The following is a 139,025-nucleotide window of genomic DNA, read 5'->3' as shown; positions in this document are numbered from 1 at the left end:
ACAGTGGAAAGAGGAACAAAAACTTTTACTCAAGTTAGAGCACTTTTACTTCAAACAAAAATGACTCAAGTAGGAGTAAATGTAATTACCGAACCACCAACCTCTGTTAACTGCAACACAAATGACTGTTATTCGAGCTTCATAGAATACAGACTTTTGTCTGTGTTGCACTTCACAAAGGTTTTTCAAACACAATCACAGTAGTATGAATGGTGTAACAGATGTTTGTGCAATTGGATGTCATGGACAAAACTGGCATTTGAAATAAATAAAAACATATTTTCAAATGACCATATCAAAACAACATAGCAATGACAATAAAATGAGCCCACAACCCCAACATACAACTCACTGTACACAGAAGGCAAAATGTGCCATATATTCACTTGTTTTGAGGTTTGTTTTTGTTTCATTTTTTCCTAAATGTACAGCTTGTTATATTTTAGGGAGGAAAACTTTGAGAGGCTCATTTTCATGCACTTTGTCGAGAAAGCCTAAATTAAAGTAAGGATAGAGGGTTTCAGTGAATGTCTCTCTGAAGGTGTACAGGTGTGTCATGCTCTCTGCGTTATAGAACGACACCAGGCCTCTCTTATAGTCCAGGTACACGCCAATGCGGGCCAGAGGCTCCTCCAGCGACAGGACTGTTGGAGGTGAAGTCCCGGCCATGTACTGGACTCCATAGGACAGAGACAGGGTCCAGAAACCATTGGCTGGCAGGGCTTTGATCACTCCTTTCCTTGGCACAGACTCCCGGGCCACGCCCACGGTCCAAACTGTGCTGCTGTACACCTCAATCTCCCAGTAGTGGCGCCCATGGGTGAAGCCCTGGCTGCCCAGCAGAGACAGAGCAGCGTTGAACCGGTCTGGATTGTCTTCCACGGTGTGGTTGAAGGTTTGATAACGAACGCATGTGAGGGACGAGGTCAGACTGAGCCATGGGTTGGCCGTGCTTGAGTTAAATGTGATGGCTGCAGGAACTGCGGACAAAGTATTTCAGATGAATCTAAGCACAATCACAGCAAGAGTGAGCTGATGTAAGTCAGCTGTACCTGGGTAAAGGCTTCCTTTCATGGACTTCCACACTCGGTACTGAAGAGGCCCCGCAAAGCGCCCTTCACACAGACTGGGGGGCGTAAAGCTAGGTTTGTCAAACTTCAGCAGCGGCCTGCCAAGAAAAGCATAGTCCAACAGTGAGAAGGGCAACCACAACAGTCACAATGAAATATGGCCCATGCTCACCTCTGTAGCAGTGCTTTGATGCCCTGGAAAAGCACAGAAAAATGAGAAGGATGATTAGTTTGGTTGATTCTGAAAGTAAAGGCAGCTTTTCCACATTACATCAATGTCTGAGCTCACAGTATCCACCCTGTGAGAGCTCCCTGTGGCCGGGGAAAGTCCCACTGCTTTGGCCAAAGCCTCAAGCCCTTATCCTCTCTGATCAGTGAGTGAGATCACAGCTCTGCTTCCTGCTGGTCTCCAGTCTGAGCCAAGCGCTCTGTTATTATCAAGTCATTTCAAAGGTTGCACAGTGTCAGCACTATTTTACATTTAATATTTGACTGGTCATCATAATATGCAACCTGATATTATAATAACATTTCTGTCTGAAGAATGCGAACAGGAAACTCAAGTCTCACACCCTGCTCTAAAAATGTGTTTATAGATTGTTTTAACGGTGGTTTTTTTATGGGACAAAACCCTTATGGGAACAAATGAGTTTTGAATGGAATACTCGGTGTTTATTCGGCTGATGGATGAGTCATGACTTTTCTTAGCACTTCCAGATGGAGTCTGTGTGACTGACCCGGAGCAGAGTGAAGGGGTCCTGCTCGTTCAGCTTGTCCTCTGTCTCTTGCACAGCCCTCTGCAGACGGGAGATCTCCACACACAACAGGGCTTTGTGTTCGTCCAGTCGGATCAGCTCCCTGCGCTCCTCCGTCTTCAGCTTAACCTGCAGCAGCTTCTCCTCTTGGTACAGGAACTGGTGCAAGTCGCTGAACTGGGCCTCGATGCGCTGCTTTAGGTCGGCTGTGTGCTCCTGATGGTCACATGAGAAATGTATCTACGCTCTACACAGACGGGCCAGGGTTTATCAGTGAAGAAGGTGGAACATTAACCTGCAGCTCACCAGAAATTTCCCCATTGAGGGACAAATACAGGTTATCTTATCTTATGCTTTCAATGAATAAAAACTGGATTTTTAAAAGTACTGAACTTGTTGAACCTGACTTACAATCTAAATGTACTAGAGTAATAGTATATACATTTACACATCCTTTTGCAGTATATACGGTAGCGTTCGTATCCTACATGCTAAGCCTAAAATCAAACATAATTTTATTTCAAAAGTGTCATGAAATGTAAAAATGTTCTCACTTTGAGCTTTCTGACCTCCTCCTCTGCGTCGCGGTCACAATGCAGTGCAATGTTCAGTTCAGCTTTCAGAGAATCCACAGAGCTGTTCAAAGAAGCCTGACAAAAGGACAAAGTGTCATGTTTGAGTTGTCTAGAGTGCTACAGATGTGGTGCTGCACAACAAAGTTAAACAGTGTCTCACCCTGTACTTGAGCTGAGCCTCCTGCACACACACCATTGTGTGAGAGCGGTGGTCCTGGGACAGCCCACACACTAAGCACACCAGCTCCTGGTCCTCCTCACAGTAGAGCTTCAGCTCCTCTCTGTGTCGGCTGCAGCGAGGCACTGGGAGCTGCTCTGGGGCCTTCACCTCTGGAAGCAGGGGTTTGCCGTCCCCCTCCTCCAGCCCATGACAGTAGCTCTCCACAATGTTGGCCACAATGCGGTTGGGTCGGTAGCTTTGCCCAGGGTAGACTTTTCTGCACTGTGGACAAGAGCCAGTACCCCCCTGCCCAGACCCTCGGGGGCCCGTCCAGTAGCCCTCGATGCAGCCCTGGCAGAAGGTGTGGTCACAGGGCAGAGACACAGGCTGTTTGAACAGGTCGAGGCAGATGGAGCAGGTGAGGTCTCTGCTGATCCTGTGAGCAGAGCTCTTGTGACCAGCGAGCGGCGCCTGCCTCAGCTTCTCCATTGCTGTTTGCACCACAAACTCACCCTCTTTGGGCTTCCACAGCTTTTTCTCACTTTTTTTCCCCTGGCTGAGCCTCTCCAGGTTTTGTAGATAAACAGTTTGAATTTTCTTCACGTCTTTCTGATTCTTGCTCATTCCTTCGCTGTAGTTGTCAGCCTGTGTCTAGAATCCAGTGGACGTCTGTGTGCTCTGGGGCAGAGTGAGGCTGTGGCCCCTGGTCTTTTCCTGTTGACTGTGAGCCTGTGGAAGGGGGTGGATCCTCAGATCCTCTCCAGATACCCTTTTCCTCCTCTCTGAAACTTAAAGAAAACGAGGCGGGCCGAGGACTACTATCCTGGGCATGTTTGTTTGGTGAAGTCTGGGCTATAGCTCTCGTGAGATCTGTCCTCTAAACTTTTAATCTGCAGTGGAGTAACCACAGAAAAATGTAAATCCTGCAAATGTGACTTTAAGTGAGTGTTTGTGTGTGTCCCAGACAAAAAGAGCTTAGGGAGGTTTTCCTCTTCCCTTTTCCTTCTATTTAAGGCTACTTCTAAGTGATCATTGTTAATAGAAAGTAAACAACTTAAGAAAACCCTTAGCCAGAGATTGAGTCTGTCCAGGGAAACAGCACACATCCTGTCACTTCCTCTCCACACTGGTCATTATAACAAATATTTCTCTTTTGTCCCTCAGGCAGCTGCTCCCGTTTCACATGAAAGGAATCTCTACTGGAAAATGAGTGACCATAGACATATTTTGCTCAGAGAATGACATCTAAATATCAAATACAGTCATCAGGACCAAATACCATCATGTTGAATCTGAATGTAAACAGTTTTATTCTTGAACTGTCAGCAGCAGAGCAGATAATGAGATGCAGTGGATTGCTTAACTCCTGTGTTAGTGTTTTTCCCATAGACTGTATGGTTGTTCCTGAAAACTCTGCTCTCTGGTGTCTGAATGGAGACTGTGCAGCACTCACATTGTTCTTTAGTAGTTCCAGTAGAATACAGTTCTACTAACAGACAATGTTCACTTTAGTACCAAAAAAAACTTCAAACTTCCGGTGATTCCGTTTTTCTGCTCGGCCTCATTAGCCTTTTTTTCATACGCTCAATCATTCAGTGATGATTTGCAAAATGAATGACGTATGAATGGAGAGGGACAGGGCTGTGTATTAGCTGGAGCTCAGACCTTCATGAGTTCATTGTCACTGACAAAATGCTTCTGAACTCATAGCATAAGATACATATTTATACTGGGAGTCATTTTTGACCACAGCCTCTGATCAAAGAGCAGCTTTTAATAATGCAAACCAGTGGCATTAAATGATAATAAAGTCTCCTGAGCTTTCAAGTAATATTTTTAGTCTTAGCATGTATCATTTAACATTAGAAATAAAGAAATACATTTTCTTCTTTTGGAAAGGTTTTAAGCAGCAGCCAATGTAATTAACCTGTAATCTTCTGATGTATGATAAACTCTGCAGCAGCTTCACAGTGTTCTGGCTCCAATTAACTCATGAGAGATTAGGAGTTAATTAAAATGTTACAGCTCTGGGATCCAGGACACTGTGGAAAACATTTGAGCAAGGGCCACCGAAGAGAGACTAAGCCCAGTTTTAAGTCGACTCTGAGTCACCTTACAGTGGCTTGCAATAGTGTTCTTACCCCTGGAACTTTTCCACATTTTGCTCCGTCACAACCACAAATTAAATAAATTGCATTGGCATTTTTGTTGAGCCAGCAAGAGCCACAAAAAGGGGCACACTAATGTGAAGTGAAAGGAAGGAGGTACATGATTTGCAGATTTATGAAAAGCTGCAAAGTATTCGGACCCCCAAGTCAATACTTGGAATACTTGTGGAACTCTTTCTTTTGGTGTTTGTCTCCACCAGCTTTGTTCACCTACAGTCTGACCTACACTGCAAAGCAGTGGTCCATGAGATGTTCAAAGCTTAGGAAATATTTGTATATCCAGACCCTTCTTTAAACATCTCCAGAACTTTATTCGTGACCTGTCTGGTGTGTTCCTTGGACTTCATGAAGCTGTTTGTGTTCTCTTAACAAACTCCTTCACCGAACAGCTGCGTTTATAGAGATTAGATTACACACTATTGACTCAATAGGTCAACATTCTATCTTTCAGCAATCATCAGGCAACTTCTGACAGCAAATGGATGCACTTAGAGAAAAGGGGCTGAATACTTTTGCACGCTGCACTTTTCAGGTTTTTTTAATTCATTTTTATTATTATCTGTAAATATTGTACAGTTTTTGTTTCACTTCACAACTGTGACCCACTTTGTGTTGCTCTTTCATTAAAAAAATGCCAATACACTTTATTCTAGTTTGTTGTGTGGAAATGTGGCAAAGTCCAAGGGGAACGAATACTTTGAAGATATAAGACAATATAGTGGCAATAGATAATAATACATCACATAACACATAACTATATGACGATGGATGAGTCAGTGCGTCACTGAGAGAGCAGCCATGCGTGTGAGTGTTAGAGGCAAACACAAAAAGATGCAACATTTATGAGAAAAGGGAGCAAATGTCTCACATGCGCAGTCTGATAAAACATCCTCAGTGTTTTTGGCCAGAGCGTGAACAGAGAAACTGGATTCTCGCTGCAAACTGCCAGAATAAAAATAACCTTTTTGTGCAAACGTGAGACCAACGGGACATGAGCCACAAGGACACAAACTGAACAGATTGGATTTCGTCAAAGTCGATGATGCTAAAATGCCTACAAAACAATCAAAGGGAACAAAAGGGTTTGGGAAATTGAAATTGCGAGAGGCAAAGTTTCTCCCCCAAATTGTCTCCATGGCGATGTTATTACTTTGCTTGGAATGTGTCACACTATGGTATCAAAGTTACCTTCACCAGCCGTCACCAGCCAAGTTACAGGTCAGATTTGTGAAAAGGTCACAGTAAGAATGCATGTTTTTCACTGTATTTTTCGCACTAAAACCAGGACCAAATCGGAACAAAATCTGGTCTAAAGCCGGATCAAACAAGGACTCAACATCTGGACTAAACAAGAATTAAACCGGCTCGAAACCAGGACTAAAAAAAGAGAAAATGTATGCTTTCTTAAGTTCAATACGCCATAAACCTCATGAACTACCCATGAAAACAAGCAGGCGACATACTATACCCTCACCAGAAAAGTTACACACTGCACCTTTAAGCCGTCAATGCAAGGCCCTTTAAACGACTCACAAATCCATGGCAGCACAAGCCGTTCCAGCAACAATGTCACAATGTTGAGGCAAAACAGCAATGAGGACATAATGACAGAGAATGAGAAGTGCAATTTGATGTCACAAATTCCCCCCAACACTCACCATGCAGACATAGGCTTCAGAAAGAGGAACAAATAAGAACAATATAAAGTAAATATGAGTTGTAAATGGGGAAAAAAACATCAAAGTGTTGCATATAACAGGAAGTAAAGTAAAGTAAAGTAAGTAAAAGATAAGATCTCTGGGCTGTATTTGTCTTCTGGTTCACTGGGATGCAGGTGAGTAAAACACGAAATCCAAAGTGATAGATGCTACGCTAAACAACTTCTATTGAGGATATACATCATAAAGTTTAAATTGGAGTGGACAATATGCTACAAAAAATAAAATTACAATTTTACTTGGACCCGGATCATTTTGATTTGACCACGACTCACATAAACTCTGACTGGTTAACGTGTCACTCACTTAGAAGAGGTTGACCAATAGGAAGAGTGGGAGGGGAAAAGTGTCGGAGTTCGATGGTGCATTAAACAGAGAAGCACTGAATCACGACAGGACAATATCACCAAAATAGCAGCTGGTCACAGGATCGCCATTTGTTCACTATAAAACCCGGTAAACGACCAAGTGAACGTTCAAAAATCAGCCGAGAGCTTGTGAATAGGAGCCAAAGCGACACGGGCCCTTTAAACCGTTCAGAGTACATCATCATCATCATCATCATCATCATCATCATCATCTTGCTCCGTCTCTCTCTCTCTCTCTCTCTGACTTTACAGCACTTCAGTGGAGTCTGTTTAATTCAGAAGCAAAGTCAGGACATATTTTGAGGGTTATAGGTTCAGGTCTCTACAGCAACAGTGAAGCCGTTTCAGATCAATATTGTGGTTTACATTGAACAAAATGTAAAATCATGATCTACCAAAGGAATAGTTTAATCTTGAATATCCAAAAAAACATAGCCTATGTCTCCTTGAAATAGCCTATTACTGCACCTGTTTGAATGTCTGTAATACATTGTTATTTTAGGCTATTTGAGAATGTAATTGTCTTTCATCGTTTCATTTGTGTGTGTTTTATGTGCTCACCTTTCTATTGATGAATTGTTGGTTCCTTTATGCACTTGCCTGTTGTCATAAGAAATATTTTTTGGACTGAAATGGCAAAATGAATCAAAGAGGTGAGAAGCCAATAGAATACTGTATCTCAGTATCTCTCTCTTTCTCTCTCTCTCTCTCTCCCACGTAAATTTGTGACTTGTTGAAGAGCAGCGGCTTCAGAGCAGCTCCTTCACTTCTGCTGCTGGACGCTCAGGTTTGTCTCTGAGGTTTGTCTCTGTGGTTTGTCTCTGTGGTTTGTCTCTGTGGTTTGTCTCTGTGGTTTGTCTCTGTGGTTTGTCTCTGTGGTTTGTCTCTGTGGTTTGTCTCTGTGGTTTGTATCTGTGGTTTGTCTCTGTGGTTTGTCTCTGTGGTTTGTCTCTGTGGTTTATCTCTGTGGTTTGTCTCTGTGGTTTGTCTCTGTGGTTTGTATCTGTGGTTTGTCTCTGTGGTTTGTCTCTGTGGTTTGTCTCTGTGGTTTATCTCTGTGGTTTGTCTCTGTGGTTTGTCTCTGTGATCACAGTCTCTTCTATGGCTCAGACTCAAAACGCGGGACGAGGAGGAAACGCGCCCACTCAAACAATCGAAATGCAGGTAAGAAATAAAACACTTTATACAAAACATATGCTTTTTTATTATTATTTCTATTTCATTGCCATGACTGGTGCATTTACCAATGGCACGGCGTTTGAGCATTTGCACTGCAGCTGCGATGAAGAGCACATTGTGTGTGAAATAGTATTTATTTTCTGCTCTCTCACTGATGACTTGGCTTGTTATTTATTTTTTTAGTTTTTCTGTATCAAATGTACAACTTCAAGTTGGGGTAATTCATAATATTATATAGTATTATTATTATTATTATTACTATATTATGTCATTTTTAACATAAATTGTTGTCATTCAATCAGGTTTAATTAAAGGCAATGCAGGACTACAAGCAATAGCCAAGTGCAAGAATGTGTAATATAGCGATTATACCACAAGGTCCTCACTAAATTGGATCATTTTTGAACCCATAATAGGCAGCTATAGCCTCTGGTGCAGCATAATGGTGAGGACTGGATGGTTGTGGTTAGAGTCAGAGGATGTTCACGTGAGCTGCAGGAGTCGACCTGCAGTGAACAGACTCTCACAGTTGATCACACACGACTCCACGTGGCTCTTCTCTTTTAATAATGTAAGAGTTCTGATGTGGGACCCCAAGTCACCTTCTGCTTGTGTCTGAGAGACCACCGAGTGCATGATCAAAGACACATTCAACATTATTAAAGTATCCACTCTTACATGGAGCCTTCTGACATCATACTAATTACATGTGTAATTAAGCTTCACACAGGCCATATACTTATACTGTATATTCACTCTCAGCAGACTGATCTTTTATTGATACAAAGTCTTAAAGCGAGTGAATTATTGAGAGATCCTCCTGGCACTGTGAGTTTCATATTCAAACAGGCGACTTAAGGGACAGGAGCACTTCGGCAGAAAAACCATCACATCAAAGAATAAAGGTCAATGTATTTATAAAACAGAACACGCAACAAGGATGAGGTGACATGGCATGACGTTTTGAGAATAAACTGATCAATAAAGAAAATATATTTTCCCAAAGAAAAGGGTTTTTCAAAGTGCATCTAGAGAAATTAAAGTGCTGTATGTAATTTCACAGGCACTAGGCCTATATAAAGCGTAACTCTATATCTGAATATCCATATGAATATTGAAGGGGAAACTGTGCATGTGTGAGATTCATAACGTGAGGCCAAATTTAACTTCAGACAATAGATCCATATCAGTTTCCTGCGGGAGCTCATCATAGTCTTATTTTCATTTCATCCTGGAAACTGAGCTTAGATTTCTTACTGTATAATATGACTTTATGGCTTACACATGGTATTGCCTTTAACTGCACAGATCAATAGCTTATTGTAAAAGTATATGTGTTAGTTGCGTTCAGAAATATTAAATACATTTCACGACACTTTTAGTAAAGGTGATCCACAGTAAATATTTTTTCTGCAGTCAAACATTTTAAAACCTTCTACAAACTGCAGGTTAAAAGCAGGTTAAAATCTGTCTTTATAGTGAATGAGGCTAGAATTATAATGTGCAGCACAGTCACAACATCATCATTTATGCTGTCTTAATCTAAAATGATTAAATAATGATTGAGTCAAATCAAACTACTTAAAAGTCAGAGCTACCAATGTAAGAACCGTGATTAATAACCAAAGTTTTCGTCATTAGTAAAGATGACCTATTATTGTTCTGATATTTATCCTGATCCTAATGTGAAAAGTACTGTGTTTTATTCCATTCACACAATGGCTCAAACAACAAATCTTCAAAAAATACACACGTCTCCAACAGGCTCTGCATAGAATTCTGTAATCTGCATAGTTTTCTGTAAATTTGATGTTGTTTTGTGTGGTAGGCTAACGAGAAGGTGGTGGATGGTCTTATGCCTGATGCCAATGGCAAAGACCTGAGTCCAGCTGCACAGACAGAAGGCTCCAAGTGGCAGAAACCTCGCATCACTCGCAAGTCTCTGATGAAATGTTGTCTCGTGAAGTGGATTATCGACAGCACCACTCAGCAGGGGCCAGGTACTCCCAGTTTCAAAGTATTTGTACAGAACGGTGTGTATATGAGTGGAGCAAATTGTTAGTGACAGAGTGTGCAGCTGGAGCCGGAGCAGAGTGTCAGAGGGAGACAGTTCAGGCTGCTGGAATCCAGAATACATGAATTTTACATCATCTGCTCTGCCCCACCTTCTGTATGGGTCGACATTTAAAATTCAGTGTTCACTCACTTCTTTTGCTTCAGCCATTTACAGAGCGGACGTTTTCTTCATCGAATGTCTGTTCATTTCAGCAAAAACTGTTTCATCATTTGCTTTGTAAACAGTTATGTTCCATCACTTTGACGTTCTCATTAGAAACATGTTAACTGTGCATTTTCTATGGAACTGTACATTCTATGTTCTGTGCTGTATGTTGTACACACCATGTGCCCCACATGGCCCTTTTCTCTAAATGATTGACTGTGTCTTCAATGCAGTGACTGTCACACACTGCAGACTCTCTTTGCACCTCTGAAAATCTCTATTATCAAAACAATATTTTACTTTAAAACATGCGGATACACAGAGTGACACAACTCAAAAACTCTGAAAGTGTGGCCCAATTTCTGAGGAAAGGGTGTATTCAGGGGAGATCTGCCATGCACAAGTCAAAATTATGTTTTTGTGTTGTACTGTGTCTCCCTCTAGTGGTTATAGTCGTTATAGCAGTTTTCTCGTGTTACTCAGATGTCACAGGTTCAGACCGCGCACTCAACAAAACTTCAGTAACATCTGTCCAACCTGGGCTTGATTTGGTCATTGAGTTTATTTTGAAATAATAATAATACATTATTTGTACCAAAAGTGTAGTGCGCATGTGCATATTTTTAAAAGCCCTGGTATATTTAACAGAGGAACACGGATAGAGCATCACTTAGGGTGCACTAAACACTATAACACTATGACTGATGCATTACTTTTTATGACTGTCAGTTGCCTCACTAGCTCATGCATCTTACATGTTCCTGTAATGGTTGAGTGTGTTTCTGTCAGCTATGAAAGAGCCACATAACACTATTTAGAAAGCCATTTAAATGCAAATGACTAGGCAGTGTCCATTAAACTTGAAACCAGAAATATTCACACAATATCTTATCTTAGTATTTAAATGATAAAAAACATCACGATTTAACGATTATTCACAATCATCTCTGAGACTGTGTGAAATCCTGTCTCACATTTCTATTTCTTGTTTGTGACCAGCTATATGAAATCTGATTGACAAAATTAAATAATTGTGACAAAAAAGCCAGAGAAGGATGTTTTTTAACTATAAATTGAACTAAAGCCACTTAATTTTGCTTCTAAAATAGTCACAATTATATTTTTTTAGTTCTTACAATTATATTGTGACCTAAAAATCCCTAGTAAAGACATATGTGCTTTTTCCAATCACAGAAAATGTGCAAAATTATGTTTTTGGTGGAAAAAAAAAAGATATATATATAGGAATTAATTAATGTTATTCCTCTCCTAAGTAAAGTAAGTAAAGTAATTTAAGTGAAGTAAATTCATGTTTCATTATTTGGTGAGTAGTTAAACAAACTAATAGATGAAAATATGGTTTGATTGAATAGATAAAAGGAGATTTACAGTTTGGCTGTGCTTTCTGCCTGTGGACTTTAAAACTGAATCATATGATATCAGCAAGAGCTCTTCTGTCCAACTGCCCTTCACAATGGGAAGTTTACCATTTCCAGTAATTAAATACATTCAAAAAGAAATACATCTACCATTATTTATTGGAGGATCAAGTTAGAAAACGTGACAAAACCTAAACATTTGCTGTTGTTTTGGAATGATCTTTACGCTGACGTTTGACTAAAGAAAAGACAGATCAATTACCTGTGTCTGCGATCACCCAAATGCAGTTTTGTGGTGTGTTGTTTGTACTGACATTTTACTTCCCCTGCGATTGATCTGCCCTGCACTCTCAAATCTTCTGCTCTGTCCATTATGTTGTGCTGCCTCATCAGTTGTGGAAGTCGTCGTGCACACACTCAAACACAAAGACACATGACCCAGATACACCAGCCGCTCCGACGGGCCGAAGCAGAACACATGCCCAGTTTAAATGCTCTGTCATCAGCAGAAATCAGCCTGAATGGAGTCAAAATGAAGTGTAATGTTCAAACTTTTCAGTGTTTGAGTGACCACAGATGGAAACGCTAATGGGTTTAAGACTTTCTAACAAAACAATTACATATAAGTTTGAATTTCCAGGATAAACAGGTCAGTTACAGTTTGCTTTTCCATCACAAAAGATGGAAAATTGTGAGAACAAAAGGTATAATTGTGGTAAAGTATGTAGTGTATTTGTAAGTCAAATTGTGGGGGCAACATTTATGTGGGTATTTGTTCAATAAGAACCAGGTCCAGGATTTTGCCCATTGTATATCAAAATCTCCTATTAAACAAATAATGCAGTGCAATCTAACATTAAATGTGTTAAACTCGCATGTGTCTGAGCGCTTTTCATTGGCCAAAACCACCATGATTTTTCCTCCATTCAGGAATTTAGAATATTTTTATTGGCAAACGTTTTTAGTTTTTTTTTTAAACCTGGTCATTCCCTGACATGGGTAATTAAAGTTTGATTCCCCAAGATCTTTTGTGGGATAAGAAAACCTTTAATGTCCCAAATTAATTCTAGTATATAGAATCAAACCAGCATGAGACTGAAAAAGAATGTTGTTTTTATTGCCACGAATAAACAACTTTATGTTCAAAGTGCACACAACAGTTTTTAGATGAAGAGTACAGGAGTGAAGACACTGCAGGTGAACAGGAAAACCTCTTCATATTTATCCATTTCCTGTAGTTTACTCACTTAAATGTCAGAAAAAGGCATTACTATTCATATAATGCTCACATATAGAAATAAGGGATTTTACGTGTACAAATTGCCAAAATTACACATATTTGAGACATTCAAATCTGAAAAATTGACTAAGGCAGGTTCAAATTAAATATTGTTGACATATTAGTTACAAAAACATTTGGGGACATTGTGGGTATTTCAGATTTCGTACATAGTTTTTGTATAAAGTAGGTCGGTTGACTGAATGAAAATTGGCCAAACAATTCTTATTTTGCCTAATTTTTACTTAAAATGTAAACAAATCAGGCTTTGAATTGAATATCAGCAAATCCTTTGGTAGGTTATGTTTAAATCATGTTAAGTCCAAGATTGTAAAGTTTGTTGTCTGTAGGTGCAACTTTAACTGGTGATCTTTATGAATCTATGGGAGAAAAAAAATACATTTTAAGAGAACGGCCTTTGAAGATACAATGTCCCATGTAAATCTGTGGATGCAAGTGGATTCAATTAAATAATAATACATCTCTAGGAGCTTATCGGACACTTTTGTTGTTTCGACATGAAAGCCTATATGCTGATGGAGCAAACTGACTAAAACATTGGGGAAAAAAAAGTGTCTCACCGTAAATATAATCATCGCTATGTTTTAGTGAAATGTGTCATCTGCACTTTAGACAAGCTTCTCTGACTTGTAAGACAGAACTGTGCCATTGAACCTGTTCTAAAGAGCAAAGCCATCTGACTTGTGTCCAGGAGACGGGGGCAGCGCCGCTCAGGGCAGGGCCAGCTCCTTCACCCTAAGTGCTGCTCACATCCCCACCATCCGCTTATGTGGATCAATGCTTGGTTTTACAGCTTTGCATCCTTGAAACGACTGAGGGAATAAAGACAAGCACAGACTGTTAGTAAAGAAATGCCTTCAGTAACGCGCTCTCGTCCCACTAACCTCAGACACACACACACATCCCAACACGGGACACGGTGGACAGTCTGAGCTGTGGGAGGAGCGCTCGGCTCTGTTGTTGTGGGAGAGAGATCCAAAATTGAACAGGTTATGTCTTTTGCAGAAGAAGTGGATACAACACACATTTTTGGCTCATTTTTGAACGGATAGTAAGACACTTGGTCTCCCACCTGCCTTAAAGCGGATGCACTGCGGCCGTCCTCTTTTAGCAGAACCCTGATTGAAGTCGGTGGTTTTCATCTAAGTGATACGAAGTGCTGATGCCTGCGTGTACAACAAGCGCTTGAAAAGGAGACGTCAATAGCCCAGAGATGACTGGCCACAGCTGACATTAGTTGACAAGAGTTGGCTTCTCTGATAAAGCACTTAAGTTTTGTTATTGTGGCGATTCGGGACGAGACGTTGTATATAAATGAAAGGCAAAAATGGATGGCATGGAAGTGATAGCCATCGCTGTCGTGATCGGACTATTTATTGTCGTGCTGAAACAGTTTGGGATATGGGAGCCTTTGTCGTTAGAAGGTAAGACACAGACCGTGTGCGTGATCGATACTTGTGTGTCAGCTGCATGTCATATCCTTTATTTAACCGTTGCTCTTGTTGCCTTTTATCCACGTAACCCTCCTGACCTTTCTGATGTTGAGAAGATGGTGAGCACCTTTTGTATTTCTGAAGGTCCTTTTTTGTCCCTGTAGATTCTGCTGTCATTCGTTTACCAATGACAGAAACAGAGAGCGGCACCGGGTCTACAAACAAATCACACTCAGCAAAGACACACAAACATTGCTGACACATGTCAATCACAGCTGCCACAGTCATCGCTTTACCAATGTGTCTCTGTATTAAGGTTATTATTTGTTTTTCTCATTACTGTGTGACAACAAATACATTTGTAAAGCATACGCTGTTCAACGCTCTGGTGAAAAACGCAGCTAAAGCAAACACTCGAGACTTATTTGACTCCGTACATAAACTAGAGCTGGGCGATATGAACAAAAAAATATTTCATTGATTGATCACGTTTTTTAAATTTAAAATGGCTTTCAACATTACTTCTCTAAACATAAACAAGACAGACTTTTAATTATTTCCATTGAACACCAAAAGAATGTCCAAAGTAGGGACTCTTTTACTTCTTTTTAAAATTCTTTTTCGATTAATTAATTGCACAGCCCTAACGTGAACTTTCCTTGTTTCTCCGCCCAACTTCTCACGTCTCCTCTCTGCACACCTTTCTCCTCTTATTATTTTCTCCTTTAGATGGTGAGCATTTTCAGTTGATGATGCTCAGATTTTCCTCCCACACCATGTTCTGTTTTTGGTTCCGCTCTTATTGCTTCCTATCCTCTCCCGTTCCTCCTCTTCCCCTGCTCGTTCCTTCTGTTTGTTTGTTTGTTTGTTTGACAGACAGCAGCGACTGTGACCTGGAGCTGTCCATGGTGCGTCACCAGCCCGAGGGCCTGGACCAGCTCCAGGCTCAGACACAGTTCACCAGGAAAGAGCTGCAGTCGCTCTACAGAGGATTCAAGAACGTGAGTGTGGCACCTCAGGCTTATTTTAGTTTACAGGCTCTAAAATTAGTCCAATACCAAATCATTCATTATTTATTTTTCTTAGAGACATTAAGATTTTATTGTGAATGTTAAACTTTGAATATCAAGTATTGTAAAGTATTATTATAGTAAAAAATTCAACGAAAGGTGACGTTGTAAACATTTTAACAAGAATATATGGTGATATTTCTGCTCTTTTGTGATTTGACAGACATTTCACTTTTGTTTGATAATTTAATTATAAGATAAATAATATTTAAAAATAATTTAAATAATTAAATATTTTTTTTACTAATTTGTTTAAAAACTATGTTTCAACACATTTCTGATTATATTACGTGACTATCGTTATTGGGATACACCAAAATAACTTTACTTTTGTCAGGATTGCCCACCTCTAGGACATGTTATATAACAAGGACAATAAAACTAGTGTGGCTCATATTTTGCATATAGTTGATGCTTTGATTATGCACAAGACCAGAGATCAAGGACTGGTCCAAACAACTAAATTGTGCTCAAGTTTTTGCATTTTGCATTATTTTGATTATGTGATATTAGATATTTGACAACATGCTTATTTTGTTTGGTTTTCTCTGACTGACGGCAGCGTGGGGATGATGTGTTCTAACTTTAGAAGGGTTTAATGCACACTGACATTCAGGGGCTGTAATGTGCCATTAAATGAAGCAGTGGGCCATTAAAGAGCAGAGCAACAGGGCCACAAGTAAACAAAGCATGATTTTACAAGACATGGAAACAACAGCAGGCATTGATATTTGTTTAATGGACTTCAGGGGATGTAAAGGATGTGTGACAAAGTGCTGAAACCACAGAAGCTTCAATATGTTCTACTGGACCTTTTCCCAAAAACAGCTGCATGAGCAGAAGTTACATTGACTGGTTGAGTGAGCGTGTCCAGTCATCTCCTCCTACTTTCTACTGTCTGGAATCCCTTCCTTGTTTACTTTGTATTGTTTTCCACAAATCTAAAAGAGGTTTTTTTTTGTACAGAGCATCATTCAAAGTGTTAATAACTGCACAAAACTAGGGACACTTTCCCTTTTGCTCTTAACGCATCGCCAGAGGCACCAGCCAAGTTTCTATGTGCAGAACAGAACAATATAAACTATTGAGCTCGGGATGAAACGTTACCATGGAAATCCACCAAGTGTATGAAATGTGCAAAACGCCCAGTAAAAAGCATTGTAAAACAAAAAAAAGAGCCGTGGAACAACCGGATAAACTGCTGGATCTCTACTGAGAAATACACTATAATCTGGTTTATTAACATGCATTGTTTCCCCTTATCTTTAAATAAATAAATAATAATAATACATGTTTAGTATTTAGCATATTCAGTGCCTTTTGGCATTTATACCTCCAGTAAAACAAACAGTGTCTTTGTAGGGAGTGAATTCAGACGCAGAGGCCTATTTATAAAAGCCTTGATCTGCAATAGAAATAGCATTGTCTGTTTGCAAAATTATGAAAGTCAAGTGTGTCATTAAGACCACATGAACAATAAGAGAACACACTGTCACTATTATTCAAATAACGTTTATTTTGGAGGGGCTGTACAGAGGTGGGTTACAGGTCAGTCACATTTACTTGAGTAAGGTGCAGTTCCATGACACATCTTTGTCTTTTCAACAGGAGTGCCCCAGTGGCTTAGTAGATGAAGAAACATTCAAGAGTATTTACTCACAGTTCTTCCCTCAGGGAGGTACTGTTGCAATTGTACATTCATTTACTTCCCATAAAATATCTATTCTTACCCCTTTTTCACACCATGTTTGCATTTTTTTCAGATGCCACCACTTATGCTCACTTTTTGTTCAACGCATTCGATATGGACCGCAGTGGCTCCATCCGGTTCGAGGTATGTTGTGTTAATCCTGCTTTTGCTCTGTTTTCTGCCTGGTTTTTAAGTGTAAATAAGAGCGTTTGTGAGCAGGACTTTGTGCTGGGCCTGTCAGTGTTACTCAGAGGTTCTGTGACAGAGAAGCTCCGATGGGCTTTCAACTTGTACGACATCAACAAAGACGGTTGCGTGACTAAAGAGGTTTGAAGAGCAATCTTGTGTGATAATGTGTAGATATAATGTTAAGATCTGTGACTTTTCTCTCAGGAAATGTTGGCAATAATGACCTCCATCTATGACATGATGGGACGGTATACTCTGCCCAGTGTGAGAGACGACTCCCCGTTTGAACATGTGGAGAAGTTCTTCCAGGTGTGTTTGGGCTCAAACACTTTGACTGGAAAGAACTGTGTAAAATCTATGTGACTTTTCAATTCCTCTGTGACTCCTATCGCTGTATTTGACAGAAAATGGATCGTAACAGAGATGGAGTGGTGACAGTTGAAGAGTTTATCGAAACATGTCAGAAGGTAACTGACAGATAACACAACTTTATTTTGAACAATGGCAGTAAAAACTTCTCTCTATTCCAGGATGAGAATATAATGGCTTCCATGCAACTTTTCGAGAATGTTATCTAATCAAACCTCGAATCACTGTTGTGCTTCCAGTCGCTACTTCCTGTGTCAAATGAATGAATGACACCAGGATCTTCCATTTTTTTATACTGATTGCAATAGACCTACATTTTTGTGGAAACAAATGTCAAATTCACTGGATCATATTTGTCTGGAATATAAATGCATGTTTTTTATGTTTATCTGTTGTTTTTCACAAAATATTTATTTTTTTCTTTTGTATCTGTATCTGTGGCATGGATTCATATTTACATTCATCTTTTAGATGGAAAAACCTCTTATTCATACCATATATTTTGTTGGGTCAATTAATTGTTGTCTTTATTTAGTTGGACTAACTGAAATAAACAATCTAATTTAACTTTGAGATCATGTTTTTAAATTATTTATTCATTGAGAATATAAATGTTTACGCTGTTGAAAAGACCTAAACATTCACCTTCAAACATTGTATATTCCCTTGATTATTGGAATAAAGGTTTTTAAATGACTTTTCCCCATGTGCCATGTTTGTTATTATTATTATGCCGAGAACTAGTGTGTGCGACTCTGTGAGTGTACATTATGTGTCAGCACAAATCCCTGCACTGTATTCATGCAGAGGGAGGGGCAGCGGGTTTCCATGGAGATGAGTCCTAAAAGCGACGTGAAGTTTCAGAGCCGACATAAATGCAGCTCTGTCAGACAGAAAGGTAGGATTATCTTTCATTATTACATGTTAACATTTTAGTGGCATTTTATTTTATCGTTATTTTATTTTGCGCTCTTGTGTACAAACAATGTATGTTTGTATCGGCTTTAACCTTCTTTTATACTTTGTTTTGAATGTGCTCTATAACTTGAATTGAATAACATCTTACTCACAATCCCAGTGAGTAATTACAGTACAGTAATAATTATCTGCCATAATCAGAGCGGGAAATTCTTCACTTTGTAATAATAAATAAAAAGTAAATATATTTGTGTTAAGTCAAATTTACTCTGAAGAAGTCTCTGCTCGACTAAATGTCTATTGTGAACAGCAAAATTATCTTGGTTATTACTCAATCAAACGCTATCCATGAGTTTCAGAATGATGAGAAATTGGGACTGATGTCAGAGCAATTAAGAATTTAAAGAGAAAATCTTGTGAATGGAAAAAAGTCCCCAAAATGTAATGCTGAAGCTGTCAAAAGTGCGTCTGAAAACAATCGCCTGTCTTTGGTTAAATGTACGGCTTATTACAGAGATTGTAGCTGTGTTTGTTTTTCGTACAAACGTGTGAGTTTGTATGAAAGGGAGACTCGCCACATTATGTTGAGCTCATCCACTGTGGACCAGGAGACTGTTCCAGAGTTCTGTTGTGCTCTGATCACAGGACAGTGAGTGAGAGACAAACAAACAAACAAACACTCGTCTAAAGCGTCTTCTGTCAGGTACATCGCCCGCAACTGGGACAAGACAGTCACATTTACTCTACTTTTGTCGACAATGCACTTTTCAGGATAGTTTTCTGACACATACTCCTTTCTACTTGGGATTATTTGTTGGGTGTTCGTAGTAGTATAGGAACGTTTGTTTGTGTAATGCACGTGAAACATGTTAAAATGAAAAAGGACGTGAAAATTGCATGCAAATGAAATGGCAATATTTTGTAGTTGGAAATTGGGTAAATTATTAAAGTTGGAGTTAGTGAGTTGTTTTTTTAATGATATTGTATTTATTTGCGCATCAGCTGAGAATGTTAAAGGAAGCGTTGGATTAATACATGTTTAGTTTGAAATGCCATCATACTCAGAGGTTTTGGTTACTCTTCTAACTGTGAGTCGGTTTCTGGTGACAAAAGCTGTGTGGTTGTTGCAGAATCTGTGCATTATTTACATAACGTGTTATTGATTACATTAAATCATAAATCAGATTTTTTATATATATTTATTTATTTTTGTTTGTTTCTGTGTACTCAAGTGGGCCTAGTACTTTCCCCAAATACTTTTGTATTTGGGTAATTATTTGTAGTCATGACTTTGTACTTCTACTGAGTAATGTTACTTGAGTACATACTGTATTTGGCCTGTTCTAATCCCCTCTGATGTGTCCACAGATCTGCAGTGATGAAGGCCCAGCTTTACTCTGTGTGCATGTGCCTCCTGCTCCTCTCAGCTCTGTGCCCCGGGACCCTCTGTAAACGTGGAGGGCTCTTCAAGAGCAAGGGCAAAAGTGATGGCAACAAAGAGTCCCAGTCGCAGAGCAAAGGCCTCACTAAGAAGGGCCTCAAAGTGGTGGGGGCTGCTGCTGCTGCGGGCATCCTCGGAGGGACGGGCACTGGCCTGGGCTTCCTCGGCAAAGGAAAGAACAGATCAGGCCATAAAACGGTCTCATCCCATCAGCACACGTACCACAGAGAGAACCAGAGAGCGGGGAACCGGTTACAGTGGAATGCAGCTGCTCCTGCCATTAACAACTCAGTTTTACTGCTGCTCTTGGTGCCACTCCTCATAATCTGGACCGGGCATCCTTAAAACACAATGTCAAATAAAAAGCTATTGCAAAATGTCTGTACTATTTCTACTAAATGTTCCTTTGCAGAAGTTGTCACTTATGGACTAGTTCCAATGCATATTCCATGAGAATGAGCATTATCAGTAATACAGATACTTTATCTTGGGACTTTTTATCATATTCAACTTGTAGCACATGCTTTAGTTTCAATAAATAAATAAAAAATCATGCAAGCATGAAACTTATTTTATTGGCCAACTCTGAACGTTGACGTATTAGATGCAAGTGTTTACAATAGCAGATTCAAAGGTTTACAGTACACACCAGTCTGTGTACTCTAAATATGATAGAAATTAAGTGCACTTACAGATCATCATCTTTAACACAATAACATTGTCAATTCAAATCAAATCCAATCATCATGAAGGAAATTCTATATAATGTATTAAATAAAATTCATACCAATGTTTAAATTAGTGTTTTTTACAATAAACCAAACAATACAGATATTTAGCGAAAACAATAACATCACTAATATAACAGTAGTTCATAGAAACTAAAATAATAATATAAACATGTAACACGGGAAAGAAAAGTTGTATTATGGATAGAATAATTTATACTTTTCACAATCAATGTACTGTAAGTCACCAAGAGAGAAGGAAGACTGGAAAAAGTGACCAGCTGCACAAAGGAGGGAACGAAGGGGAACAGCAGGGTTTTTGGAAAAAGGGAATATTTCCAGTTCAATGACGTGTTGCAGATTTTATACAGACTAAAACTCAAAATATACATCCAGTTAATAAATTATCTTTCCAGTTTTTGTTTTATTACCTGGTTCTCTTCTATGTTAATACTTAGCAATCATATGAGACAATAAAATAAAATAAAAACAACAAACATTACAAATTGTAGGATTCTCAGTAGTTTTCAACCTCTTTCATCAGAGTATTGAGAAAGACGACCAAGCTGAAGACCAATGGAAGTCAACAAAGACTGACCTGCCACAAGCCTAAACGTCTTCATTCAGCTGCCAACCTATTCTGTTACATAAAAAGACAGCTTTTCTTTGCACATGACCAAAGTGCAAAGGGAAATTGTAATGTGCATACATAATGAAGAAACACAGAAATGTTTACAGGCCTCATCTCTGGATATTATATTGTCTTATCTAACACTACCAATCTCAAAAGAGTCTTTCTCCAGTGGATGCATTAACACCTGACCTCGCTGTGGTAAAACACAAAGTATTTTCTTTAGTATTTAGTATTTTTAATCTGTATTTAACCCAAATGCAATGTGACCATATGTTTCACTGGTAGTTGTCAAAGGGATTCCCTTGGATAAATCAAACAGCCATATTGGATTGAAAGCAGTTAGTAGGTTATATTGTATTATTCATCACATTCAGCTCGTGCAGATAATTCGAACAATATATTGATTATCAAAGGGAAAGGACCCATGTCAAGGTAGAAAATACATATGGGGATGCGAAGTGGTAGAAGTACACTGTACATATTGGCAGGTTAGTCCATTTAGGCAAGGTGAGTAGCTATGCACACACTATGGCTGAAGTGAGAATATGTAGTAAGTAGCAAAAGGACTTATTGAAGCAGAAGCATGCTGGATAGTAAAATTACCACCGATGTGAACAGCTGAGAGAAGCACAGAAGACTACAATTGTTTTGTATCTGTGCTTCTGAACGCTTTTGGAGAAACGACTCAGAGTAGGCCATGTACAATTCAACACAGCGGCGTGCTTTCATCTGCTCAACTAGAGACGGATACCCAATTTCCTGAATGCTGACAGTGTCCTTGTCCTCCTCGTCTACCTCAGACTTCTCCTGGTCTTTGAGAAGGTCTGTTCGGTTCATGCATTTTTCCATGTATTTATCATAAGGCTCAGCTCGCGGTGGTGGCTTGTATTCATAATCGCGGCCATAGTCTTTCTGATCCGTGGACTGGGTTCCGTAGCGACGGTACATGTAGTTGTTGTAGTATTGTTCCTCTTCAGGGTTTCGGAAGCTAAAATGTGGGCGTGGAAATCGCCCTAATCCATAACCAACAGCCATGCCAGCCATAGCACCCACCCCAGCGGCCAACATGGCCTTTTTAGCAAAACCCCTAGACTCTACTTTAGGCATGAAGCCTTGGTTCATGGCTGAACGAGCGAATGGAGACCCACCATTCCCATAACCTCCATAGCTTCCTGTACCGTAGCGAGGACTGAGGATCTTATTGTTGGGATTCCAGTTTGGGTAGCCTCCCATTCCACCACCAGGATAATTGCCAGGATGCGACCCCGGTGCCCCCCAGCCCTGCCCCGTATTACCTCCTCTGACTGGATAGCCTCCTCCTCCCCACCCGGTGTTAGGATAACCCCCAGCAGCGGGATATCCACCTGCAGCCGGATACTGGTTTGGATAACCTCCTCTGCCTGGCTGGTTGGGGTATCCCCCCGCAGCCGGATAGCCCCCAGCAGCGGGGTACCCACCTGCAGGGTTCTGGTTAGGATAATTCCCTCTTCCAGGTTGGTTAGGGTAACCTCCAGCAGCTGGATAGCCCCCAGCAGCGGGGTACCCACCTGCAGGGTTCTGGTTGGGATAATTCCCTCTTCCAGGTTGGTTTGGGTATCCTCCAGCAGGATTCCCACCTGGGTTTTGTCTGGGATATCCTCCAGGATTGGCGTTTCCAGGTTGAGGATAACTCCCACCAGCAGGATATGGATTAGGGTTTCGATTCGGAGTCTGCGGCCGAGGGTTGTTTGCAGGTTGAGAGTTGGAAGGCTTCGAGGATCCCCTGTTTGTTGATGTTTTCTTGCCTCCACCAAATCCACCTCCTTTTTTAGCCAAAGTCACATCAAAGTATAGGAGTCCCATGGTAAGAAGACAGACAAGGACAGCTCCCCTTAGCCTGCCCATCATGGCCCTAAAATAAAAATATCATGTTTAATCAAAAAAGGGCGCAATTGGGGATGAGCAGATTAAATTAGAAACAAACAAATGACAGGAAGCACCTGTTAGTAAGGCCTATCACAGATCTAGTGTTCAGAGATCGCATCAGAGATTAGGTTATAACAACGACACTAACTGTCTGACTTATTCTCGATTATAGTATTTTAAAGAAATACTTATGTGGAAGCCGCTATTTGTTTTATTATAAAGAGCTTAGCGTGACAACAGTGATCTCAGCATGATGCTGTAACGGGCCCGTCGACTGAGGCTGACCCAGCACACAATTACATAAACAATATCCGTCGAAAGTAGCTCAAAAACCTACCGTGGACCGATCTTTGAATGTAGATACGTTAATGTTAATAAGACAGCAGATTTGCAGATGTGTCTTCTTTATCTTTGTTGTGGCTCTCCTTCGTGTTTAGGGTGGTTTCTGGGGTGCGCTCGTTTTGACGCACGTCTCCAACGACGGAAGAAAAGGAGGCGGAGCTTCGAGTGCAGTGTTACGTTTACGCTTTACAATTTCAACACAAAACAATCTACGCATTCTAATGACAATATATACTATATATATGTATATATATACATATATATGTATATATATATATATATATATATATATATATATATATATATATATATATATATATATATATATATATATATATATATATATGTATTTAACACGTGTATATATTTTTATTTAAATAAATTGTGCAACAGTGTAACGTTTTATACTGTTGGGCCACATGATGGCGTCACAAGATTGTCCTCGTAGGTTAAGCCCTTAATTTGACGCTATCAATGTCTGCTGCATGTTCAGTTGCTTAAATAATACGGAAGCCAAATAATACAAAAGACAATATTATTCTTTTGATGGTCAATGTAAAATGAAGTCTCGCCTCGAGCCTCTTTCTTATTGGCTGTGGCTGGTTACGTCAGTTGTAAACTGTGAAGTACCCGTATGTACTCGCAGCTTTCGACGGTGACAACATGTCGAGCAGGAGAGAGCCGAGCGGAGGGACTGCATTTGTCACAGGCTCAGTCGAAACATAAAGCGCTGTTGGTCAAAACGGTGGTGTCATTTTCACGTACTTCGGGAGATAAGTATAGTGTCGGAGTTACAGTTTACCTAGAAGACTCGTGAAGTCTTAATGGGTGGATAAGGAGGCGGCTCGTGACAGAAACAGCCCTGAGAAGCGGAGTGAGGCCAACACAGGTCGGGCTGCTGTTGTTAGGGGATGTTATCCGTACTGTCTTATGGCAGACTTGTTGCGAGGGCTGTCTTTGGAGGACTCTCTCAGACGGACGGTCGGGACTACAAGCTGATCAGCGCCAGCTATGGTTTTGGCAAAGACTTTCGTAAAGGAATCCTGAAAAAGGGCATGTGTTATGGGGACGATGCGTGCTTTGTAGCACGGCACAAGACTGCCGACGTTTTGGGTAAGATGATCAGATTTGTTGTCGTTTTTTAAAATGCATTAGAATTTCAAAATCTCTATATGTGCTTGAGTGACCTTCACATGTGCATCGAGCCCGGATGAAAACACAACACCCACCCTCAGTCTGCACGACCACTGGCATCACACTTTAGATGCTTGTGTGTGAATTTAACTGACATGCCACTAATACGAGGCAGAAGGAAAAAACATGATCACATTCAGTATGATGTTATATCTCAAGTCAATCTTACAGGATCCAGCGAATGACCTTTCACCTAGATGAGCTCCAGACAAGAACTAGTGCCACTGGGCAAGATAATATACCATTTAAATAAGGACTCGTGTCTGGAGTCATTCTAGAAGTGATCTTACTTGAATATAAGGCACTTTATACCCTTAAATTGAACAGGACAATGTCTTACAAAGGTCAGAATGGTTGGCATGGAGGCAGCCATATTGCTAACAGGCTGCTAATACTTTAGCTCTCTGTGCTTTGTCCTCACAGCTGAGAGCATGAGGAGGGGGGGTTCCTCCACGTGCCTTTGTTGGTCGTTTAAACTGTTGAGTTCATAACACTCTGGTCAATCCTGTTGTGCATCCTTATGGTTATTTTTAATGCAAGTATTTCTAGAAAATAAATCCATTACAGATTTGGAATTCTTACTCAAGTTCAGAAACAGTGGAAATAAACCGTAAAAGGGAACAAATATTTCTTCAATTCAAATGCAAAAGTGCTATTTTTGATTCATGTTTATGTTGCAGCACATTAAGTGAAACCTCTGCACGCCCTGACTTTTCTTGTTCTTCTGATGATACTTCAGGAGTAGCCGATGGTGTTGGAGGCTGGCGTGACTATGGTGTTGATCCATCTCAGTTCTCTGCGACCCTCATGAGAACCTGCGAGCGCTTAGTGAAGGAGGGACGCTTCACTCCCAGTAACCCAGTGGGCATTCTGACCTCTGGATACTATGAGCTCTTACAGAACAAAGTGCCCCTGCTTGGTGAGTACAAGGCATTCAAACAACATACGTGTGATGCTATACTGCTCATGTAGCCATAAACCACAGTATTGGCATTATCCCAGCTGTTTGAGTGGCCTTCACTCAGTTTATTGTTTTCATCAATCACAGACGTTGAATAATATAAAGTACAGAATAAAATCAGATGTGCCTTAGAATTAAGATGATGCAATGCTAAAATCCTCACTTGATACAGTGAAGTTGCATTTTCACTGGCATTACATCGTCACTCGTCACTGGCATTACATGGTCACTGGCATTACATGGTCACTGGCATTACATGGTCACTGGCATTACATGGTCACTGGCATTACATGGTCACTGGCATTACATGGTCACTGGCATTACATCGTCACTGGCATTACATCGTCACTGGCATTACATGGTCACTGGTATTTCTTGACATATTGCCAGTGAGATAACTGCCTGAGCTTGAGCAGTGGCTGTTCTCTCAGCTGCAACCTGAAACACTGACCTCGTGAGGCTTTGCATGTTTTCCTTTGCACGTGGGGAACGTTTCAATGTACACTTAAATTACTGAAATCAGGAGCCTCTCTGCAGTTGTTCAAGCTTTTCATGTTGCTTAATTTTTATATGATGTATCATTTCTAGTAAAGTTCACAAACTTTTCACTTTTGTTTAAAAAAATGTATTTAGTATATAAAATTACTGTAAACTTGCAGAAATGATAAAGGGAAAATATTTGTGCCAAATTTTCCTCAAATATGATATACATTTGGCTTCAAAACAGTAGTAACTAGAAAAAAATAAACTAAATAACTAAACTAAACTGGCTTGGCAACATATTGTTTGTTTAGTCGAAGCATTCTGAGAACAAAGGGGTGGCAGCGTGTGTGTTTCATTCTTTTTACAGCTTTGCTCACAATACTTAATAACATAAGAACATGTCGTCTTCTGCAGGAAGCAGTACAGCTTGTATTGTGGTTCTGGATCGGCGAAGTCACCGGTTACATACTTGCAATCTCGGGGACTCAGGCTTCTTGGTGGTACGAGGTGGAGAGGTAGTGCATCGCTCTGACGAGCAGCAGCATTATTTCAACACGCCCTTCCAGCTGTCCATCGCTCCTCCAGGGTCTGAAGGAGTGGTACTGAGTGACAGGTTAGTTTTTACATGATTATTTTACACTATATACATACATCAAAGGTTTCAACTTGCATAACTCTTTTAATGGCTCCAGTGTTGATCTGCTGATACTGATGACTGGAGATGAGGTGAAACCTACCACTCTTTCTCTTGTGACGGATTGTGTTGTCTGTTTAGTCCTGAAGCAGCAGACAGCTCATCCTTCGATGTGCAGCTCGGTGACATAATCCTGACAGCCACAGACGGCCTCTTTGACAACATGCCAGACTACATGATTCTCCAAGAGCTTAAGAAACTAAAGGTAGCAGTTTGTTGTTTTTATTTTTGTACCATTGTTTGGCCAGTTTTTTAATGATGACTTGTGCTTGGGCACTCAATATGGCTGCTGTCAGCTGTTTTACTTTTATTCATATTGTTAAATGTAATACATTTTCATCATCCCAAATACTCACCTGTTTACATTTCTAAAATGCTTCTTATTTGTATTTTAGACAACCAACTATGAAAGTGTCCTGGAGACTGCACAGAGTATTGCCAAGCAAGCTCACAATCTTGCCTATGATCCCAACTACATGTCTCCGTTTGCACAGTTTGCCTGTGACAATGGTCTGAATGTTAGAGGTTTGTTCATTTTTATTTGTTGTTTTCTCTCAAATGTATTTGAAAAGTTAATTCAATAAATTAACCTATAATGTCTTCTCTTTTTGTCCTGTTGTGCAGGTGGAAAACCCGATGACATCACTGTGCTGCTGTCGATTGTGGCTGAATATACCGACTAAATGTTTGTTTGAATGAGCTTTGTCTTTGTTCTCTCGTCTGAGTCTTCCAGTCCTTCCAAAGAGCACTGCATCATGTGGCTGCAAAGTCACTTTCACAACACACTCCTGGCTCTGGAGGCTCAACATCACCTATATTTCTCCTCCTTCATTTCATTTTAAAGTGAATAGTGGCATGGACTTTTGACTAGGGGCTTTTCATGTTGACCATGTTGCAGAAGGTGGTGTGACTAGAATAGATTGTGCTCTTATGAGAACAGTAAGCCAGTTATACGGCTTTGAGAGAGATCGGACCTCAATATGTCAAATTTGTCTGATTTCTTTTTTTTGCACTTGTGATCAGGAATACGTTTATGGAGTAAAACATGGATCATATGAGTGGGTTAAAAAGGGGAAGAGAAGAGGCATGAGTTGGCTCTTTGAGATTTTGGTGGGAATGTGTAGATTGACTTTGTAGGATTTTTGAAAGTTTAATCCTTTTATGTGAAGCTAAACCAGGTTTTGTCATTCGGCTGACGGATATGTCGGTGCACACATCCTGGGAGATTGTAAATATTTTGTTGATTTGCTTATTTAAGCAAGTGTTACTATCTTGAGATGGGTGAACACAAGCTTCATTCATGCATTTTCTGTGTAGTTTAATGAGCGTATTCAATTCCAATCTTTCATTCGTGTGTCTGTGTGTCTGTGTGTCTGTGTGTCTGTGTGTCTGTGTGTCTGTGTGTCTGTGTGTCTGTGTGTCTGTGTGTCTGTGTGTCTGTGTGTCTGTGTGTCTGTGTGTCATATTTAATGTTGATTCTTGCTGAGCTGTGGCTGGCATCTGTGAAAGCTTACAATTGCAATGATAGGTCAGGCATCAATTTTACAGAAAATAAAATTATTTTTTTAAAGAATATTGTTACCTTGGAAAAAGCTTGGTGTGGTAAATCACATTATGGATGATTCCAACTACCAGTATCTTAATAAGTTGTGTTTTGTGAGAGTGCGCCGTTATATATATATTTTTAAGTCCTTCATCCCTTTACATGCTGTTGTGCTTATTTTTGTACTATACTGTATATATCTGTCTAAGAGTTTGTCACAATGATTGTAACGACTGCTTGTAAATGTGGACACTGGAGCCTTTCATCTTCATTAACAATACTGTTCTAAAGCCTACCTGGAAAATCTACACCAAAAACATGGTTTAGCATACATCATAAGTAATGGTTCAAATTGCATTACAGTAATTTTATCCTGTTCTGAATCTTAACTGTGTATATTTAGGAAACAAATATGATCAAAATCAATACTATAACGTTTAAGTTAATGCTACATAGTGTTTTAAACCAAAGAAGGAACGCCATATTCACATTTTTCTATTTGGGGCATTGTTGTGTTTGCTCTGCTGTATAACTAGTGTTGGTCGAGACCATTCTGTCACTGTGTTATTTATTTTATTTATAGAACATTGTTACCTGTTAACAGTTGAATTGCTAAATTAAGTGGTTCTTCTGTGTACAATCATCAGTTTTGTGTTTTGTATTGGCAAACACGACAAGTTTGAAGTTTGCCAACACAACTTCACTTTCAGTGGGTGTTCTCAACAGGTACAGCTCTATTTTTGGCCACTTTGTTTTCATTACAAACTTATTCAGCATGTTGTCCATCTTGTCATTCTTTGTGGCATCGGTTTCCTACAATTATAGTCCGTTATATGGTGGGAATAATAATACAGAAATAAAGAGTCATTGTCTGAACTCAAAGGGGTGGTAGGAGCACAGTTTCAGCCTTAATAGTTAGACCTGTAAAAGGCCTTTCCTGTCATTGCAAGCTTCTGTCTGTTGCTGATGTTGCCCAATGTTAAATGTATTCAAAAAGAAAAAAGCCGGCCACTCTTGGATTAAAAATGGTGCTTCTTTCGTCTGCCTGGTATGATTGTTCACTATAAAAGATACACATGTATAGAGCATAACAAAACAGGTCTAATTTGTGTAAATAGTTTTTTAAAATGTACACTATTTAAATAAAAGAGTCTAGTATTTATAATATTTTGTTTTTGAGTTTTTTGTTGGCCTTCTGTCTGAGTCACTTATATTGGCAAGGGTTTTATTATGTTTATTTTCCTTTTTTAAATAAACAGTTGAGGATAATAAGAATACAAGTTATACATTGGAGCTTGATTTAAAGATGCGGTATGTATGTGATTTGACACGCAATAACATTTAAAGTGCTGCTTTGAGCAGTGGGTGCGGATGTTTTGTTTAGGTTATCTGCCCCTCTTTTGCCCCGCCTTCGGCCCCGCCCAGCAGCAGCTCTATCAGACAGTCAGCTGACAGCTCTGAAGAACTAGCGTGCTAGCATGCTAGCTTCCGAGTTAGCAAGAAGATGGTGTGATATTTTTGAATATAGTTTAAAAAGACGCGTTGTCGCCTCGTAGTCTAAATCGTTGCGGGTTATAAAACCCCCAGGTCGCTCCATCCAGGTCATTTCAAATGCGTTTGTCTGCACAGTTGGATTTTGTATTAACTCTACGGCGACAGATCCTCTTAGCGTGCTAACGCTAACTGTTGAGACAGCAGCTTCCTCAGGAGCAGCTTATAACAGTTATCTTTCACTGGGACAAACTATGTGAGGAGCCATATTAGACTCACGACGTAAATGCTGTTTAAATGGCCAAAACTGAGCCGAGAAATATACTGGCCATGCGGGGAAGTGATGTTAAAGAGCTGAAAGACAATGGTAAATTGGGTAACTATGGATCTGAATCAGAAGTGAATGGCAACGCTGTTTTGGAGGAGAAACTTGTGGACAGATACGGCTTCACTGGCGGCGCACAGCAGTATTCAGCAGAAACGTAAGTGTGCTGACAAAACCAACTTCCTCCTTTTATTATGAGTCAAATTGTGTAACTCACACATAGAACTGACAGGAGTGGTATTTGTTTAGATTATGTACAGAGAAGCCTCGTGGAAACAAAACAAAGACGTTTTCTTTCATTACACATTTTTGCAACTTTCCACCTTGTGTGTTTTTGTATGTTCATGGTAAATCACACATTCATTGTGTTCTTTGCCTTTATTGAATTAAATCTCAGCGAATCAACAGAGTGAAGTATGTTCAGTGTAGCAGGTTTTGAGCTAACGCAACAGAAAATAGAGTAAAGTTCTCCACTTCCTGTTTTCCTTGAGCTTTACTGCTGATGAAGTATTCCACGATTCTCTCAGATGATTGCTTTCCAGGAGAAGGAAATGTCACCTCCCTCAAATAAGGGTGTAAACATTGAGAATACACTGTTTATTTTTAAGTATACAGTACATCATTCAGAATAGAAATGTCCTCTGACTGAAGTGTAGTGACTAAAATAAGTAATTACATTTCTATCTCAATAGTGTTGAAGAAATTCCCATTGAAGTGCTGAGACAGCGAGAGGCAAAATGGCTGGAAATGCTCAACAGCTGGGACAAGTGGATGGCCAAAAAGCACAAGAAGGTAGGTCTTATCGTTGTATATTTTTGATTCTTCTGTTTTATGCCATGTAAATAAAATAATGTTGTATTTAAGATAAAGGAGCGATGTCAGAAGGGAATCCCCCCATCGCTGCGAGGTCGAGCCTGGCTTTACCTCACTGGGGGCAAAGTCAAAAGGGAACAAAACAAAGGCAAATTCCAGGTTTGTTTTTGAATCTGTTGTGTGTTCATGAGGTCCCAGCAATTGGGGACAACCGTATAACACGATGTGATATATCCTCAAAAGTCTCACAATACTATAGTGAGCTGTCACATTATATAGCACAAGCTAATTCGCTTAGAAGTATTGTTTTGTTAGAAGCACACACAAAAACAGAGGGAACTACGTAGACCATGATCCTTTGCTCCATTTCAATGCAGACAGCATGAAGAAATAATAATATAATCTTTATGTGAATGTAATGATTCACACCAAAGCCTTGTCAAGACCATTTAAATGGAACAATAATATTTAATTATACTTCCGTTCTCTAAAATATCGTACCGTGACATTTTGATATTGTTCCCTAAAAACAAAACACACAATCTTTCAGGAACTCGATGAGCAGCCTGGAGATCCTAAATGGGTTGACATCATCGAGAGAGACCTTCATCGACAGTTTCCTTTCCATGAGATGTTTGCAGCTCGAGGTGGTCATGGGTACGAGTGTTGTTCTTATATACTCCCCCGTCTCCTTTTTTACCAGTCTAATTGGTCTTCTGTTTGTAGGCAGCAGGACTTGTTTCGTGTGTTGAAGGCGTACACTCTGCATCGCCCTGAGGAGGGGTACTGTCAGGCTCAGGCCCCTGTTGCCGCTGTTCTTCTGATGCACATGCCAGCAGAGGTCGTTCTATTCTCATTCTCGGCACATTTTATTGTTCTAGTTTTGTCTCATTCCTTTTTTTTTCTTTTCTATTTTAGGATGCATTTTGGGTTCTCGTCCAAATCTGTGAGAAATACCTTCCTGGTTACTATAGCAAAGGCTTGGTACGTTTTCTATTTTAGTCCTGTCATTTTGGCGTACATGCAAGTACATGAGTGTGTGTGTGTGTGTGTGTGTGTGTGTGTGCGCCCGTGTTTCTGTGTGTGTTGGGTGGGATCTGGGCATGTGGGATTGTTTTTAATGCACTGTAAAGCTCTTTGTTTTGCACTTTTTACTTTTATGTTTGTTGTTAAATTAAATATTTTCTGTATTTCTTCACATGCTCCTCTTGGAACAACGTCTTTAATGTATATTTCTGTAAACTATCTTTAAAGACGTGCACGGTGGCAAAGGCGGTTAGCGCTCTTGCCTCCCAAGAAGGAGATCATGGGTTCGATTCCCGGACCAGACCAACATCACATGATCTCTCTGGGTGGAGTCTGCATGTTCTCCCCGTGTTACCGTGGGTTCTCTCCGGGTTCTCCCACCGTCCAAAGACATGCATGTGTTAGGCAAAATTGGTGACTCTAAATTGGCCCTAGTGAATGAATGTGAGAGTGAACTGTCTGTAATGTTTATGTCTCTGTGTTAGCCCTGCGACGAGTTGGCCACTGTCCAGGATGTACCCCGCCTAAGGCTCCAGTCACCCGCGACCCCGAAAGGGAATAAGCGGTAGAAAATGGACTCATTTTAGACTTTCAGAGTTCCACACTGTAGTTATCACATTATATGTATGTGTATTTAAAAACTGATTGATCTACTTTGTGATGCTAGACTCTTGCTCTTGAACGTAGCTGCCTGAACACTCGAGACTGTTAGCAAACAAGTTGATCTAGTCTCAAATCGAATAATCCAAAACATCAAACCTAATGACCGCTGCATTGTTTTAACTTTTCAAGGAAGCGATCCAGCTGGATGGAGAAATCCTCCATGCTCTGTTGAAGAAGGTTTGTCCTGTAGCTTACAGACACCTTGAGAATCAGAAGCTGGGGCCCGTGCTGTACATGACGGAGTGGTTCATGTGTGCCTTCTCCAGGACACTGCCCTGGGCCTCAGTGCTCAGGATCTGGGACATGTTTCTCTGCGAAGGTGAGATTATTTTTGGTTTATTCAAAATGAGCAGAAGTAAAGCTGTTCTCAATGCAGTGACAACTCTAATAGTATTTAAATTCAAACACATCTTTTGTTTTTCAGGAGTGAAGATCTTGTTCCGTGTCGGCTTGGTTCTTTTAAAGTACACTTTGGGATCTCAAGAAAAACTAAAAAACTGTCCAGGTCTCTATGAAACTATAGAGTTACTCAAAGCAATACCACCTCAGTACTTGCAAGAAACTTTCCTCGTGCACGAGGTAATGATTTAACTTTTATTGTTCCCACAAGAGTTAAACACAAACTTGATCCTCTGAACAGTTGTCTGAAACAAAAGCCTTGTGTTTATGGATTCTACTCCTGTGTTGTAGATTATTGAGTTGTCAGTGTCAGAGAGAGACATTGAAAAGGAGCACCGATCTCAGTTGCGTCTGTGGATGGCGTCTCGTGGAGAGCTGAACTGCAAGTCTCCTCCCAGAATGCACGGCGCCAAAGCTGTCATGTCTGCAGAGCCTCCAAGCAGACAGGACCTGAAGGAGAGGCCCACCATCATCGTGGAGTCCCCGCCCTTCACTGTTCCTGATGAGAAGAAACCAGAAAACAGTGCAAAAAGAAGATCCAAAAAGGATAAAGAAAAATTGGAAGAAAAGAGCAGGTCAGAGGTTGAGGATGGTGTAGACTCGCACATCCCTCCCAAACCGCTCTCACCTCTGCTCAGCGCTGTCACAGAGCAGGGCTCCAACGAGAGCCTGAGCAGCGGCGAGCAAGACACCTACCTGTAGCAACAGAGCCATAGTTTATGCAATAAAGGCCACTTCTCAGTAACGTTTATGAGGGCGCTGTTCTGTGAAGTGGGACTACACTAACCATTAACATACAGAAAAATGTCTATGCAGCACTATGGACTGGAATGTTACTTTGTCACTGCTCTATTTTCCATCGCCAACTTTTGATTCATATGCTACATTTCCTTCAGTAGTTAAAAACTATCTAACATATATTTCAGTATAGGATATCTATTAGAATTAAAGATTGACTTGATACTAAATCGGCAAGTATAGGAGCACTTTTAAAAAGATATCTGAAATGTCAGGGAGAAAGGGCTCAAAGGTTTTGTTTCAAACGTGCTTTATTTGGACAGCGCAAAAGCAAAAAGACTTCATTTGAAGTCTTGCTTGATAAGGGAGTTACTTTGTCTTGTCACTGCATTGCCAAGCCTGAGATTCATCCGGTTTCTTGAAGAATATTGTTATTAATACTGTATAGCACAGTATTGAAGGAGAGACTAATCTTTTACAGCATTTGGGCACAAGAGGGCGCCATGGCATTAATGCGCTGCTCTGTTATGCAGTGGATTTCAGAGTTTCTTCTGTCAACAATGTGACGTTCCTCCACTTGTTTGTATTTAGAGATTGTAATGATTTTTATGAAGGACACTAGTTTTTTGAAAGCTACTTGGCTGTCTGATTTTTATATTTATGTGCAATTTGAATTGAAGAAAAAGATTCAGTTGTAGTCATGAGGACACTGTTTTGCTTTTTTATTCTAAAAAGAAAAAAACTTCTAGTCCAGATGACCACAACTGAATCTTTTTCTTCAATGGATCACTCCTGGACGAATGTGGGATGACACCGACTAATTTGAAGTGAAGTTGTACCGTTATTATATTGCCAAAGAATCGACCTGTATTATTGGCAGGATTTAACTATTGTAATCACTCATCCTCCATCAAATACACATGTCGCCTCATTAAAATGCAGGCAGCCATGAATACAGAAAGATTTGAAGTATATATTTTTCTTTAGTGAGTGCTTAAGCAATCAACTTTTCTTGATCTTTCTTCCTTTTTGAAATGAGATGTTTTGAAGCGCTGTGGAGATTTGTACACGTTTATTTTTACGGGTTTATTCTTAATAGGAAGCACTTTCACTTTGATGTACCCTGTGAAGCTTTTCATATTTAAATACTGAATATATATTGTCATACTATTGTCCTTCTTGATGGTGAAGCTCAAAAAATTGCTGAATTTATACATATTTCTATTTTATTAGAAAGACAATCGCCAGCTCTTTTTGTATTAAATTCTGTGAACAATAAATCTGAATCCATTTAATCTTTGACTTGTGTCTTATTTTCTACACGTTTGTGGGGAGAGGCCTCCAACTGAAGGAGCAGCTCTGAATACAGCCTGTGTTATGGCCACTTCCTCTGACACCTGTTTCTCCTGCTCTTTCAGCTCTGGGATGAATTTGCATCTCAAATGGGACACATTCCCACAGCATCATTCAGACAGCCTCGCCTCGTCCTGCCTCTGCTCGCGTTAGGTCGCCTTGTAAGAACGCATTATGTGTTCAATCAGGCTCGCTCAATCAGGGTTCTGTGTTTTAGAACAAAAGTGTGTGCAAAAAAATGATTGCCTTTGATCAAGTTGCGTAGAAGACACATTTAAAGAAGCAAATTCCTTAACTTCCTCCATTCAAACATCCAAAATAACCGCTTCTACATGTTGAATATGAGTCAATGACAGTCTTTTATTTTGATTCATCACTGGCACGTCCTCTCTCTCTAAGTACATATTGTAAGTCCACTGGGAGATGGTTAAAGCTGCTGTTGTCACGGTGTCGTACTGACAATATGAAGCCTCTCCAATAGGAATGTCTCTCATAATTGTGTATCTCTCACATGAAGTATTTGGAGCCTTTCTCTGTGTGAAAACAATGCTGTCTCGCCCACACTGACCGCACCCATCCTCCACACAGCCGCTCTGGACACACACCCACCTGTCTGTCTGGGGCTCCACACAAAGGGGGAAATGGAAGGCTGACTTTAAGGATAATCTGTGGTAGAAGAGGAGTAGATCTGTCCCAGACGTTTCCCCGAACAAACTCCATGATCGGGCTGCAACGACTGATCGACTATTTTGACAATCGTAGCTGTGATCTGGAGAATTCAGGCTCCAAAATATATATATTTTTATCACAAAGGCCCAGTGATAGTGGAAAGTACTTGTATTTATAAAGTAATGAATGAATACCTGAATTCAAATGTTTTCTGTAATGTTTTCTGTTACTTGGTCTAATCAGAGTACTGTTTTCTGAATACTTAGAAACATTTGTTCATAAACCAGAGAAAGAAAGATTGCATATGCATTCCCTAATTTGGAGATGTTTGAAGCCAACATTTCATGATGAAATACCACAATGTATTCCACTGATTTGTGAAAACTAACTATTCTGAATACCACCACATGAAAGAGTAAATGTACGGGATTACAATTACTCTAAATTAGTTTTCTGAATACGCATTTTCGGTACATGGATTCTTCCCAACACCTTGCCATTATTAAATCAAATGATCAAAAAGAATAAGTAAGATTTTCATCAATATTATACTGTATTTGTAAATATTCTGTATCCAGAAGTCTCAATGTGCAGTTATAAACAAAAGAATAATCACTGACTCGTCGACTACTAAATCAATCCTTAGTTGAAATCCTACAAAATGATTAAAGTAATGAGATAATCAATGTGGGCAAGAATAAACGCTCCAATTGTGGGGAATTTTTACGCCCCAAAAATAATGGATGCTTTTGATTAATATAATATAAATCATGTCATGGTTCTTTATTTGGTGCTTTTTTAAAACTGATCTCTGGTGTTAACTGTGTAAATCAGACTATACCTGATAATAAAACACTTGTCCTACTTACAGTGGAATGGACTACGAGGGCGCTTCATTACGTCTATCAGGTTTATTTTTACTCGGATGCCAGCGAGTGCCACCAGTAATGTCAATCATGATGTTCAATTTCTTAATATAGTTTAGCATGACACAGTCTAAAAGCACCCCATCATATTACAGACTCCCATTAACTTTGCCCAGTAGAGGAGGAACTGCCCTGCTTGTAAAAAAGGGTGTGTTAATTGCCCCGCACCTCTTCTTTTATCCCCCTCTTGTGAATGCAAACCAACTCTGTGCAGTCGTGTGGCCGATCCAATGTGGCCCGAGTATCTGTGGCTGAGCTCATTCGACCATATGTGTGAGGAGTCTGGAAGATTAGAGTCTGGCCTGCAAAGCTCCTCTAAAGCTTTTGGGTACAGGATGGTCTGCACCTTTATCCTTTATGACACCCCTGTGCACCCCCAACCCAGTGAATGAGATTACAAAGGTTAAGGGCATTTTAAAGGAGACACATTATGCTTTTTAAAGGTACTTGCTGTTGAACTGTAGCATAAGTAGACCATCTTTTTATATTCTGTTCATTGTAAATTGTGATATTGATCTAAGATGACTTAGTAATAGAAACAGGTCCATTGACTTGTTTCTGACCTGTTTGAAACGGCAGAACTGATAAGCCCCGCCTCTTCAACGTGGCATTATACCGTAACAATGAATTGATGCTCATTTACATTTTTGTAAATGAGCATAAATTTTGAAAAGTGTCTACGTGACATTTTACCGCTCTACATGTGCCAGTCAGAGTCTTCATGTTTCAAATAATCACAGGATAAAGACAGGAGTGTGGGCGGGGATAGGGGGTAGGTGAAAACAGGGATTTTCTGAGCACTCGAGCCTCAGTTGCAGGAGTATTAAAACATGTGAGAATACAACTTTGAGTAAACTAAGCTCCTGAAAGTTGATTTTGCATAACATTTAAGCATAATAAAGCTTGAAAAAGAGACTGGCACCTGTGTGTGTGTGTGCGCCGCGGCTGATTAAGAGCTGCACGTGTGGGACAGGAAGCAGCGCTGGAGTGGACCGTGCAGAGGTCACACAGATGCTGAGTGAGCGGACGGTGGACAGGAAGTGTGCGGCTTTCTTCCCCAGCACAACAGTAGCAGCACGAAGCACCGGTGACCTCAGGCCCATTAGCCGCGGAGACAACGGTTTGTGATTCGTATCGGAAATGATCTGAGACTGCAGTTTGAGTTCACTATGGAAGCCCCCGAACATCCTTTATATCATGACCCACTGATGGCATATTACAGGCCGGTTAATACATTACTTACAGCTGCATCACCCTTCTTTTTCATGTAAATCTGTGTGTTTTTTTCCCCTCAGAAACTATATTGCAAAAGCAGAAGTTCAGACCACAAAATCAGACCACTACAAGCTGTTTTATTCTAATAAGAAAATAGTGTACATATTGCAAACTGGTAAGAAAGAGTGTGTCAACAAAAAACAACACAGAGAGCAAAAATGCAAAAAGGAAAAGAGATATTTCTTCATTTATAAATTCAGTGCAAGATTAATTATGGTATTTCAACCCAGTCGACTCCGTCCCTGTCATCCATCTCTTTGCATTAATGAAGCTAGAAACTGTTTAGAATAGATACATTCTCTAAAATTACGTACAAAAGCTTTGATATATTACTATTTTACCCTTTTTACAGTTAAAAGAACTTTAAATTAAGACAGATTTCACTTCTGCTTGGACAAGTTTGTGTTGGTTTAGTCATTATTGCTCAAAAGATTCAATGAACATTATTGACAGAGACTATTTCCCTCAATCTATGTGTTTCGTAATGATGCAAAAGGAAGATTGTTTCCACAGAAATGAACACTTTTATATATATAGCCTCTTCAGGAAGCTGAATAAATGTACTGATGTGAATTGCTATCGAACTGCCTTTTCTGTCCTCTGTAATATCTATTTCAGATTTTTCTCTTGTTGTTCCCTAAAGTTCAGTCCACACCTTTGCCGTGCAGCTGCTCGGTTCTCTTTATGTTTAATGCTGTTTGAAGTCGAGAGGTATAACTGCTGGTCACACGATATACTGAACCAGATTAGGTTTTAGAGACCTGAGCGCGACCTCTGAACTGTTGAGAAACCTTGTAATTGCCACAGCGGTGACCCCTAAACTTCCTGCTCGACACTGGTTGGGACCATTTTCTATTCTTTTTATTGCTTTAATATGATACAAACAAAAACAAAAATATAAGCAAACAGAACAAGACACAGAGCGAAAGTCACAAAGAAAAAGAGTAGTCCGTAAAAAGTCAATCATATGTCTCCTTTTGTATCGGTTGGAACAATGTATAAGTAATGCTACGTTGTTTTGGTGCTGTATAGATGGTTTTAATATGACAATTAAGTTCTGACAATTTGTAAAAGACTATAGTTTATTAAGATTTGCAAGATTTACAATTCTGTCAACTGGACAAAAGAGTATTGTACAGTAAAATAAGACATCTTATAAGGCAGTGACGAAATGTTTTAAAACGCTTGTCCAGTTTACAGAATTATACTTTCTTTTGCAATGATTTGTGTTTGGCAAGTTCATTTGTAAAGTGAAATGACTTGTAGAGGCTGGTGATATTGACAAAAAGGAATATCTTAACCAATAATGCCATTTAGTCAATATTACATAAATCCAACGGAAATGTGGTAAAAATGTGGTAAAAATGTGGTATTAGTTGAGGTTCAATGATCAGAAAAAATATAAATGACTGTAAAATGAATCACAAAAGTGTAGAAACATGTTATACCCTTTTTTGAAAGTTGACAACACAACTTCTTTTAATTTTTATTTTTAATCAGCGCTTTTCGCAGCATTTTTAACTATAAAATAAAACAATATTATCTGTACCTCAAAATACTGTATTTACCTCCTATGTTTTTTAATGTTTTATTATTTGTCATTTTGGCAGCACACACCAAGTTCCCTGTTTACCTCTTCAAAGGGATGTTTGTTTATTGGGGACTTATCTGTATTGATCTGAAGTCACTTCCTGCCATTGTTGTGTGCCGTTCCTGCTGTCTCCCATCTTCCCGTTCATCCAGGCCACTCTTTGCCCCTCTCCCCCGCCCGCCGAGGAAGCTGTGGCCTCAGAGGATACGCGGGAGCGGCAGACGCGCTGACTCTGGCACAAGGGGAGCGTGCTGGGGTCCTGATAAACCTGCTGGAGGGTCACTGGGGCGACCTGATACTGGCCCTGCACACAGAAGCACGAGCCCAGTGTGATAACAGAAACACAAGCATCAGCTACACAGAGGAACTGCTTTTGACATTATAGTCAGACTCATGTGGCTTACACTGAACTAACTGGATAGAGCGCACAGTCACAGATGCAGTGAAACTTTAGGTTTACCTCCACAGCTGTACTAGTTTATTTGTTTTTACTGATGTTTTTATAATAGTTTGATTATTGGATCCAGGAATGTCAGTTTTAAGTTTTACAATTATTGTGAGTAGAAAGATTTAATGATTATTCACATTGAGAGACCATGAACAAACGACAGAGAACTCTTTATTTTTCTTCAATTCCTGTAGTCTAACACCTTACTATTTCTCCAGTTTGTGACCAACATTATGAAATCAAACTTTCTAATGTTAGTGTAACGCAAACAGCCAGATAAAAAAAGGACTTTACATCTATTTGTATTTCTTTTTACTATTTTGCTTTAAAAATGGTCACGTTATTTTTTTCGTTACGATTATATTGTGACCTGAATTATCACAATTATCAATTGACATAATAATCAATTAGAAAGATAATTTCTAATTGGGTGAACATTAGGCTATCATGATCAAGAAGGTGCTTCAGAAATACATTGGCCACGTTTCCATTGGTTTATTTGGAGCGGGTCGATCTGAAAGTGTCTCCACTGCCATGAGTGAACCGGTCTGTTTAAGAGGTCTGAGGGGCCGTGAGAGGTACTATTGCTGGCTCGATCGCTTTTGGCTTCCGGAACATTTTGGTGCAACATGATTGGACAAGAGAGAACGCAGACTCACGTGAAAATTAAATGGCCAAAAGCAGCTGTAAAGTGACAAATGCTGACCTGATTTTGTGATAAACCACTGTATTCTCAGAGATATTTGTTACTTTATTTGTTGAGTTGATAGACTACAACACGTTAGCATCAGTTGTTTCTTGTTTATCGACACACAGCATTCACGTCAAGACCCAAAATATTATATTTCTAGTGCATTCTGGTTCGATCACTACCCAAACACAACGGATTCCATAAAGAGATGTGAAAACACAGTGCAGAGATGCATCAAAGTTAATTAAATGCAGACAAAGTGAGAAGAGACTGGCTGCAGCCGATGGGCAGTGAAGCTCTACTAACGCCACATACGGCTTTGTTTAGTATCGACCCCTAACCTAAACCTTAACAACTAACCTTACCCAACTTAACCATGTAGCTTTCTTAAATGAATAAACTGTCCCCATTTTCTAAAAATGTATTTCGTTTTTTGCGGGGTGGGGCTCAATTAGCAGGCAAACCTCCTCTTCACTGTTACAGCAGCTGGACTGTCTTGGAGAAAGTTGACAATTAACAGGAAGTCATGTCTTAGCTTTAGCCACAACTCACAGAGCCACAAACTAAATGTCTTTTTGTGAATTGCTGATATCAAACGTATGAAGAAAAAGTATTGTTCACAAATGATTTAAATTTTACTTATTGAGAAAACATTAGTTATATTTGGATTGCAGGGATCAATCCAAACATAACTAATGTTTTCTTAATAGAGCCAAGACCTCTGGAAAGGCAGAGCACAATTAACAGTGAAAGTGAGCCAATCAGGGACAAGGGCCAGTCGAAACATGGCTTTAATTACCATGTAATAGTGAATGCTCTACTTGACATGTTATTGAAACTAATGACTGGAACATATGGCACATGAGGCACAATAGCTTATTGTGCTGGCACCAGTGTAGTCAGGGTTTATTACATATGTGTGAGGAACTTTGAGGTGTGTGTCTGCATATACCCTTCAATACTTGTGTTTCAGAGATTCTGTGAAGTCTTAGAGGCGTGAGAATCTATCAAATACTTGAGTTACATGCAAGAACGAAGGCCATAAATGGTGTTGAATTGCCCCTGTGCAGAGGAACACTGTTTGTCTGCAGTGGCACTGTTTCACGTGACTCTGCTCTGAATGATCTCATTGAGGAGATGAGCCTTGGTTCACTTCAGCAGGAAAAAGGAAACAACCTGGACGTGTCTTTAGTGCAGCTCTGGGCTGTGGGCACAATGGCCCAGGCCCAATCTTTGTTCCACATCAGAAGATCAACAAGACAGAGCTCTATTTAGATTAGCTTAATACAAACACAGAGGCGTTTACAGGCCATTACAAAACAACTTGATTCGTCAAATATATTATGCTCTTTTTAGATGAAACTATAATATAGTTATGCAGATCATTATTTTGTTTAATGTAAACCTTAATGCATAGTGGCATTTCACTGTGGGAAACAACAAATGTTCAATTATAATTTATATTTTTGATCCCAACATATGACCCAGAGTCTGAAGTAAAGAACCGCAGGCGGAGATAGGGGGTACGTGAAAATGGCCAGTTTCAGAGCACCTGAGCTCAGCTCACCTCAGTTGCAGGACGAACATAGTAACATAGTTACATTTTTACATAAAATTACCCTTAATTTAAAATTTTACTGGATTCATTATCATCATAATTGTATTGCCATTTTTTAATTCGATTTTTTAATTGAGTTTACTGAAGTAAAGTGCGGATATTCTCAAATCATGTTGTAACTTGCTAATTGGTACATTAGAGCAGCAAATATCAAAAACTAACATTAGTCAGCCTTTATCCAAACAAACCAAAGATAGACATGGTTTATTTATCTCAAATCTTGGTTGATCTACAGCTACATTTGTTTTTGGCTTCCAGATAATCACTCTTTTCTACTTGTCTTGACCATGATAATGCTCTTATCAGTCTTCACTGATAATTAAGCTATTATATAACATTTAGTTTATAATTGTATTGTTTTCGTTACCTTTACAAACAGAAGCCTGCGTGTGAGTGCTAAATGCAGAGCTCATTATCTGTGCTGCCTGCTGCATGGTCCAGCTATACCTCTATTAGTCCTTATCTAACGGCCAACAAGATGTGACCGGTGACAGCAGCTCCATGTCTGTGCAGCCATTGTTCTGCAGCCTTGACTTATAACAGGATTAGTTGTCTCTCCGCACGCAAATTCATTTTATGCTCTCCTATTTGGAACACGTCAGGGAAGGCAAAGAGGCGTTTTCTCCTCAGCGATGCTTCTTTGTCAACCTTGAGTTTGAGATGTGAGCTATTTTGATCCTTTATGAAAGATGTTTTTCCTCTCGTGTTCCTGCATCGGTGTCTGATAAATATTTTGTTCCCAATGGCCCAGTTCACGGCATGACAAAATAAGCAAACAAGCGACCGGACAGCTGACCTAAAAATACAAAACAAGCTAAATGCAAAATATCTACATCAGAAGACATCTTGGAGCTAAGTGACTGTTGACGGCCGTGATGACGACTCTTCTGCCCAGGAATACCACTTTACCTAAAAATAGAATGAAATATAGCTGCACGTTACAGTTGGCATTAGCGTGTCGCTGTGTGTATGCTGAAATGATTAACAACTGTCTTACAAGGTTAAACCAAATGTAAATCTAAGAAAACATTGTGGCAGTAAATGATCTGTTCAAGGGCTGGGACACTGGTTGTGAATGGGTCAAGGGTTAGGGCTGAATTAGGGCTAAACCAGCTCTTTCACAGGACTGTCTTTCATTTCTAACCAAGAACTTACCCAAACAAGGACAAACATATGGATGAAACAGACTCTAAGGGTGAGCTCCCAGTGGTGCACGTACCACAGTTTGAAAAACGCTGGCAAGTATATTACCTTTTTATTGCAATATTGCAGTTCAGTTCAAGACAGTACAGTGTGGGCTACAGTAAAGACAGAACTGCAAACTGAGCACCATCAAGAGCAGACAACTCTCACTGATCCTGACATGTTTCATATTCACTGCAGCTGCACAGGCTAAAGAGAGTGCTGTTGTTGTCTGGGTGGATGAATAGATTTTGGGCACTACAACGTGTCTTGTAAAATGGTTGTGTATCCTGAACACAGCTAAGAACGTGTCTAAGATCAGACATTAGTTTAGTCAGGAATCACTATAAATATCTTTCTTGATTAGATTTGGTTTGAACATAAACAGACAACCTAGCCTATTTCCTTTTTCTAAGTCAGGCCAAAAACAAGATTACAGCCCAGAGAATGTCAAATACGTTCTTGAAAGAAATAACCAAAAATATGTTGTAAATGTGCAAACCGCCTCTTGTCTCACTGATAAAGTCTTTGTTAAGTTTCAGATTGTATTGTTTACTGTTATTTTACCCAACTGTCCAGCTCAGAGAAATGTAATTGAAACTGTAATGCTGCATTAGCCCAAGGCATGAAAGTGCTCCCATCGATGAGTTTTTGGGTCTCACACCTGAGCGTCCTCTTTGAAGGCGGTAACGACACCCAAATGTCCCGAGCCTTCCTGCAGAGCTGCTGGTGCGAGCCTTGACACTGATGCACAATTATCACAGGCTGTCAGACGTGAAGCGATTCATGAGGAAAGTTAAGTGAAGGGTGATGAGTTTAGTCTTTGCCTTGAGCGGAGTTAGTCACCCTCAAACTGTGGGAGAAGAACACACAAAATGAAGAGTTGACTTAGAAATGTAGATATGTATGTCATATTTTACAATCACATGTTTTATGTTAATTAACGTAAACATTTTAAAGGTGCATTATGGCACTTTTCTGGTGGTTACTTGCTTTTCACTTATTGTTATTGCCGAAAATATATTACACACTATACAACATTAAACTTGTACATCTCCATGAAGACAAGCAAGTGACGCCTCTAGGCCAATTTACAGGTCAGATCTCTGGAGAGGCGAGCCTGCAGATAGAATACACATTTCCCAGTGTATTGTTTAGCAATAGAAAGACCTGTAATTGTCTTTGTACATTGTCCCTTCAAATGAAGAATAAACTAAACTAATACATAAGTAATAAGTAAGGCTGCAGACAAAGCAATGGCAACAAACCAGGCAAAGTAATAGCATCACCATGGAGATAAGCAATGGCAGACCCTCCACCAGAAAACTTATATCGTGCACCTTTAAGTAGATTAACATAGAAATGTACTTCTACAACAGTTAATAAAACATAACCACTTTAAGTTCATAAAATAAAGGCTTTGGCTCATTAAAAAGCAGTAGATATAACTGTTTTTGCGTGTGGAAGCTAAAGTCTGGCTTACATGTCACGTACAAGTGGATCATGGAGGAGGAAGCAGCTGTGCCGACATGGGACTGTCCCATGTATGTGGCTCTTCACACAAGTGGCAGCGGCAGCACATCTCCAGTGGAGAGGCCTCTTCAGGGGCCGCGCTCATAAACAAGTATGAGATCAAAGATGGAGGCAGACTCTCTGTCACTGCAGCGGGACACCTCCGAAACTGCACCACCGTGAAGACCAGGCTCTCACTGTACCATTACCTCAAGTGGAAAAGTACTGCAAATTAAAGAAAGATAGTAAAATCACACTCAACAGGTTTTGAGTGTTTGAAGTATGTGTTGAAATGAAACATTTTGAGAATATGTTTTATCAATATTTGACCAATTATAAGTCACTAACCTACCATTGTTTTGAAAGTAAACATGGTTTTATTAACTGATTGAAAAAATGATTCCCAGAAAATAAAAATGTGCGTAACTAGTTGAATGGATGAGCTTTGACATTTAAGAGAAGAACCTTCAGACAAGTCAGTGCCACAATAGACTTCATACGGTCAGTCACTTTTAGTTTTTACTGATCTATTTGTGTTCGTCTTCAGCTTGTTGCATGTTGTCAGCGACTCTCTCAAGTCTGCTGTGAGACTTGTTGTGTTTCTCAGTGGAGGGTCTCACACTGACTGTGCAGAGGACAAATGTTCCTGGTCCCGAGCGGTTGAATATAGAACATTTTATGGGTGTTTGGACTGTTCCCACAAACCAGGCTAATAATAAGCCACAAACTCACCACATTTTACCAAATACATTGTAGTTGAAATGAGACTAGATGGATGTTACTTCATGAATTGTATTGATTTACTGCCTCATTTCTGTGCTATCATAAATTAAACATTTTGAGATCTACAACACATTTGATTCTGTTTTCACACAGAGGCTGTAGGGTTGTGCTTTTGCAGGCTTGGGCCACCTCCACCTGCTCCTTCTGTTTTCTGTGTGGTATTGGCGCATCACTCACAAAAGACAGCGACAGGTAGTAACGTCTTCCCAAACAGCTCCACAGTGTGTGGTTTACAAGGCCACACAGGCAAGAACAACACACAAGTGGCTCATTTACGGAAAAACAAACTTATGTTGCGAATTCAGGCAACTTGTCAAAACGAGGAGTTAAAGCCGCTGGAAACTGTCACTCACTCTTTGCCTGAAATGTGAACAATTTAGTTGAAACTTGTTGTCATCTTTAAATATACCGTTTTCCATCTTCACTTGAAGAGACTAATGAGGGGTTTTTTGAAAGTGAGTGGGCGGATGTGTCCATTCTTCTGGCCTGATGTTTTATTTAGTGATACATTCATGTCCCTGTCAGCGGACACAGCTAAAAACAGGCCGGAGTGGTGCCAGCGTGCAGATAGGAAGCTCGCACTGATTCACTATATGCTTTTTTCCTGTTTGGCCCATTGTCCTGCTCTGGGGGAACAAGGTGGGTGGCAAAACATCACAGTCAATGGAAAGTCATTTAGCATGTTCAGAAGTTATAACTCCTGTGACAGAGGAGAGGAGAGCAGCCAAACATGGAACAATAATATTACTCAAGTAAAATTAGTGCTCCAAGAAATTACAATGACCCAAGTAAGAGTAAAAAATGGCATGTGGAAACTAATGTTCATGCAAGAGTAACTGTAAGAGTGACTTCTGGATGTAACATCGGATTTATAATTTTATGTTTGTGTAATTTGAAGAACAACGCATTGAATAAAGCAGAAAATCACATATTTTAAAAGGATTGACACAAAATGAGGAAAAACTAAATCATATCTGAAGATGCGAGAAACACAAAGGTTCAAATCACATAAAGCTTTTGTCCCTTGTAAACTTACTCGCAGTGGGAGTAACACAACTACTGTTACTTCAAACGAAATCTGACTCAAGTACTAAAACGAAATATGACTCAAGTACTAAAACGAAATCTGACTCAAGTACTAAAACGAAACAAGGATTAAAAAAACTATGAAAAGTGAAGCGAGATAAATTAACTGAGAAAAACACAATGGTGTCAAAGCAAATTCTATATTTAACAAGTTTTGTACAACACCCACACTTCAACATGTAGCCACTGAATTGTTAGGCCTAAAGCAAAAAACTAAAGCTAATCTCAGGTGCATTATCTTAACTTTAATCATCACGATTAAAGTTTTTGCTGATTTGTGGGTTTATCAAACAGTGTTGCTCTGATTGTTTATCATTTGTCAGTGTAAAACTATAAAATACATTCAGTGCCTTACAACCACCTCTGCTGGATGAAACCACAGGATGTGAACAGACAAATGAAGCCACACACTCAATAATCTGATTGTCACATAACTGTAGATCATATTGAAATACTGTAATTGACAAACGAGCTGCCACTGCTGCTGAGGGTAAATGACATTTGCGGGTGAAGAGGGGACGAAGGGAGTGAATTAGCCTGATAATGAGCGGGGAAGCGGAGATGAGCCGACTCAAACAGAACAGATTGGACAGAAAGATTGTTGAGTAGTTGTGTCTAAAGTCCCGTGTCCGGCGCCACTGCGGAGCTCGACTGACCCTCTGCTTCTGCTTCTGCTGCCCTGGTGAAAGATGGGATTGGCCTGTGGTTGAGCTGTCCCACCTGGGCTGACAGATGCGTCCACACTGCACACATGCTTGAGTTTACAGCTCCGTAAAGACGTGCACATGCTTTCAGTGCAATGCAATGTAATGTGAAACAACAGCTATAAGGGCCTTCCTGTGTATTGTGTTACAAAAAGGAACTGATATGGGGCTTTTTAGAGCATATCTAAAAGAAAAAAATAATTATTATTAATGGTTGTTGATTAATGGTTATTATAATGTGTTTTCAGGTTTTTAGTCTTGAACTATAACATCAGTAGATCATAATTTATATTTTTCTCTCCGTAGACTACAATAATGATCTAAAACGGCTTAGAAATAGAAACAGGTTCATTGACTGCAGCGACATTTCACTGTAACATGCAGCAGATTATCATCCACATGGTTTTATTTTTTAAAAGTGGCTATGTGACATTTTAGAAACCTCATACGTCTAATATAATATCTAATATTTTAAAATAATCTCTATTAAATACAGGGATGTGGGTGAAAACAGGGATTGTCTGAGCACTCAAGCCTCAGTTGCAGGAAAATACAGGATTAAGTCAAACAGAGGAATCAATAAAAATACAACTTTGAGTAAGATAATTATGAGGAAACACTGTTGTAACAAGGTTAAAAGCTCATTTAAGCTCAATTAAATGCTCATAAAAGATAATTGTGTCCTCAAGTCCTCATTTCTCCGTTGAGCATTGGGAGTGACCATTTCATGTTGTTCACTCTTAGTTACAAGTCAGCAGTTTCACTTTATTGTATGTTGTTGACAGATAACACTGTTCATCATCACCGTGTAGTTTTAATTAAATGTCTTTGGCCTGTTCTGTGTTTGTGTAAGCCACATCTCATTAGAGCTGAACACTTCTGATTCTCAGACTGACATGTTTGAACATGTGCAGGTTTGGGAGCAAAAACAGAGAGCGGCTCCATCCACTGTTGAATCACAAGAAACACTGTCAATTGATATTATAATTGACCACTTAGTGAAGTGAATCATCCCCAGGCCTGACTCAGAGCCCACTGTCTAAACATGTCCAAATCTCACATTCCACCTGGGAAAATTATAATTAAAGTGAGTTAGTGTTTTACACTATAAGAGGAAACTTGCATTATAATTCCACTTAATGTCCCAGAGTGTCACTTTTAATATGTACAGATTTTCTCTTCTTAGGAATTATCATTTTATACATATTTTGATTATCTTATTATTGTGAAATATTGTATCTTCTATTTGTTTAATGAAAGATAAAGGTATAATCCCAAGCCTAATTTAATTAATTTGTTGTTATTATTCATCATATTTTTAAAAAAGCCTTTAAAATGTCAAAATTCTGTAATAAAGAAGCAAAATTTAGCTGTTAAAGTGTCTATACTAATCGCTTATTAAATGAAAAATGTATTCTAAAACACATTTGTTTTTTCAAATTAAATTATAATCTGTGGCTAATGTAATTCCTCAATTGAAATAATATAATACCCTCCATTCTTGAATTGAATATGTATTTGTTTACAGACTTTTAAAGGGTCTATCCAATAATAACAGTAGCCTATATTTATCTATTTATTTACTATTTATCTACTACAAATTCTTTCACATAACTGAAGTTTTCCTACTGTCAACAAACATTAATGAAGTTAGATGAATGGAGGATAAGGGGTGTGTTGCAGTATAGGCATGTCCCTGTCTGGGGGCGGCCCCAGAGAGGGGGCCATCAGGGGGGCGTGAGGGTGCAAAGGGGAGGGCACAAGTCATGGGGTATTTAAAGCTTGAGCACATTTCTCATGCAACAACAGTCCTCAGTCATCTCTCATTAACTTTGGATCTATTTGCATCAAACAAGACTTGAAATGGATCTGGGAGCCACTTCCAGCCCTTACGACTACTATGACTATGATGAGGAAGAAAACGCCACCATGTGTGACTACTCCGAATGGACCCCCTCCTACTCGGTCATTCCTGTGCTGTACATGCTCATCTTCATCCTGGGTCTCTCTGGGAATGGAGTAGTCATCTTCACCGTGTGGCGGGCCCAGGGCAAACGCCGCGCCGCTGATGTCTACATTGGGAACCTGGCACTGGCCGACCTCACCTTTGTGGTCACTCTGCCGCTGTGGGCCGTCTACACCGCCATGGGCTACCACTGGCCCTTCGGAGTGGCCTTGTGTAAGATCAGCAGCTATGTGGTGCTCCTGAACATGTACGCCAGCGTGTTCTGCCTCACCTGCATGAGCTTCGACCGCTACCTCGCCATCGTGCACTCGCTGTCCACCACTCAGCTCCATACTCGAGGTCACGTACGCTCTTCTCTAAAAGCTATCTGGCTCTTCTCTGGACTCCTCGCTGCTCCCACCCTGGTGTTCCGCACTACCAAGTTTGACTTCACCAGCAACAGGACGTCCTGTGGCATGGACTTCAGCCTGGTGTCAGCTAAGGAGCAGGAGAACCTGTGGGTGGCTGGACTCAGCATCTCCTCCTCTGCACTGGGCTTTCTGCTGCCGTTCATGGCTATGATGGTCTGCTACTGCTTCATTGGCTGCACTGTCACACGCCACTTCAACACTCTGCGTAAGGAAGATCAGCGGAAACGTCGCCTCCTGAAGATCATCACAACTTTAGTGGTTGTTTTTGCTGCTTGCTGGATGCCCTTCCATGTCTTGAAGAGCGCAGATGCCCTGTCCTATTTGGACTTAGCCCCTGCTACCTGCGCCTTCCTGCGGTTCCTGCTCCTGGCACATCCATATGCCACCTGCTTGGCCTATGTAAACAGCTGCCTCAACCCTTTCCTCTATGCATTTTTCGACCTGCGCTTCAGATCCCAGTGTCTCTGCTTACTCAACCTCAAAAAGTCTTTACATGCTAGTCCGGCCGGTTCTCTGTCCTCTCAGAAGACTGAAGCCCAGTCTCTGGCAACCAAGGTGTGACCAAAACTTAGCAAGAGAGAGTCACTAGAGACACATGCAAAACAATGCAGAACTTGCTCATGAAGTCGTCTGCAGTCAGTTTCAGGGTGACACCTCCTTTTATCTCCCGTCTGACCCTGTAGACTTCTGCGAGCTCCCAGACAGGCTTGTGGTGTTAGAATCCAACCACCAATGTCTCTCTGACATGTAGCAGAGATAGGTTTGGAACCGAAGGGACCGAGCACAAAACAAACTTGAAAAGTGGACTCGTACATTGTGCTTGTAGACTTTTGAAATCAATTTGTGAAAACCAAGCCACTGTGAAGAGAAGTTGTGCTACCATAGGTCTTGTTTTCAATATGCACTTGAGGTGTAAGATCTCCCACCCGCTCTCTGGTTTATGTGTCCATAGCCAGCAGCATTTGACTGTGTTTGCAAGCGTCGTAAGGGTGTACCAGTGGACGTGAGGTGTTGTGGTCTGATAAAAAAGTGTTGTAAGCAAAGACGGGGGTCCCAGGCAGACAGACAGATGGCAGCTGACAAATGGCTACAGGTTGCTGCTGCTCAAGGCTCCAATTAGCAACGTGACTGTTTGTGTGAGTGTGAAGAAATGAATGAGTCAGAGCAAACCATGAATTGTTCTTGAAGTATTTTGTCAATACACGTGACTCTGTTTATGATTTTGTAATAAAAACGTGATATGAAAAAACAAAAATCTCCTTGTCTTTTTTCCTGTGTCTTGATGGAATGTATTTTCTCCTTGCAGTGAATGTACGCTTTCCTGTCCGAGCTTTGCTGAAGGGAGTCCGTCAGCCTCCCATTGTGTTGAGCAGCACTGAAATCAACGCACATGTCTGCAGGAAATGCATGCTGGTCTTCTGTTTCCCTCCGTCAACAGTGTTTGTTTCAGCTTTCACAACTTTTTATTTTTTAAAGCATCCACGTTTGAAATGAGAATAAACTAAAAATGAAATAATCTTGTTACAGGTCCTATATTTGTATCCCTATTTAGAGCAACAAAAACTGCATTTCACTGGCTATATTGTGTATAACTGTCCACATATAAAATCCAATGTGTGTTTTATTGACCACCTAAAACTTTGCCCTAAATTCGTCCCTGTAGGAGTTTTATGTGCAAAACACTTAACTAAGCTTGTAATTAGCGGTTTATTAATTATAATTTCAGTGCAAAAATGGGCCTTGCTACCTTCTGCAGATTGTGTTTTCAAACAATTCCTCCATCTTGAATCATGTGATTAACTAACTGCACTGTAATGAGCTTTTTACAGGCCCTAATCAGCAACAGCAGGAGACAAAGGGATTGGACTAATCCTAGACAATGATTTCTACTTGAAGCTGACTATGAGCCGTTGTGGAGTAAGACCTGTGATGGACGATTAATCTTGATAAGTTACGTTTAACTAACAGCACCGTCAGTGTTATTTGTGGAAACAAGAGATGGGGCTTTTAAAAAAATCTTTCACAAGGGGGGTATTTGGACACTGTAAAAAAAGAAATCCGACAGCTGCAGCGACAGTCACTTGTGCTCCTTCATCGCCGTCTCAGCTCTTTAATCTCTGCTGACAACAGACACACACACAGACATGCACTCAAGCCTTTGTTCAAAACATCTTGGCACTTAGAAAAGGAAGAATATAAATATTCTAAAAGCTTTTTAGATGAGAGGTACTGACTGAAATTTTTTTTCAAAAAGCCAGTTTCTACCCATCTATTGGCTTTAATTGTCAATAAAAGTACACTTTGATAAAGGGAAACATCAATTGTAAGTCTACTTTGCAAATAGGCATATGTTTTTTATTGGACATGCAGCATACAGTACAATTTAAGATTCCCAGAGCTATTTTTTACAAGATGTCACGGTATCCTCCACCTGTCAAGTCACAGTGCAATCTGAAAGTCTATCCGGGCAGATTGCTTTAGTGAGATTTTTATGGTTTATAAAGGCATTTTTATTGATGTTTCACAGTTGTCATGTGTATTCTATAGATCCTCAGGGAAGTGCACTTGTGTAAGATAGTTGCTCAGAAGTTATTCACTAATGTTTTCATTCTACCATAATGACAGAGAGAGGCCGCAGGGAGGCCAGAATGTTGAATGACAAGTGCAAGAGAACATTTACCGGCAAAACAACTTTTTTTTCCAACACCTTTCCACACCTGTGTACAACCTGACACCACTGGGGCTGATGGGATCAAAGCTTTACTGAAAAGAAAACAGACCAAGAAAATAAATAAGGCAAAACATAGAGGATTCTGCGTAGTATCAAAAGCATTTCCCATGGGAGTCAATCTACCTTTTCATATTTCTTTTTTTTCATACATGAACTTTAGATTTGTAATACAATATTTTATTTTATAATTCTTATGCTTTTCAACTTGCTACAGACTTTGAGCCACGCAGGTATGTCCCATCTTGCTGGAGTTTAATGGTTTACTAGTATGCGTGACTGAATCAGCATTAAATAAGGTGATTATGGTATGGTAGTTTTCAGCCATAGTGCCCCTTTTATTTTGCCAAATTTAATACAACCTGGGCCTAGGATAAGAAGAGGAAAATAGATCAGTGGATGGATAAATTATGCTATTGGAAAAGTCAAAATATCCCAAAAAGATATCTTAATGGCAATTTCTGAATTCCGACGGATCAAGACCTACTGGACGGCCGATATTTGCACTTTTTGGGAGTTGAAGTTACAGGCTACATGTGTTTAACCCCAGCTGATCAGTCATCGGCCGTGCTGAATGCTAAAAAAGATTGATACCAACATTGGCCATGAAGAAACCCATATCAGTCAATCTTTAGTCTTGGTTGTTCCATTGTTTAAGTCAAGGCAAACCCCAGCTACTTTTTAGGTCTGCTTATTCAACAGGGGAGATTGGGAGAGAAAGCGGGTTTCAATGAGTCGTTGTCATATCAATGGGTGACTGATGGCCCATCCACTGTTTACAGTCATGTCTAGGCACATAAATCCAATCCTTATAAACCAGGTCAGGGAGAAAATAGACTGAGGAAGTGTGTATGTATTTCTGTTTGGTGTAACAATGGAGACTGAGTTGAAAAGCCTAAAGACCGGACCTGGTCCTGATTTCTCTGTGGCTGGGGTAGGATGAAAGATTAACCTTTACTGTGTCTTGAAGGACCCTCAGCTTCCTGCAGCTCGCGCTCCTTACACAACTACTGCAGAGTCCCGAGAGGACACAGAGCCAGGAAGGACACTGGCCGAGCAAGGTAGTAATTTCTGACTGGATATCCTGTCTTTAAGATGACTTTCTACACTTCAGGTCCTGCCCAAGCGATGTGCTTGAACTGTGTGATATAGTACTCCAATATTCATGTGAAATAGATGATTAGAATTAGGTGTTGTCTGCTTTCCTAGATGGCAGATGTTTCAAAAGCTTTTACTCAAGGCGGCCATCATTAGTGAGGACACGTCGTTTCCGAAAGCCAAAAGAGCGGAAGTGTCCAAGCTTTGGGCTACTCCGGATCTGGACTTGTTCAGGGTGGATCGTCCTTTTAGCACTACACAAAGCGTCTGTTCATTGCCTCCTCTATCAGCTCCATTGTAAGGGCTAAATAGATGCCCTGTCATCTAGAGGGGCCTGGGCCAGTTCAGAGGCTCAGCTGCACTCATTTTAAGCAGCACAGGTAAAGATCACATCCCTTGCATGCAAACACATACAAGAGCTGTCCACAGACAACAAGGGGAAGATAATAATAATAATATAATAACATATAATAATATAATATAATAACACTTTATGCTTTAATTTTGATATTGAATTGCCTTATTCCATTAATTGTTTTGTAAAACACTTTGAATTGCACAAATAAATGTTGATTGATTAATTGAACACAATTAAATTACAGGACTATAGCCAACATTACACTGGGCCTTCAGGTCTACAGCATTGACAATGTTGGCCCATCATTTCTTCTCACTTTTTTTAAAAGCTCCAGAGACAATATATTACTAGACAGTGCTAAAATGTTAAGACCCTTTTTTTTTTTTTAAACAAAAACATATTTTCTTAAATCTATCTCTATTAATCTACTTTTTATGGCATTATTACTATAAATGTTCAACATACAGAACTAGAGCAAATTTAAAGAATCAATATTGTCCTTAGATTTTTAAAACGTAGATACTCTGGCCCACACTCCAGTACAGTAGGTAGCAGAAAATGCACCTAAACGTTGGTTCCCACCCGAAAACCACAAAAAGAAGTCCTTAGATATATATATATATATATATATATATATATATATATATATATATATATATATATATATATATATATATATATATATATATATATATATATATATATATATATTTTAATTGTCAAATTCTTTATAACAAATCACTTATGACAGACAGGAGGGTCATATTACAATTACATCAAAAACATTTAATGACATACAGTTTTCATAAGTAGAAATAGCTTTTTGGTTTAAACTTTTGGAAATGGTGAGCAAATATGATTCAATGTGTTTAATAACGACAGGGGTCCTTAGAATAAAATAGCAAAATGATCAACAGCGACGCTTGGTGACGGAACTAAACATTCTGCCTTGGAACTCTACAGACTGTTTAAGGGGGCGGACCGTGCTAGCTTGAGGCTAACTCGCTAGCACAACAACACTCTGGAATACATCCACGCTCTGGACTTATGTCTTTCTAATAAGGTTATCGGACTTATGGTTTCCCGCAGACAGAAGCGTGTCTGGAGGTACATAGAGGAGGGAAGTCTGCTGAAGCTGAAGTCGTACCTGAAGAAGCACCGGGACGTGGAGCTGAACTTCTCCCAGGGCCGCAGACAGAGGAGCCCGCTGCACCTCGCCTGCTGCCTCGGGGACGACGCGGTTCTGCGGCTGCTTCTCAAACACGGAGCCGACGTTTTACTGAAGGACCGTAAAGGAGACACAGCTTTACACACAGCCGCCAACAGAGCACTGAAGCACGGGAAAACTGGTACAAAAGTCCACTTAACTTAAATGGAGAAGCTGTATATAACGTTGTTTTCACGTTCATTTCTTTGTGTACAGTCTATGACGATCTGGTCGTGCCTCTGAAGAAGAACTGTCCAGAAGCCATGTATGTTCCCAACAGAGCAGGAGTGACTCCAGAGGATCTTCTCAAGTGGATGAAGCACTCAGAGGTACCCGTTTGTGAAGAAAATTAAAGCTTAGACATTAATTATTCATATTGCCATCTGATGCAGATGTACTTGCCAATTGGATTTACTCATGAGCAAAAACAATAATGATAATAATGATTTATATTTATATTTTTAAGCCAAATGCTAGCACCAGCCATCGCTCGGAAAAGGATCCAGAGAAAGAATGGATGGAGAAGATGTTTGATGAATGCGAAGATGAATTCTATGAAACATTCGGCGTCTATGATGGTAAATTACATGTTGTTACTAAACTCATTTCCATCTTGGTGTAATAACCTAATGTTTAATTTTTCAACAGCTGATGACTTTCTTCCTGTTGACGATGACGATGAAGATTTTGGAGATTGGGCAGATCGTCTCAGAAGGGAGTATTTTACCAAAAAGCATGCTGAAGCTCAGAGACTTGCAGCATCGTGGTCGGGATCAAAAAGAAGGAAAACTGATGAGGAGAGACAGCAAGAGGAGAAAAGCCACAAAGAACACCTCCAGAGGCTGCAGAAGGAGCACGAGGAATACTTGTCTCGAGCCGCTCGAAAAGAGGATGAGACGAAACAAGGGAAGAAACGACGCTATGAGGAGCGATGTGCAGCGACTTTTCAGTCTTCCTCCTCCACAGGTGAAACTAAACTGTGCTACAGTGACATCCCCTGGCCAGCTCCACATGGTACTGTCAAAGAGATGGTGGGTGTTATGCTCCATGGTGCCGACAAGAATGACACAGCTGCCTTCCGTAAAGTTCTCAAGAAACAACAGACTCTATGGCATCCAGACAAGTTTGCCCAGAGATGCGCTTCTCGACTGAAGGAGAAAGACAAGCAGCGCATCCTCGACACTGTCACGGCTCTGTCCCAGGAGCTTAACGCGCTGGCACAAAGTCTGAAAACGTAACAAAGGGTTTTCACATGAGAGATCATTTCATACTGGGGACATGAAGTGTGAACTGTAATAGTGACAAAATACACTTTTATGTATCTCTAACCAAATTAAAGCCAGTATATAATAATTTTCTGAGTGTGTTTTGTTGACTGTATGTTTGCATACATTTGCATATTTCGTTGTGATCTTTGGAGTGAATGTATTTGATTATTTGTAAATGTATATGTAATTGTTTGTTAATTAAACTGACTCGGTATTGCCGATTGAATTGTGGTGTATAATTCGGTTGGCAAAAAACATTAGCTGTATATAAAGATTAAGAAATCTGCAGAAAAGTACCCGAATTAACGGGAGACAAAGGGAAGCAGGTGATTGGTCTGTTTTCAGTGATGATACTGAGGATGCGCTGGTTGCCATGTTAGACGTATTCCTCCTTTAAAGAACACATTTTCGTCTTTTTCACCCAACATTTTATGGGTGTTTTTATTTAGAAATTAAGACTTTGCATAAGGGGATATCTTTTAAATGTTGTATTTCATGCTGAATCTTCCTGTAATTTATAATTGAACCTACAAAAACATTATCGACATTGGAAAAGATATCGCTGCTACACATTTCAACACAATAATTTTAGGGTTGGGGTTAGGAATTTTGAAGATTAACAAAACAAAAAAAAACATTTAAAAACAATCAAAAGCAGTTTAAGTTTAAAAAGAAGACACTGTCATATGAAGGATGTTTTGTTGCGATAGATCTTTTCCAACGTTGTGCAACTATGATGTTTTTGTACGTTCAATTATAAATCACAGGAAAATTCAGCATGAAATATAAGATTATAGCTTTAGTCAATATTGCTACATCCATAATTATCCATAGTGTGCGGCCAGATACAAATAAAGAAAAGAGCCCTTTACTTAACAATTTTATTCACAAACTAAGATCAATTAACACATGTAACCCTTGTACCTCTCCTCTGTTAAATATCATCACTTTTCCTTCCCAACACAAGTCACAATACATAACACCAGGTATTTTTGATGATCATATTTCTCTTATGCATGTAAACACACGCCAAAAACCAGGTATATCGATTGGGTTATGTGAATATTCTATAATTATCTGATTTTCTTTCCTGCAAAGCCACTGGGACGCCACGGATCTGGCAACCCGGGAACGCAATCGGCGCTACTTGCCGGTGACGTGAGACGAACACAGGCCGTAGCCTACATCCAACTCTATAATATTTAACGTGGCGTGTGCTGCCTTTAGCGAAGTGTGTTTATACAGCGGGTTGATGATTTATGCCACCAGCTCCACGTTAGTCATCTGCGCGTCTCCGTAGTCCCTCCTCGGCTCGTGTTTGTGTCGAAATCACAGGTGTCCAGCTCCTGCAGGATGACGCCTATCGCCGCTCGCTGCAGACGCTGCAATAAAGAGGTTTGTGCCTTTTGTTTTCATGTGGCTGAGCTGTGAGAAAAGGGGCAGTTTCACAAGGAACAAACCGACGTGGCTCCTGCTGACAGAATGAAGACAGCTCCTCTTCGGGAAAATAATAATCCTCAGGGGGATGTTAATTGTTTTGAGTGAAATAAGTGCTGTGTGTTTTGCTGTAGTGACGGCTGCTGGAGAGGGTGAGGTGTTTGCACAGACAGAGGCAGTGCTCTGCAGATATCATCATGGTGTTTCGGAGCGAGGAGATGTGCCTGGCGCAGTTGTTCCTGCAGTCTGGCTCTGAGTACGACTGCATCAGCGCGCTGGGAGAGCTGGGGCTGGTCGAGTTCAGAGATGTCAGTCACTCCTCATTTATTACACTCTTAATGACGTGGACATGCTGTTTTCAACATCGCTGTGCTTTCCAAATAGACAGCTTACAATGTCTTAAAGTTGTTTTCTTTTATTATTATTTTAAAACATTGTCGCAGCAATTAGTTTACTAAGTGTGTACATGTATACAGTAGTGGAAGGAGCCTACTGAACTCAAGTATGTAGGGCATATGGATCATCATACAGTAATTGCTATCTGACAACGCAGGCTATACAATGTATATTTAAAAAAAAAAACTCTTTATAACAAAGATCATTCAATTATGATCATTAAATCAAGATGTCACAAAAATAATAGAAAAATTCAGATTTTCATTAATAATACATTTTGTATTCGTTCACACAATCGTAAATATTCCTTATCTAGAAGCTATTTATTTGCTTAGATTTACACCATGTCGATGTACAATAGAAAACTACAGTGAGACAGCTGTGCTCTGGGACAAAGACTCTTACAGAACTCAATAATTTGCATGGTTTCAAATGCAACTAATACAATTACTAGAATTATACTTGATTACAAGTTTTATAAAATATTCAGAAAAGCACAATTACTCAAAAAATGACTGAGTATTGGTAATTACTTTCTTTCTCACCCCTGGCTTTAGGCACATGACGTAATAGAGCACCTCATTAGAGTCGCTCACATTGATTTATCTATGATCTTTTTTCTCACCTGCTCGGCTTTCAGCTGAACCCAAGTGTCAGCTCGTTCCAGCGACGCTTTGTCAGCGAAATCAAGAGATGTGAAGAGATGGAGAGGATTCAGGGTAAGATGAATATGACATGACTACAGCAAACCTGTGCATCTGGTATTAAACACTCCTGACTGCTGTGTGCACAAGGGTTTCTTCTGCGGGAGATCCAAATGGCCAAAATAGCTGTGCCACAAGAAGACGAGTGCCCAATAGCTCCACCTCCAAGACAAGTGCTGGAGATAATGGTAAATCATACTCTTGTTTACATTTGAAAAGAAAGTTCAACCAAGTGTCGTGAAGAGCACGAGATCTCATGGTGATTGTGGAAATGAGAGAAAAGAACTGACAAAGTAAGTCTGTGTGAATATAATGTGGTGATGAAAGGTTGAAATATCAATAAACAAAAGCATAAGAAAGACGACATACACATAGCAGCCATCGCTGTGCAAGTGCAACGAGTGATCATCAGTGAAATGAGGACTGTTGACAATGATAATAATAAAATTTATTGTTTTGCGTGTGATGCTTTCAGGAACAGCTCCAGAGGCTGGAGATGGAGCTGAGTGAAGTGGCCAAGAACAAAGAGAAGCTGCAGAGGAACCTGCTGGAGCTCACAGAATACACTCACATGCTGAAGATCACACGCACCTTCATCCACAGCCGCTCCAGAGTAAGTCTAAAACTCTGTCATAGCTGCTCATATTATAAAACACTTTTTGATAAGGTTTGATAAAATAACTCAATAAACAGCCCATTGTGAATCAAATTAGAGAATACAGGATATTGCCTTTCAATGATGAATCTGCCTTTCACACAGTGTTTTCATGTCAGTTTGGGTGCTTCCCTTCCTCTAACATTTAGTTTGCTTCAGTGACTGAGGTGGAGGCAGGGTTTCATTAAGGACAAGGTCCTGATGTTACAAGCTGCTTCTGACTGGGGGCTGGTGATGTGTCGATTTTGCTTAGGCCACGGTTTATATTTATTCATCAAGTGTTAAATCTAGCTTTATATTGAAGAAGCTGGGCTTCTTCTGCCAGTGTGATTAGGTCTCGTGTCCCCATCTCTCACTCACCAATATGAGGAGTGCAATAAAGCTGCATTATATGAAATTGTGCACAGAATCACAATATAACAATCTCATCACAAGGCAGATCGTAATTTGATTTTTTATTGTCATTTCGACGCCATATCAGCAGAAGTGGCCCAATGATTAGAATAGTTTGTTTAGCAGTTTGAACCATTGCACTCTGTTGTTGTGTCTTAGGCAAGACACTTTGCCAGTGAGTGAAGGCAGGGCAAATGGAGGCCTGCAGTGGTTCTTACCACCACGAGAACAAAGTGAATGAATAATGTACAGACTGTAGTGACTTTAAGTGTTGAGAAGAGCATAGAATAAGTCATGCCTCATTATTAATATTATTGCCCTGAGTTAATTATAAATGACCATTTATAAAGACATTTGTGGGATAAAATGTCTACATTTCTTGCAGAGCCTTTTATGGAGCAGTTAAAATAAGCTGTCTTGAATGAAATATATTCCTTTTTATAATTAGCATGAGGCTCTTGGTCCCCAGTATGAAGAGTTCCCCACTCTGGACACAGACTCAGTGACCGGCTGCACCGGCATGCAGAGGCTGGGAGCCAAACTGGGGTGAGCTGCTCCACATTTGATATGGTCTCAAATAAACAAAAACATTAATGGCATATGGTATTTTCTGGTTGTAGATTTGTTTCAGGTCTTATCCAGCGAGTGAAGGTGGAGGCCTTTGAGAGAATGCTCTGGAGAGTCTGCAAGGGTTATACTATCCTGAGCTACGCAGAAGTAGATGAAACTCTAACAGATCTCGACACAGTGAGCTGATGCATACATCTCATGAATATTATACCTAGTCAACTATCTGGTAAATCTCACTTCCTCTGACAGGGTTCTGGTTAGTCAGTGCCTTTAGGGAGGAGCTAACTACAGTTAACAAACCAAAGAAGCTAAATAGATGAGTGGAAAAAAGTCAAACTGGACAACTGAGATCATCTATTAACAATGAAAAACATAATCACTGATATAAGATATGATTTGGAAACCACATCAACTACAACATTCTTACGCTTCCAGCTTTCCTTTAATTGTTTATCTGGATGACAAAATGTCCTGAACCGTGAAAAGATTATTCAGGTATATTTTGTAGTAGTATAACTGGATGACTGGGAGTCAGACAGGAGAATTTGCTTACCTGTTTACATGTTCCAGCTGCCACAAAGAAGATACCACAATGTTTTATACAGTCTGTCTGTAGCTCGACACTCATTATAGTGTAATACATGTACTGTTTATTACAGGGAGAAATAAGTGAAAGTGTTGTGTTCCTAATCTCTTTCTGGGGTGATCAGATTGGACAGAAAGTCCAAAAGATATGTGATTGGTATGTATACACGCTAACATATCATTGTGATTGCACTTTAGGTTTACATAATTAACATACTGTCTTTATCACAGTTACCACTGCCATATTTATCCACACCCGGAGAATGACGAGGAGAGAGCTGATGTGTTGGACAGCCTGAGGATTCGAATCCTAGACCTTAATAATGTGCGTTAAAATGACATTGATTATTGGCCACAGACATAGGATGATTTGTTGACTGCTTTATCACAGGTTTTACACCGCACCGAGGACTACTTGAGGCAGGTTTTGCAGAAAGCCTCAGAGTCAGCCTACTCCTGGGTTGTACAGGTCAAAAAGATGAAGGCAATCTACCACATCCTGAACCTCTGCAGCTTTGACGTCACCAACAAGTGTCTGATCGCTGAGGTTTGGTGTCCTGTCAGTGACCTCAACAACCTCCGGGTGGCGCTAGAGGAAGGCTCAGTGAGTGACGATAAAATGTGAATTCAGCTGTACTTTCATAATAAAGACGTGCTCCAAGGTGTTTCTTCTAAATGCACTTAGAGAAAAGGTGACGCTACCGTTCCATCGTTTGTGAATCGCATTCCAAGCTCAGACACTCCTCCAACGCTTGTAAGAACAAACAAATTCACCTCCGGGTTTCAAAGCATTGTGGAGGCTTATGGGGTCGGAGACTATCGCGAGGTAAGCCCAGGTAAGAAGCTCTGTTTTATCAACTTTATTCATTACTACCGTTTCTTCATTACTGCCTTGTTGATATGAATGTTTTGCTTGCAGCGCCGTATACAATCATCACCTTCCCTTTTCTGTTCGCTGTGATGTTTGGTGACCTTGGGCACGGTGCGGTGATGAGTCTGTTCGCTTTATGGATGGTGCTCACCGAAAAATCTCAAAAGAAAAAGCGCTCCAGTAATGAGGTCGGTTTCTCTTACTGCTGCTCCACAAAGTACAACAGATGTGAATGGTCTTCAGCTGGAGATAATGATTCCTCTGGCCTTTGCAGATATGGATGACATTTTTTAACGGGCGCTACATCATCCTAATGATGGGGCTTTTTTCAATATACACTGGGCTCATCTATAATGACTGCTTCTCTAAGTCTCTCAACATTTTTGGATCCCGTTGGAGTGTCAAGGCTATGTTCACAAATCAGCACTGGACGTGAGCATTTGAAGTGTACATTGGCAGAGATTAGAATAGATTATTATTATACTTTTGTTATTATTTTAGTCACAAATAAACACCCAGATTTCCTAAACATACATGCTGCAACTCTTGATACAGCGTTTTACTATGAGTGACTTTTGAGTTCATATTAATTTACCTTTTCAAGAAATTAAGATGTCTTCTTTCACCTCTGCTACTCTCATATATTTGCATAATTTGTCTCTCACAGGAACAAAACTCTCCAAACAAACGCTGTGCTTATGCTAGATCCAAATGTCAGTGGAGTTTTCAGTGGGCCTTATCCTTTGGGCATTGACCCCGTAAGTATCAAAGTAAAGCCTTGACCGCCGCCGCATCATCCTTTAACTCACACTCTCTGCCTCGTACAACAGATATGGAATTTGGCCGTGAACCGACTGTCCTTCCTAAACTCTTACAAAATGAAGATGTCTGTGATCGTGGGAGTGATACACATGACATTTGGTGTCGTATTAAGCGTTTTCAACCACCTGTGAGTAGAAGAGCCCTCATTTAACACACGTCTCATCCACGCTTTAACGGTGTCACGTGTTTGCTTCTCTCTTCAGGCACTTTCGACAGAAGTTTAGCGTCTATCTACTCTTCCTCCCCGAGCTGCTGTTCCTGCTCTGTCTCTTTGGATACCTGGTCTTCATGATTTTGTACAAATGGATTGCGTTTAGTGCGCGCGATTCCAGTCGGGCCCCGAGCATTCTCATCCACTTCATCAACATGTTTGTCATGCAGGGGAAGGACATCTCGCCGCTGTACCCGGGGCAGGTGTGTGATCGCATCATTCTTACCACCGGACGTTATTGCGTTTGTCTGTCTTACGCGTTGTTCTTTTTATAGACCGGGTTACAAATATTCCTCATAATTGTAGCCATGCTGTCAGTCCCTGTAATGCTGTTGGGAAAACCTGTTTACTTGTACTGGCTGTATCGAGGAGGCAAAGGTCTGCGCCGACGTAGAGTAAGAATATACTTTCACGTGGCACATTTTGTAAGAGATGTTTAACCCACTGTATCGTCTAAAGTGAAATTGTTTTGCTCAAGGGGTATGAAAGGGTAAGGCGTGTGAGTGAGGATGATTCCTCAGCACCGGCATATGATGAAGAGGATGAAGAGGAAGGAGCAGAGGAAATATTCAGCCGAGAACCTCTTCCTAAACAGGTCAGAAATCACACATCGGTTAATGACATTGTCACGACGTCAACGTGATTCCTCAGCATATGGATTTATTGCTGTCAAAATCTGGGCCTAGACATTAATTCTATATTTAGTATGGATTTATTTAGTGTGTTGATAAAAATGTGTACAATATATCTGTGCTGCTGTAAGGATTGGGGATATCAGGTTTACAAAATCAACATAGAAACAACAAAAAATGATGTTATACCTGAGAAAATAAATACGCTACATTACAAATACATTAGTGGGCCTTGATATGGACAACTATTGTTATCAACCACAACAACGTGACACATCTCAGATATTGGGATTGACTTAAAATTGTTGCTTTTTTCACATTGCCCTTATTGAGAAGTGAACGATGAAACGTCTATAAAACACCCTAAAAACATAATGCATCTGAAGAAATGTATTCATAAAGTTAAAGTCTGCGGTCCTCTTCATAATTCAGTGTCTTTTATGTATGTGACGTGTGAATCAGAGAAACAGCACTACAAGTTTCCTCTGGATTAGTAAAGTATCAATCTGTAGTTTATAAGGCTCTCTCCTCTGACGTCCCTATGAACTGGGACCGCATGTTTTTGCACACTCACTTGAATAACTGCATTACTCTCTGCGTTTGCCCAGTTTGACTTGGCCGACAGCCTCCTCCACCAGTCCATTCACACTATCGAATACTGCCTGGGCTGCATCTCCAACACGGCGTCCTATCTGCGACTCTGGGCTCTCAGTTTGGCTCACGCACGTAAGCAGGGAACATCAGGGACCCGGCGGCATTGGCTCCTGTCCTACTTATGCACACGTGTGTTTCAGAGCTGTCCGAGGTGCTCTGGGAGATGGTGATGCGTCTGGGCTTCACCGTCACCACTCGAGCGGGCGTGGCGTTCCTGGTCCCTGTGTTCGGGCTCTTCGCTGTGCTCACCGTCTCCATCCTGCTCGTCATGGAAGGCCTGTCTGCTTTTCTACACGCACTCCGCCTTCACTGGTCAGTCTGCATTATTGTCTGCATTATTACACGTCTCTCTTCCTGCAAAAACAAAAGCTGTTTGCATATTATTCTTACATTCATATATTTAGTGTGATGAAATAGATGTACTCTGATCTTGGCTGTGTATCTTTTATAAATGAAATGTGTGCCTTGATAAAGAGATATCAGTTTTTAATGCAGTATTTACACTTTTTGGTTTATCGGAAACTAGCCTTAAATCTCCAGCACAGGACATTTAGTTTGGGCCGACTAAAGACATAACACTTTATTTTAACACTTCTCTCCACTGCTACACAGCTCCATTATGGGTTAGCAGTAAAACACAGATTCTTATGTATTTATTATATATTTCCTTATTATACTTTCATTCAGAAGAGCAGCAGAGACAGTACCTGAGCTCCACATTCCTTCCCCGCGTTGGTGTTTTGAAATGTGCGACTACTATTGTTTCTCTCTTTCAGGGTGGAGTTCCAAAACAAATTTTATCATGGGGCCGGTGTCAAGTTTGTGCCGTTCGACTTCTCTCTGCTGCCCTCTGTGTTTGAACAGGATGGTTTGCTCTAAAAGCTGCCAATGAGGACAGACGCTGACTTCAATAGCAAAATACTGCAAGATGGATTTATTGACACTGTGATTACACCAACCGTTTAAGACAATGAGTTCAAAACGTCTCTTGTAGCAACATTTTTTCATCTTCCCACCATTATCGGCTGTGCTGACTGCCTTACTGCTCCAGAAAGGTTCTAAATTGGGGATTTTGATGGTCAATCGATGCCCAAAGGCTTAGTACAGTTGAATAATCTTGAAGTATTTAACTTGCATTGTGCTGTGAGAAGATGTTTATTCTCAACATGTACAATTTACAGTACAAGAAACATCAAAACTGCAACAATATTATCACCATATTATTATATAGTGCCATAGAGATTCCTTTGTGGTCATTTTAAGGGGTTGCCTTTGGGTCTCTGCAGTTTTGTATAAAAATCTTCAAAATGACAACATTAAATTATTTATAGATTCATATGGTCACAAAGCACTTTGCAGAAATGATTGTAAATTTTTCACTCAAGTGTGATGACGCCAAATGAAAATGATTTTGAGCTGTTAGCAGTTGGCTTATTTATGGAGTTTATGTAAGCTCTCTTGTAATCTAATGTTAAATTCTTCTGTCAAAACTCAAGAGGCCATTGGTCTTTCTTTGATGACACTGCATCTTGTTATTTAATTATGGTATTTATTTAAATTATCTGTATAAGAATATCATATTTTACCAATTTTGATGTTGAATAAAAGTTTCAGCTGCAATCACATCATGTCTTTACGTGCACAGGACAAATGTTATAGCATAACATGAGTGTCCTCTAGTGTCTTCACTGTGTTCAGTCCACTTCTAATATGTGTATCCTACAGTAACAACTGTGACCACGCAGTTTGATTCAGTGTTGTTAGAATTTTGGAGTTGCATTTAATTAGAAAATGGTTTGTAAATCATATCTTTACATTTTGAAAGCCCAGTTTGTTCATTACAATCCCTCGTGTCCTGCACTGTGGAAAAATAAGCCTAGAACAGCTACTTTTACGTTTTGCAGTTCATGCGGATAAAATGTGCAGACGTGATACAGTCCCGTGGAAAAACGTCATCGTGTTCCCGCTCCTGATCCACGGGCTTCAGAAACACGCAGTGTGGCGTGTGTATTGTGTTACGCTTTAGCGCGTCACATCATGAACTCGTTGCGTTTTCTGGGACCGGGACAGAGCCGCAGCCCGGCACCGGCAGCAGCAGCAGCAGCAGCAGAAGAAGAGGCAGAAGAGGCAGAAGAGGCAGAAGAGGCAGAAGAGGCAGAAGAGGCAGAAGAGGCAGAAGAGGCAGAAGAGGCAGAGGCCGTGCAGTAGCTTTACCGGAGGAAGAGCGCGTTACCGCCACAGACTGTGGTTACATCTCTCTAAGCTAACGGCCCAGCTGTGCCGCAACTCGGCCAAACTGCGCCCATCCCGCGGCTCCATCCCGTGAGGCACACGGTCCACACGGTCCACACGGTCCACACGGTCCACACGGTCCACACGGTCCACACGGTCCACACGGACAGATGAACGAGCTGGTGAAAAGTTTGCCCTCTCCCTCTCTGCCGGGCGTCCTCATGCCGTGCTCGGACACCTACAGAGGCTGGCTCTTCAAGTGGACCAACTACCTGAAGGGCTACCAGCGCCGCTGGTTCGTCCTCAGCAACGGCCTGCTGTCCTACTACAGGTAACCACGGCGACCGCAGGGGCGCGCGAGGCGTCAGCGCGAGCTCAAAGTTTAGGAGGCTATGGTATCAAATGTGTCCTTTTAAAGCTCTATCTAAGTAAGACACTTCTACCAAATGTAATGCCATGCTTCCAGGCTTACATCTGTGTGGCTTTAAGCCCACTTTCTCAGCTCTATATTATTGTGTGGCTCGTGTATGTTTTAATTTCAGAACTCAGGCAGAAATGGGACACACCTGTCGTGGGACAATTCCCGTGGCAACCGCTCACATTGATGTGGGAGACACCTGTCACTTTGTTTTGACGAGTGGAGGCAGGAACTACCACCTGAAAGCCTCCTCAGAAGGGGAGTGCCAGCGCTGGGTTTCGGCCCTGCACCAGGCCAAGGCCACTGCCACCCTGATGATGCCCCACTCAGGTAATAAGATAAGATAAGATAATCCTTTATTGTCCACACATGGGGAAATTTCATTGATACAACGCAGTAGTACAGCCTCACTCTGACTCTGATAGAGGCACACAGGGCTGTTTTTGGCTCTAACCCCAATGCAGACTGCTGCAGTTCAGGCCCACTTACCCGGATGCACCACTGAGTTATTTTGATAAGAAATACAATCTAAATGTCTTGAGAGGAACTGGCCTGAAGGGGGCAGCCTTGTCCTGAAAGTAACCCAAATGAACAGTGATGGTGCAGTATAGAGCAGCTTTATTACTTTTAATAAATGTAATATTCAATATTTTCTTTACATTGTGTGAGTGGCACAAGTCAGTATATATCATTTTAATAATATAATGATAAAGTTCTGCTTTCAAAAGTCTGAAAAAGGAAAGATATCTCTGGGGTGCCTTGTCCATCCTTAGACTATGGTCCATCAGAGATCCATACAGTCTATGGTCCATCTCTGCACATAAGGCATAGCTGTATTCTTCTACACAGGGAGAGACACGTTCTCCCTCCTGCACGTCGCCTGCCTCGGTCTCTGGTCCCTCCTGTGACGGCAGTGACGAGTGAATGAAATGACCTTCGTGTAGACTCCTCCTCTGAGTCGGGCAGAAGGAGGGGTAAACAAAGAGGAGCAGGAGGGAGCGTGGATATTCACTGAAAACATTTTTGTCTGTACAACTTGGGACAATAGGGATAAAGAAAGCAGCCTTTGTCGTGATGGGGGTCACCTTGTGAGTATGCATTTGTTTTGAGGACTAGTTAGATGAGTTAGTAATGCAGCTACTGATGTTAATCCACTTACTTTTGTAGATGTGTGTTGTGATTTGACAGTTTTGATATTGGCAATTCATTTTGTTTCTGGACTATTCTGTTTTGCTCTTGGGACATTTCAGATTCAAATTGCATGCTATTATGTTACATTCTGTTTTCAGTAATACTATGTGGACTAGGTTAGTAATGGGTCTGTTTCAACAACTGTGGCTAGTGGGTTTGACTCTAGCCACTTGATCTGTTTTGTTTTATTTTAATTAAGCTCTGCTTGGGCAACTGCAGGTGATGAGGGTTTGGAGACAGGCTCCACACAGTTAATCGTTTCAGTTTACTATGATTGTGTTTTCATCAGATTCCTTGCTGCTCATATGGAGTGTGCACTTAATATAGAGTACATCAACATAATCCATGTAGCAAAGAGAGATAATAGCATTTTTTTTACACTCAAGCATCACTTACAGCCTCTTGAAATGCACTGGTCCCATGCACATGTGACTCTCAGTGCACTTTAGAGCAGGGGACAGCAAAATCAGGTTTCTACTTTGGTAAAATACATTTCTTGTATTCTTGTATCTCACAATGTGTATACTGGGTCTTGTAGTTGTCACTTGTGCATGTTTTTTTTTTATGATTCAGCCCTGAGTCACCATTTTGTTTTGGCCCGTCTTGTGTCTTGTGTGAATATATAATTTGGTTTAAAAGTTGTTGTTTTTTAAAAAGGGCATGAAATAATCAAGAGAATTGAACAAAACTGCAGTCTTTAATACAGAAGATTAAGTCAGTGTATTATGTAAATCCTAGTTCTCTGTGTAAATGGGTCAGTTATTACTAAAGCTCCGAGGAGTTTTTAGTCTCTATTCTTCCATCTAACTCCTCTGGGACAACATTACTGTACTTTGCCCTAATAGTAGTTTCACCGCCAATTTTTACAATCTCTAATACTCTAGACATATTCAAAGCCGGAAATCTGTTTGACTGTTTGTTACTGATGTTTTTAAGCTACACAATAGCAGGACAGAGAGTGGTGTAATTACCTTCATTAACCCCAAACCATGGACCTACAAGGCTTTTATTACCACTCATTTTGATGAATTTTGGCCTTGCACCATTGAAATCCTGCAAGAAAAAAAAAAGCATTTGATCGTAAATGCGTGAATATGGTGATCATATAAAAGTGAAATTCTGTGTCCTGCACTAAGATTGATTGATTGATTGGCAACTTTCGGCCAACACAAAGAGTCTACTATATTATCTTTATGTGTGATTTAAGTGGTTGTAGTAAATGGGGTGTGTTCTTTCATCTTAAAATCATTGAGACTGATGGATCATCTTCTGCAAGTATGAGACTGAGAGCAAAGAGGGAGAGGATAGTGCGTCATGTCTTTTTTTTTTTTTTTTCCCCAGCTTCTAAAAATAGCCTTGCCTCCTGATTGCACAGCCTCGCGTTACCAAGGCAACAGGGTTCATTCACAGCTTTCCCATCTTGTAAAAAGTACGGGTTCTGGGTAATCACACACATCTGAACTGTTATTTTCAACCTTCCCTCAGCGTAACTATTAAAAAAAACCAAAATGTAATGGTATCTTTCTTTTCCTTTCGAAGATGACTCGGGGGATGAAGGTCCCGGGCCACAGGAGGACCGCATCTCAAACACGGGCGCACTGAAGTCTCTGACCACCAAACTGGATGACTTGAGCACCTGTAACGAGCTCATAGGGAAGCACGGCGCCGCCCTGCAACGCTCACTCAGCGAACTCGAGGATCTGCGTGGGACCACGGACAGCACGGACAGAGTCAAGACTGTTAACGAGCGGGCCACTCTCTTCCGCATCACCTCCAATGCTATGATTAATGTGAGCCTCGCGATACCGTGTCCTCTACCGCCAGTCGTGCGTTGTAGGTCGCTTGCAGAAGAGTTGCCTCAAAGCTGTTTGGGTTTGCTTCTCAGGCCTGCCAGGACTTTGTGGATGTAGCCGAATCTCACAATCGGAGGTGGCAAAAGGCTTTGCATTATGAGAGAGAACAGCGGCACCATCTGGAGGAAACCATCGAGCAACTGGCCAAGCAGCACAACAGCTTAGAGAGAGCCTGGAGGGAGAACCCGGCTTCATATTCAGGTGAGATTCAACTGTTTTCTGCGATACAAATTCATCTTCATCAAGAAACCGGACCCTTTTTATGACTCGTTTGAGCAACTTCTAAACATCTGAATTGTTTATCAAAGTTTATCAGTGCTATCAATTCACCTTAGGCTTTCATATAAAAACTTACTCTAGTGTGTCTTGGATGAGTATGTGTTTCCTGCACTGTCAATCCTTAGAAAATACAAAAAAACAACTAGACAATGTGCAATGGTCACATGGGTCACATTTTTATTGAGCGCTTTTCTACCTTCAAGGCACTCAAAGCGCTTTACATCAAGGAACCAGTCACCCATTCACACACACATTCACACGCAGACACTGGGGGCAAGTTGGGTTGTAAGTGTCTTGCCCAAGGGCACAACGGCAGTATTCACATGAGGAAGCTGCGATCACACCACTCTGAAGACGAGCACTCTACCACTGAGCTACTGCCGCCATTGCGTAAAAGTACTACATGTGTGTAGTAAAGACTTCATTCTTGTTAGGCTTGAGCCATGGAATGGAATGCTCATTCCAAGGAATGCTCGAGTCTTCTAACATACTTTGAACTCATGGGCTTTGAAACACAGAATAAAGTCTGAAAAATAAAGTCTGGCTGCAATGTAACACTTGTAGAAAAAAGTCTGGCGGTAATGCAACAATTGGATGCCAACCGCCATAAAACAACAACAACAACAACAACAACACTTGTATAACAGCCGCCATAAAACAACAACAGCAACAACATGTATTTTAGTTGTGTAAAGAAGTGTAATTTGCAAAATGTGTGGAAAAGGTACTGCATTTGTGTGAAAGTACTGGATTTGTGTAACACGTGTTGTTGAAAATGTTCAATATTTGTAGGAAAATATTCAGCACGGCCACCTTCCTGCCCGTCAATGTTTTCTGCTGCGTTTTACGGCATACCAATGATGCTCAGCAATTCACCGTTGATGATTGCGTAGTTTGCAACTCAAATAGTTGTTTGTCCTGACAAATTGCAAGATTGTGCTGAACGCAGACTTGAGCAGGGAAAAAGGGAGAGAGCCTCGGTGACCCGGCTGCACCCCCTCCTCCCTGTAGAGACGCTAATTAGCATTAGCGTTAGCATTAGCAATTTACTTTTGCAAATACTGAAAAATATTCTGGTATGTAAAAATGTCAAAAGCAATAGCCCCCCTAAGACTGTGAAAGCGATCGTAAAGAGGTATAACTTGTTGAAATTGGTGAAAGTGTTAAGGAGTTGAAAAAATATAAGCAAATACTGAAAAAAGTACAAGATGTACAAATGTCAAAAGCAACAGCAGCAATAAGACGGTGAAAGTGATCGTAAAGAGGTATAACTTGTTGAAATCGGTGAAAGTGTCAAGGAGTGGAAACGCGTCATAAATCCTACAATCCTAAAATACAAGAACATATATTGTCTGCTTTATGACATCATAAGCAGACACTCAATTATGGCATGTCATGGCATTGAGGTCCTTTGAGACTTGCCTATTTAGTAAAGGCATTTTAGATTATAATAGAGTGGCTTGGTTTTTTGTGTATATTTTTTGTACATTAATGTTCCCTCCACCATAGAGCGCCTCTTTTATCACTACTTTCCATCACTGCCCCATGAAGCCTTCCTCTTTACTCTTGGTTCTCAAGGTGAATTCTTTTTTTTTGCCTTGCTGGTTTGTAATTGACAACAAATGCTGTTTTGTTCTGAAAGGTGTGGAGAGGTCTCAGCACGGGGATGACAGTGAGGAGAATGAGGAGGCAGAGTTTTTTGATGCCATGGAGGACTCCCCTGCATTCATAACTGTGGCTGCTACTGCCGGCATACAGCACAAGTAAGCGCTTCAAATCAGACTCTTGTAAAGTCTTTGAATTCAGACCTGCACGTTAGTATTCATGTGTTTAGGTGCGACACTGAAATGCAGGTCCGACCATAAGAATCCTACACTTATTAAAAAGTGAAGACCAAATGAACCTAATCAGGCTATTGTAAAGTCAAAAATTGTGCTGTTCTCTTTTAGACGCTCAGGGAGCAACCAAAATATGAGTGGAGGAATGCCCAATGACTGGAAACGCAATGGAAACGTAAGCAATAAATACATCAAAACAATAAGCGTTGTGGGTGTCTTCTACATGTTTGGATTCATATGTTTACTGTAGGATACCTCAGTCACCAATCACAGAAGAACACGGCGCTGCAGTATTCCAGACAAACCAAATTACTCTCTCAACCTATGGTCCATTATGAAGAACTGCATTGGCAAAGACTTGTCCAAGATACCCATGCCTGTAACTACAGCGATCGTACTTGCACGTGCATTCGACAGGCTCATTTGAATCACATGCCCATATTTGTTTCTGATTTTAGGTCAATTTTAATGAGCCACTGTCGATGCTGCAGCGGCTGACTGAAGATCTGGAGTACAGTGAGCTGCTGGACCGGGCTGCTCGCTGTGACTCTTCTCTGGAGCAGATGTGTCTTGTAGCTGCATTCTCCGTGTCGTCCTACTCTACCACAGTGCACCGGACAGCCAAGCCTTTCAACCCGCTGCTCGGGGAGACGTACGAGCTTGACCGTCTGGAGGAGTTTGGTTATCGCTCAATCTGCGAGCAGGTGGAGAATGCAGTTTAATTCCATATACACCATCTTCAAACAGACATTTTGTATAGAGTTTTTTGGGTTTATTCTGATATAGAAAAAAAGCAAAAGAAGGTATCATCTGTTGTAACGTTTGTCGTGCAGAAAATAATTCAAACGGCATCAGGTGTCCAGGGCCAGGGGTGAAATCTTCAGCCACTTAATTTCAGTGAATATCACAGTTATGTTTTAGCGAAATAACTGAAATGCATCGATTAAAAATATAACTGAATCATACATTGAAATAAATTAGATTGCGCACACACCACTTCAAAATTAGGACTAAACTGGGACTAAACCTGGAGCTAAACCAGGACGAAACCAGGACTTGTACTGGACTAAACTCAGGACTAAACTGGGCTCAAATCAGCACCAAAACAGGGCGGCTGTAAATGCACCTTTAATTATTTGTTGTTTACCGGTAATTGCATGATGATGTGACTCAATGTATTTTTGTGTTGTTAATGTTTGAATGGCTGCATCTTTGGGGAGTATTTGCTCAAGGCAGTGTGTTTACAGACAACAACATAGGGTTCCACTTTGAATCTCTGTGTATTCATAGGTCAGTCATCACCCACCAGCTGCTGCTCTCCATGTGTCGTCTCAGCGAGGATGGTCCCTATGGCAACATATCACCATCGACAGCAAGTTTCGTGGAAAGTACATTTCTGTCATGCCTTTAGGTATGCTCTCATTCACTGTCTGGAATACTGAATTCAAATTCTATCCACCACACAGCTCTACCTGGACCTGTCCTTGTCCATTTCTTTGTGAAAAAACCCATCTTTGACCAGCATAATCTTTTTCTTTGTTTTTTTTTTAACATGCATGCAAACACTCCCGTTTGAAGCCATGTCCAAATTTCCATTTATTATTTTGCAAAAGATCATATTCCCCAAATGCCCCATTTGCAGATGCAGCCTGGCCTGGTCTCCCCAACCTCTCCTTTACAGCTCTAGGCCAGCACTTTTCTAACAATATCGCTGTAATAGACTGAAAAATAACAGTCTCCATTATTGTCTTCATCCCAAAGGGAATATTCACCTACATTTCCATGCAAGTGGCAATCACTATGTGTGGAGTAAAGTGACCTCAACAGTGCACAACATTATTGTAGGGAAGCTTTGGATTGATCAGGTAAGTCCTGTGGTACAATTGCAAATGTTTTCACATCAAATAGAATTGTTGTTTGTAAAATTATTTTTTTTTGTCACGTTTTTGTCAGTCTGGAGACATTGAAATAGTCAACACAACAACTAAGGACACCTGCCACCTTAAATTCTCTCCCTACAGCTATTTCTCCAGAGATGTCCCCCGCAAAGTAAGTTGACCTTGTTGGTCTTGGTAATGGGCCATTTTAATAAACTACACTTACAACTGTTACTGTTGTATACACACTAATGTAAGGCTTTAATACAAAACAAACCTCAGGTTACAGGTGTGGTTGAGGACAGAGATGGCACAGGCCATTACATCCTGTCTGGAAGCTGGGATGACAAAATGGAGTGCTCTAAAGTCGTGGACAGCAGTGAAGGATGTGGAGGATCAGAGGGCAAGCAGAAGACCGTTTATCAAACTCTTCAGCCCAAACACTTGTGGAAGAAATATCCTCTCCCGTACGTTCCATTCCTCTACTCCTAAGAACTCTGTTTAACATTCACTAACATGTTTCTGATTCTTCGCCTACATGTATTTAGAAACAATGCAGAGAACATGTACTACTTCTCTTCCCTGGCTCTGACCCTGAATGAATCCGAGGATGGTGTGGCTCCTACGGACAGTCGCATGCGCCCGGACCAGAGGCTCATGGAGGCAGGTCTGTGGGACGAAGCAAACATTCAGAAGCAGCGTCTAGAAGAACACCAGCGACTGGAGAGGAAGAAACAAGAAGCACAAGCCAACCACGCCTTGGAGGATGGTAAAAATACTGACTTTCATTCTGGCAGATCACTAAATTTGAGTTTATTTGCAATGACATGTGACAGTAGCAAGGAGGCTTGAGCCACTAGTCACTAATAGTGCACTGAATGTCTCCCCCTGCTGTTTTAATATTTTTTTTGTCATCTCCACTCACCTGTCAAATGAAACTTTCATGGCTCTTTTGTAATATTGTGGCTCAAGTTAATGAATGATTTTTTTTATATATATATCAATGGAAATATCTGACATGAAAGTAAACATATTTAGCCTGAGCTGGTTCTATTTTTAATAAAGAGAAATAGAAACGAGCAGTGGTACTTGTAATTTTCCTTGCATTAGTTGTGGATATTTAGGGTAACAGGGAAATATCCAGATCAAACATGCAGTGAAATCAGCTCTGGCTTCATTCACACATGTCACTGTTCTGGCAAAATGCAGGTAAATTCTCAGGAAAAGCTGCATTTGTGAATGTGGCTTCTACTCATGTGAAGCTCATTCTATTTTCTGATTGGATAATCGTCTTGAGAATCAACTAAATTATGTTATTATGTTATTAAATTATGTTATTATTCAAGACGATTATCATGTCCATCATGTCCAGTGTTTTTGTAATAAAGAATGTATCAATATTGCATGTGTTTGTTTGTTTGTTTGTATTTATTTATTTATTTATTTGTGTTTGATGTTTCATACCTTTCCTCTCAATAACTCATAATTCTTTTCCACAGGCCAAGATGTGGAAGGCTACAATCCACTGTGGTTTGAGAAGAGAACGGACGAAACAACCGGGGAAATCACTTACAATTACAGAGGCGGTTACTGGGAAGCAAAAGAGAGACAGGACTGGAGCCAGTGCCCGGAGATCTTCTAGAGCGTTCCTCCACCAACTCTGGACTTGTAAATACACTTCTGCTCTTTCAGGAAGCCACTCCGTCTGTGTGGTGGTATGAAAAGCCAACGATGAGCAAAGGCCTTTTCAGATAGACTTCTCTTTTACAGCTGCACTTTTACAAGTCTTTGAGGAAAAGCATGGCTTCAAATGGTTGTTTGGCACTGTAGCAGATGCACACAACTATCAGGACTTCAAGGATTACAACAGGGCAAAACAATAATAATCCAGGTTTTTGAAAATACTTTTTAAGGTTAGCTGCCCTAAATTGTGTAGTTCAGATTTCTAGAAAACAAGGTATATGTCAAATAGGTTGAAGGTTTTTCAGATACGCTCTGGATGACCTTGGTCACCTACAGTGTGACCTTTGTCCTAAAGTGTCAGATGGAGGTTATACACTTCTTTTCATTTCTCACCACATGACACCAAAAGTCATTCAAGGCCTGATACATAATTTTCAAAATAAGTTGTATCGGTGATAAACCTGATCATCCAAATTAAAACTAATAAAAAACAGTATTAAATAAATGAAAATCCCATGTCTCTTAGGAATGATACCATCAGTATCCGTGCCAATACTAAACAATGTAATTCGGTGTTTGGCCCAGTGTTTTTCTGATTCTAATCTGATTCCCCAATCAATGTGTTAGTGACACAAATTTTTCCGTCAATATAGTAATGCCAAAACTTATTTTCAAGATCAGAACCTCTTGAATTAAGACGCTTATTCTGACCTTTAGTTTGATCCATGCAAAAAGACATCAGATAGTGCTATTTTTATTTGTGCTTTGACAAATGCTAAGTCTGGTTCAAAGTTCAGGAGTTTCACCAAAGAGGTTTAACTCTTTGTGTTACTCACATTAAAGTGGGACTCTGAGACAGAATAATGATTGTGGACAAGTGTTTTATTTGTTTACGTTTGAGCACTGTAAACGTGCAAATAAAACAACTTCAAAAATTAAAATAATGCACTTGACATAAGAAGAGGCTCAAATAAACAAAGAATTGAAATTAATTTAATGGAGAGCTTCTGCTGCTGTTGTTGCAAATTTACCGTAATGGGCCTATAAATAATAATAATAATTTAAGTTTTTTTTTTACTTTAAAGTTATAACTACCCTTTGCATTTTAGGAACAGGTTTTATGCCAAGCCAAGTTCAAGTAGTTTTAAGAAAAGTTACCTGGTACTGGCTGATAGTCAAAGCCCAGGCATTGGCATTGTAACTGAAAAAGATGCATCCCTAATATCTTGCTTTTTAAACAAAATGTTTAAGATAAGATAAGATAAGATATTCCTTTATTGTCCCACATGGGGAAATTTCATTGGTGCAACGCAGGTAGATACAGAGGTAGATACAGAAGAACAGATCACTTATAGGAAGTCTGAAAAACACTTTCAGTAGAAGATCTCCTATAAACAAAAACTCGTTTACAGGTTTTATTTGCAGTTTAGGGCATTTTTTAGCATTATAGCACAACTTTTCTGCACATGGTAGTTACAATATTTATCAATTCATAATAAAGATGTAATATAAAGTACATATGTATTCATCATCATCAAGATTAAAATGTTTATATAATTAAAATAGTAGCTGTAAATTAGTTGAGAGTAGCCAAAGAATATATACGCTATGTTCAGTGATACTATTAGGTCATGATGTACAACTAGGAATTCATTAAGAGAAATTCATGGCCTGTATATTGCAGAATTATTTACAAAAACATAAAAAAAACAAAAATAATGTTTTATAAATCTTGAGTGATCATCTTCAGGTTATTTATGTGTAAGGCAGAATCTTAAATGCAGCTGAGATGTATTTAAAATGAGTCCAAAGTTTACTTATGCAAAGTCTAATAGCATAGACTAGAGCACATCCTGTTTTTTTCCTGCAGGCTGTGTGTGTTAGATCATCTTTAAAGTTTCCATGAGAACATATATGTTGTTGCATGGACCGTAGTGAATAGCTTCTTCACATATATAATACCCCTAATACCCACAGATGCATATAGAAATCATGTGAATTCACCTTTTGTGCCCAACGCCCACAGAAATGTGACCGTTTTACTCAAATAAAGACAAAGTTGTGAATGTGCCTGGACTGTTTTGTGATTAGTTGACTTGAAACTGACTCGAACTGGACCACTCAATGAGTAACAAGCTGTACCTGTATTTAACTTGTACTTTAAGTGTACATGGATACTGTTTGTGGATACTTGTTAGTCTTTGAAACATAACACAACATTTTCTCACAATAGTAAGATTTGAACAAACTTGTGAGAAAATCAGATGTTGAAGCTGCAAAGAGTTTTTTATTTCTTCTTTATTCCTTCCTTTCTCCTTTTATTCCATATGCGGAATAGAAGAAAGTTGTAGTATTTAGGCCATTTAACTCACTAGTTAAATAAAGGTATATTTCTTTGCACATTTGAAGCTCGGATACACTTGTTCAATTTGGTCTGGATGTCTTATCTGTAGTAGAGGACTGTAATAACTTGATATTTTAGATGTTTGGGTTAGGACTGCAATGATATGTTCAGGTGAGTGAAGAGAAGGAGACACGGCGACGGATTGAACCTCACATTTTCTCCTTTGATTCTTCTCTGATCTGATTGATCGAATCGCTTGAATGATGCCTGACGGACTCTCCCTCTCTCCCTTCTTCTTTGATGTTTTATGGCGGTTGGTATTCATTGTGCTACATTTCTGCCACCCACTGTAGTTGTGACACTTGAGTCACTTTCGTTATTGTCACTGTCCTCAATGGCTGGCAGCCGTGCATCCAGTGGATTGAGCTTGGACAGGAGATCAGTGCTTGTAGCGTAACACTACAACTACCTCTCTCTCTCTTTTTTTAATGGTATAACGTAAAACACATACTTTGAAGCCATACAACTACGGAAGCCGTACAACTACAGTAGGTAGTGGGAAATGCACCTTTTCAGTTGGCTGCTAACTGCCTTTAATTTAAAAGTAACCCAACAACTACAACTGCATGTAAACATCAATGGAAACTGAAATGACGCCAAACAAACAAGACCAAACAGGTTCTACAGAGAGTCTTTTGTATTATCACTATAGTTGTTTTTTCCTGCCATGAATTGCTAACATTCCCACATTTCTGTTTGGCTACGCCTAATGTGGTGTGTAGACTAAGATGAGATAAGATAATCCTTTATTGTCCACACATGGGGGAATCAAGCGATTACTTGATTCATGTGCAATTCATGTGCAATTACTGTGAAATTCATGTGCAATCTATGTGCTGTCGTGACACATATTCCTGTGCAATTACTGTCGTGATCACATGCAATGGTATTTATGTATTTATTTGTCTATGGGAGTTTTTATTTATTTATAGGAGATCTTCTACTTAAAGTGTTTTTCAGACTTCCTACAAGTGATCTGTTCTTCTGTATCTACCTCTGTATCTACATGCGTTGCACCAATGAAATTTCCCCATGTGGGACAATAAAGGAATATCTTATCTTATCTTATCTTATATCATTGTTGCAACGCAGACTAGGCCCAACTATTCATCTTGTGAAGCCAATTTTGAATTTGAGTTACACATGACAAGCCTTGATTGAGAGATGAACAAATATTGAGTGTCCTCTGGCCATGATATCCAGCCACATCCCTTTGTACATAGCCAGTGGTCATCCCCAAAGCCCTCCCCAGAGCTTTCAGGGGCGTTTGAAGCTGAACGTGCTGTGACGTCATTGGTCCAGATAAAAGGCTCGTGTCTCTTTAAATGTGAGCGCTGTTTCTGAGCTGACGCCACGCACGAGCTCAGCAAAGATGCTGCATGTTGGTCATAAAGGGCAACAGTCAGTCACGGAGGAAGGTAAAACGCACTTTTGTGAGGATTTACGTTTGTTGAAAGTGTAGTCTGTGTTCTGTAAGAGGTATGTACACTCATGTTTGTTTACAGGGGGCTTAAAGGGGCTTGTCTGTCTCCAGGACTGAACATGCGCCGCTACTGTTAGCTCCCGTTAGCTGTGTCTGGTGTCAAGTGACTCTGTGACAGTTCCCTTTATGACAGAGGTCAACTATCACAGTCTATGCAGCCCATTTATTTTGTGATAATGGTTATACATATGTAATAACAGCGCCCCGTAGAGTGGGGATCGAGTTGATGAGCCGTGTGCTAAAAGTGTCCCAAGATGTGCTGTCCCATAATGTGCTCTAGGTAAGGTAATATAATGTCATCTCCAGTGAATATAGGTCAGGTTATATTTAAAGCCCCTTTACTTGACACCGATTGCTCGTGTCTGTGCGTGATGTGTATTTAAGGCGTTACAGCTGATGTTTACCTCAGTGTTTTGGTGCAGATGCGTCACTGGAGTTACGCTCACGTTGAGGCGGCGCAGTTCGTCCTCTTCCTGGTCTCTGCTGTCAGTCGGTTTTACTGAGTTACACAACCCGATCCTCATGCAAAATAGAAACACGTGCTTTTAGATGGTGGGGATAAAGTTACTCAATTTCGCGGACACGGAGCGTTTACTTGATAAATGCAGACTGTGGACTGATTACAGAAGTATGTTTATGTTCTGTGGACGTGTGCTTGTCTTTCAGGGAAGACGATGAAGTGAACATGAGCAGGACTGATGGCTGTTTCAAAAGTGAGCCTCATGTGGAAGCCCACAGCAGGCGCAGACCTGTGAATGAGATGCTTCATCTGTTGTCTGCTGTCATTGTGTGGCTGGTGACCGGGAGCACTATCTCCAGCCTCAACAAATGGATCTTTGCTGTGTACAACTTCAGGTATCCCCTGCTCCTGTCAGCGCTGCACATGCTGACAGCCATAGTTGTGGACTATGTGCTGATCAAACTGAGAATAATCCACCACAGAAAAGCAGGGGAACAGGAACTGACTACCAACGCAAAATACAAGGTTTTCCTTTTGAGTTTAACTTTCTGTGCCAGCATCGCCTTTGGAAACATGGGTCTGACCTACGTCCAGCTCTCCTTCGCACAGATGATTTACACCACAACTCCTCTGTTCACCCTGGCTATTTCCACTTTTGTCCTGGGGAAACAGCACCACATCATCAAGTACACGGCCATGATGCCCATCTGCCTGGGAGCTTCCTTCAGCATCATGGGAGAAGTCCAGTATGATCAGACTGGATGCATTTTTGTGTTTGCTGCCACGATGTTAAGAGGCGTCAAGTCCATTCAGCAGAGTAAGTTTTTTCTGTACTATTTGATAAAGGATAAAACATATGTAATAAGCACATATCTTTCTGTATAATTATAAGATAACATACATGAGCTACAACTACCTAAAAGTTACTCATTTAGATTTAGCATTATTGTTTATTGTCTTGTTTAAAAAAAAACTGGCAAAATGACATATGACACTATAGAATTGTTCTTGAGAAACACACTTTGAATGGAAAGAAACTTCATAAATCTCCTTTTGCCTGTTCAAATGCACTGATAAAATGAGACAAACTTGTTCACAACTGAAGCACATGGATACGTCTGAAGCTTCTGTTATGTAACAGAAAGAACATGTTGTTGTTGTTGTTGTTGTTGTTTTATGGCGGTTGGCATCCGAGTGTTGCATTACCGCCAGACTTTATTCCTCAGACGTTTCGTAGTCCTCAGACTCTCAAGTCCTCAGACTCTGTCGTAGTCCGTAAAAGTACTCCTTCCATTGCTTTGGTGTTACAAAGCCCATGAGGTCATGATATGTCTTTGTGACTAGAATAGTTGTTGTTGTTTCAGAGACAACACCCTAAAGTCTGGCGGTAATGCAACACTTGGATGCCAACCGCCATAAAACAACAACAACAACAACAACAACAACTATTCTAGTCACAAAAACACATCATGACCTCATGGGCTTTGTACGCCAAAGCAATGGGAGGAGTACTTTTACGGACTACGACAGAGTCTGAGGACTACGAAACGTCTGAGGAATAAAGTCTGGCGGTAATGCAACACTCGGATGCCAACCGCCATAAAACAACAACAACAACAACAACAACAACAACAACACCCGGCTTTATTCCAGGGAGACTCTTCTTCATCTTCCTCTCCTTCTTTGACGTTCGGTGCTTCCACCGTACAGCTTTATTCTTCAGGCTTCATTCTATAGGCTTTAATATGTCCACTGATGTCGCCGCTTGGTAGCCGTGCGTCTACGAGACTGGGCGAGGACAGGAGACCACCCCCACCCCCATCTCGTCACCCCCATCACTCCGACTCCCATTCAGCGCCTTTAGCCTGTTTTCTATATCTGCCCAATCAAGCTCCTTTGTTCCAAGGAATCTCCCCGCAGCTTTAGCAATGATCCTGATCCTTTCAGTTCTGCTTTGAGTCTGAGCAGCACAGTTTACAATATCCACCATAAAGAGTACAAAATCCTCTCTATCCACAACCAGGGTATTCTCATTAATTCTGGAACCTGCACACTTGGGACCTCCACTCTTGAAACCTTCACACTTCTTGGGAGCCACGCTGGCCTTTCTCATTTCGCCCTGGCTGGGAGCAGCGCTGGCTCCTCTCTCTGTATTTACTCTAAACTCGTTACTTGAAACTTTCTTGACTGCATCTGCATAGGATATACCTTGAGAGACCTTTATTTTCTGCACCTCAGCAGCTCTTTTGCTAAACCTGCATCCCCCGTAGGCAGAGCTATGTTCTTCCCCACAGTTACAGCACTTCAGTTTTGCTCCCACGTCACACTTCACATACTCATGATCTCCTGCACATTTACCACATCTTTGCCTCCCTCTACAGACCGCTGCAATATGCCCAAAGCGCTGGCACTTAAAGCAACGCAGGGGCGGCGGAACATATGGCCTGACGCTATAGCACATGTACCCAATGAACACCTTACTAGGCAGGCACCTCCCTTCAAGTGTTACCATTACCGACAAGCTGTCACATCTTACCCCAAACCGGGTCACCTTCAAACGCCTAGCGTCCACCACCGTAACTCCCGTCAAATTCTCCTTAACTTCATCCACAGACGTCGCCGTAGGGACACCTACGATAACTCCTCTGACCGTGTTTCTTTCAGCATCAGACACAAGAATGTCCTTTCCACCCAGACGTTTAGTTCCAATCGCCTTCCGTTGCTGAGCCGCGTCCTTGCACACGACCAGCAGCGAGCCATCTCTTAAGGACACTCGCACTCTTGATCACTCCCACAGCTACAGTTAGGCTCTTTGACAATGCCACTGAATTCCACTCCTTAAAGGATGCACTATCCTGTGCAAGCTTTATGATCACCTTACAGTCTCTGCTCTCACCCCGGATATCAATAGCTTCAGCCTCCTCCTGCTGCTCATTCCCAGAACCCCGGACGAGCTAAGGGACTTTTTACGTTTCCGGGCACGTGCAGGCAGAAAAGGCTGCTCCTCCACGCCGTCCAGAACGTCTTCCATCCCCGATCCACTCTCCTCCGCCATCTCCCGTCTCTCCAGACCGGGTGTTGAGCAAGGTCTCCTCACAGTTTTGTACAATGGCGGTTGGCATCCAAGTGTTGCATCTGTTGTTGTTGTTGTCTTTTTATCGGACTTTAAACCTGGAGGTGGGACAGAGGTGGGGCTACACTAGTACTGCATGTTCTGTCTCATAAAAAGAGTCTTTTCTTTTTACACACTACACTTTGTTTTAACCAATAGCTTCTTATTATTATAAAGCATCATTACGTCACATTATTGCAAACTAAAATTGTACTTAAATTAATTATTTAAATCTTTGTATGCTCTCTTCAGAAAATTACACTTCTTTGTCACAAAGTCACACAACAACCATATAACTGTGTAGTAAAAGTGCTTTTATTAATAAACTATAAATAAATTATAGTTTATACAAGTTTCAGATTGAATAATTATTCACCCAAAGCGATATCTTGATTTTTAATTGAATTGAGGTATTGCCCATGGACAGCTCGTTTATTATGTATTCAGTCACTCTTGGTTTATGCAACATTTATGCTTGTCCTTAGTTGAAAAAGACAAATATGTAATGCTATCCTCTTTGTGCCAGGCATTCTGCTTCAGGAGGAGAAGATCAACTCCATGTTCCTGCTCTATCTTATGGCCATCCCCAGTTTCTGCATCCTGGCGGTGGCGGCTCTCGTGCTGGAGAACTGGGCGCTGTTAGAATCCCCTCTGCACTACGACAAACACCTGTGGATGTTCATCCTCCTTAGCTGCATGGGCTCAGTCATGTACAACCTGTCCAGTAACTGCGTCATCACGCTCACCTCTGCCGTCACGCTGCATGTCCTGGGGAACCTGAACGTGGTGGGGAACCTGCTGTTGTCCCAGGTGCTGTTTGGCTCTGAACTGTCCGCCCTGAGCTGTGTGGGAGCAGTGCTCACTCTGTCAGGCATGCTCATCTATCAGAACTCTGAGTTCCTCATAAAATACATGGACGCTCGCGGCGCTAAAGACAAAGCCTCTGGACACTTACTGTTCAACACTCTCCACACTGAGTACAGCAGCAGTGCCACAGAGTCGGGGTATGACCAGCAGAGGTTAGAGGGTAAGCTGCAAGACAAAGTTGACTAATGCAAACAAAAATAAACCTGAGCAATGGGAAAAAAAACACCTGCAAACAGTCCAGATAATATGCCCTCATTATTTTTGTCCACTTTCTCTTAAACTTTTTCTGCTGTGATGTAGGATTCAACATTCAACATGTTTAATACTTTGAGGACATTTCTCAAGAAGTGTGTCAAAAGTCAAATGTGGCATAAAAGTGGTGTTAGTATCATTTGCCTGTTTTAGTGTGAAAAGTCTGGACAATCCAAGTAGCATGTGAATGCAGCTGTATTATCTGTCATTGACTGTCACAGATACGTTCTCTTGTAGTTTCATAATGGCTACAATCTCTGTCTTAAAGGCGCAATGGACGATTTTTCGGCGATTTGAGAACGCAGGCGGAAGTGCGCATGCGCACTCCCCCGTACAGACAACACACACGTGCGTTTGTTTATTAGCGCAACGGATCGCATCGCATCTTTTGTCTCCCATAGATTTCCGTCTTCTTCTCGAACTGTCTTTCTCCGTCTTCATTTTGTCCAGTACACTGAGGGAACTATATTATGATAGATCAATGTGCTTAGACACGCAGAAACGAAACGTGCTCCTCATGGGGACGAGCCACACAAGGCTGCAGGTGAGCGGTAGGTGCGTTTTAAGATAAGATAAGATAAGATATTCCTTTATTGTCCCACATGGGGAAATTTCATTGATGCAACGCAGGCAGATACAGAGGTAGATACAGAGGAAAAGAACAGATCACTTATAGGAAGTTTGAAAAACACTCTCAGTAGAAGATCTATAGACCATGTCAAACTTTGCGTTTTCCTTAGGATGTCCGCTGAGATAACGTGACGATCTCCGGGTAAGACGACGATACTCCGCAGTTTCATGAGTTCTTCCTTTGTGTAATCACGCACCGGCGTCAGCCGGGGGGCGCGGGGGGGCCGGGGGGGGGGCTCGGAGCCGAGGCACATCGCGACGACACAACACTCAATCCAGCCGAACAAAGTCAAAACAAGTTGAATTAAAGCGATTCCAGTGCAAAAAAATATATGATTGATACGTGGCAGGACTAATCGGCAGTCCACGCCACGAAGAAATAAGACTCAGATTTGGGCCCAAAAAATTGTCCATTCAACCTTTAATGCTAATTTATTCTCCTTTTTTGTTCGTACACAGATTGGTGCTTTCAAAGTATATTTACCGTTGCTGCATTTATTTACAACCGTTTGGCTGTGTTCTTTTAAATTGTGGTGCAAGATCCTCTGCAGTTCAAATATTTATTTAATGTAGAGTTAATTTATTCCACATTTAAGTCCTCCTTTGTTTAGAACTAGTATAGCAATTGTGTAGTCCTATTTTAGACTTGATTTAGCCCTAGTTTAGAGCTAGAATATTCCTGTTTTAGACTTGGTTTAGCCCTATTTTAGAGCTAGAGTAGTGCTTCTTTAGACTTGGTTTAGCCCTAGTTTAGAGCTAGAATATTCCTGTTTTAGACTTGGTTTAGCCCTAGTTTAGAGCTAAAGTAGTCTTGTTTTAAACTTGGTTTAGCCCTAGTTTAGAGCTAGAATATTCCTGTTTTAGACTTGGTTTAGCCCTAGTTTAGAGCTAAAGTAGTCTTGTTTTAAACTTGGTTTAGCCCTAGTTTAGAGCTAGAATATTCCTGTTTTAGACTTGGTTTAGCCCTAGTTTAGAGCTAAAGTAGTCTTGTTTTAAACTTGGTTTAGCCCTAGTTTAGAGCTAGAATATTCCTGCTTTAGACTTGGTTTAGCCCTAGTTTAGAGCTAGAGTAGTCTTGTTTTAGACTTGGTTTAGCCCTAGTTTAGAGCTAAAGTAGTCTTGTTTTAGACTTGGTTTAGCCCTAGTTTAGAGCTAGAATATTCCTGTTTTAGACCTGGTTTTGTATATAAGTGCTACTCAGAAGAAAAACAAATATTGAGGATTCCACAGTTCATTTAGAACACAGTTTTAGGAGGAAAAAAATTAGGAAACAATGTGAGAAAAGCGTTACTTTGTTTTTCAGTTCAATCTAGTGGCATTTTAAAGTAAAGAGTTCCAGTGTTGCTCCCTCAGAACAACACCGACAGGCAGAAGCCTCAGGTGCATCATATAGAACACATACATGAGCCTTTACTCCTCATATGGTGAATACACTAAAACTGATACATCATGAGGAGTTCATACTGACACAACCCAACTGTTTTCTGAGGGCTCTGAACCTTAACGTGGGTAGTTAAATCTGCAGGTAGAGAACAGGCCCAGAGAGCGTCATGGGCACAATATAAAGCAGAGAATAATTCATATATTCTATGTTTGTATGTCAAAAACCGTAACCCGATGTAGAGACTCTTCTCTTGTCACCTCTTGGCAGCTTTTACTTGAGTGTGAAGGGCAAACTTGTTACATACAGTTTCCGTTGTCATTAAAGCACACTTGACAGTCTTCAGTGATCTGCAAATGGTTCTGAAATAATAAGCTAAGTTAGATTTCCCAATTAAGACCTACATTCTGTTCAGACTGTCTTTTATCAAGTCTCTTTGGAATAACTCCAATTACGTTTTAAATGCACTGCAACTGTGCCATCATAATTTGATTCTTGGATCTCTAAGGAGTTACACTCCCCGATGGAGGTGCTGCTGGAAAACCACAGTGGCTATTTTAAAATATTGTTTTTGCTTAAACATTTAGTTGAGTTGAGACTTCTGACACTTCAAATACATGTTTGACTTAACACTAAATACATTAGTACTAAAAACATCCGTTTAAACGTCTCTTCTCATCCTTTAAGTTTAAGTGACTTATTTTCTTGCCAAACCAAACTGTTTTATGTCAGTATTTCTGAATTATATTGCTTTTGTTTTTCAGAATGGATATTTTATTCCCTTTAATACATATTTATTTGTATTATTTATTGTATTATTTTCAGTCCGACTGTGTGGCTTGTTATTGCTGTAGATGAAGTTGTGAAAGTTCTTGCACATGATGTATGTCTTTAAATAGCACACTCTATTTCAATGAAGTCCGAGCAGCACAGACACTGACTAGTGACTGAAGTCCTGTCTGTGTGGTAAGGCAATGCCAAACGTTTACCTAGAAAACATCTTTGTCACAGTACCAAGCCATACATCACAGTTTTTAAACGTTTACTTGTTTCTAAGCAGATTTTATTTCAACAGTGCCATTCAAGCTTATAATTTGAGTCATATGTTTTAAAAACCTAAATGTGAGCATTTTTTAATACATTAGATGTTTTGTTTTACAAAACTGAATTATTTGTTTAGAATTGTGTTTATGTCAGATAAAATAATACCTCATTTGTCAGGGAGGATGTGTTCTGTCTTTTATTTGAAGACGTGGAGTCAGAAAAGCAGCTTTGGCCAGTCAAAACAGAAGTTGTAGCGAGTCAAAGCTGCTTGTTCTTTTAAACTCCTAAATGCCAGAATGGTTTGGAGTGACGGGCAGAACAGCTGTTGCACTACAACTGTACAACAACAATGCCTTCAGAGTGGCATGTACTTGTACTCACTGGTTTGTTCCATTGCGTGTTGGATGTAAATAATAATTTTAATATATTTATGTATTTTGTGGCTGAAGAGGGTTATGTCTAAACTGAGGCGTTTGCCTCATGCCTTACTCTATGTGCACTTCCTGTAGGAAAACTGTTTTCTCCATAACGTTGTGGTCACAAGTTTTGGAGCCAAAAGCGTCCCTACAAGGTTTGGGTTTTGGGGGAAATAAGAGATTTAAGTTTAAGTTGGGACTGTTCAAATTATATTTAACACGTCCAAAAGTCTAGACCATTGTATAATAATCCATCAATTAAACTCTGGCAAACTAGAGGCATTGATTGAGTTTTATGTAACATAAAAATGCAAACAATAAAATAAAAAGATTACAAACTATGTAATTTGTTTCGTCTTTGAGTATGTGAAGCTTTATAACATCCAGCAGTTGCCTTCCACAAGGGGGAGTCATGTTCTATTCACCTATCGTTTTAGTTATATGCTGTAATAAACCAAACTTATCTAATTTTAAATGTTTTTCTCATTTACAGTTTCATAAGGATAATTTCAAACAATCGTGACTGAGGTTTGTAATCTGCTGTTCATTCTAGGAATTCCTTAATTCTATAAACATGCATCTCCACACCGGCTTTTGCCTCAATAAGGCAGTGCTCCTCAGTTACATTCCTCCTTAACCCTTTCATGTCACTTCACATGACTCTGCTGCCACGATCTGTAACACAGGGGGAACATGCAACACATCACCAACACAACATTAGCCCAGGTTCAGATGCCTCCAAAAAGCTAAAACCCAGGATTTGGAGAACAGAGGACAGATGGTCTTTTTTGTCCCTCCTCCAAGACTCTCCACTCTTGGTTGTTACAATCACCTTTTCCTCTGAGCAAACATGTGTCCTGTGCAGTGTGTGCAGGGGATCCCTCTACACTGAAGACCCGAAGAGGAGCTGCAGCACAAGTCCACTGGACTGAAGAACAGGTCAGTCACTTCTGTCATATTGCAACATATTACTACAGTATCGTTATGTTTTGTAATTGCTTCAGCTCCTTCTTTGGTTCATTGTTATCAACTGCAATTCATAATGGCCTCGGTTCTGCGACATTACTATCTTTGTCCATGCTTTGCCCCTAATTTGGGGAGAAAAACGTTTTGGTGAAGTGGAAAAGAAGAATTCAACTCTAAAAGACTTTTGAACACATTGAATGTCACTTCTATTTAAGGTATGATAGTTGCAGTAATGTAGTACTACAGCTTGGTCGCCTGGTCAGTCAAGAATACAAGATGTGGGATCTTCTGTGTACAGTAGATTACACAGAGAAATCCAGTCCGGATCCAAATAACTATGTCTCATACCAAAAAGTTGACTTGTTTTTGTTGCAGTTTACTTCAGTGTGGAGACCGTTTACAGATCACTTCTTTGTTACTTTAAAGCATATTTAAATGACCTTATACATACTTAGTGTGTGGTTGAACAACTGTTAATAATTTAATGTCACCAACATCAACATGTTAATTTCCCATAGAAATGGCCTCTGGAAATCCCAGTGATTCTTCAGGATCATTGACCAAAGAGGAACTTGCAGCAATCGAGGATGAAGATGTACTAAACAAAATGGTCAGCCGATAAACAATTCTCCCTCACATTAAACATCTGCCTCGAATAATGGTCAGCAGAACATTTCAAACGATAGCCACAGTGTTTAAATTTAAATCAATTGCATCCATTGCATATTACAGAGTTTGTAATGAAATTCTCACTCACAAACTATATAATGTTTACAAATGCAATGTCATTTGTTTCCAGCTTGACAATGCAAAAAACTTTGAAGAGAGGAGTATGATTCGTGCTGCTTTAAGGGACCTGCTGAGGAGACAAATAGGTAATCATTTGTTTCACCATATGAGTTTTATATCTCTTTCACATTCTACAATTCCTTTTCTTTCATATAAATGTATAGGGGAGAGGAGAGAGCGTCAGGACTTAAAACAAAACGATAAAGATGCAGCTGGTGGAGGAGGAAGCACACTGAACCAGAAAACGTCTTCAAGTACGTCTGAATCTTTCTTTACCATCTGGGAAGTCAATGATGGCACTGTTTGTTGTTTACAGAGCAAGAATCAGCCTTCACACAAGACAACAAGACAACAAGGTGAGGGCTGTGTGTGTGTGTGTGTGTGTGTGCGTGCGTGCGCGTGTGCGTGCGTGCGTGTGTGTGTGTGTGTGCGTGTGCGTGCATGTGTGTGTATGTGTGTGTGCGTGTGTGTGCGTGTGTGTGTGTGTACGAGGGGGGACCTGCCTCTCTTATGGGGACAGAAACCAGGTCCCTTTGACGTAAATCCTTAAATTTTACTTGATACAGATCAACGATCAGTGTTGGCAAGAATACTTTGAAAATGTATTTAGTTACGGAATACTGAATAATAACAATAACATTTATTTTGTAATGTATGGTCCAATTAGAGGACTGTATTCTGATTGGCATTAACTCGTGATGTATTACAGTGTAAAACACGACATGAGATCAAACACTTCTTTATGTTTGTTTGCTACGCATTTGTATTTGTTTATCACTAACTAGAGAGGCCAGATTAGCACACACACTCACACTGTTTTTTACTTTCTCACTGATACTTTGCACTTTGAAGCCTTATGATCAAAAACTACAAGGTGATCCTTTGATTTTAGGAACGTAACACCACCAAATGCAGGTGCAGTCACGTCCGTTATTGTCCTATTTTATATACAGTAATACACAGTGTGTGTGTGTGTGTGTGTGTGTGAGTGTGTGTCATCTTTAATAGAAGGAACTATAGAGTCATATACACATTTACCTTTACTGTGAGCGTGACTACTTTTCCGTGTACAAAACAGCCCACACAAATCTATAGCAAGGTTAACACACCTGCTGCTGTGGATACAAATATCATTAATCGATAACCAAATATATGTTCCAGTAAAACCAGTCCCTCTGCAGTGTTACCACAGAAGTGTCCCACCACAGCTCTGCCCAATGCCAAAAACGTCAAACAAATGCTTCTAGACTGGTGCCGGGCCAAAACAGAACCTTATGAGGTAATTGTTTCCTCACTCTCCCGTGATTTATTGCTGTGTCGCCAAACACGACTATGTTACTCCAGTCGAGTCACTTGCACTGACTTATTCTACAGGGCGTGAGCATCCAGAACTTCTCCTCCAGTTGGAAAGACGGCATTGCCTTCTGCGCCCTGGTCCACCGCTTTTTCCCCGATGCGTTTGAGTATTCCACCCTCAACCCAAACAAACCCAGGGACAACTTCCAGCTCGCCTTCAGCACAGCAGAGTGAGCTCACTGCCCTTATAAGTACAAGGGGATGTGAAGTTATCTGCGACCATGCTCTGACACAGCCTCTCCTTCTCTCTCACACAGGAGGCTGGCTGGCTGCCCCTCTCTGCTAGACCCTGATGATCTGGTGAGGATGCACGAGCCGGACTGGAAGTGTGTGTATACGTACATACAGGAGTTCTACCGCAGCCTGGTGGAGAAGGGCCTGGTCAAAACCAAGAAGAGATCATAAACCAACAGTTTTTAGAACAAACATATTGAGCAATGACCATTCTTAAACAATCACTTTTTCTTCCAGCAAACTAGTTGCACTGTGACAGATCTTTAGGCCATTGATTTAATCAGTGTGAAGGGTAATTGATTTGCACAATAATTTAATGTTATTAATTACCATTTTGGAACCACCAGATCAAATGGAGTTTCGTCAAATCAAACGCTCCTTGTCAAATGACAAATTAAGATTGAAGCCAATCCTCATATTAAAGAAAAAACTAGATTAGATTTATGACATTTATCTGGTATTTACACCAGTAACACATTAAAGACGATGTTTTGTGGCCATTAGATTCTTAACAGACACAAAAGCGTTCATAAATGTCAACTCAAAGTTGGCTCAGTTTTACACGATAATAATCATCATTAAACACCAAAAGGTTTACACACTCACCAGTGACTTTTACAAGGCTTTGACCTCACTTAAATGTGGGTGATGGGTTATCAGCCGACACACTCTTGATTATTCATAATTTTGTGTTTTTTGCAGGTTAATGCTAACAGCGATAGGGAAAATAAATTAGACTGGCTCTGGAATCCCTCAAATCTCACGGGACTTATCGAGTTGCCAATTGATCAATAGCATGAGCAATGCTCTTTGTCAAAGAACACAAATGTATTATTATTTTTTGCAAATTACCATGCACAATGTGTAGGCCTAAATATGCAAAACAATAAGATGAACATCAGCAACACTAAATTAGACGGTCCAAATAAATGTTATTAAAAAAATATAGTATCTATAAAAATGAAAATAAATACATATTAAAATACCATTACAACAAAAGCTTATAGGCGGATCAGGAACTTATTTGTGAATGTTTTGTGTGTGTGTGGACTGGCATGTGTCCTGAGATGACAATATAGCACTTACACTTAAAGGCGGTATGGACGATTTTTCGGCGATTTGAGAACGCAGGTGGAAGTGCGCATGCGCACTCCCCCGTGCGGACTGATACAACACACAGTGCGTTTGTTTATTAGCGCAACGGATCACATCGCATCTCTCGTCTCCGTAGATTTCTGTCCACTTCTGCGTCAGCTCGAACTGTCTTTCTCCGTCTTCATTTTGCCCCGTACACTGAGGGAACTATATTATGATAGATCCATGCGCTTAGGCACGCAGAAACGTGGGGACGAGCCTGACGCAGCTGCAGGTGAGCGATAGGTGCGTTTTATGATTGATACGTGGCAGGACAAATGATTTATCCACGCCACGAGGAAATATGATAAAAGATTTGCTGAAAAAAATCGTCCATACCACCTTTAAGTAAATGTAACGTTGTTTTACCTTGGCCTGATCACTGATGTAAAAGGTTGTCATAATTGAATACTATAAATAAACGGTAGTGTTTGAGCAGAGACATCATGGTGACAGCTGGCGATTAGGGTCAGTGCATTCCTCTGAGATTACACATCTGCATCAATCACACTCTGGAAATCCAGGGCATGTTAATGGTGCTTTACTGAGTGTGCAGAGAGTGACTCTTTCACTGATGGATGTGGTTTTCTGTGGATGAAGGCAGAGAAATACATCAACAACAGATACTGTAAACTATGTGTTAGTTTCAGTTGGCTCTTCCCTTCAGACACATATAAAGCAGTGATTCACCAAACATATATTCACTCTGTAAACAATTGTCAATTAACAGAATTACATAGTAATTATTTACACTGTTAAGCTACTCTCTTATGACTAATTGTTTTAACAGAGGAACGTAAAAGCCATTTGGTTTTTGTTTCGGCCTAGTTAAAGTTTATTAGACATGTTAGAGTACATATTTCACAAAAATGTAGTGAGCATGATTATATTTAAGATGTTACCCTCTGAAATGTCATCTTTTCTTTTATTTATTTTTTCAGTTTTACAATGTTGTTGATGTTTATACTTTTACTTCCTGGTTGGACACGAGCAGCAGCTGTGACATGGGTAGAGATAAACAGCTACCTAGTAAACATAATGTAAAAAAGGGCCAACATCCATATAAATTACACAAAATGTATGGTTTAACAAATAATAATACCTGATAACACCCTAATTTTGTTAAATGAGTGTTTAACCCTTGGATTGAATAGATTCTGTTCTGTTTAAATATATTCTTCAGCTCTACTTATTTTAAAATGTTTCCCCACAAACTTGATTGATGTAAAACGATGACAAATAGTTACCACAGGGGGCTATCCACCAAAATAAATAATAATTAGAAAAACACGAGTACATTTGAGCAGTCTATACTTTGTTTTGGTGCTCTCTCTCTGGTGCTCCAGCTGATCCATACACATCTCCCACTCACTCATCAGATTGACAACCCGCACAATACACATTTCATTATTGACCCTTTGATCAATGGTCCCGTCTGTGACGCACTGGTGCCACTACAATGCGTCACAGACCCGCTCGCAGGTGCGCGTGTGTTTATCTGAGCGCGCGGGGAGACGCGGTAAATGGGCGGAGCGAACTAGTGACCGGAGCCGCTGCCGGTGTGGAGCTGCTGCGGGCGGGACGCTGCTGCTGCTGCTGCTCGGGACCGGCCCTACGTCTGTGACAACAACATCAACCGGGATCATGCCAAAACAAATGCAGACAGCGACTGGATTAACGGTTCTTTAACGCGCACGCACGAGCCGCGCGGTGACGGTGACGGAGACGCGCGCCTTGTCCTGCTGCTGCTCGCGTGCTCCGTGGACTGTAGAGGGACCAGGACGAGGACCAAGAGGGGCTCGCCTCGTGTGCGGTCGGATAAGTCACCTCTGAGGTTCCTGCCTGAAGGAGACGCGCAGGCCGAGGTGAGACCGGTGTCCCTGAGATGCAAAGCCTGAATGAAGCGTGCACCTGCGTCTGAGCGCGTGACGTGTCTTTTATTAACCTGACCAAAAAAAAGACAAATTTGACAAGACGTTTTGAAATATGATACGATATGTAAAGAGCTCCGGCTGCAAGGCTTCAACTGAACATGACTATAATGACTGTCAATGAGTGTGGGTTCTGTTTGACCTCTGTCTGTTAGACCAAGCCCGTTATAGGTTATGTGGTAGCCACGTGACTCCTTTTGCAAAGAGGCTAAATATTAATTATTGAAAGTGAGATCAACCTTCGCTCTGGCTTACAAAAAGGAAAACTAATTATGTTTGACTTGAACTGTGGAGAAAAGTAGCCGTGTCTTTAAAGGTGAACAAGTGTTTTCTAAATGATTAGGCCTGAGGAGCAATTCTGAGTTAGAAATGTCCTTTGGTTCTGCTTTAGCCCATAGTAAATATAAACTCTGTTATTATTTGAATATAAAGTCTTGACAGTTACATTTTCTCTTCTTGACTCAGTTTTAAGATGCAGTTTCTTATTCAGACATTTGGTTGATTCTTATGTTGTTTTTTTGCAGTTTTATGGGCCCATGTGCACGCTGGACATATCAAAGCTCCACAGTTCAAGCCCACAGCTCTGCAACCAAACCAGCAGTTCAAATGGAGTCCCGGCACACACAACCATCTGCTGCCCCAACAGAAATGTCTAGCATTAGCAGACCAAGACCCACCACTCTTGGGAATAAAAAGATGACAAGGATCCCTGAGCCTTCAGTGGACATCGATTTGATTCCAGTTTGTATTCCAGGTCCTCAGAGCATCAACGTGCCCTCATATGCTCCCACAGAATTGACTTTTCCTCTTCAAAGTCCACACAGCCCTCAGTCATTCTCCAGCCAGCCTTACCTGAGCCCCAGTCTGAACTTGCCTCCACCTCAGGTCGACTGCAAACCCAGCACCAGCCCCACACAGAGCCAAGCACCACCGGAGACGTCAGGAGGCAGTGATTTCAGGTACGTCACAGGCTTTCTTCCATTTCCACTGTCCGGCCCTCACTATTTAAACATGTAACTTGCAACATTACAAGTTATATAATCTACTTTCTATATTACCTGCGTTGCAACAATGAAATTTCCCCATGTGGGACAATAAAGGATTATCTTATCTTATCTTATCTTTCCATATTTCACATAATGCAGATAAAACCTTGCTCTCAATGACACATAAACTGCGTCATCAGTGAGTTCCACTGAACAGATTCATTTTTTCTATCTGCAGAAACACAGCAGAGCGCTCTTTCCCCTGGGATTACAACAGATTATGTCCTCTTTCACCTAGACTCTAAACACAACAGTATGATGCAATTCTTTTGTCCTTTTGAAAGGGTGCACATCGTCACATGGAACGTGGGCTCCGCAGTGGTCCCCGATGACATCACATCTCTGTTTGGACCAAATGTTTCAGATGGAAGCGTTGACATGTTTGTCATTGGGCAAGTATTCCTCCTGCTTTCAGTGCCAGAAAGACAGCTGTAGGGCCTACTCAGTCATCTGCGTTCTTTTTAATTTGTCCTTAACATTTATCAATCATTATGCAGTGGATTACTCATTTGTACCAAGTGAAAACACTTTATTTCCACATTACAGACTTCAGGAAGTCAACTCCATGATCAACAAGAGGCTGAAGGATGCGCTCTTCTCAGACCACTGGAGTGAGCTTTGCATGGACACACTAGGTCCATTCGGATATGTTCTGGTGAGTTCATTTTATTTTCAAATACAATGTTTATCAATGCGTCACAAAGTCCATGTAGGTTGAACATTAAATTGAATGGTGATTTTATAGATGAGAGCCCAGATGAGGAGCAGAGGAGACTTGATCATGATTTGAAGAGCTGCCATAGGAACTTTAGACCTTTAAAGTGTGTGAGTCCATGGCAGCTGTGGAGATGTGATGACTTGGCTGTTTTTTGTTTTGTTTTTTAATGGGGCAGCTTGAAAATGAACAGCTAATGCTGTAAATACACCAGATTTCCCTCTGTAGTCCTTGAGACGGGGGTAAAAGCAAACACAACACAGAGTACAGTCCGGTTTAGACAAGACAACATAGTACAGTACAACAGGCACAGTTGACACAAGAAATGATACAATGCACAACAACTCACATAAAGGTACACAAGTTTTGTACTAAAGTACTAGATAAAGGGCCTATGACTGTGCTACATGCATGTAGCACAGTCATAGGCCCTTTATCTAGTACTAATACATATGTATGTATGTATGCATGTATGCATACATGCATACATGCATACATGCATACATACACACATACACACATACATACATACATACATACATACATACATACATACATACATACATACATACATACTATTTATATATATATATTATATACATTATCTTTTGCTTGCCTGGCTGTGTTTTTGTTGTTGTTGTTGACAAATTCCCCCAAAGGTGGTGGGGCAGAGCCATTTAGTGCGCTATACACTTGGTAAACAAGAAAATGTTCAATAAATCAAGGTAAGGTAGGGTAGGTAGGCCTTTCCTGAAGCCATCTTTACCCCATGAAGCACTGGGAACAACGTTTCCCAAAGCCTCCTAAACATGTGGAGGCTAAAACAAATTTTGACAGAGATTACACAGAACATAAACTTTTTTAGCTTTTTGCTGTTTCAAAACCTATTTCTGTCTCCTTCTCTTGAGTTCAAAATGCTTGGTTCCACCTCGTAACACAGAAGGGTTAATTCAAGCAATTGTCTTTGTTTTAGTCCATGTGTCTTCACCAGATTCAGATGCTTTCATTGCCTTTATTGCAAAGCTTGCTAACTTTAACTCTAATGTCTAATATTTGACCTCCCTGGAGCTGCTTCTTTCTTCTGCCACAGCAGAAGGTGAATCTGCCCTTTCCTGACAACTGGAGTTTGGAAGCTCAGAAAGAGGCCGACTTTACTGTTTTTTTCTGCAACTGTAAAACTGTAAAAACTGAAAAAAATGTAAAGAATCTAATAATGCCAAGTTTAAGGTTGAGTTATTTTTTGTCACCATAGGGAAATCTGTTCTCTGTATTTGACCTGTCCTTCAATGCCGATGGCACAAGGGTCAGTCAGGACTATTGGAGCATTTTAACCAACGCACTCCTGCGACCGTATAACAATTAACTCTTTGTAAATTGTGCTTCATAACCTCTTCCCTCCGTCACCAGGTGGCCTCCCAGCGGATGCAGGGCGTATTGCTGCTGGTCTTCTCAAAATTCTGCCATCTCCCCTTTGTGCGGGGCATTCAGACCCAGAGCACACGGACAGGACTTGGGGGATGCTGGGTAAGTATGACGGAGCACGGGCCTGTGGTGGTGGGACGGTGTGTGTGTGTCTCCGTCCTCCTGTCGGATGTGTGTGCGTGTAGGTGTGTGTGTGCCGCTGGTGCAGTCTCCTTCTCTTTGAGGTCAGTGCAGCAGCAGGAAGCCTGTCTCTGTGAATCATCCACCACACACATCCTCACCTCTGCTGCACCAAAGCTCTGGTCACAACTACCACAAACAACATCCAATCCTCTTTATTTATATAGCACGTTTCCCAAGTGCTGCAAACAGAACATTAGATACACTTGCACTGCCAGCGCTCCGAAACGAGGAGAGGGACTACACCCACATATTTTGCACTTATGAAACAACGACGACGACGACGACGACGACGACGACGACAACATATAGTAAATTAAAAGAGTAGATGCAGGAAGAGGCAAAGACCATGTAGGCCAATATATTAAAGCCTCCACAATAAATTAAGATAAGATAAGATAATCCTTTATTGTCCACAATAAATGTCATTGTTGCCACGCAGGTAGACACAGAGGAAAGGACAGATAACTTGTAGGAAGTTTAAAAAACACTCTTAATAGAAGAACAAAAACTCCTATAGACAAAACCTCTCATTTCCTAATAAGGAATGGAGGGGAAAAATAAAGATAAAAATATAATATAGAATAAAATAAAAACAGCTTAGCGTAAGACAAGATAATACTAATAACAATAACAATGGCAATAAATGAACATATAATGAAAATGGTGAAAGAATAAAACTCTAAAACAGTGAATAATCTGAAACAATAAATAGTGTCTAAAACAACAAATGGGATAAAACTGTAATAGATAAAAAGCAATAAAATAAATGACGCAGAGGACCAAACAACTCATAAAGTGTTAAAAGCCATAGAATAAAAGTGGGTCTTAAGACGAGGCTTAAAAACACTCCATGTGGGGGCCAATACGCACCAAACCACAGATTTGTTTAATATTAAAAATGTACTTAACTAACATTTGTAAGTACAAGATAGGTATGACAAATGTAATTAAAAGTAGTAGTATTTAACCTGCTATTGATTGTATGACAAGCAATATCGATGGGTTTCAGCATTATTCTAAATTAGGGCTGTTTCTATTGTGATTAAAAGTTTTGAACAAAATACTTTACCTTAATGAATGTGGTGAGTGAGTGAGTGATTGTGGTCAAGGTGAATTAATATTTCTTTTTAATGCAGTATTCTTATTACTATACTATAGTTCTGATCAAATTATGCATATGTTGACATTTGATCTTCTCTTATGCTCAGGGGAACAAAGGAGGCGTGAGTGCCAGGATGACGTTGTTTGGCCACACCGTGTGCTTCCTGAACTGTCACCTGCCAGCGCATCTGAGGAACTTGGAGCAAAGGATGGAGGACTTTGAGAGCATCCTGCAGCAGCAGCAGTTTGAAGGAGGAGCTGCCACTGGTGTCCTGGACCATGAGTATGCACATGACTCATTTAACTATAAAACTCAATATACGTTCTTTAATAAGGTAAACCTTTATAGTTAAAGTGCACATGACAGGTTAGACCATACGCTTCAATAAAACGCAGTAAACATAAGATAAGATAAGATAAGATAAGATAAGATATTCCTTTATTGTCCCACATGGGGAAATTTCATTGGTGCAACGCAGGTAGATACAGAGATAGATACAGAAGAACAGATCACTTATAGGAAAGTGATTATGTAATAATAGTTTACTATAAATTTGGCCTATTTTTCCCCAGTTTGACATTTTTGGGTTTGATGTTTATAATGTGACTTCCTGGTTGGACATGAGCAGCAGATGTGACATAGAGGTATTTCACAACTGTTACTTAGCAAACATGGGCCAACATACATCTAAATCACACAATAGTTATGATTTGAAACATAATAATACAGGCTAACACCTTTTTAATTTGTTACATCATTGTTTAACTGTACAATGTTGCTGCATTTTCAGTAGAATATCTCTTATTGATGACATCACAGAGGAATTATTTTCCACTTCTTGAAATTTGTCACACCACATTAAGTACTACTTAGAAAGACATGAAAACCTGTCGTGTGCACTTTAACTTTACATTCGCTGACACCACATGTTTTTGTTCACAGTGTGATATTTTGGTTTGGAGATTTGAATTTCCGAATTGAGGATTATGACATCCATGTTGTAAAATGTGCAATCGACAGCAATAAACTGCCTCTTCTGTGGGAGCGAGACCAGGTGAGGCCCCTTTTGATGTTGTGTCCTATTTTTGACAACAGATGGCGCTATAACAGCAGTTTAGCCGTGGTGGATCATTTTTGCTCTGCTGTCTGCTCCACAGTTGAACATGGCTAAAAGCACAGAGTCCATATTGGAGGGCTTCATGGAGGGTTCGCTCAATTTTCCACCCACTTATAAGTTTGATGTGGGGACCAATACATATGATACCAGGTTAGCTTCAGAAAGTTTGCACTGTTCAGAACAGTCTTTATCAACACTTGTATATATCTGTGCCAGTGCAAAGAAGAGAAAACCTGCCTGGACTGACCGCATCCTGTGGCGTCTTCGTCGTACTGGCTCTCCTGTTCCTTCCCACAATGCAGCACTGCAGCGAGGTCTAACATCTTGGTTTGGCGGCACAACCAAAGTGACACAGCACACTTACAGTTGTCACATGAGTTACACAATCAGTGACCACAAGCCAGTCTCCTCCCTGTTTTCATTGCAGGTAAGATGCTAAACCATTTGAAATTTGCACTGCAGATTTAAGTGGAATCTACATTGTCCCCATAGTTTCCATTCAAAGTAGAGAGGCCACTTGTGGAGCTACATGTAAACACAGAGTGGACAAAAGTCTCTGATGCTGCGGTGAGAGTGACTGTAGCCTCGAGTTATCAGCGGAGCTCCTGGGACTGGGTGGCCATTTACAAGGCAAGATTTGATTACACGTTTTTAAATTAAATATACGAGATACATCTGTTGCCCTCATAACCCTGTGTCTTGTGACTGTGTCTTTTCCCAGGATGGGTTCAGACATTACAAAGACTACCAAGCCTATGTTTGGGCTAAAGGGGAGCATGGCTCACAGGTCAAAATACTAAGAAATAACAGAAATATTAAAACTGTAAATGGGTTTTATACATAACTATTTCCATCTATAGGTTACATTTCCAGAAGAGGAATTGCCAAAGGACCACGGAGACTACATCCTAGGTTACTACAGCAATACTATGAACAGTATTGTTGGCTTGTCAATGCCTATTCAGGTAAAAAGAAAAAAAGAATAAAGTCAAATAATATGAATCAACATTCAACTTTTTTTTTTCTTTTTTTACATTCAACAGATAAAAATACCTATCCACAGCCCGACCCTGCAGAAATCAGACAGTTCAGACATCAGCTCAGAGGATGACAGCACTCTTGTTCTGCTGGCTCCAAACTCCCGCAGTCCTAGTCCAAAAACAGGAAAGCACCACCAGCGTATTCGACGTAGCCGCAGTCCAGCAGTCCCTGCTCTAACCACCAACCCTCTCCCTTCATTGCAAGGCCTCAGTGTCAGCCCACTGTCAAAAGACAGCCAGACTCCCAGTCGCTCACCTTGTTCTGCAGCTAAGAAGGAACGGCTGGTTTCTCCAGATTTTATTCCATCACCGGCAGTCAGCCCTCTTAGTCCTCACAGCCCAGTGTCTCCAGGCAGTAGAGTGTCTGCACCTGAAGCCTTGGTTGCAGCCATCTTAGGAGACAGCAGACACTCGGGTTTTAAACCAAACACATAGGAGTAACAAGGTAAACAGACACAGCTTAGTACAATGATACATTTCTCATCAGCCCACATACATGGTCTCTGCTAATAGAAGCAGCACATTACTGATCAGCAGATTGAAAACATTCCTGTTCACTTTTCACAAATAGGCCTACATTATGTGACAAACATGTTCTGGACCAGCAAAGTGCATTTACAGACTCACAAGCTACTGTATATCACACCAACCATATTGAATATGAAACCAAAATAAGAGGACTTACAAAGGATTTGAACTGTGTTTCATCAGACTCTGAAGCCCGGCATCATGCACTTCATGGCCCCAAGATGGAGGAGGAATTTAATTGTGTTCTTTTTTTCTTTTAATAAATAGTTCGAGTAAGTTGAGCATGTATTGAGAGATTAAGACAAACACAAATATATTGATTATATACAGGCTGTTCAAACAAAATACGCACGCTTGAAAATGTTTTGGCCACTGGGGGGCACTACACTTTTAAAAATGCTTTTAAACCACAAATATGCAAATGAATCAAGTTTGCGCTCTAAAAAATAAATGAATTGTGGATAATGCCATTTAAACTTAAAGTATACAATGTTGTAGCAAAAAAGCACGAATCTATTACAATATCTGGATAGGATATTGCTAGTTAAACCTGTCGTATGTTGGACTAGTGACCAGTCCGTTGGTACTGCAGCGAAAGCAGTACCATAGAGCGCAATGTAAAACCCAACTTCATGTTCGGCTCACGGGGGCCTACAGTTTCCACAAAGGTCTGTTTTTTGTGGCAATTTTTGGATATTCTCAGGTCATTCACTTTTTTTTCAGTTAAAAATCCTTCAGTTTTTTTGAAACAGCCTTTAAATATTTCACTTCGGCTCACGCCGCTTCGCCCAGATCCGCTCTGGGAAACCGCCCTCTGATTGGTCAGAGCAGTTACATGGTAGTGATTGGCAGACTGTATATTGATATCAATACTGACAGGTATCGAAAAGTATACTTACATTTTCTGCAAAAAAGGCATATGACCCACGCACTTGGATCACAGAATGCTTGGAGATGGACAACCTCGATAGGACTCTAAGAGCATTCATAGCAAACTCGATCCGGATGTGGAAAACCACCCTTGAGACCAATGGTATACAACACTTGCACTAGTGTCCATCAAATGTGCACAGGAACAGGCCCTGAGCACCAGAGTAATAGAGGCCAAGATCTCCCACATCAGACGAGACCCAAGGTGTAGGCAATGCAAAGGGATCCATCCTGCACATAACTGCAGGGTACAAGATGCTGGCAGGGACAGCTTGCATGGAGCGCCATAACCAGCTGCTGGCACAGTGTACAGAAACATCTGTGCAGAGTACGGGCTGGAGACCCCAAGGACAAAGTGGTAAATACCTCCAAAGGTGGTGGAGAACGACCGAGCCAAGGCCCTCTGGGACTTCCAGATACAGACAGACCGAATGGTAATGACAAACCAACCGGACATATTGGTGGTCTCAAGGGTCAGAGGAAAGCCGTGGTGGTGGACATTGCAGTAAGTGATGGCAACATCAGGAAAAAGGAACATGAGGAACTGGAGAAATACCAAGGGCTAAGAGAGTAGCTGTACACACACACACAAACATACATACTGGCTTTATTGTGGGTTAGCACTACTTAAGACCTGGTTTAGAGCTATTTGGTACTAGACTAGTCCTTAGCAAATGATCTGCAGATTTACTTACCTGTGCTTCCAGACTAAAGTGATGCTCTTCAATCTTTGACTGATTGTATTACAGACATAAAGACGTGGTTGGGGCAGAATTTCCAGAAGACAGAGTACATTTTATTTTGTGATTCTGTGTCTAATTTTGATAACTTGACCTTCATGATAAAACCGACCGTAAGGAATCTTCGGGTTGTTTTTGACAACAATTTTAAAATGGACAAACAAATTGACATTGATTGAAAATTCTTGAAAGGACTATTCATGCTTTTATCAGCTCAAGAATAGATTATTGCAGTGCATTTTATGTCTGTGTTTCCCAGTCGCCCTCAGCCGGCTTCAGCTCGTACAGAACCAACACCAGACGTCAGCACATCGCCCCGGTTCTTTTTGCTCTCCATTGGCTTCCCGTTTCTTATAGAATTGATTATAAAATGTTACTTTTTGTTTTTATAGCTCTAAATGACCTTGCAGCTTCTTATCTGGCCGAGCTTCTGTCTGCTCAAAACCCAAGCAGGGCTCTAAGGTTGACCAATCAGGCTTCTGCTGGACGTCCACTGAGCCAGGCAGACTCAAAACTTATTCATACAGACTGGCTTTTAACACTTTGTAATGTAACGACACTTTGACACTTTATTTTGTACAGTTTGTTTTACGTAGTTTCATGTTTTGTATTGCCTTGATTGCACTTTGGTCACTTTGAGTGTTGTAAAGGGCTCTCTAAATAAAGATTGATTGATTGATTGATTGATTGATTGATTGATTGATTGATTAGTCCAGTCCTTGTTGGATTGGCAATTTTGCAAAGCATTTTGGAAGTTATTTTTCACAAAAATGTAACTAAATTTATTAAAACTGTCGTTACATTAGTGGCATGTTGTAGACCTCTGGCTCAGAGGCCTTGACCTCTGACAATTAAGTTGAATAGCCCTGCGCTAAAGGCTAAACTGGCGACATGCGCTAACGAGCACAGCCCATTGAATTTGATGAACCTCCTTCTTGCTCCCTGGGGGCTTGTGAAAAAGGTGACGTGGTCACAGATAACTGGAAACTTGTTAAGTTACAGCAACAACAGTTGTTTTTGACGTCCCATGTGCAGAGGAGCCCAACTGACCAACTACTGGCTGTTGTTGGCAGATAACTAAAGCATATTTTATGTTCAAAATATTTATTGCATTTTCCACAAAAAAAACTACAAAACTAGTTATACGTACATTAACAAATTTAACATCAAATTATCCATCTTTTTACATTACACAATCATGTCCCATTGCTCAGTCAGCACTTCATTCCCTAAATTGACCCTCCCCAACCGCTCCTTCCACATTTCACAAGTCACTAGTCCAATAACAATCTGAACACAGGTTTTTCTTAAACAAGGGTCTTGACCCTTGACCCCCAGCTGATTCTGCATGAAGTCCAACATCCATAACCCGTAAAAAAAACGTTTTTGAAAATACCTGGGGCATTTTGACACTTCCAACAACAAGATTATTTCTCCAAATGCCAATTGTATGGCCCTTTAACAGGAATTGTATTTTTCTATTGAATACATATAACCAGGACTTTGTTGATAGGCGTTTGTAAGAATTGAGTCCCATCTATTCTTCAAATAAACAACTAAGATACAGTATCTGCCACATAGTTTCAAGGCTTTTCTATTACTAAAATCATTTTTGACCCTTGTGCACATATTTTACCATTTTGAAGCTTCGGTGTGTGATGGGTGTAGCGCAGAAGCAGAAATATCTCCACCAGATTCCTGTGAGCAGACACTTTAACGTTTTTAAACAATCTCATTTAAAGACATTTGTAGAAGAAGTCACCATGCTCCCTCTCTCTTTGGTAGAAGGTCGAGTAGTTAAAGCTGCAGCACTAATGTCAGGTTCTCAGTCAGTGTCGTAAGTTCGATTCCTGGCTTCGACAACATTTGCTGAATGTCCTCCCTTCTCCAAGTAAGCCTCCATATTTGTTTTCCTTATTTCCTTCAAACTCTGACGCCCATGTTCCAGGAGCTTTTGGGCCCTTGATCCCTCTCCAAACATTTGGCTAAACAACGGCAGGAAAGAAGTTTGGCAGAATTGTCTTGTCACACGTTTTGACATATATTTGCCTTTCCATTGACAGAGGGATCATATAAAAGATCCAAGTCAGGTAAAGTTTGCGTCATATTCACAGATTCGGACTTCCGAAGAATAAATGCCTTTGCAGATCATTCACATACAAATATACTCACATTTAAACAGACGAAGTATAAGGGCCAACTAAGGAAAAAAATGCGCTGCACTACGAGAATAAAATCATTAATTAATGAGAAAAAATCCAATCCATCTGTGGAGTCTTCATTACACAAACACACCATCGCCAGGACGTAAATGGCGCTTGGTTAAAAGTGAATACAAAAGCCCACAATAGATGTCGATCTTTATAATGCGGGTCTTTTAGACATCACAAACAATAATTTCCCCGGTGCAGTGTCACATGTCAGGTCCTGGACCTGTAACATGACGTACTCCGGTGTTGGTGCTCGTGTGTGTTGGAGCTCATGCCATGATGTATGGATGATGTATGGATGATGTATGGATGACGTATGGATGATGTATGGATAATGCGTGTGCGTAAAACATATCGCTTTTAGGCTGTGCCAAACACGATCTGGGCGTCAGGAGGAGCTGAGAGGAAACGCAGACGAATGTTGTGTGTTTGTGTTCTGTGTGTTTTACTGAGTTTGTCCAAGGGATCACAAAAGGTTAGAATCCGGGCATAAAACTTAAGTGCACACAATGAGCACGTGAGAACAGTGACTGAGCAAAGTGCCCACGTAGACAATCAACTTAGAGGAGCAGAACACATGTGAATATAACAGCGAGGCTGCTCCTCCTGTCTGCGGGCGGCTGTGGCGCGGAGCACGGCTGCTGTTTGAGCCCATGATGCATTACAGGTACATGGAGAAAGTAAAGGTTTATTCAACTGTCTGTGAATGATGCGTAACAGGAAAGGTGCTGCTAAACTGCAGTGTCTTGTCTAGTAATAAACACACACGTAAGACATCGTTTTAAAGGTCAGGAAACACTTTAACATCTATTTTAGGCTTTTATGTAGTTCTAAACTGTCAACTCATCCAAGCCCGTTCTTGTGCGTCCTGACGTGGGGCTGAAAGTGAACTGCTCACGTCACTTTGAATCGGCCCCCAAACTACGACTTTTCTCGTTAATTAATTACTTTTTTCTCTTTATTTAGTGACTTTTTTCTCGTTATTTAATGAGTTTAATGTCGTTGATTTACGACTTTTTTCTGACTTCGACTTTTTTCTCATTAATTAACGTCTTTTTTCTCATTCACAAACTGTTGGATAAAGGCTTTACTTTCTCCATGATGTACCTGTAATGCATCATGGGCTCAAACAGCAGCCGTGCTCCGCGCCATAGCCGCCCGCAGACAGGAGGAGCAGCCTCGCTGTTATATTCACATGTGTTCTGCTCCTCTAAGTTGATTGTCTACGTGGGCACTTTGCTCAGTCACTATTCTCACGTGCTCATTGTGTGCACTTAAGTTTTATGCCCGGATTCTAACCTTTTGTGATCCCTTGGACAAACTCAGTAAAACACACAGAACTCAAACATCCGTCTGCGCTTCCACTCAGCTCCTGACGCCCAGATCGTGTTTGGCACAGCCTAAAAGCGATATGTTTTACGCACACGCATCATCCATACATCATCCATACATCATCCATACATCATCCATACATCATCCATACATCATCCATACATCATCCAGATGCATCATCCATACATCATCCATACATCATCCATACATCATCCAGATGCATCATCCATACATCATCCATACATCATCCATACATCATCCAGATGCATCATCCATACATCATCCAGATGCATCATCCATGCATCATCCATACATCATCCATACATCATCCAGATACATCATCCATACATCATCCATACATCATCCATACATCATCCATACATCATCCAGATACATCATCCATACATCATCCATACATCATCCAGATACATCATCCATACATCATCCATACATCATCCATACATCATCCAGATACATCATCCATACATCATCCATACATCATTCAGATACATCATCCATACATCATCCATACATCATCCAGATACATCATCCATACATCATCCATACATCATCCATACATCATCCAGATGCATCATCCATACATCATCCATACATCATCCATACATAATCCAGATACATCATCCATACATCATCCATACATCATCCATACATCATCCAGATGCATCATCCATACATCATCCATACATCATCCAGATGCATCATCCATACATCATCCATACATCATCCATACATAATCCAGATACATCATCCATACATCATCCATACATCATCCAGATACATCATCCAGATACATCATCCATACATCATCCATACATCATCCATACATCATCCAGATGCATCATCCATACATCATCCATACATCATCCAGATACATCATCCATACATCATCCATACATCATCCATACATCATGGCATGAGCTCTAACACACACGAGCACCAACACCGGAGTACGTCATGTTACAGGTCCAGGACCTGACATGTGACACTGCACCTGGGAAATTATTGTTTGTGATGTCTAAAAGACCCGCATTATAAAGATCGACATCTATTGTGGGCATTTGTATTAACTTTTAACCAAGCGCCATTTGCGTCCTGGTGGTGGTGTGATTGTGTAATGAAGACTCCACAGATGGATTGGACTCAGAGCAGATCAGCTTCAGAGCTTTAAACATACAAAACACAGCGCTATTACTGGACTGTACCATTATGCAACACTGAGGGGGGAGCACGTAACATGGTGCTGAAAGTGAACCGCGTATCTGCCTTTATTGTCTTTAAATTATGAGATTTTTCTCGTTATTTAATGAGAAAAAAGTCATTCATTAATAACTTTTTTCTCGTTAATTAACAAGAAAAATCTCGTCAATTAACGAGAAAAAAGTCATTAATTAATTACTTTATTCTCGTAGTGCCCCGCATTTTTTTTTTTTTTTGGGTTGGCCCTTATACTCCGTCGTACCAAGCGACTACAACCTCGTTTTTAAAAATCAGATGCGTATTTTGGGCGCAGTGAATTACATGGCTCCGAATGTAGCTGAGACGAGTGCTTAGGGACCGTCATCAAAAAGTAAAACCAAAAAAGGAAACGTTTCATAGCTGGAATGGAACATCAAATAGAGCGATACTATTTGAATAACACAACAACTGCACCATGATGGACCCCACAGCAACCTTCATTTTTCCATACGAAGCTTTATTTGTGTTTTATTTATGAAATGTGATTAAATATGATAATTAATATTCAATAGCTTTTTTATTATTGGATGTAGGGTCACCAAATGCACAACACATATCAATAATGTCACTATCTATCTACTACAACCATTATTTTACCCATCAGTAGATTAATACATTTATTTATAATTAATTATGGATATCAATCTTTAATAACTTTTTTATTATTGGATGTAGGGTCACCAAATGCACAACACATATCAATAATGTCACTATCTATCTACTACCAACTTTATTTTACCCATCAGTAGATTAATACATTTATTTATAATTAATTATGGATATCAATCTTTAATAACTTTTTTATTATTGGATGTAGGGTCACCAAATGCACAACACATATCAATAATGTCACTATCTATCTACTACCACCTTTATTTTACCCATCAGTAGATTAATACATTTATTTATAATTAATTATGGATATCAATCTTTAATAACTTTTTTTATTATTGTATGTAGGGTCACCAAATGCACAACACATATCAATAATGCCACTATCTATCTACTACCACCTTTATTTTACCCATCAGTAGATTAATACATTTATTTATAATTAATTATGGATATCAATCTTTAATAACTTTTTTTTATTATTGGATGTAGGATCACCAAATGCACAACACATATCAATAATGCCACTATCTATCTACTACAACCATTATTTTACCCATCAGTAGATTAATACATTTATTTATAATTAATTATGGATATCAATCTTTAATAACTTTTTTATTATTGGATGTAGGTCACCAAATGCACAACACATATCAATAATGCCACTATCTATCTACTACCACCTTTATTTTACCCATCAGTAGATTAATACATTTATTTATAATTAATTATGGATATCAATCTTTAATAACTTTTTTTTATTATTGGATGTAGGGTCACCAAATGCACAACACATATCAATAATGCCACTATCTATCTACTACAACCATTATTTTACCCATCAGTAGATTAATACATTTATTTATAATTAATTATGGATATCAATCTTTAATAACTTTTTTATTATTGGATGTAGGGTCACCAAATGCACAACACATATCAATAATGCCACTATCTATCTACTACCACCTTTATTTTACCCATCAGTAGATTAATACATTTATTTATAATTAATTATGGATATCAATCTTTAATAACTTTTTTTTATTATTGGATGTAGGGTCACCAAATGCACAACACATATCAATAATGCCACTATCTATCTACTACAACCATTATTTTACCCATCAGTAGATTAATACATTTATTTATAATTAATTATGGATATCAATCTTTAATAACTTTTTTATTATTGGATGTAGGGTCACCAAATGCACAACACATATCAATAATGTCACTATCTATCTACTACCACCTTTATTTTACCCATCAGTAGATTAATACATTTATTTATAATTAATTATGGATATCAATCTTTAATAACTTTTTTTATTATTGGATGTAGGGTCACCAAATGCACAACACATATCAATAATGTCACTATCTATCTACTACCACCTTTATTTTACCCATCAGTAGATTAATACATTTATTTATAATTAATTATGGATATCAATCTTTAATAACTTTTTTTATTATTGGATGTAGGGTCACCAAATGCACAACACATATCAATAATGTCACTATCTATCTACTACCACCTTTATTTTACCCATCAGTAGATTAATACGTTTATTTATAATGAAATATGATTAATAATAGATCCAACATAACAGATCCACGTGAGGGACCAGAAGAAGAGGAGGTTCACCCGGAACTCCGCCCGCTTCGGTCTCATCCTCATGACAGACGCGCGCGCTCCAGTCACCGTCACCGCCGCCACCGCACACGGGTCCCGCTGCCGCCGCCGCTGCAAGAGACACCGTGGACAGGTTTTCACGTCGTTTAGTGGCGAGTTTGCAGCTCTCCAACCCCCCCCCCCCCCCCGAGACTAGAATGAACGGCCACAACTGTGTGAGTGACGGCGACCGCTTCCTCTTCACGTCCGAGTCCGTCGGAGAAGGACATCCAGGTGAAGTGGCGCGGAACACGGCGGGGAAGAAGAGAGTGTTTTGATTAGCCCTTTATATCTCTGCGCTAGCTTCGTGTCATGTCGATGGTCGCGTCATTCGGATACGTAATAACATCGCGTCTACTCTTTAGTGTCTTTAGTCTACAGGAGGAGACATTTAAACATGTCAGTGGCGCTTGGGGAAGTTTTCAATAAGAACCCACGTGGCCCTGTGAAACAACATACGGGCTAGCACAAAGTTAGCATGATCACTGTCAATAGTCCAGATGAACAACTTTTAAACTGGCACTGTAAGATTGAGTAGCGTAGGTTATTCACATATGAGAATATACTAATATACCTGACTTTTATTATCAATGTGTCAACGCTAGTTTCCTCTGACGTCAGTCATTTGACGTCTGTCTCATGCCTTTTACTTTAGCTCACTTTTCTTCTTCTTTGGTGTTTTATTGCAGTTGGCATCCAAGTTTCATTACCGCCATCCACTGTAGTTGCACGTCTAGACTTTAGACTCGCTGTGTGGTACGCTACACGTGTGTATGACATGACATGACATATTCACATTGTTCAAATAGCCTCTTGAATCTAGTGTAAATGGCACACAGTGCAGCACATAATAGGCTTACCATTACTCCTACTAAGAGTGCAGGGCTCAGCCGGAGGAAAGCAGCAGATGGTACTCACAATTTACACACACTATGAGTAATCAAGTTGTGGATCTGGTTTGGACAGCCAATAAACACAAATAAAAGCATGTACTGTATTATTGGTGTTTTATATTGCACTACAAAACATTTAAAACATGCTCCCTTGCTCTCTCCACAGAACTGACATAACGCCTGCTTGTCTCCATGGCGATTACTTTTCCTCGAACGTTCCAAAGAATGTTATAAAACCGATCGAACTCCACTGTTCGCTGCTGCTTAAAAGTTAACATGATAGCACAAGCAGTGGGTCAAAGGTTAAGGAGTGTCTTAAACACCAACTGTCATGAATTCATTGCAATCAACAATTCAAAAGTGAATTGCCCAAGGCCACAACAACAAAGCTGCTTGAAGATAAAATCAAACTAAACTAAACTTAGATAAAAGATAACATTTTATTCTATCTAAGGTTATCTTATGGATCATATCTTCAAGCAGTTTTGTTGTTGTGGCCTTGGGCACTTTCCACAGTGAAGCACTTTACAAAGCGGCTTGAGAGTCAGTGCAGCTTTTCTGAAGGGGAATAGTTTTTGTAACACAATACATTTTCAAATTGTTGTTTTCTCAGACAAGATATGTGACCAAATCAGTGACGCTGTGTTAGACGCACATCTTATGCAAGATCCAGATGCCAAAGTAGCCTGTGGTAAGTGAGCTAACAATAGTGATGCATGCAAATAAATTACCTAATGTATAGCTTTCTCTCTGCTCCTTGTAAGAATGTATCACCTATTGCACTTATAACCGTGTCTTCCAGAGACTGTGGCTAAGACTGGGATGATCCTGTTGGCAGGGGAGATCACGTCTCGAGCCAATGTTGATTATCAGAAAGTTGTGCGTGAGACCATCAAGCATATTGGCTATGACAACTCCTCCAAAGGTACAGGGACTAGAATCTGACACCAATGCTCCGAAAGCTAACGTGTCAAGTTTTTAACGTTTATTCATCTGAGAACATGCCTTAAATGGACTTGCCAGAATGTGCTTTGATGCCAATATAGAGCCTTTGTAGGTTTCTTGTGTAATTAGATGCTCTATATAACTACAGTCAGACATGTGCTGATGTGAATTATTCAAGCAGAGAAGGAGGAGCCAGATTCATTTGGTGAGTCATATGAAGAGTATATCTTGTGCGCAGCAGAAAGTTAAGGTAGGCCTGTCCAGTTTGCATTAAAGTCTGTGAATTGCACTTATAATACTTTTTATAAAAAAATATTCAAATGATAATAAAGTACTTTTAATTGATGTTGGTGACTATAAAACTGGGCTGTGTTTATCATTTCTTTTGATGTTAATACTACTCATTTTTTAAAGAGATGATAAAACATTCTGTGCTTCCTTCACAGGATTTGATTATAAAACCTGTAATGTGCTGGTGGCGCTGGAGCAGCAGTCGCCTGACATCGCTCAGGGAGTTCATCTCGATCGCAGAGAGGAAGATGTTGGAGCTGGTGACCAAGTGAGAGAATATTGAGCATGTTGAACAATTAAGATCAGGAATGGTTTGACTTATTTTTATCCTTTTGTTCAGGGCTTAATGTTTGGTTATGCCACAGATGAGACTGACGAGTGTATGCCACTAACTATTATCTTGGCTCATAAGCTCAATGCCAAATTGGCAGAGCTGCGCAGAGATGAAACACTTCCATGGCTCAGGCCTGACTCCAAAACTCAGGTGAGTGCGGTCAAATTATTTAACTTTAACTGTTCAAAATTACCTAAAGAAGAAATACTATTCTCTTTTTTTGGGAGTATTTAGTATTTAACTATAACTTGTTGTTAATTGTAAACCATAATACCGATTTTAAAAAAGCTAAATAATAGCAACAAGTCCATTGATTTTTTTTTTTTTGTGTTCAGGCCCTGCCTCTTTATAGGAAGCAGCAGTTTTGTTGACAAAAAGCAATTTTTTTCCAAAAAAATACAGCTCTTAATATACTAATGATGAAGAAACTACATTCATCATAGTTAGAAGCTCATGAAAGATTATGTATAATATGTCTCTTTTTTAAAGGTGCTGTCAAAATTGTACCATCTTAAAAAAAATCTTAGCTGTTCACTGCAATGTGTTTATAAGCACTTTTCATAACCAAAGGCCAGAATGAAGTTTACACGGTAAAGCCAACGAACATTATATCTAAAATTGTATCTATATCTAATATATTATAATATAATATGTAATAATTATTCTTTCTTCTTGTTATTGTTCTTATTGTTGTTGTTGTTGTTATTATTTTAATTTTATATTTATATATCATATTATATGTCTTCTTTGCCTCAGGTGACTGTTGAGTACCGGCAGGACCGAGGAGCCATGGTGCCATTACGGGTCCACACTATTGTGATTTCGGTGCAGCACGATGAGGCTGTGGGTCTGGAGGAGATGCGCCACGCTCTGAAGGAGCAGGTGGTGAAAGCGGTGGTCCCTAGCGGTTACCTGGACGACTACACCGTTTATCATCTACAGCCCAGTGGGCGCTTTGTCATTGGAGGACCTCAGGTAAAACCGGTGTCTTATAAGAGCATTAAAAGAGCATTTGACAGAGCTAAGAGCAGTCCACGTGTTTACAGGGTGATGCTGGTCTGACTGGTCGTAAGATCATTGTTGATACATATGGAGGTTGGGGGGCCCATGGTGGTGGAGCTTTTTCTGGAAAGGACTACACAAAAGTGGACCGTTCTGCTGCCTACGCTGCTCGTTGGGTGGCCAAGTCTCTGGTCAAAGCTGGGCTCTGCAGGCGTGTCTTAGTCCAGGTCAGAAATACTACAAACTTAAATTCCACATTTTTTAACTTCACACATATTTAATGTAGATTTTGATGCACTGTCTTGTTTGCCTTAACTGCCAGTCCCTATTGCATTCTGTTTCAAATTCAAAATGGTTTATACACCTTTTTATGATCTGGAATCAGACAATAAAGGGCATTTAAAAATAAAATACATCGCCTCTGATAATCCTCTTAACTTTGCTTCTGATTGATTCTGCACATATTCGCCCCCTTTCTCAGTCCTATTTTTAATCGTAAGCCACCATCTTTGTTTAGATACAAATGGACCATGCGTTTCTCTGATTGATAAATTTCTTCTTCAAATCTTGTTAATCCCGCCCATTTGAGATTGAGGATACAGGATATGATTCCAGACCAAAACAAAACGTGTGGTCTTGGCTGGTCAGGAAACGGTTTTGCAGCTGTGTTGAATAGAATTTTCTGTGCAGGTCTCTTAGGAAATAGTCTTTTTAGACAGATTTTTTGTTTATCGTTATAGAAACTGCTTGGAATTGTAAAAAACAGAAAGCCCCAAACTTGTGTTTTAGGTGTCCTATGCCATTGGAGTTTCCCATCCTTTGTCCGTCTCTATCTTTAACTATGGAACATCTCAAAGGAGTGAACACGAGCTCCTGGACATTGTGGCAAACAACTTTGACCTGCGCCCAGGAGTGATCGTAAGGTGTGTGAGGCTGTTTGGATGTTTTTAATACTCATTAGATATCCATGTTTACTTAACGGGTGTTTTGTTCTCTAAGGGACCTTGACCTGAAGAAGCCAATCTACCAGCAGACTGCAGCGTATGGCCACTTCGGACGAAACCTCTTCCCATGGGAGGTGCCCAAGAAGCTCAAGTTCTAACGTGGTGTTTAAGGGTGCATTCTTCCTCTTTCACTTTTGCTTCTTTCTTTATTTCAAGCACAAGACCAATCACAGGCATCTCTAAATACTGGTAGTTTCAAAGCTATAATAATTATCTTGTATCTGGTGTCGTACATGAAATGTTAAAATCCAAGGCCAAGAACATGTTTAAAATTATGTCATATATATATAATGAACAATATTATATTGTCATGTCATATTTATACATTTTAGGGACTCCATAAATGTGAAATTTTTGGCTCAGTATTTGTGTGTTTTTCAGTTTACAACAACAAATGCAGCTTACATTTTAGTGGCACAACTATTCATCCTGAACTTAACATTCTGTGATCATTTGCTCTTGCAGAGCACACTGAGTCTAAAACTGACTCAGTAACAAAACTGAGTTAAAATCTGTGCTGTCTCTTCAGACCATATAATTCTGATGTTTTACAGAGAAGTCAGAAGCTGCTAATAATATTATGGTTTTGTTGAGCTGCACATGTGGGAGCTGGGGTTTGTCTCCTGAGGTTTAATGTAATAACCCTGTGAATGTTTGAGGTTAGTGTCCCACTGACAAAGATAGTTTCTTTTCTTCTCTTTATTAGATATACAAAGTTTTAGTTTAAATGTAACGAATATACAAAATTTTAATTCCATGGTAATATGACCACCGTGAAACGGTTGAATCATCCATTTGCCGATACCTGGAGTGAGTGTTTGTGTAGCTACAGAGACACCCCTCTATCCTTTGGTTTCAGTCAGTCATTTCCCCAATAGTGAACTTTAGAATAAACTGCATGTAAAGTTTCCCCCCTTAACAAACTAGCTGCACATAAATATAATGTCCTAATGCAGTGATGGGGCACAGATTAAAGCCTGTGATAATGTCGGGGTCAAAACTCTTATTTCTGCACAGACACTATGTAGCTTTAACACTGTTGTTGATGGTATACAATCAAATGACACTGCACTTCTGTTACAAACTGAAATGTATATTGAACTCCAAGACTAAGAACGTGTTTACTTTTGTCATGCTGTGGATGTGGCAGCAAGAATTTGTTCCAAAAATAATATCTTGCAGCTTGATATTCAAAATTATTTATTGTAACACATTTTGTCCTCCCATTGCATTTGGTCTTTCATGTAGTCACTAGGTGACGCTGTATTTGTTTTGTTTTGTGTCTTGTTTTGCCATTTGTTAACGCTTGGCTGTGGGCCACTGCTTGCACTTCTGGCTCCCCTGTGTGGCTCCTGGTGTGTACTACAGAGAAACTCCAGGGCCACCTTGGTGTTGCGCAGAGCATTTTACATTAAACTATCAGTTTACTAAATCTTGGTTTTTAAACAGTCCCTTGTCACTCACCCACAGGATCCGCAAAGAGCTGGTGTTTTACAGAGAAACCAGCTGGTTTACATGAACCTGTGTGGGGTGACTGCCGATTTGATTAGTTGACTCTTTAATGTTATGAAGTGCCTTTTTTGTTACTAAAAGTCCTCAAAAGTATTTTTAATCATGTAGTAACTAAATCATCTTTTAGAATCCTGTAAGTGACTTTTCGGAAAACCTTGAATAAACTGCACTCTTTAAACCACTTTGTTAATTTCCCTTATTCTCACACACACACACACACCTCTACACACACACACCTCTACACACACACACCTCTACACACACACACCTCTACACACACACACCTCTACACACACACCTCTACACACACACACCTCTACACACACACCTCTACACACACACACCTCTACACACACACACCTCTACACACACACACACACACACACACACCTCTACACACACACACACACACCTCTACACACACACACACACACACCTCTACACACACACACACACACACCTCTACACACACACCTCTACACACACACACCTCTACACACACACACCTCTACACACACACACCTCTACACACACACACCTCTACACACACACACACACACACACACACACACACCTCTACACACACACACACCTCTACACACACACACACCTCTACACACACACACCTCTACACACACACACACACACACACACCTCTACACACACACACACACACACACACACACACACACCTCTACACACACACACCTCTACACACACACACACCTCTACACACACACACACACACCTCTACACACACACACAAACACCTCTACACACACACACACACACCTCTACACACACACACCTCTACACACACACACACCTCTACACACACACACACCTCTACACACACACACACACCTCTACACACACACGCACACCTCTACACACACACGCACACCTCTACACACACACGCACACCTCTACACACACACGCACACCTCTACACACACCCTTACACACGCACACCTCTACACACACCTCTACACACACACACACACGCACACCTTTATAATGAAAAGGACAATTTCTGAAAAATCTATCTCAAAATTCAAAGAAATAATAGAGCCAATATTCAGTGACATGTCATGTGATCCTGCTGAGAACAGCTTTAGTCCCAGTTTAAGTGATCAATGTGTCGACTTGACCATGAATTCTCTGAAGTCTGCTCTTGACGTTGTCGCGCCGTTAAAACAGAAGGTCATTAGGCCAAAGCGCGCCTCCCCATGGTACAACCAAGAACTGCGTTCACATAAACAAAGAGTTAGAAAGTTAGAGGGATTATTTCGTCGCTCACACCGAAGAATCCCTAAAAGCTTGGAAAAGTTGCCTGCTGTCCTATAAGCAGGCTCTGCGTAAGGCCCAAACCAGATATTATTCAAATCTAATAGAAGTCAACAAAAGTAACACTAAATTCCTTTTCAGCACTGTAGCTAGGCTAACAAACTGTCACAGTGCAGTAGAGCCCTCAATCCCAGCTACACTTAGCTCTGATGATTTCCTCCTATTTTTTAATAATAAAATAAAAACAATCAGAGATAAATTAGATGAAATTACCCCCGCTATTAGCCCTGAACTAGCCCAAGCTGTAAATCTAACGTCCCATATAAATCCACTTGTAAACTTAGAAAGGTTCACAGCTGTTGATCAAGCAGAGATAACTTCAGCCATTATGTCCTCTAAAAGCTCAACTTGTGTCCTAGACCCCATTCCAAGCAGACTCCTCAAAGACATTCTTCCCCTAATTATAGACCGTATTCTTACTATAATAAATACTTCACTCCAAAGTGGCTATGTTCCACAGTCCTTCAAACATGCAGTCATTAAACCTCTTCTGAAAAAGCCTAATCTAGATCCCGACCTATTGGTAAACTACAGACCTATTTCAAATCTTCCCTTCGTCTCTAAAATCCTTGAAAAAGTTGTAGTAAAACAGCTTTGTCGCCACCTGCAGGACAATAACTTATTTGAAGTTTTCCAGTCAGGGTTCAGAGCCCACCACAGCACTGAAACTGCACTAGTTAAAGTCACAAATGATTTGTTATTAGCCGCTGACGATGGACTGGTCTCAATCCTGGTTCTGTTGGACCTCAGCGCAGCGTTTGACACCATCGACCACAACATTCTACTGCAGAGGTTAGAATGTGATGTAGGTGTCAGAGGAACAGCCCTCAGCTGGTTTAAATCCTATCTATCTGATAGGTTCCAATTTGTTAATGTAAACCAGAGCTCCTCACCAAGCTCTAAAGTAATTTACGGTGTGCCACAGGGTTCGGTACTCGGTCCAATTCTGTTTACTCTTTATATGCTGCCATTAGGCAACATTATCAGAAAGCATGACATTAACTTCCACTGCTATGCAGACGACACTCAGCTGTATTTATCAATGAAACCTGATCAGAGCGATCAAGTAGACAGACTTAGTACTTGTGTGAAGGAGATAAAAACCTGGATGACACTAAACTACCTGCTTCTTAACCCTGAAAAAACCGAGGTCATTGTGCTTGGCCCTAAGCATCTACGTGACTCTCTATCTGAGCAGATAGTCACACTGGACAATGTCAGTGTAGCCTCCAGTTCTACTGTAAGAAACCTTGGAGTCTTATTTGACCAGGAGCTCTCATTTAAAGCTCATATAAATCAAGCTTGTAAAACAGCCTATTTCCATTTGCGCAACATAGCCAAAATCAGAAGAATCCTGCCTAAAAGTGATGCCGAAAAACTTATCCATGCATTTGTAACGACTAGATTAGACTACTGTAACTTGCAGCGTGTCCTAAAAGCTCCATAAAAAGCTTTCAACTGGTTCAAAATGCAGCAGCAAGATTACTAACAGGAACAAAAAGAAGAGAGCACATTACGCCAGTGCTGAAGTCTCTTCACTGGCTCCCCGTCGAGTCCAGAATCAAATTCAAAATTCTACTCTTGACCTACAAAGCCATAAATGACATGGCCCCATCCTACCTCAAAGATGCTATAGAACCATATCATCCAAACAGAGCTCTTCGCTCTCAGAATGCCGGCCTTCTGGTGGTCCCAAGAGTCTCTAAAAGTACAGTAGGAGGTAGAGCGTTTAGCTACCAAGCTCCTGTGTTATGGAATCAGCTCCCGACCCATGTTAAATATGCTGACACAGTCTCTTCATTTAAGTCCAGGCTTAAAACGTTCCTCTTCGAAATCGCTTATGGTCAGACTAGTTAGGAACAGAAACATAAACCCACAGCTTTAGCTACGCTGCCCTAGGAGCAACTATGCTGGGGGAAGTATGACAGCTTGAGCACTATCCTCTTCTTCTTCTGACTACTTATGCTATCAAACAATATTTATTTTTTGATTCCACTTGCAAACTGTTCACCGCCTTCTTTTCTTTCTCTCACTCCTGAGGACCTGTGGACCCAGATGCCCCTCCCCTGGTGAAGTGGTCCCTGCCCTGTGTGGACGGTCCCTCATCTGCCTGAGGAGTGGGTCCAGCTCGCCTCCGACGGTCCCTCATCTGCCTGAAGAGTGGGTCCAGCTCGCCTCCGACGGTCCCTCATCTGCCTGAAGAGTGGGTCCAGTTCGCCTCAGTCGGTCCCTCATCTGCCTGAAGAGTGGGTCCAGTTCGCCTCAGTCGGTCCCTCATCTGAAGAGTGGGTCCAGTTCGCCTCAGACGGTCCCTCATCTGCCTGAAGAGTGGGTCCAGCTCGCCTCAGACGGTCCCTCTTCTGCCTGAAGAGTGGGTCCAGTTCGCCTCAGTCGGTCCCTCATCTGCCTGAAGAGTGGGTCCAGCTCGCCTCCGACGGTCCCTCTTCTGCCTGAAGAGTGGGTCCAGCTCCAGTCTCCCTTGTGTCCGTCTGTCCGTCTGTGAGAGTCGGATCTCTCCTTCACTGGAACTCCTCCAGGTTTCTACGCTTTTTTCCCAAAGAGGTTTTTTTTGTAGTTTTTCCTGGCCGAGAAGGAGAGTCTAAGGACAGAGGACCCTGGGACATCGTCCCTCGCCACCACAGACATTGTCTGACTCCATCGCCACCACAGACATTGTTGATTCATTTCTCCCTGTGGCCCTCAGAGGCCACTGTTGTTGTGATTTTGGGCCTTACAAAAATAAATTGATTTGATTTGATTTGATACACACACCTCTACACACACACACACACACGCACACCTCTACACACACCTCTACACACACACACCTCTACACACCTCTACACACACACACCTCTACACACCTCTACACACACACACACACACCTACACACACACACACCTCTACACACACACACACACACACACACACACACACACACACACACACACACACACACCTCTACATACACACACTTCTACACACACACACTTCTACACACCTCTACACACACACACACACACCTACACACACACACACCTCTACACACCTCTACACACACACACACACACACACACCTCTACACACACACACCTCTACACACACACACCTCTACATACACACACTTCTACACACACACACTTCTACACACACACACCTCTACACACACACACCTCTACACACACACACTTCTACACACACACACTTCTACACACACACACCTCTACACACACACACACACACACACACACACACACCTCTACACACACACACACACACACACACACCTCTACACACACACACACACACACACCTCTACACACACACACACAAACATCTACACACGCACACACACCACACACACACTCAGACCACTGTGTGTGCTTGTTTTCTAAAATCAGAGAAATACATTGTGGTCATTGATATACTCATTTGTGATAAAGATTCTATTTTATTAATAAATGCAGAACAAACACGCTGTTTTAAAGTGTTTTTACATTATAGTATATTGTAACTCAATATATAATTCAGAATACAGTGCTCTGATTAGACCAAGTAACAGTACATTGCGGAATATATTTTTGATGCAATTGTATATATCTTTTTAAATATATATTTTATATATAATGTTATGTATATCATTTATTATATATATATATATATATATATATATATATATATATATATATATTTACTGTATATATATATTTACTGTATATAATATACATATAATATATAATAATATATAATATTATTATATAAAAGCAAAGTCATCTGCAGGCAACTTAAACGTTTAAATGTTTACTGGTCGTGTAGAAAAAGTGATACATTTATGTTTAAGCACAGATTATGCATTTTTCCACAGTTTAAAAACAATCATCCCGTTTCGGGCATTTAAGTGCATATAATATATGTCATTAGAGAAAAGACATTAGCTGGAGTCCACAGTAGCGATTACATCATTTGCCGTAGAAAGCTGCTGAAACAAACTGCTTGAAAAAGTTAAGATGACCATTGAGCATTCTGGTGGGATCCATATCAATAGTTCAAACGAAGTTCACAGACTTCCAAGCAAACTTCTGACAGTAGAACACGGTCTACAAGAAGTACATTCATATTTAGGGCAAATACCAGTTTTAAATGTATTTAAATCTGATAATCTGTGTGTAATTACTTACTCCACATCTGAGAGCAGTGTTGAAGTCCCTGCACCTGAACGACTCCACAGTGCAAGGATCTATGGAGGAGAAATGAAAATTTACATCTAGCCACATCTTTTATCCAAATGCAAGTGCACAATCTGACAAACGACGTATACAAACTGGTGCTCTTAACAAACCCAGAAATGTCTCTTCTTGGCGCTTGCACATTTGCAGGAGCTCACAGATGGAACGTGGAGTGGCATAGCTCAGGATGGCATCTATTACGGTTTTAGTGAACTTGCCGACCATGTCCTCGCACTGGTGCTGATATGACGGGGGGAGAACGTGACAGACATCCTCCAGCAGCTTGATCACAGCTTCCTGAAACAAAACAGTCAAACAAATCTATGTGCGTAACTAACATTTTCAAATATTTCATCTTCTTGAGGCTAACTTACCTCAGTCCTTTGCTTTGGCAGTAAACCCTCCAGCGTCTTCATAATAAACAGGCAAATGGAGCATAGATTCTTCTGTGGAGCCTAAAGTAAAGATGAATATTAACATAGGAGTTTGCCTTTCTTTATGTATGTATTTTGCTGCTCTTACATTTGGACTTGCTGCAGCAGCCTCCAGTGCTTCTTTCACAAAGTAGCTGAGTATTTTCTCCTGTTTGTCACAGGAATGGCAAAGGCCCAGCACTTTACACATCTCAGCTGGTTTCTGAAAGCACAGCGTTTATGATCAGTCACACACACATAATAATTGAGCTGTGACTTTCCATTTGACAGTCAGTGTGATGTCTGCGCTCACGGTTACTCCAGTGATGAAGTGAATGACCACAGGAAGCATCTTCTCCACTTCCTCTTTGCAGAGCTTCACTGTACTCTTAGGTCCAGGCAGATGCTCACACAAGCCATCCATACCGTCCACAAGCTTTTTCTGAGTGGAAAGAAGTGCAGAGCTATTTTCTTTGGATGAACAAAGGCACACTGCAGGTCCTGATGATATGTAACTCGAATCACATTCTGAGACAGACCATTAATCAGCCGAAACTGATTCATCTGATTTAGAACCACTTTGAAACATCAGATTTGTGCCGCTCATATGAAAAAAACAGGGTCACATTTGAGCATTTGAACTTCACTTGGATACTTTTTATATTTATATACGTTTTACTATGTTTGAAAGCAGGAATCTGAACTTCATATTCTGCTACATGTTTTAACAGGACTAAAATGCGAGACTCCCTGGCCTGCTGCTGCTGGGGGCCTCTGAGCGCGGTCAGTGTCCTGCCCAGTGTCTAGGACCTGACATGGGGGCCCTGCACGGGGGAAATGATTGTTGTGATGTCTAAAAGGCCCGCATGATAAAGATCGACGTCTACTGTGGACTTTTGTCTTCACTTTTAACCCGTCCTAGTCAAGGGCCATTTGCGTCCTGGCCTTGGTGCTGAAAGTGAAACGCGTATCGGACCCGGGCCTTTATTCTCTTTAAATTGTTAGTTTATTCTGGCTTCAACATTAATCTTATAATATTATGACTTTATTGTTGAAATTGAATTAGTGGTAATTCGTAGTGCCCCGCATTGTTTTTGGTTGGCCCTTATACTCCGTCATAACTTCCTGTCAATTTAAACTTGATTATTTTATTTTTTTCTTTACAAACTGCAGCTTAACGTAAACTTTGATAAATATTTAGCACAGGCGCTGTCCCACCAAACTAAGTCATGATCAACGAAACAGGAGAACCTTCATATAGATTTCAAATACTAAAGGACTAAACCGGAACGAACACAAGAGGGAGGTATTACACTAAAATAAAACTAAAATTACTATTTAATGGGAAGTAACTTTAAGGCGTGTTATTACAACTAAACAGAAAAACAGTGATACATAGGTTAGAATATAATGAACCAAACTAAGCAAACTTAGTTATTAATAATAAACTTAGGAGTGTCAGTTCTCTCGTGCCCCTTGGTCTGGTCTGGCAACTCAAAAGAAACTAAAATATGTACAAACCATTCAAATATGAACTATGAAATTATCATCCAAATTAGAAAAATGGGTCTAGATAAAGGCATTGTATTGAATGTGTTGTGTAATTTATAATGAAATAAGGAAATGCAATGTTTTATTTTTATTTTTTTCTTCACAAACTGCAACTTGACTGATGTAAAACTATGATAAATATTTACCACAGGGACTGTCACACTGAACAAAGATATAATACGTAAAACATGAAACCCGTCATTTGCACGTTTATGGAATTGCTTCCGATGACCAATAACCATAAAAATTCTTTATCAAGATCACACGTTGATGCTTTAATAATTCTCAAAATCACTTTTTACTGTGAAAGTACATTTCTAAAGGTGTACTTAAAATACTTTCACTTTGTGGATCTTTAATGTGATACTTTTACTGCTTCTGTACTTTCACTTCAGTAACAAAATGAACTACTTATTCCACCACTGCCCAGAACTAAACCTCAAAAACAAGTCAATATCTGGACTGAAACGGGCTCAAACCGGGACCACATCAGAGTGAACGCACCACACACTACGGCCTTGGGATCTATCAAGCATTCTTTGTAAATATGTGTGTCTTGTGTGTGAAGTTACTTTCTGTTCTTTAAAACAGTAGGACCTAAAACTTTCACATGTGATAATATGTTGGTGCCGGGTGAGATGGGCCAGTGCTTTCATTTCATCTTTTGCAATTCTTAAAAATGGGAAGTGGCATGAAGTTCCCTCTCAGGTGAAACTACGCAGTGAAAAAAGCGGCCAAAAGAATGTGTTCTGATAAAAATATGTTATTGTTTGACAAATACACTCTGGTTTATTTTCTTGAGTCAAGATGATAATAATGTTATCAGCAAACCTCAAGAATGTGTTTTAGCGCTCACCTGCAGTTCCTTACTGGAAAACAAGTCGACCAGGAGTTCAAAAATGGTTGTGCAGTCTTTACACACGTCTCCATTCTAGAAGGAAATAAAACACATGGTAATGCTGGGAATCAGATGACCTCACTTTATGAACTACTTATTCCACCACTGCCCAGAACTAAACCTCAAAAACAAGTCAATATCTGGACTGAAACGGGCTCAAACCGGGACCACATCAGAGTGAACCTCCACTATAGGCATATCAAGATTGTGACATAAACATAATCACTGTAGACTATTTTAGAAGCAAATTCAAGTCTTAAAATGAAGTAATTTCTGAAAACTGGGTTATAAACTGAACTCTCGAGACAAAGTCACAAAGTAACTACAAGCTGAACTTTCAAAAGGTCAGACTTGAAGTAACGTACAGTTATTTTGGGGGGTTTTATTTTTCCTTTTTGTTTGTGTTCCTTATTGTTCCTTGTTCCATAACGTTTTGCAAAGTCTTTTTTTCTTTAATCTATATCCTAAAAAATACACTTACACGTAAACGACTTTTATTAATCTGCCTGTTCTTGTCAGATTATTGTGTCATTCAGAGAGTTCAACATGGTAAAGCTGCTCACAAACCTGAGGAATAGTAACGTGTTAGACAACGGGAATGAAAAAAAACTAACAACTGTCTCAGTAATTGTGAATAATCGTTAAACTTCTCTTTCCCTACAATAATCTTAACACTAAAGTTTGACATTGTGATGTTCCTGTGTCAGATATTGTGTAATTTATACCTGAATACAGATTATCATTAATACTATGTAACTAATCGGGCATTTGTGGATTTTCTTTTGTGTTATTTCTTATATCTCGTCTGAGGGTGTGAATCTGATCCAAGGCACTTTTACAATATCCTTTTTATGCAACAGTTAAATTAGGTTCAGTTAAAAAAGTTTGAACTTCCTTTTTTCAAGGAACCTTTAAGACGCAGTTCTCTTTTCTCAGATTGATTAAAAATAGTGTTGATTCTATTTTGATTTGTTCACTATTTTACAACAAAAGATGATTAAGACAGTATAAAAACACATTTCAAAATAAGAGGCTTAAATGTTTACAATTGCTACAATTGATACAATCGGTACTGTTGTTGTATTTGTATTGCTTTGTATGGTATTTTGACTTGGTTTTACATCTTTTAATGCACTAATTGAAAGCGCTTTGGTTCTATTGTTGTTGTAAAGCACTATACAAATTTTGTTTGATTGATTGCCTGATTAATGTTACTTTAGGTGACATATTCTAGAAATTAATTCCAAAAATCCACAGCAAGCTAAAAAAAACAATAAAAAAACTGTGGCATTACAAAACTACCTCACTTACCTCAGCTGCACCGTTGTCCAGTTGCAAATCGTAAACAGCCACAATTGGATCTGTGGAAAATATGGTCAGCGTGTCATCCCAAACGCAACAATACCTAATGGAACACTATATAAAGTTAGAAAAGTTATCGGTCTGTGCCTCACCAAAGGTCTGGAGGCCAATGAGAAGAAGCAGAGCCAGCGAACAGGAAGCCATGGTGATCTTTTTTAGAGCATCAATGTTAAAATGAACTGGACTGATTGCTGACTGCCAATTGTTCAGCACGCTTTATATGTGGCCTGGTCCAGCACACCAAGCCCCCACCGACACTGATAACACCCTCAGCATCAGCTAATATTGGCACCAGAGTCTCACTTGAATAAACCACGTGAGCTTTTCAGTACTGCAGTCAAACTAGAGCTTTAAATAAAGTGTCACGGTCTGTACCATTTACCATTAACATTTTAGCTTAAATAAAATGGGAGCTGCATTAATAATATTCGTACTGGTATATTTTACAGTCATTTCAAATTAAGTGCACATTAATATATATTTAATCATCTAGCTCAATTAATATTCTACTGCAGTTTATGTTTGAATGCTCAGTTTCTGGATGAACTACATCATGTTTTACAAACTATATAATAAGATTTAAAGTTTCCTTTTCTTGAATGGCGAAATTGAAAGAATGTTGTTGTTTTAAGTCATATTATCTTCTAAAAGACATTTAACCATGTCCCGGTAATCTTAAATCAGAGTTTATATCTGTATATACTGAAATGTACATATAAGTGTGCCAAATGTATTTAGTTTTGTTTATTCCATGTTCTTTCATGTATTCCCTTCCCTTGACATGCTAAAAATGTGAACTTAATCTTGATCTATCTAAATCAACCTCTTTGGCTCATCCCCAGGAGAGCAACACGTTTCCCTGGCTGCGCATGTGTGGTTAATATGCCGGTGTGTGTCTAAGCGCATGGATCTATTATAATATAGTTCCCTCAGTGAACAGGACAACATTAAGACAGAGGAAGACAGTTCAAGCTGGCTCAGAAAAGACGAAAATCTACGGAGACGAGAGATGCGATGCGATCAGTCGCACTAATAAACAAATGCACGTGTAGCAGCGAGGCTGTTGTGTGCTTCTGCACGAGCACTTCCGCTTGAGTTCTCAAATCAGCGAAAAATCCTCCATTATTCCTTTAAATAAAACTAATTTTCCTCCCCAAAAATATTTAAAGTTCCATTGTTACTGTATTCATACCAGTTAGTGAAATATTTTTTATTTTGCAGATACATTGAGTTTGCGGCTGCATGTATTTTTATCACTTCATGTTTTCACTTCTGCTTTTCAAAATGTTGGCCTTGGTCACATGGTTTTCTATTTTATTTTTTATTTTTAGAAAAACAAGAATTTTCGACTCTCCAAGAGTCATTCTCAATCGGCAGATCTAGTCTGAGAACTCTGATAGTTTGATATTAATTACTCTGAGTAGGGCCTGCCTCCTGATAATAGCCTGTCCTGTTTGTCTATTTGTTTGCATAGTTTTTTTGCTTCCCCCAAACTAATCTTTATCCCCTTATGGGCCATAGAAATCCTATTGTTACCTGGCTGCAGCTCCCTCATCACGAATGACTTGATTAGCATCAGAATGACCAGGGCTGATGCCGCTCCATGGCCTCTAAATGCTGCTGTACACTGATGGCAGATTGAACCTTAAACCTCCACTTCTGTTTAAAGAAGGATTCTCTTTTTTAACAAAGATTGCCTCCTTAATTCTTTCAAACCATCTTTTCTCCTGCTTAGAATCTTCACCTTCAATAGACTGGTTTGTGGCTTTAAGATGAAGGTGCACAGCGCTCTGTGGTCCTGAATTAGCATGTCTTCTGTGTTGATACAGCCTGTAATGCTCTTTACAACTTTCTTCACTGCATTGGATTGAATACACTACATTGCTCTGTTTTTGTGAAAGCGTCTTGTCCTTAGACTGAACCAGTTTTTGTCTTAAAGTGTTGCCCGGTTTAAAATAAACAAGAATTTTGTGCTGTCTAAAACTTAAAAAACTTTTAAAAAATTGTTCAGTAGTACATAACCAGTTTTTATTAGTTCAACATACATTATGAACATTATTACTACTTTTGTTTGTTTTGTTGTTGCTGTTTTTAGATAAATAAGCTTACAGTACAAAAAGATGAATATATGGTGACTAGCTGAAGATGAATAGACAGAATGTACGCAGACGTCTACACTTGAATGAGGAAAGACACACCATAAAGCCTCAAGAACAAAGGTGCTGTGACATAATGGTGAAAGACGCACATTTGTCCATTGTTGAGCTAATAATAGGAGGCCGCATCTGTCAACTTTCCACATGTTTTGACCAGAAGCAATTTGTGAAATGACTTTGATGCCGGAACTCGCTTGAATAAATACTTTCCATGTAAATCCATGCTTGTGATTTGACACCTGCTCTAGCTGGGGCATGATTGGATTCATTTATGGCTGATGTTTGTTTTGTATTTCCTTGATGAGATTTTTTTTCAGCATGTAAAGTTTTGCTGACTAAATTAAAACGAGGAAGTAATTTACAGTTGTACATACAGCATACATGGGAATTAATCGACCATTTACAGTTTAATAAGATAATAAGATAAGAAATAAGATTAAAAGTTCAGAGTAAATTCATGTAAGATAAGATAAGATAAGATATTCCTTTATTGTCCCACATGGGGAAATTTCATTGGTGCAACGCAGGTAGATACAGAGGTAGATACAGAAGAAAAGAACAGATCACTTATAGGAAGTCTGAAAAACACTTTCAGTAGAAGATCTCCTATAAACGAAAACTCCCATAGACAAATAAATAAATACATAAATACCATTGCATGTGATCACGACAGTAATTGCACATGAATATGTATAGTATACTATATACATATTTATTGTTTTTTAATGTATTGTTGTCTTAAATCAATTTGGTAAGGCTGTTTTTAAATGTGCCTTATGAAGAAATTTGATTTGATTTGATACACGTAAAAGAAAGGGTTAGGATCTATTGTTCAAAACCAATAAAGGAAATGCATTTAGCTGGAAAATCCAGCTAAAAATCCCCTACTATTGATTCTTTACTGATATTCCTTGGCCTGTTTCCTACAGTAGTTAATTATGACCCCATTATAAACGATTGTCGGTGTATTTGCTCAACTCCAAACTCCCAACAGCCGGACTCAAACTAACCAAACGCTCTGGTGAAATGCTCTTACCTAACTTTCATCTTGGCAAACAATGTTTCAAAAAATCCTGTGTATTTCTGCTTTTTCAAACTTCCTTCAAACAGCAGTAAGAATCGATTTCGTTCAAATTTGAAATAAAGAGAAAAACACAACTTTACAAAAAAGCTCTGAATATTCAACTGCTGGCCAAACTGGAAAATAAGACTATAATAATTCTACTACACAGCTCAAAAATGTATATCTTTTAGAAAAAACAACAGCAGTGGATTACAGTAAATTGGGAAAAGAGCAAATAAAACCTGTGAATCAACAACAGATGTATGAGTAATTAGATCACAAAGATATAGCTGGGTGTGTACAGTTTGTTCAATTATATAACACACAATTTGTCAAGTGTTTTTTGTGCGCTGCCTGTGACGGTCTGACATTTAGTTTCATAATGTGAGTGTAAGCCTCTTTTATTGTTTACCATTGAACCTTGTCACATACAGGCTGTAGTTTACGGTTGACTTCTTTTGATCTACAGTTTCATCTTTTCCTTATTGCACTGTGTTACTCCACATTTATTTCCCTTCCCAGAAACATAAACATAATATCATAAATGTTCACTTATTTTATGAACAATAGACTGCCATTCCATTTTACAAAGCACGACTTTTTTAATTTGTTCACGAGCAATAATAATACGGTGTTATTATTATTTTTATTATTATAATTATTTTTTAATCAAAGTAAAACATGTTATTAGTATTTTTCAGTCAAAGTATTTTTTTTTATTTCTAATTGTCATTGTTTTATGTTGCCCCTTATTGCCAAAGCACATTCTCAGTTTTGAATTATTGATAATGACAGTTAAACTATTTCGGTCCGGTAAAAGTAAAAACTAAAACACAAAATCTCGGGAACAAGTTATAAAATGTTATTCAAATAAAAGCTCCTGTAAAATTACCCCTAAATAAGTGATGATATACAGAGCGTCAGAAGGAAGGAGGAAGTCTCCTTTTCCTGACAGAAGCCTCACCTGCAAAAGGCCGGGCGAGGCCTCAGCTCTGACACTATTTAAGCTCAGGGCCCAGTGTGTTTCAGCATCTGTGACATCGCTCCTCACTGCTGCTGCTGCAGCAAACGCAGGTAAACCGACACTTTCTCTAACTCTGTGCCCTTCTGTTTCATATTTAACTGAATACATCTTTTACAGAGATGCTCCTTGCTGTTTTATTTGTGCTGTGCCTTTGCAATGTCCCTGTTCATCCAAAACCCACCGGTAAATTATTCTATAAAATCTCGCCAAGATTTTTTAATCTAAAATTATTCAGAAATATATATATAACAAATTGATTTTTGTTTGTTTTTTATTTGTTTGCTGTAGAATTCCTTGGCAGTCCGTTACTCAAGCAATGTTTTGAAGATGCAAAGAAACTTGTGGATGAGACGTACAAATACTCACGAGAAGAGTGAGTCTGTTTTTATCAAAAGACTGATATGCAGTAAATTAGTATAGAGCTAAAATACACAGTATTTAGTTTGATTTAAGTGTGAGTTCATACATTCAGACACAACATTATAATATCTGAAAAGGAAATAATAAACAATGATTGAATACCTTGTGCTGAACAGGACCTCTAAATATATAGGGTCATAAGATAATATTCAAGTTCAGTTTAATTTCTTTCAATAAAGTTGTAACCAGCAGTTGAAAATGTGCAAAAATGCATTACTTTTACCAGATGTTAGACTGATATTATATAATATTATTATTTAGACATTTAAAATTAGATGATTTAATACTTTTATTTGTATTTATCAGACTGTAAGAAGCTGAAAAAAGACTGGTCATAAATTTACTTTGTTAATATCTATTTATCATTGTACATCTTTGTGACTTACTGTCTTGAAGGAGTCTGAGCAGAGTGCGACGGGAGGTGGTGAGGCCGCATGATGCACTGCGTCTTCTCAAACAGCCCAGAGGAGACACTCGCTCTGCCGTCCGATCTGCAGATTACCTGGACCAGACGCTGCGCCTTCTGCAGGAGAGGACACATCATATACACAAGCGCTCGCTTAATGCAACAGGTGAAAAACATGTCATCGCTTTTGCCTTTTCTGGTCCAGTTATGGCCTGATAATGTGGTTGGAGGATTTCATGGCCATCATGATTCTGTATCATATCAGATCTGCTCACTGAGGAGGAGCTGAAAAGTTTGGTTGAAATCACTGGATGTGCAGCAAGAGTCAGGCTTCCAAACTGCCAAACCACAGCAAATGTTAACAAATACCGCACATCTACCAGTGTCTGCAACAACCTGTGAGTAAAGCTATACATGTATTTAAAAGTAGTTTGTGGGGACACAATGCTTGTGAAATAGATTAGGCCAGAGATGTGTTGACATTCCTTTGATGTCTCAAGTCACATTTCTTAACCCTGTGTTTTTGTTCTTAGGCAAAACCCTCGTCTTGGTGCTTCTAATACTCCTTTCACTCGCTGGCTTCAAGCTGAGTATGATGACGGTATCTCTCTACCCAAAGGACGGAACAACCGAACATTTAACAATTTCCTGCTACCTCTGGTGTGATATCACCCTTATGTTTATATTTCCTTATTGCTAATGACAAGTGCACAGGCCTAAATCTGCTTTCCTGCAGGTCAGACAGGTCTCCAACAACATTCTGGCTACCACAGATGCAGGAGTGGTCAATGACACAGAATACACTCACATGGTCACCATGTTTGGCCAATGGAATGATCATGACTTGACCTTCACACCATTTTCTCCAAGCATCCGCTCATTCAGCAACGGAGTGAACTGTGATGAGAGCTGTGAGCAAACTGAGCCCTGCATCCCCATCCCGGTAAATGCTTCAATGTACAACAGTTCAATTTACTGGATATTAATCCTTTGTGAAGGTCCTAATGTACAGTACGTTGCCTTCCTCAGATTCCTCCAGGTGACCCCCGACTGCCCACTGGAAAGGACAGCTGCATTCCAGCCTTCAGATCCGCCCCTGCGTGTGGAACAGGGTTCTCAGCCTATAACTTTGGTGGAGAGTCCAAAAAGAGAGAGCAGATTAATGCGCTCACTGCCTTCCTTGACTTGGGCCAAGTGTACGGCTCTGAGGAGAAGCTGGCCCTCTTCCTGCGCGACACAGAGAATGAAGGAGGCCTGATGCGTGTCAACACTAATTTTAAAGACAGCGGGCGAGAACTGTTGCCTTTCACTAACCTGGAGATGAACATGTGTGCAACACGCAAAAGAGTCACCAACGACACCAATGCCACTGAGGTGCCCTGTTTCATTGCAGGTCAGTTTAGTCTAACAGTAATGTCTCATATAACATCTACAGACTTGTTATATTATAACTTTGATTCATAAGGTAAATGTGAGGCACTTAAATGTCGGAGTAATCCCTCATTCATTTAAAAAAAAAGAAAACAACCCGTTTTTCATCCAAGAGTCATTCTCAATCTGTGGGTAGGATTTCTATGGCCCATTACTGGGCTGCTAGGGTAACAAAGAAGATTAGTTTAAAGGGAAACTTAACATAGTACTAACAAATAGATTAACAGGACAAGCTATTATCAGGAGGTTCCGCCCGGTGGGCAGGGGATACTCAGGGTAGGATAAGTATCAGAGTTTTCTGACTAGATCCACGATTCAGAATGACAAGATCATTTTATTTGTGTGTGCAAAGCTTTCATCTTGCAAGATCCTGTCCCTTTTCTCACTAATATCGTACATTGAGATTGTTAAAAAACACAACACAAGACTGCAACAAATTTCGGAGGAAGGAAATGCAAGCGGATTAAGTTTTTTGTTGTTGCTGTTTTTATAGGTGATGTGCGTGTGGACGAGAACATTGCTCTGACTTCACTTCACACAATGTTTGTAAGGGAGCACAACCGTGTGGCTCGAGCCCTGAAGCGGATAAACCCCCAGTGGGACAGCGAGACGCTTTACCAGGAATCACGCAAGATCCTGGGAGCATACACACAAGTAATACCTTATCACATCATAATTTGTGCTTTATATTCTTTCCTGTTGTTCCTGTTCTGAGTCTCTTTTTGTCTTAGATATTTGTGTTCAGAGACTACCTGCCACACATCGTTGGCCCAGACACAATGCGCAGGCTCCTTGGGCGATACCCGGGCTACAATCCCAGAGTTGACCCCAGCATTTCCAATGTTTTTGCCACTGCTGCCTATCGTTTTGCACATTTGGCCATCCAACCCATGTTAACCCGCCTGGATGCCAACTACAGAGAGCATCCCCAGTTTCCCAGTGTGTCCCTGTACAGGTCCTTCTTCACCCCATGGAGGATTATCTTTGAGGGTACGTTACAATACTGAGATGATGTTAACTTCAATGTGTTTTGCCTTTATTCTGACTGTTTGTGTGGTGCAGGTGGTATTGACCCTCTGATTCGTGGTTTAATCAGCCGTCCTGCCAAACTGAACACTCAGGATCACATGCTGGTGGACGCTTTGAGGGAGAGATTGTTCCAGTTTGTTCAGCATCTGGCTTTGGACCTGGGCTCTCTGAACATGGCGCGAGGGCGTGAACATGGCCTTCAGGGTACGGCTTGAAATGTTAAACCTACGTTTTCAAATGATGTATTGTGTCATATCATATGTTTGTATCTCAGGATACAATGCTTGGCGTCGGTTCTGTGGTCTCTCTGCTCCCAGAAATCAGGCTGAGTTGGCCCAAGTGTTGAACAACACAGAGCTTGCCCGTAAGCTGCTGCAGCTCTATGGCACACCTGAAAACATTGACGTGTGGCTGGGAGGAGTAGCTGAGCCTTTTGTCCGTGAAGGTCGCGTGGGTCCTCTGTTCGCATGCCTTATTGCAAATCAGTTTAAGAACATTCGACAAGGAGACAGGTCTGTAAATTTGTACAGCTGTACATAATTTAAATCAGTCAATAATGCTTATTGTCCCTTTCCAGGCTTTGGTTTGAAAACCCTGGTGTGTTCACAACGAGACAGAGGGCTGCTCTGTCCAGGATCACTCTCTCTCGAGTCATCTGTGAAAACACTGGGATCACAAGTGTCCCACAGGATGCTTTTGCTGTCCTGTCCCGGAGAAATCGACTGGTGCGGTGCTCCAGTCTGCCTTCTCTGGACCTGACGGCCTGGAGGGATACAGGCTGCTCAGGTGCGACACCAAACTCAGATCATTTGTGTCTTTTTAAATGAATGGTGTGTTTAATAACTAATAATCTTTTTTAACATTTTGTCTCTCTCATGTGTTTGTGCAGCGTGGGGTGGTAGCTGTTTTGATGAGGTCAGTTGAAAAGAGATTTTCATAACACATTTCTAACAGAAATTACAAGGCATATTCACAACTACATCCAATTTCTCAAGCCAAACTATTTCTTATCTAAAACAAATGTCTAAATGTCTAAAACCAATGTGAAGGTGGAAAAATATATTTATAACTCATATATTGCCAAACCGTTTTCGTGTCTTACAACAGACACTTGTTCATAAAGGTTAAAGAAGTTAAGCCTTTATACTTTATATTAATTTTGTAGAATGCCGTGTCAGAGGACCTGCTGGACCTCCCGAAAGTCCAGGCCCTCGAGAAATTCCTGGACAACGAGGTACTGCAGCAATTACAGGACTATTTCACTCGCCTACTTTTTAATAATTTGTAATAATTTAATACGGAATGATGAAGTGAACCACATGTTACTTGGCTGTTGTTGCAGTTTAAAAACATAAAATGTATTTGTCCAGGTTAACCAGGCTTGAGAGGACCTCCAGGACTGCCAGCTTCCTTCATCAACACAGCCCAGTTGGCCTTCTCTGTCATCCTGGGCGAGAACAACACAGAGGAAACCCTTCACTTCTTGGTGATCGTTTACAACCAACACCACCACTATGACCCTCAGACAGGCCTCTTCACCTGCGTTATCCCCGGCGTTTACCAGTTCAACTTCCTATGCATCTCATACATCTCCCACGAGAGCGTTAGGCTATGGCACAACAGCAAAATAGTACTACAGAGCTTCAAGGCGTTTGTGGGACAACATCTTCTCTCTGAGTACATGCCTCTGCAGCTGGAGGCAGGAGATACGGTCAAAATAGAGTCCTACAGGGGCACAATAGGCCTGAGCAGCAAAAGAACACCTGCTATTCGCCACACGACAAGACACCACTGAGGATGTCGAGATTAGTCGGTTAATTGAGCATCGTGATTATTCAGGTCACAATATAATCACTGAAAATGAATTATTGTGACTATTTTACAAGCAAAATTAAGTTTAAATTTCAATTCAATCTGTACAAAAAAGTACACTTAAATGTATAATGCTTTTATGTGGCTGTTAAATGTTACAACAACTTTACTTTTACATTAAGAACGTTTGACTTCATGAAGCTGGTCGCAGACTTTTGGCACAGTAGTGTTCTTCTTCTTTGGTATTTGATGGCAGTTGGTATCCTTGCGTGGACACAATAAGACAAGAGACAATCAGATAATGTAACTCACCAAAACATGTTCACATATGAGGTGAACATGTTTTGGTCAGTTACATTATCAGGCTTTCCAAACAAGATGATGGACATGTGATATATGAAAGTTGTGATTTAAGACTGTTTGTGCTGCTTTGTCTGAATGGCTTGTTTACTGAAACATCAATGTTGTAAATGTATTCTAAAATGACTGCAAATAAAAAATATAAAAAATTCTTTAGGAACAAATGACTAAATTTGAAGATTTTTATGTCCAACCAGGAAGTAAGATGAAAAACATCACCAAAATGGTCCAACTGGGGGGGAAATGGGGGTCAAAATGTTGAGTAAAATCTTAAATATAATCATGTTCACAACGTTTTACTGAAATGTGTCATCTGTCATTTGCGCTTTAAGTCTTTATTTGGTTTTGGAAATAGAATAATGTGTGATATTCATAAAATTAAGTTTAAGAATGTATGATGATTCCTGATCTAATTTAATTACAATATATAACAAGTGCAACAATTTACAGAATATATTAGAATATATGGTTTATATTTTCCAAGCATTTGTGTTAAGCCTGTTACGATAACACATTTTGAAGTGCGATACATCCATGAAGAAAATATAGACAATAAACTATAATATAGAAACAGAATGTATATCACTGAAAACTACTATTCTAAATTATAAACGTGCAAAAAAGTAAAAAAACATAACCTGAAATACATAAATAAATAAATAGCACGATGAAAAACTTTGGTTAGTTCAATTGTAGCTATAATGTTATTTATCCAACCCACAGTAATTATTAACCCCTGAAAATTATTATTCCAATCATTTATTGAACCGTTAATCAATATAGACATTGTGACCGGCCCAGTTGTTGTTTACAACTGCTCCCTGTAGAGGGCGCCATCACTCAAATAGTTTATTTGTAATCGAGATCACATAACTGAAACCGATTCTCTGCCACATAAGCCTGGCTTTAGCTTTAGGCAGTGGTGGAAGAAGTGCTTGATTTTGTTTCTAAAAGTAGTACATTGAAAAATCTACTTAAGTCAAAGTTTCAAGTGCCCCTTTCAAAAAAAGGTCCTTTAACATTAAAAGACAAAAGTATTTCACACAGATTTTGAGAACTGTTAAGGTGTTGCATGTGGTGATTTTGATAAAGAATCGTGCTGGTCTTTGGTCGACATGCACCATAGAGCATACCCTCCAGCTAAGGCCCTGACCAAGACTGACTCAACATCTGGAGCTGGGTCCCCAGGCGCTCCACCACGGAGCCACAGAGAAAGTCAATACATTTATATGCACAGAAAACTCAGAGTGTGCATATGCAACCAAACTAGTGATTATTTTTATTTTTTATTTATTTTTACTCAAAGTTCAGAATTCAAAACCGTTAGTCAGGGTGTCACCATGAATATGCTAAAAAACAACACCTCAAACCAGATGAAAAGTACTTTCTACTTTTAAATCTGGTTCAAAACAGGAGTGGAGTCAAATGTTAAACAAAAATACTTAAGTAAAGGTACAGATACCTAAAAAACGTTTACTTTTCTGCCTTGTTACTTATCACCACTGCTTTAAGGCAGTCTCCTGAAAAGAAGAAAATAATTGTTATACACCGACAATAATAACATTGTGATCACAGATAAAATAATATAAAACAAAGTGAGAATGTTTTTTGCTAAAAATGCTTTGTTTCTAGTGTAAATCTGGCTTAAACTTTCCTTGAACACAGGAGACAAAACTAGAGCTGTGGCCTTCAGTCGATTAATCAGTTGATGGTGTTTTAGTCAATCAAAATGTTGTATTAGTGTTTTATTAACACTAGCTGAAAATTAGCTGGCTGAAAATTTGGCAGTCAATCATTAGTTTATTCTGCTCTTTTATAAGTATTTTTTTTTAATTGCAGTTTTTTTTGCATGAGCGTTTGTGGTCTTGTGAGTGTAGCTCGGGTCAGATATTCGGTCAGATCACAGAGATACTTCACTATTGCCAGTCTCGCCCTTTTAGTCGACTAATAATTTGGCAGGGATTGTTGACCAAGAATTTGTTTAGTCGATTACAACCCTAGACAAAAGACAAATACTAAGTCTCCAGATAATAATTTGTTTACTCTGCCTTCAGTGTAATCTCCCGATCATTCCTGGCTCAGTGCAGGAGTGAAAGTGTGAGTGTGTTGGTTCTGCTTCTCCTCCCCTTCATTCACACACTGCGTTCACTCGGTGTATGTGCAGAATGCCACGTAGTCCACCAGACGGCCTCTCTCTGTGTGTGGTGAGAGCCCAGCTTTGTGCGCCAGGAGATGGAATAACAGTATTTATGAAAGAGGAGGAAATATTTGGTTTGTCTGCGAAATGTGCACTTAACCTACATGCAGCCACAGTCTTTAATACAACTGGATAAAGGAGGTACTTTAATAGTCAAATACTCTTTATCAGTTTTACAAGAACGCACTGAGAATAGAGTCAGACGTGTGATCACTACAAAGCTATTTGTGATGACATCATGAGATTTATTCTGCCTTTGCCTTTTGAATTTAGTGTAAATGTCAAATATATGTAAACCTTGTTTGTTGGTAAAGGGCTTCTAGGGATACATATTGTAAATTAGTCTTGGCTATAAATGTTGTAGTGTGTTACACGTTTAATGTGGATTAGCCTTTTTGTCACTTGTAGGGAAACAAATAAATAAATACATTTTAAGAATTGTATCACTTTTATTGTGGAGGTTTATAAGAATTCAATTACATTTGGTCTGCAGTGTTGAAAATCTAATAACTGATATGTCAATATTATTCCTGCCCTTCATCTCAATCAGTCACTACATTACTATCATGTTTTATCTTTGTGTACAGCACTTTGGTAAACTTTGCAGTTTTTAATACCGCTTTATAAAAAAAATCGTTGGATTAGATTAAGATAAGATAAGAAATTGCAGCTGGATTCTAATACAATAAAATGGATTGAATGCGACAGAACAGAAATGTTTTAAAACAGGTCATTCATTTTCTACCGCTTGTCCCCTTTCAGGGTCGTGGGTGACTGGAGCCCAGTGACTTTGGGCCTTAGGCGGGTACATTCTGGACAGGGGCCGGCTCGTCACAGGGACAACACAGAGACATAGAC

General features: G+C 40.1%; 15 protein-coding genes across 19 annotated transcripts; 12 read left to right on the top strand and 3 right to left on the bottom strand.

Annotated features, from left to right (window-relative positions):
• Positions 1–86: 86 nt before the first annotated feature.
• On the bottom strand, positions 87–3,206 carry trim69 (tripartite motif containing 69). Its single transcript, XM_072455413.1, has 6 exons — positions 2,561–3,206; positions 2,380–2,475; positions 1,808–2,041; positions 1,243–1,265; positions 1,053–1,168; positions 87–980 (listed from the first exon to the last, which is right to left on the bottom strand). The coding sequence occupies exons 1-6, from the start codon at positions 3,182–3,184 to the stop codon at positions 436–438; spliced, it is 1,638 nt and encodes a 545-aa protein (XP_072311514.1). The 5' UTR covers positions 3,185–3,206; the 3' UTR covers positions 87–435.
• A 4,748-nt stretch (positions 3,207–7,954) lies between these two features.
• LOC140368400 (calsenilin-like) lies at positions 7,955–18,211 on the top strand. Of its 3 annotated transcripts, none has more exons than XM_072455410.1 (9): positions 7,955–7,978; positions 9,822–9,993; positions 15,203–15,327; positions 17,005–17,074; positions 17,160–17,230; positions 17,306–17,413; positions 17,480–17,584; positions 17,680–17,742; positions 17,806–18,211. In XM_072455410.1, exons 1-9 carry the CDS (start codon positions 7,973–7,975, stop codon positions 17,851–17,853), a joined length of 768 nt encoding a protein of 255 aa, XP_072311511.1. In that variant the 5' UTR covers positions 7,955–7,972; the 3' UTR covers positions 17,854–18,211. The 3 variants fall into 3 exon arrangements, with proteins under 3 accessions (XP_072311511.1, XP_072311510.1, XP_072311512.1); XM_072455409.1 differs by having other exon boundaries at positions 15,056–15,327; XM_072455411.1 differs by lacking the exons at positions 7,955–7,978; positions 9,822–9,993 and adding an exon at positions 13,354–14,317.
• Positions 18,212–20,560: 2,349 nt separating this feature from the next.
• Positions 20,561–23,753, bottom strand: LOC140368399 (uncharacterized). Its single transcript, XM_072455408.1, has 2 exons — positions 23,608–23,753; positions 20,561–23,256 (listed from the first exon to the last, which is right to left on the bottom strand). The coding sequence occupies exon 2, from the start codon at positions 23,250–23,252 to the stop codon at positions 21,933–21,935; it is 1,320 nt and encodes a 439-aa protein (XP_072311509.1). The 5' UTR covers positions 23,253–23,256; positions 23,608–23,753; the 3' UTR covers positions 20,561–21,932.
• Positions 23,754–24,250: 497 nt separating this feature from the next.
• On the top strand, positions 24,251–29,467 carry LOC140368398 (protein phosphatase PTC7 homolog). The gene is made up of 6 exons (XM_072455407.1): positions 24,251–24,725; positions 25,546–25,725; positions 26,665–26,863; positions 27,026–27,149; positions 27,340–27,469; positions 27,569–29,467. Exons 1-6 carry the CDS (start codon positions 24,524–24,526, stop codon positions 27,625–27,627), a joined length of 894 nt encoding a protein of 297 aa, XP_072311508.1. The 5' UTR covers positions 24,251–24,523; the 3' UTR covers positions 27,628–29,467.
• A 468-nt stretch (positions 29,468–29,935) lies between these two features.
• tbc1d10ab (TBC1 domain family, member 10Ab) lies at positions 29,936–34,568 on the top strand. Its single transcript, XM_072455406.1, has 9 exons — positions 29,936–30,460; positions 30,996–31,095; positions 31,168–31,275; positions 31,667–31,773; positions 31,843–31,957; positions 32,035–32,100; positions 32,935–33,124; positions 33,230–33,384; positions 33,496–34,568. Exons 1-9 carry the CDS (start codon positions 30,276–30,278, stop codon positions 33,904–33,906), a joined length of 1,437 nt encoding a protein of 478 aa, XP_072311507.1. The 5' UTR covers positions 29,936–30,275; the 3' UTR covers positions 33,907–34,568.
• A 14,995-nt stretch (positions 34,569–49,563) lies between these two features.
• aplnrb (apelin receptor b) lies at positions 49,564–51,411 on the top strand. Its single transcript, XM_072455404.1, has one exon. It carries the CDS (start codon positions 49,644–49,646, stop codon positions 50,715–50,717), a length of 1,074 nt encoding a protein of 357 aa, XP_072311505.1. The 5' UTR covers positions 49,564–49,643; the 3' UTR covers positions 50,718–51,411.
• A 3,941-nt stretch (positions 51,412–55,352) lies between these two features.
• Positions 55,353–57,033, top strand: nfkbil1 (nuclear factor of kappa light polypeptide gene enhancer in B-cells inhibitor-like 1). Its single transcript, XM_072455403.1, has 4 exons — positions 55,353–55,689; positions 55,764–55,876; positions 56,014–56,125; positions 56,196–57,033. The coding sequence occupies exons 1-4, from the start codon at positions 55,416–55,418 to the stop codon at positions 56,783–56,785; spliced, it is 1,089 nt and encodes a 362-aa protein (XP_072311504.1). The 5' UTR covers positions 55,353–55,415; the 3' UTR covers positions 56,786–57,033.
• An 898-nt stretch (positions 57,034–57,931) lies between these two features.
• atp6v0a2a (ATPase H+ transporting V0 subunit a2a) lies at positions 57,932–66,377 on the top strand. 2 transcript variants are annotated; one of them, XM_072455402.1, is made up of 21 exons: positions 57,932–58,210; positions 58,387–58,560; positions 59,289–59,367; positions 59,443–59,540; positions 59,828–59,965; positions 60,870–60,946; positions 61,021–61,147; positions 61,630–61,712; positions 61,787–61,880; positions 61,947–62,159; positions 62,241–62,391; positions 62,475–62,614; positions 62,701–62,858; positions 63,094–63,184; positions 63,257–63,375; positions 63,452–63,662; positions 63,735–63,854; positions 63,938–64,054; positions 64,700–64,817; positions 64,886–65,057; positions 65,522–66,377. In XM_072455402.1, exons 2-21 carry the CDS (start codon positions 58,450–58,452, stop codon positions 65,622–65,624), a joined length of 2,520 nt encoding a protein of 839 aa, XP_072311503.1. In that variant the 5' UTR covers positions 57,932–58,210; positions 58,387–58,449; the 3' UTR covers positions 65,625–66,377. The 2 variants fall into 2 exon arrangements, with proteins under 2 accessions (XP_072311503.1, XP_072311502.1); XM_072455401.1 differs by having other exon boundaries at positions 60,849–60,946.
• A 758-nt stretch (positions 66,378–67,135) lies between these two features.
• On the top strand, positions 67,136–76,130 carry osbp2a (oxysterol binding protein 2a). Its single transcript, XM_072455400.1, has 14 exons — positions 67,136–67,308; positions 67,520–67,725; positions 70,126–70,376; positions 70,472–70,640; positions 72,361–72,481; positions 72,668–72,731; positions 72,807–72,935; positions 73,015–73,260; positions 73,847–73,967; positions 74,318–74,421; positions 74,510–74,605; positions 74,716–74,900; positions 74,982–75,202; positions 75,933–76,130. The coding sequence occupies exons 1-14, from the start codon at positions 67,148–67,150 to the stop codon at positions 76,073–76,075; spliced, it is 2,217 nt and encodes a 738-aa protein (XP_072311501.1). The 5' UTR covers positions 67,136–67,147; the 3' UTR covers positions 76,076–76,130.
• Positions 76,131–79,849: 3,719 nt separating this feature from the next.
• Positions 79,850–88,506, top strand: slc35e4 (solute carrier family 35 member E4). 2 transcript variants are annotated; one of them, XM_072455398.1, is made up of 3 exons: positions 79,850–79,938; positions 80,670–81,280; positions 84,102–88,506. In XM_072455398.1, exons 2-3 carry the CDS (start codon positions 80,689–80,691, stop codon positions 84,626–84,628), a joined length of 1,119 nt encoding a protein of 372 aa, XP_072311499.1. In that variant the 5' UTR covers positions 79,850–79,938; positions 80,670–80,688; the 3' UTR covers positions 84,629–88,506. The 2 variants fall into 2 exon arrangements, with proteins under 2 accessions (XP_072311499.1, XP_072311500.1); XM_072455399.1 differs by lacking the exon at positions 79,850–79,938 and having other exon boundaries at positions 80,550–81,280.
• Positions 88,507–88,818: 312 nt separating this feature from the next.
• On the top strand, positions 88,819–91,876 carry smtna (smoothelin a). Its single transcript, XM_072453524.1, has 7 exons — positions 88,819–89,104; positions 89,650–89,741; positions 89,931–90,174; positions 90,237–90,276; positions 91,082–91,199; positions 91,295–91,446; positions 91,534–91,876. Exons 2-7 carry the CDS (start codon positions 89,652–89,654, stop codon positions 91,679–91,681), a joined length of 792 nt encoding a protein of 263 aa, XP_072309625.1. The 5' UTR covers positions 88,819–89,104; positions 89,650–89,651; the 3' UTR covers positions 91,682–91,876.
• Positions 91,877–95,125: 3,249 nt separating this feature from the next.
• Positions 95,126–101,993, top strand: inpp5ja (inositol polyphosphate-5-phosphatase Ja). The gene is made up of 12 exons (XM_072455397.1): positions 95,126–95,534; positions 95,906–96,013; positions 96,168–96,276; positions 97,744–97,860; positions 99,150–99,325; positions 99,986–100,097; positions 100,201–100,310; positions 100,377–100,587; positions 100,653–100,790; positions 100,882–100,947; positions 101,021–101,125; positions 101,204–101,993. Exons 1-12 carry the CDS (start codon positions 95,182–95,184, stop codon positions 101,633–101,635), a joined length of 2,037 nt encoding a protein of 678 aa, XP_072311498.1. The 5' UTR covers positions 95,126–95,181; the 3' UTR covers positions 101,636–101,993.
• Positions 101,994–110,611: 8,618 nt separating this feature from the next.
• mat2aa (methionine adenosyltransferase 2Aa) lies at positions 110,612–116,653 on the top strand. Its single transcript, XM_072455395.1, has 9 exons — positions 110,612–110,724; positions 111,997–112,074; positions 112,186–112,308; positions 112,775–112,887; positions 112,960–113,103; positions 113,710–113,928; positions 114,000–114,182; positions 114,745–114,878; positions 114,955–116,653. The coding sequence occupies exons 1-9, from the start codon at positions 110,649–110,651 to the stop codon at positions 115,055–115,057; spliced, it is 1,173 nt and encodes a 390-aa protein (XP_072311496.1). The 5' UTR covers positions 110,612–110,648; the 3' UTR covers positions 115,058–116,653.
• A 4,980-nt stretch (positions 116,654–121,633) lies between these two features.
• On the bottom strand, positions 121,634–126,472 carry sftpba (surfactant protein Ba). Its single transcript, XM_072453936.1, has 9 exons — positions 126,362–126,472; positions 126,219–126,268; positions 124,866–124,940; positions 122,772–122,900; positions 122,568–122,681; positions 122,420–122,500; positions 122,159–122,342; positions 121,998–122,056; positions 121,634–121,916 (listed from the first exon to the last, which is right to left on the bottom strand). Exons 1-9 carry the CDS (start codon positions 126,411–126,413, stop codon positions 121,866–121,868), a joined length of 795 nt encoding a protein of 264 aa, XP_072310037.1. The 5' UTR covers positions 126,414–126,472; the 3' UTR covers positions 121,634–121,865.
• Positions 126,473–130,611: 4,139 nt separating this feature from the next.
• mpx (myeloid-specific peroxidase) lies at positions 130,612–135,248 on the top strand. Its single transcript, XM_072455394.1, has 15 exons — positions 130,612–130,695; positions 130,801–130,885; positions 131,329–131,504; positions 131,604–131,736; positions 131,872–131,998; positions 132,075–132,281; positions 132,368–132,731; positions 133,263–133,423; positions 133,501–133,759; positions 133,832–134,002; positions 134,073–134,310; positions 134,376–134,584; positions 134,688–134,713; positions 134,964–135,032; positions 135,169–135,248. The coding sequence occupies exons 1-15, from the start codon at positions 130,632–130,634 to the stop codon at positions 135,181–135,183; spliced, it is 2,304 nt and encodes a 767-aa protein (XP_072311495.1). The 5' UTR covers positions 130,612–130,631; the 3' UTR covers positions 135,184–135,248.
• The last annotated feature ends 3,777 nt before the right edge of the window (positions 135,249–139,025 follow it).

Source organism: Eucyclogobius newberryi, unplaced genomic scaffold, assembly GCF_026437365.1.
Source record: "Eucyclogobius newberryi isolate DKJ021-1_F unplaced genomic scaffold, fEucNew1.0.hap1 SCAF_2, whole genome shotgun sequence".
NCBI classification, from domain to species: Eukaryota; Metazoa; Chordata; class Actinopteri; order Gobiiformes; family Gobiidae; genus Eucyclogobius; species Eucyclogobius newberryi.
Note: the sequence above shows the minus strand (reverse complement) of the source record. Positions and strands in the feature narration are given on the sequence as shown.

What these genes read in the sequence shown, in the direction of transcription:
- trim69 (XM_072455413.1), bottom strand. Translation starts at nt 3,184, where the DNA reads ATGAGCAAGAATCAGAAAGACGTGAAGAAAATTCAAACTGTTTATCTA. An exon ending in AGGAGGTCAGAAAGCTCAAA is followed by an intron (nt 2,042 to 2,379) that starts GTGAGAACATTT and finishes TGTGACCATCAG; the next exon opens with GAGCACACAGCCGACCTAAA. An exon ending in ATCAAAGCACTGCTACAGAG is followed by an intron (nt 1,169 to 1,242) that starts GTGAGCATGGGC and finishes TTTTCTTGGCAG; the next exon opens with GCCGCTGCTGAAGTTTGACA.
- LOC140368400 (XM_072455409.1), top strand. An exon ending in TCTACAGAGGATTCAAGAAC is followed by an intron (nt 15,328 to 17,004) that starts GTGAGTGTGGCA and finishes TCTTTTCAACAG; the next exon opens with GAGTGCCCCAGTGGCTTAGT. An exon ending in TTATCGAAACATGTCAGAAG is followed by an intron (nt 17,743 to 17,805) that starts GTAACTGACAGA and finishes TCTCTATTCCAG; the next exon opens with GATGAGAATATAATGGCTTC.
- LOC140368399 (XM_072455408.1), bottom strand. Translation starts at nt 23,252, where the DNA reads ATGATGGGCAGGCTAAGGGGAGCTGTCCTTGTCTGTCTTCTTACCATG.
- LOC140368398 (XM_072455407.1), top strand. Translation starts at nt 24,524, where the DNA reads ATGTTATCCGTACTGTCTTATGGCAGACTTGTTGCGAGGGCTGTCTTT. An exon ending in GAACAAAGTGCCCCTGCTTG is followed by an intron (nt 25,726 to 26,664) that starts GTGAGTACAAGG and finishes CGTCTTCTGCAG; the next exon opens with GAAGCAGTACAGCTTGTATT. An exon ending in GGAGTGGTACTGAGTGACAG is followed by an intron (nt 26,864 to 27,025) that starts GTTAGTTTTTAC and finishes TTGTCTGTTTAG; the next exon opens with TCCTGAAGCAGCAGACAGCT.
- tbc1d10ab (XM_072455406.1), top strand. Translation starts at nt 30,276, where the DNA reads ATGGCCAAAACTGAGCCGAGAAATATACTGGCCATGCGGGGAAGTGAT. An exon ending in GCAGCTCGAGGTGGTCATGG is followed by an intron (nt 31,774 to 31,842) that starts GTACGAGTGTTG and finishes TTCTGTTTGTAG; the next exon opens with GCAGCAGGACTTGTTTCGTG. An exon ending in AAACTTTCCTCGTGCACGAG is followed by an intron (nt 33,385 to 33,495) that starts GTAATGATTTAA and finishes CCTGTGTTGTAG; the next exon opens with ATTATTGAGTTGTCAGTGTC.
- aplnrb (XM_072455404.1), top strand. Translation starts at nt 49,644, where the DNA reads ATGGATCTGGGAGCCACTTCCAGCCCTTACGACTACTATGACTATGAT.
- nfkbil1 (XM_072455403.1), top strand. Translation starts at nt 55,416, where the DNA reads ATGGTTTCCCGCAGACAGAAGCGTGTCTGGAGGTACATAGAGGAGGGA. An exon ending in ACTGAAGCACGGGAAAACTG is followed by an intron (nt 55,690 to 55,763) that starts GTACAAAAGTCC and finishes CTTTGTGTACAG; the next exon opens with TCTATGACGATCTGGTCGTG. An exon ending in AACATTCGGCGTCTATGATG is followed by an intron (nt 56,126 to 56,195) that starts GTAAATTACATG and finishes ATTTTTCAACAG; the next exon opens with CTGATGACTTTCTTCCTGTT.
- atp6v0a2a (XM_072455401.1), top strand. Translation starts at nt 58,450, where the DNA reads ATGGTGTTTCGGAGCGAGGAGATGTGCCTGGCGCAGTTGTTCCTGCAG. An exon ending in ATCCTTTGGGCATTGACCCC is followed by an intron (nt 63,185 to 63,256) that starts GTAAGTATCAAA and finishes CTCGTACAACAG; the next exon opens with ATATGGAATTTGGCCGTGAA. An exon ending in TCTCAGTTTGGCTCACGCAC is followed by an intron (nt 64,818 to 64,885) that starts GTAAGCAGGGAA and finishes CGTGTGTTTCAG; the next exon opens with AGCTGTCCGAGGTGCTCTGG.
- osbp2a (XM_072455400.1), top strand. Translation starts at nt 67,148, where the DNA reads ATGAACGAGCTGGTGAAAAGTTTGCCCTCTCCCTCTCTGCCGGGCGTC. An exon ending in TGGAAGAAATATCCTCTCCC is followed by an intron (nt 74,901 to 74,981) that starts GTACGTTCCATT and finishes ACATGTATTTAG; the next exon opens with AAACAATGCAGAGAACATGT. An exon ending in CAACCACGCCTTGGAGGATG is followed by an intron (nt 75,203 to 75,932) that starts GTAAAAATACTG and finishes TCTTTTCCACAG; the next exon opens with GCCAAGATGTGGAAGGCTAC.
- slc35e4 (XM_072455398.1), top strand. Translation starts at nt 80,689, where the DNA reads ATGAGCAGGACTGATGGCTGTTTCAAAAGTGAGCCTCATGTGGAAGCC. An exon ending in CGTCAAGTCCATTCAGCAGA is followed by an intron (nt 81,281 to 84,101) that starts GTAAGTTTTTTC and finishes TCTTTGTGCCAG; the next exon opens with GCATTCTGCTTCAGGAGGAG.
- smtna (XM_072453524.1), top strand. Translation starts at nt 89,652, where the DNA reads ATGGCCTCTGGAAATCCCAGTGATTCTTCAGGATCATTGACCAAAGAG. An exon ending in AAGATGTACTAAACAAAATG is followed by an intron (nt 89,742 to 89,930) that starts GTCAGCCGATAA and finishes ATTTGTTTCCAG; the next exon opens with CTTGACAATGCAAAAAACTT. An exon ending in CTCGCCTTCAGCACAGCAGA is followed by an intron (nt 91,447 to 91,533) that starts GTGAGCTCACTG and finishes TCTCTCACACAG; the next exon opens with GAGGCTGGCTGGCTGCCCCT.
- inpp5ja (XM_072455397.1), top strand. Translation starts at nt 95,182, where the DNA reads ATGGAGTCCCGGCACACACAACCATCTGCTGCCCCAACAGAAATGTCT. An exon ending in CAGGACTTGGGGGATGCTGG is followed by an intron (nt 97,861 to 99,149) that starts GTAAGTATGACG and finishes TCTTATGCTCAG; the next exon opens with GGGAACAAAGGAGGCGTGAG. An exon ending in ACCAATACATATGATACCAG is followed by an intron (nt 100,311 to 100,376) that starts GTTAGCTTCAGA and finishes TATCTGTGCCAG; the next exon opens with TGCAAAGAAGAGAAAACCTG.
- mat2aa (XM_072455395.1), top strand. Translation starts at nt 110,649, where the DNA reads ATGAACGGCCACAACTGTGTGAGTGACGGCGACCGCTTCCTCTTCACG. An exon ending in GGCCTGACTCCAAAACTCAG is followed by an intron (nt 113,104 to 113,709) that starts GTGAGTGCGGTC and finishes TCTTTGCCTCAG; the next exon opens with GTGACTGTTGAGTACCGGCA. An exon ending in GCAGGCGTGTCTTAGTCCAG is followed by an intron (nt 114,183 to 114,744) that starts GTCAGAAATACT and finishes CTTGTGTTTTAG; the next exon opens with GTGTCCTATGCCATTGGAGT.
- sftpba (XM_072453936.1), bottom strand. Translation starts at nt 126,413, where the DNA reads ATGGCTTCCTGTTCGCTGGCTCTGCTTCTTCTCATTGGCCTCCAGACC. An exon ending in TTTCCAGTAAGGAACTGCAG is followed by an intron (nt 122,901 to 124,865) that starts GTGAGCGCTAAA and finishes CTTTCCACTCAG; the next exon opens with AAAAAGCTTGTGGACGGTAT. An exon ending in ACTTCATCACTGGAGTAACC is followed by an intron (nt 122,682 to 122,771) that starts GTGAGCGCAGAC and finishes CTGTGCTTTCAG; the next exon opens with AAACCAGCTGAGATGTGTAA.
- mpx (XM_072455394.1), top strand. Translation starts at nt 130,632, where the DNA reads ATGCTCCTTGCTGTTTTATTTGTGCTGTGCCTTTGCAATGTCCCTGTT. An exon ending in ACCAGTGTCTGCAACAACCT is followed by an intron (nt 131,737 to 131,871) that starts GTGAGTAAAGCT and finishes TTTTGTTCTTAG; the next exon opens with GCAAAACCCTCGTCTTGGTG. An exon ending in TCCTGGGAGCATACACACAA is followed by an intron (nt 133,424 to 133,500) that starts GTAATACCTTAT and finishes TTTTTGTCTTAG; the next exon opens with ATATTTGTGTTCAGAGACTA.